This window comes from Zootoca vivipara, chromosome Z1 (genome assembly GCF_965207765.1).
Source record: "Zootoca vivipara chromosome Z1, rZooViv2.hap1.1, whole genome shotgun sequence".
Classification (NCBI taxonomy): domain Eukaryota; kingdom Metazoa; phylum Chordata; class Lepidosauria; order Squamata; family Lacertidae; genus Zootoca; species Zootoca vivipara.
Window position 1 is genome coordinate 34,379,474 of NC_142583.1, and position 144,179 is coordinate 34,523,652.

Below are 144,179 nucleotides of genomic sequence, written 5' to 3' on the forward strand. Positions count from 1 at the left end.
GATTTTACCTTTGCCGCTCCTGTTACAAATGAGCAAATGTCCTCTCCAACTCACAAAGAATCAATCAGGTTCTCTCCAAATGTCACTTGAATTATCATTTGGGGACATGGACATGGGAATCTGACAGCAGGTTCACATAAATCATAGATCCTTTGATTGTTTATGCCGCAGATCTCTGAAAACAGACCCACCTTTTCCAACCTCAGATCTAGAAACTATTCTAGCCCTATGTGCTGAATTTCCACAAACATCCAGTGTTGGCAGGGCTCCTTTAACCCAGCAGAAAATTATTTGGATCTTGAAGATGTCAGTTCTACTTCTACTGACAGAATGGAAGATATTGACAGGCAAATATGGTATTCAAGCAAGCAGTTCTTGGCAATTGAAAATATCAGATATTGTCTTATTGTGCTTTTATAAATTCCTTTTCCATAAAGCTTCCAAATGACTGGATGGAAAAAAACAACAACCCACTTTTGTTAATAGCATGGGAAAGAAGTCTTGAAATATCAAAGCTGCTAGTGAAACAATATATATTTTCCAGATATACTGCATCAAATGAGACAGGATAACTACAAAACCCAGGACATATATGTGGGGCACCTCTGGGGTATATATGGAAAAATGCTGCTCCATTCTGTCATTAAAACTGAAGAATTATAGTTATTGCTGATATTAAAAAGAAAGCTCTAGCAGTTCCAGTGGCTACAGAAGTCCCACCCAGGTTTCTGCAGAAAGTTAGAAATATTTTACTACAAATATTTTATAGTTCATGCCTGGATGGGTCTCCTCATTCCTTTTTCAAACCAATTGGGGAAAACGAGGAGGAGGAAGAAATAGATAGCACAGTGTGTTACTGGATATTGTGACAGCCGGCAAAACAAGAGTTGGTACATGAAGCAAGGGAAGGGAGGTGGTTTGGGCAGCCAAAGATATGTTAGACAGAGTTAAATGTCCTGGTTCTGAATACATCTCAGCCAAACTGGAGGTGGTGATGTGAATATCGTTACGCAGTTTTACTTTTTACTCAACTATTTTTTATTTACGTTATTAATGATTCAACTAATTTGTCGTAAGTTTTTTTATTCAGCTCGTGTACACCAGAGAGCAGTGTAATATGTTGGTGAGCTACAAATTAGGAAGCCCTGGTTCAAATGGGGCCTTTGCCATTTGCTTATTAATAATACTGCAATCCCATGCATGCCTTCTCAAACAGAAATAAGTCCAACTGACTTCAATGCTACTTACTATAAGTAAATGTGTATAGTGGATTGCAGTCTAAGGTACATATACTAACAAAGCAATCCTAAGGATAGAAAGCTGGCAGAACTTGCACTGGCCGAAGTTAAGCTGACATGTTACCTCTATTCTAAACTCTGTTCTGGAGCACTCTAAAAGGTGCTGCTCCAACACTATGTAGGGGGGAAATGACATTTCAGTTCCACAGCTGACCATGATGACATATTTTCAGTCTTAAACTTCATTTCCCTCATTTGTAATTGGGGACCCTCTAAGCTTACCAAGGAATGTGGGCACCCATGTATATGGAATTACCGTAACTCTTTTCTTATACGGTGCTACCTTTTGCAAATGTAACAAATCTTGGCCAGTCTTAAGAGTCGAGGCTGCTTGAAACATTACTCATTTGACCCATGTAAAGGCACCATAAATAATTTCTTTGATGGAAAAAAAAGTCTATTTGCAAGTCAGACATTCTTTCTGGCTTGTTGATATTCCAAGTCTGACTGGCAAATAGACATGGATATAAATCCTGCCAGCATTTTGTTTATACCACTCCACACCGGCAGCATTCTTTTGCATAAAGGTAACAGAATAGCTAACAGGAAGAACTGGAAAATTTTAAAAGGTGGCACAACTATGGTACCCCAGCCTTTGGTCTGAAGGCTCATCACAATGTAAGCTTCCTGAAGCTAAGCAGGTCTGCACCTGATTGGGATATTGCCTGAGGAAACCTATGCAGGTGTGTTTGAGTCCCATGGGAGAAATGTGGGATAACAGTCACAACTGCAACCATTAGGAATGGGCAAGCAGTCTGTAACTTTCCCTCCCCTCCAAAATCAATGGGGCCCTTTGAACGTTCAAGCTCTCAGCTGCATACTACCTTTTGCACCTCTCTCTCTCTCTCTCTCTCTCTCTCTCTCTCTCTCTCTCTCTCTCTCTCTCTGTGTGTGTGTGTGTGTGTGTGTGTTCCTGTGGTTAGAGCAAATTTGGTAGCAGCTAATTGAAATTTGTATTTTAAAAAAGGATGAGAGAGCCCTTCACTGTTTAGATAACTAATATTGCTAGTCTTATTTATACCCAAGAATCATGGGGCTGAACTAAAAACTCAGCAATTTCCAGCAGCAGTGGTGGATCTTGGGGTCTCAAATTTCAGCAGTGTCCTGTGCAACACCAAAATTTGGCTCCCCCTCTGCCTCTTGTGCTCCATTGTAACTCATTGTTGTGGCATCCTCAAGGGTCCGCACCCAGTGCAACTAAACCAGTCATGCTCCCCTAAACCCACCTCTGCCAGCAGGAGAGCAAGTGGTCATGGAGATCAATTCAGCATCTCTCGTCTTCTTTGTAGCCTCATGCCAACTGGTGCCACTGTTACCTTTGCTAAGGAAAGTTATTCCTCTTGGAGAGGGGAAAGCAGCTAGCAGAGGGCTTGGAGATGGGAGTCAAATTGAGGTAGGGGTAACAGACCTAATGAAGCCATATGGGTTGCATAGGTACAGGTTTTGCTTCAGAAAGGATAGCAAATCCTAAATCACAGAGTCTAGCATGAAGCAATGAAAATTGGTTCAAGCAAAATTAAAAGGGTATAAGGGTATGACTGTAAGTTCACTAGGAGGGAAGAATTCATGAGAAGTTGAGGAGAATCTCTCGCATCCTTTGCATGTTAAAAAAAATGTCCTGAAAGGGGCCACTTCATGGAATCCAACTTCTCCTGGCCCCAAACCCAATTCCAAACCTTTAACAATTAATCTGGTGCAATCTTTATAAGAAGATTGGGCTATTAACAGGCTCAGGGAACTACATGATCCTTCCCTGATAGATTAATAGACCAGGCAAGTTCAGACTTGTCCTAGTAGTAATACACATTCACTGAATGGAGTTGCCAATAAACATCTGGAGGCACTGATACTGTCTGGGGTTATGAGAAACATAAGCCAGAAATAAGCAGTAGTTAGTCACATACATCTTGACCTATCAGAAACCGAAGCAACTTTGGCCACTGAAAGGCACAAATTTATAGAGGATTTTATGTAACTCTGACAACTGAATATATTCCTAACCTATTAGAAACAGCCTCTCTTGATGCAAAATTGTAGAAGAAAGAGTTAAAGCTAAGTTAGTTTCTTTAATCTGCAGGACATGACTACATAAGGATTTAATGTGAAGTACATACCGGTATTAAATAAACAACCTTAGGTAATACAGCTTAATTTTAGAACTTCCCTCCGTGCTAAAGATGATGTTAGGACATTGCTTCTTCTCCAGAAGTCTCTTACAGTTTCTTTGTGGCTTGTTACTTTCATAGCAGAGTGACTTTACCTTCCAGCACCACAAGCTGAAACTGATCGTATTTAAAACTTTGTATATTAAGAATGGAAAAAGCAGACAAAAGCAGCAGGCTTTCAAATCTACACATACTTTATAGAAGCTAATCCAGATGGTTCAAATTATCAAATGATGTAAATTGGTATAATCCTTAGTGGGATTGTTCTACTGAAAATGCACATTCTAACATAGAACGAGCTTTCTATTGTAGGATTATTATTATTATTATTAAAAATGAAGATAAACTTATTGAAACCATACTGTCCTAAAATAGTCTGGCAGCTTACATTTACTAATAATTTATGATCATATACATTTTTTACTTAGGAACAGTGCATTCCTTTTTTATTTCTGACTCTGGGAGTGACAGCTAGTATCCTATATAATACCTAGGACCTGGGCTCGTCTACTATATAAATTATACACTAGTATTAGACTGAAACGAATTGCTGTTGGAACATACTTGGCAGGAATGTATAATTAAATTTTATTGCCTTTGCTAAAAAGCATCTATACCTGATTTACAAACTCTTTAGATCACAGTTAAGGTTGGTTAATTTATTATAGGTTGCATATTTAAACTCCGTGTAGGATATATTCCTAATGGTCCACATGTATGAACATACTGTTGTTTTCATTAGCCTTTAACTGTGATTATTTCACAACTGTATATCAAAAAATAAAACTGTAATAATACATTAATGCAATGCACATTGGTGTAACAGAAGCGGAGAGGGTGGCTATTGGATTGCAAGTATCAAAATGTTGCCATTTTGGTTTTAACTTATTTTGCTCTGCCAGCACACAGCAGTTGCCTCTACTCCTACCCAATGTGGGACCTTGTTAACTTCACAGGCTGAAGGTGTTTCTTTTTGTAACTGGGATCCCCAGGCTCCAGACCTGTTTGGTACAGCTGCTCTGCTGCTCCCAATAATTTCCTTGCATTTGAGACAATGAAAATATGTCATTCATTGCAATATTGTATTTATTTTGATGGTTCTGGAGTACTGTTTGCATGTACTGTACAATAGCAGGTATATTGTGATGAACATATTTGTTGCACTCTGCTTGCCATATATTGTGTTTTTGTATGCTGGCTTGAACCCCTCCCCCCCCCATTTGTGTATGTTCCCATACAGTGGGTTCCTTATTTTTGTGCTTCAAGATTTTGTTTAAAGCAGACCTCACCAACCTGGTGTCATCTAGATGATTTGGAATAACAACTCTCATCAGCTTGCGATGATAGTTCCAGTCCAAAACATCTGGAGGTCACCAGGTTGGTAGAGGCTGGTTTAGAGAGTAATTAGTAGGACTGGGCTCATACCAGTGGAGCTTCAGACACTTGATTCAGAGGGAACTCAAATGTACCTGCCCGGCACTCAATCCTTTACTTCTCCTTTCTCACCCAAAGTTACCTGGTGGCAGGTAGGGGGCTCCATTAGACCCTGGAACAGAAATGGGCAAAGCATAGCAGGCCCCTGGAAGTTTTCTATCAGGCCTTGGAGAAGCTTCTTCCTCTTCCTCTAACTAGCCTTACTAGTCTACAATTTTTCACTGGTCTTGCTGAGTAATCCAATCCAAGAACTGCACTTGCCAGTGTCCCTGAAAAGAGCAACTCCACCATCTGTGGCTTCTATTGTCACCTCAGCAAATGTGGTATGGCAATCCTAAGGGGCAGTGATGTAGTGGGGTAAGATTTCATACAAAGGGCCAAGCTGCACAGTACTAGATAGTCTAAGATTTGATCTTGGCTTAAATCAGGGCTTCCCCAGGGAGAACTCACAGGAACTCAGTTCCGGCTCTCAAGTGGGTTATGGGACGTCTTAGGTGAGCACCATTGAATGAGGGAGGTGTTCATGGTGAGTTCCGGCATCTCTTTTTCTAGAAAAATAACACTGGCTTAAATACTTTTTAGCAAATCCATAGCAAACCCAGAGTTTCTCACTTCAGACATTAACAGGGAACTCTGGATTGAGCAAACCAGGACTAGAATTGCCAAAGCTTAATTATTTGTTTTACATCCTACCTTTTCACCAAGGAGGTTAAGGTGGTTTACCTGGTTTCCCCCTTCCCCACTTTAACCTCACAACAACCCTGTGAGGTAGATTAGTCTGACAGATAGTCTGACAGATAGTAACTGGCCCAAGGTCACCCAGGGAACTTCAGGGCCCAAAGGAGAGCAGGGTTCACATCCACCCACCAATCCTAGTATGTGAAAAGAGCTGGGGAGGAGCAGAGAGGGGTGAGGACAGTGTGTGTTGGTGAGAAGCTCACACCAAACCATAGTTTACCAAGTCACCTTTGTTAAGTGCACGACAGCCCACTGATCTGAACTTGGCGTAGGGAGTGGGTTTCTACCATGCCCCCCTCCTTTTTTCTTTGCTTCTAAACACCCCCCCTGTTTGGATAAGGAAGATAAACCGAGTGGCCATTCTAATAGTTGATTTCTAAAAAGGGTGGGATCGCGGCGGGAGAAAATGCACTCTGCGTACGCACAGAGACACAGCGCTCCTGTGCAGCTTCAGAAACCGCAGAAGCAGCAGTCAGCGGCGGAACCCTCGGCCCAACAACGCGCTGGCAATAGCCTTATCATCCGTTGCTCTTTCCTCTTTTACAGCACCTGTTCTTACGCGGCCAGTTGGCAGCCGTCGAGAAAGAGGGAGCGCGCACGGGAGTCCAGTAGCTCGCTTGAACTTTGCACGACTTTTCGGTTGCTGGTGCCGCCGCCGCCTGAACAAGAGCGAACGTCACCCTGCGCCGCAGCCGGGCACGCCTGACTGACTGGCCGCTCCTGCCTGGGCTTCCTGCGCGCTCCTCCTCCTGCTGCTGTTGCGGCGGCAGCCCTTCCTGCAGTGGCGGCGGGAGCTGGAGAGGGGGGAGGATTCCTTCTTACCACAACCACCTTTTCCCGCCAGACCTGGAAAAGGAGGAGGAGGCGGAGGCGACAGCGGGGCAGGTTGGGGCCGCCGACTCCGAGTGGAGGGGAGGAAAGGAGGATCTTTGGGTAGTTCGAAGGAGACTCCAGAACTGGCCTGTGATAAGACCATAGAAGGCTCTGTGAGGAGGAGAGTTGGCGCGAGAAGGGAGGGCGCGCAAGAATTCGGGGTGGAGCAGACCAAGACGCCGCGCGCGCGTTCGTGTGTGTGTGCGCGCGTGTGTGACAGAAAGTAGCTCTGAGGTTAAAAGAAAGAAAGAAGGAGAAAAGGGTTGCTTTTCAGGGGACTCTCGCGTTACGTTGGGTTTTTTCAACTCCTTCCAAGCAAAACTTCTGGGGCGCAAAACTGAAACCAGGTGCTGCTCCTTGGGAAAGGCGAGCGGGAGCCTGGAGTGAGTTTGCTCGCCCGCTTCCTTGCTTATCCTCCTCCTCTCCTCCCTCCCTCCCCCCCTTCCCAGCCTGCCTGGGTCGTGGCTTGCTGCTGCTCACTTTTATTTTCCTTTCCCACCCATTCCGAGCCTCCGCCCCCTCCCTCCTTCTCCTCAGGAGCGATGAGGGGGAATGGCAGAAACACGTGAAGGCGAGGAGAGAAACAAACCCGGGACTCCCAGCCAGGGGGTGAAAGAAGCTGGCTCGCCTGGCAGCGTCGTGGCTGCTTAGTCGTAGGGAGAGAGCAAGAGAAGCCGAGAAGGTGGTGTGTGTGTGTGTGGTGTCCCCCTCCCCGCTTCCTTTCCTCCCAAAGGGAGCTCTTTTTCCCCACCCCTTTCCCTCGGTTTGTTGGGTAGTTTCTTGTTCCTGAAGCTGACAGGTGCTCCTCCGATCCAGCAGTGCATTCTGGCGCCCCCTTTTCTTCTTCTTCTTCTTCCCCCAGCAACTCTTTTCCAGGATTGTTGCGTCCTCCTTGGGAAGCTGATTTGTGAATCTTAGAAGAAGAAAAAGAAGAAGAAGAAGAAGGGTGGGGGTTGAACCCTGGAGACGCTGGGGGGGAAAGGCTGCCGAGGGAGAGAAAAGTTTTGGATGGGATTATGTGGAAACTACCCCGCTCTTCTCGGCTGCTCGAGCAGGCTCAGTGCTGCTGCTGCTGCTGCTGCTGCTCCTTTCTCGCCAACGCTGCAGGCTTCGCGGGCTGGTGGAGGTGGTGAAAAGGACGCCTCGGGGAGGACTTGATCTCTCGGCAAGTGCCTGGCTTGCGTTGTGTGCCTGCGAAGAGCTTCAACCCCCCCAGCCTGCCAAATGCTCCTCTTCGGGTTCTTCTTGCTGACATCTGCCCTGGTCAGCCCAAGACAGGGAGCCCAAGGCGAGTCCAACCTCAGCAGCAAGTTCCAGTTCTCCAGCGCCAAGGAGCAAAACGGTAAGGCGACCCCCACATCACCCGAGATATCTCTCTTCTCTCTCTCTCTCGTGCGTGTTTTTGTTGTGTCTAGAAAGAAGGCATAATAAAAGTGTTTGTAGTTGCAGTGAGCAACACACGCTGGGGGAGAAGGAGGAGTCGCCGGGACAGGGAGGTTTTTGGGGTGTTTTTTTTGTTTGCATTCCCTTCTTCTTGCTGCTTCTGGGGGGGGGGGGAAGCCTCAGGGGCTGGGCTGTCGTGGAGCGGCTGGGTGACAACTTTTTAAAGGGCGCCTGTGTTTTCACGCTGGAAACAAGAAGCCCTCCCTACTGTTTCCAGCGAGGCTGTAAAGATCTCCTTTGAAACTCGCACACTGGGAGGGAAAACATCGCCCTATGCCAGAGTGAGCCTGGAAAGACTGAAGCCAAAATGAATGAGACTTGGCAGGTCTGACTTCACGGCGTGTTTGTCACTCCAGGAAACTTGTCAACCTCATTAACTAGAGCAGGATAGGTAAAAAGGGCACCAATTAAGCGCTCTAGAAGATAGGGAACTTATTAACTCTTTCTCCGTCCCCCCCCTTCCCTCCCTCTTTGAAAGTGCTCTCTGTGAATTGGTTGGGGTGCCTGTTCTAATTACCTTTTTTGCACACACCCACCCAATATGCCTCTGTACAGTGTGGGCTCCTGGAGAACGACCTCTTACTTTGCACGTGCTGGAAACGAGCTAATCTGCTGTATAGGAAATGAGAGTAACTTTTTAAAGCTTTCAAGTGTACCTGAAATGTTTAGAAAACTCTCAAATGCAAGTTCCTTTGGGCTGCGGTTTAGCAGACCTGTAGAAAGGCTCCTTTCATAGAGGGCAGCTTCAGTGTGTGTAATTTGCTTAGCCTCCAAACTCCATATGATTTACATTATTCAGATTTCTGAAGGCCTTTCCCCCTTGATCTTCTATTACAAAGCCATTTAAAGGAATACTCTGCAAACAGAAATGTTATATGCCATATGAAACCACACCACAAATGTAGGCTGCCTAAATTTAGGCTATTAAACACCCTGTTTTCCAGTGGTGTGTGCTAATGTAAGGGGAAAATGTTTTAGTAGTTTCCTTGCTAGCTAGAAAGATGTGATTTCATCAGGATGCAAAGTAGCCAAACAGACATCAGTAAGAAGCCGGGGGGGGGGGGAATCTTAGACTTGCAGTACGGTAGGAAAAAAGTGAATGTAGTATTGAATGACATATCAGCCTTGAAGATGTCAGTGCAGACCAGTGAAAATCCCTTGTGTTGGCCTTCCTCCATATATACTGTGTGAGGGATTTTTTGTTACAGTTAACAGAGAACCAAATAGCCTCCCCCCCTGTTATATGAATTTGTAGAATGTGCCTTGTGCTATTAAATTCAGCAAGAGGGAATCTTATTGCTGTTGGTTTCTAATGTGATGACATCTGGCACCTGCATAGGGCTAGAGCTACTGATCAAAGTGCAGCCCAGGGATCAGAGTGACTGCAGAGGGCCATGGGAATATGATCAAAAGAGTCAGAAGCCTAACTCTACATCCACAGGAAACTGATCACGCCAACCTTTGTATTTGAAGCTAAGGAAAGCATCTACCTTTCATGACAGTAGAGATTTCTTCACCTTCATTGCCCTCCAGTTCCTCTGTGTGATGGAGGTTTCAGGGTTTCACAGGATTCTGTGATAACCAATGAACAGAAAACCTATATTATACTGTGGTTCTTCTAACCATCCCAGTGGGAACATTTCCTCATGAACAGGTTTAGTTTTGTGGGAAAATGAACATGGTGGCTGATGTTGCTTGTGAATTGCACTGCCTCTGTAATCACATGGGATGTGGGTTGAAGAGATTAAAATTACGCTTTCATCCTTAGTTAAGACAAAACAAGGCCCCCTATTTACTGGTTAGATATGTGAACTGTATTTCCCCTAGGACAGGGGTGGCCAACTCCCAAGAGACTGCGACCCACTCACAGTTAAAAACTGGCAGTGTTCTACCCCCTTTTGGGGGGGTTCAGCAAAGTTGTTGAACTTTTTCTATGAAGGAAGGCCCTGTTTTCTGGGGGGTTCAGGTCAAAGTTGTTGACTTTTTGGGGAGGAGGAAAGCCACATTTTTGGGGGGTGCAGGGCAAAAATGTTGAGTTTTTTTTTAGGGGAGCTAAAGTTGTTGAGCTGCTTTGGGGGGAGCCAGTGATCTACCAGTGATCTATCACAAACGTCCAGTGATCTACCGGTAGATCACGATCTACCTGTTGGACGTGCCTGCCCTAGGAGTTTGGTGATGAATACCTCCACATCTTGTCTTTTCTGCTGAAGGAGGCAATTTCAATAAGGTCCCTTAAAGATATATTTGTATGATCATATGCTTGAGTTTAACAACAACAACAACAACAACAACAACAACAACAACAACACTTTTATAATTTATACCCCACCCGTCTGGGCTTCTTACAGCACATATAAAAACATAGTAAAATGTCAGACATTAAAAACTTCCCATTCCAGGGCTGTCTTCAGATGTCTTCCAAAAGTTGTGTAGTTCTTTATCACCTTGACATCTGATGGGAGGCTGTTCCACAGGGAGGGTGCCACTACCGAGAAAATCCGCTGCCTGTGACTAAACTGCCAGAAGACCCTCAGAGCAGGACCTCAGAGTCTGGGCTGAGTGATGGGTGTGGAAATGCTCATGGGCGTACCCAGGATCAAAACTAGGGGGGGCAAGGGGAGGGGCCAAGGCACGGAAGGGGAGGGGCCACAAAGTGGGCGGGAACAGCGAACTCGCGCTCCGCCGGGCTGTGCCCCTCCCTAGCAGCAGGGCTGGTGGGCGGAGGCGGAGCCCAGCCCAGCGGAGCGCGAGTTCAGCGTTCCTGCCCGCCGCGCCGCGCTCTCTGGTTCCCCGCCGCGCCTGGCCTTGCCAGAGGGCGCGACGGGGAGCTGGAGGGAGGGCGCAGCGCGGCGGGCGGGAACGGTGAACTCGCGCTCCGCCGGGCTGTGCCCCTCCCTAGCAGCAGGGCTGGTGGGCGGAGGCGGAGCCCAGCCCAGCAGAGCGCGAGTTCAGCGTTCCTGCCCGCCGCGCCGCGCTCTCTGGTTCCCCGCCGCGCTTGGCCTTGCCTGAGGGCGCGCCGGGGAGCTGGAGGGAGGGTGCGGCGCGGTGCGGCGGGAATGGCGAACTCGCGCTCCGCCGGGCTGTGCTCCGCCTCTGCCCACCAGCCCTGCTTCTAGAGTAGGGCAGCTGCCCTAACTTGCCGCATGGTGGGTACGCCCTTGGAAATGCTCCTTCAAGTATACTGGGTCAAGGCCGTTTAGTGCTTTAAAGGTCAGCACCAACACTTTGAATTGTGCTCAGAAACGTACTGGGAGCCAATGTAGGTCTTTCAGGACTGGTGTTATATGGTCTCAGCATTTGCTGTCTCAAGAGTCCCCCCAGCCCAACTAGCCAAAACTTTGAATTGTGCTCAGTAACATACCAGGAGCCAGTGAAGATCCTTTAGGACCAGTGTTATATGATCCCAGTGGCTGCTCCCAGTCACCAGTCTAGTTGCCACATTCTGATTAGTTGTAGTTTCCAAATCAACCTCAAAGGTAGCCCCATGTAGAGTAGAGTGCATTGCAGGAGTCTAAGCAGGAGATAACCAGAGCATTCACCACTCTGTGAGACAGTCTGCAGGCAGGTAGGGTCTCAGCCAGCATATCAGTTTGAGCTGGTAGACAGCTGCCCTGGACACAGAATTGACCTGTGCCTCTATGGACAGCTGTGAGTACAAAATGACTCCCAGGCTGCACACCTGGTCCTTCAAGAGCACAGTTTCTCCATTCAGGACCAGGGAGTACCCACCCCACCTGCCCCCACCCCCCCAAAAAGAAATAGTATTTCTGTCTTGTCAGGATTCAACCTCAATCCATTAGCCACCATCCATCCTCCAACTGCCTCCAGAAACTCACACAGGACATTTATCTGAGGATTACAGGGTGCTTTACAATATTAAAACACAAAAATGCATAACATAGTAACAAACAAAAGCAATACCCCCCTTTAAAAGAGGGGTATTGTTTAATTAACCAAAGGCCTAGAGCAGGCACCCCCAAACTCCGGCCCTCCAGATGTTTTGGACTACAATTCCCATCATCCCTGACCACTGGTCCTGTTAGCTAGGGATCATGGGAGTTGTATGCCAAAACATCTGGAGGGCCGCAGTTTGGGGATGCCTGGCCTAGAAGAAGAGGGCAGTTTTTGCCTGGCACCTACATAAAGATATGTAACAAAGGTGCCAGGCGAACCTCTCTGGGGAGAGCATTCCACAAGCATGGAGCCACCACAGAAAAGGCCCAATCTCATGTTGCTGCTCTCGTGGACGCGGCACACGAAGAAAGGCCTCAGATGACGAGTCTGGGTTGGTTCATATGTAAACGTGTAAGCATAATAATAGAGTTGAGAAATTACTAGAACAGTAGCACTTTCTGTAGTACACTTCATAGAGTTTTGATAGTTGTATTTCTATTTTTTTTTACTTCAGTACTCAAGTTCCACTTGGCATGGAATGAGGTATACTAGTGGCATCACTGGGTCTTAAGTGAACCTTAAGTAAATAAATGAACCACAAAAAACACCCCTTTTTGTAATTATACTGTCTTAAGTCTGTTTATATATCTGAACTGCAGGCTACTTTGATTTATAGTCTCTACTTTGGTAGTGCAGCTTGGATTCTAATGTAAATTTTTTCCTAAACCTCCACTTAACGTTCTTATCACATTATTTATTAGGGGACCCCATTAATTCTGGTTGGACTATTTTAACTTCCCATAATTAGAGTGGTTTTTGCGCTCTCCTGTGGCTTAAAACGCTTTGTGCCTGTTAGATTAAGATACCTGAAGCAAGTAAAACTACTTGAAGTTGCCATTGTAATGTAGCGATTCTCGTGGCATTATTACATATACCGTCATAATAAACAGTACTATCAACGGGGTGGTTTTTTTTGGGGGGGGGTGTCTGCTAGCTTGATAGCATGTTTTACTTCAAAGTATGTTCTACTGAATTCAATGGGATTCATTTCCAAGGAAGTGCACATAGGATTGCAGTGTCACAGTCTGATCCTAATTCTATACATTTGTTCTCTAAGGAACAGCGGGAGGTGGTGGAGTGCCTGGCGTGCTCTGGTTCATGGGGTCACGAAGAGTCGGACACGACTAAATGACTGAACAACAACAACAAAGGGAACATAGGATGTTGCATTGTATCTAGTCAGATATTTGCCTGTCCAGCCTAGTATGTGGACTGGCATTAAATCTTTATGGTTTATGGTTTTAAGTCTTTCACATCACCTGCTATCAGATTCTTGTAACTGGAGATGCCAGAAATTGACCTTGGGGGCTTCTGAATGCAATGCATATGCTCTACCACTGAGCTGTGGTCCTGCCTCCTAAATGGTGGCCACTGTCTATTACATAGCAATATTTTATATGGTTCTTTAGACTAGCCATTACATCATGTCAACTGCTACAAGTCCTTCTGACTTTTAACCAGTGAAATGGCAGCAGTAAGTTTTGCTCCAGATTTGCAAATTGTTTCCCCCCCCCAAACTTTCTACCTGTAGAAGGCACTTGAGTACCTTTGAGGAATAAGGTCCTTGCTTCAAGTATCTAAATCATTACTGTAATATTACTTTTAAAGCCCTGCATTACACATAAAGAAAAATATTTTTCATAGCAACTTCCAAGTCTGGTGTTCTCCCCCTTCTCCCTCCATATAATTAGCTGTGTTATGAGAAGCATGCATTTTCCATTGCCTCCCAGGAATTCAAACTGATAGGTGTTTTGAGGTCAGTAAAGCTGGGTTTCCTTATAAAAGAAATACAGTATAGCTTTATTGTGGTAACTTTATCTTTTGCAACAAATGATGCACTAATTGGGAGCCACAAACAAGAAGAAAATGTTTATGTGAAATTTTACACATCAGAACTTTTATTGCTTTCAGCTCAAACATTTTGATCATTCAGTTTCTGCTTAAAATATCAGAATATTGATAGGGGACTTCATAATTTTGAAATACAAATTTAAAATATCTGAAGTAATTTATTCCATAAATATCTTAAAAGAGTAGTCTGCCTGAGCAGGTCATTGTGGTGTTTCTGCTGCTACTGTTTAAATCATATCCATCATGAGAGATTCAAGTGGAAGGCTATAATTCAAACTAAATTGAGCAATTGTAAGTTCCATTGATTCCAATAGAAGATCACTAAACAGAATATTAACACTTCCAACTATTTTCCATAGAAACCAATATGGCTTACAAGTGGCTACCTTGGAATGGAACATGTCCTTGGTCACTAAGGGACTCTCTCTAGGTTAGAATGAATGAACGGATAAATGTGTTAAGAAGACAGACTGAATTAAAACAGTTTATTTATTTGATATTTTCACTGTTTGAACGTAGCCATTTTCTTTTCACTGCATTATGAAAAAAATACCTAACAATTTCTGCCCAGTAGGAAAGTACACAGGTATTTTGTATCATCCAGTCAAGCTTTTATGCATTCCTTTTTTTCTAGAAGAAATTTAAAACTAAATTAACAATTGTTAATAACCCTTACATGGAAAGTGTTTGGTGGAACACTTTGTTTCCTAGAACTGAACCAAAAGTTCTTGGGCACAAGTTTTTCTTTTTCTTGAAAATGCTCATTGCTCACATTTTCACTGCCTTTTGTTGCCTGTTTGTGATCCTGGCATGATTCTAACATTGTGTGCTATGCTGTTTTTTTCTGCTTTTTCTCTCTCAAATGCCAGCGAAAGCAGGAAACATTGTTGCAACACTGATAATGACTGCAAACACCACCATTTGTAGCCCAAAGTCGTTACTTTGTTCTGTTGCATCAAGAGAAAATGGTGTCAACCAGCAGCAGGGATAACTATTGGCACGAGAACAAGGTCACACAACATACATTTATAGCACTTGGAAAGCATTTATAGCACTTGAGAAGCCAAGTTACAGGGAACCAGGCAGAGGGCCTTCTCGGTAGTGGCACCTGCCCTGTGGAACTCCCTCTTACCAGATGTCAAAGAAAAAAACAACTACCAGACTTTTAGAAAACATCTGAAGGCAGCCCTGTTTAGGGAAGCTTGTAATGTTTAATAAATTATTGTATTTTAATATCCTTCTGGAAGCCGCTGGGAAACCCATCCAAATTGGGGGAGGGTATAAATAATAAATTATCATTATCATTATTCCCCACCCCTAAAGCTCCTGAAATTGTATTTTACCTCTATGAGAACTACAGTTTCCAGCACCTTTAAGCTACAGTTCCCCAGATTCTTGGGTAGTGGGGGTAGGGAAACATGCTTTCAATGTGTTTTTAATGTATGGTGCATACACAGCCCAAAGTGTAGCAAACACTTTAGCCCTGTTTTCAGTGCTTTCTCCTTACCCAAAAAAATAAATTCAAAAAGTGTATTACTTTTTTTGTAACTCACAAGTTGGTTGATAAAATTGAGAGTGGATGCCATTTCAGCTGATCCCTAATAAATACATTAAAGTACGTATATCAGCAATGACTAGCTAGCTGTTCCTTCTGGATAGAGTAGAAATGTTGTTTAAAAGAGCGAGCGAACTTGGAGAGTAAGAATGAAAGTGTATCTCTCTGTTTAATGATAACTTTTATACCTACATCGAGGTTAGTTGGTGAATGGTGACTGACTCTAGTATATCATCAAAAACTTCAAAGCAGGGAAAGAGCAATGCATTCTTTGTTTATCATATCCATTCAAAGAAACGTAATGGAATAAAAATGTAAGGAATGTAGTTGTTGAAAGTTGAATGCTAACTAAGAGCACTATAAGCACTGTAAATCCACATCTTGCCAACAACGTCAGTGATTCATAGTGGGTGGCATGCTCTTCATTCTATGTTCATAAAGAGATTGGAATATGTCATGTCAAAAGAAGAATAAATAGTAGAAAACTTAGGCTTCATACACACCACACTTTTAGAGCGCAACCCCTAACAAACCACAGTGCTCAGGAAGGGAAATCTGCCTTGAATGTGCTTCAAAGGTACAGTTTGTATGCAGCCCTATAGTTCTCTCCATTCTTGCTTTTCTGATCAGCTCAACACATTTTGTTGCACCATCTATAAAATATTTTACAGGAGGGCATGTTTTTACTTGGCTAAATCTATAGAAAATGCTTAGCAATGCAGTTTATTGTTATATAAGGCAAATGTTAAATTCTTTATTAATTTGGAAGTCCGGTCAGTATTATTACTATAGTGAGTCACTGGTCTTGCAAGAAAAGGGGCAGGGAGCCTCTAGGCCCAGTAACTAGTGTGGCACTCTCCAGATGTTGTTGGACTACAGTTCATATCCCTGACATATTTCTGGTGGTGGTGGAAGTTGTAATTCTACAGTTACTGAAGGGTATGATATTACAGTGGTACCTCTGGTTAAGAACTTAATTCGTTCTGGAGGTCCGCTCTTAACCTGAAAATGTTCTTAACCTGAGACACCACTTTAGCTAATGGGGCCTCCTGCTGCTGCTGTGCCACCGCAGCACAATTTCTGTTCTCATCCTGAAGCAAAGTTCTTAACCCGAGGTACTATTTCTGGGTTAGCAGAGTCTGTAACCTGAAGCGTTTGTAACCCGAGGTACCACTGTATTCAGGAATAACCTGCCTTTGTGGCCACACCACAAAATACATTTCTCACAAGGAGGAAGTAAATTGATACCTTGGGGTTGTTATTACTCAATTTTCCAGAGAGGAATAGGATGGCATTTTTAGAGTGGAGAAATAGAGAGAGGAACTCTGGGAAAGGGTAGAGTGAATCCTAGTCTTATAATCTGATTATATCATAATGGTTGCAAAGCATCTTGCTCCATCTTTCATTCCCCCAGCTTTGCTTTTAATTTGGATTATTTGCTTGCTCCAGATATTAAGTGTAGATATTATTATTATTTATTGAATTTAAATATCACCCTATACCTGGAGGTATAGATCCTGACAAAGCATTTACCAGCAAAGTAACCAGCTCTGCTTCATCTGTCTCCACACCTTTGGAATTAGTGTTGACATTTCACAAGCAAAAATAAACCTTCATTTTCCATTGTGTTTACTTCCCAGAACAGGTAAAACCATTATTCTAGGAGGATTATTCTAGGGGGATTATTCTAGGGGAAGTTTTTGTTGCAGACTGATCATAATCACCACATTGAGACACCATTAATAAACAAGGGCAATAAAAATGCTAATCTTTCATCATTGCAAATGCTTTCAATATCATCATTTGTGGACAATGAAGCGCCAGACTATATGTTGCACTACAGCCATAATTAACATTAGCCCAATAATCCCTCTTACTGCAAAGCACATTCATGAGTGTGCAATGTGTAGTCTCTGGATATATTTGTACAACACTTCCCCAAATGATCCTTTGTGGTTAAATCTCTTTGGCAGCTCTGTTTATGGACAGAGGGCATGGAGGACCACATAGTTTCTTGGGATTAAAGTGTGGCAAATGCAAGAAGGGATGGTGCTGCCACATTTGAAATGCATCCTTTGTTTCTTGGTCATCAATAGTTTTAAGTGTGTACTTTGGTTAGATACAATTATTCAGACGTACTAAAAGGGTTTTGCTACAGTCATATTCAGTAAGATCATGTTTAGAATCAAGTCATTCATAGAAATTGCTTTTCTTAATTCTCTCTTAAGAAACAATGCATTCTACCAGTTTCTTGGCACACCTAAGGAAACAGCTCTTGGGTGATCTGATACACTGATGTAATTTCATTGAAGTCAAAAGAGAGATGTTTATAATGTGAGTGTATTGTTTCCTAAATTAGTATGGATTGCATTCTCAATGGCTTCAATCCAGTGAAGTCTGGGATATGAGCCGGGAAGGAGTGTACTGATTTTCCCTTCCTGGCAGCCTAACAAGTCTAATGAAATGCTGCTCTGGAGGGTTCTCTGACCTTTGGGTGGCTTTAACGGAGACTGCCATTAAATGGAGAGCTGAATCCCCCTTCCCACCTAACATGGGCATTTGAATTCCAGACATAGGATTTCAGCAGAAAGTAGCCCTCAGTAGATATGACGGGTTCTCTGAATGACAAAGCACAGGAAAATGTTTTTTGTGTGTTTCTATATGGCGTTTTCATCTACAAAATACCAAAAACCATGTGCAAGCATTGTTCCAAACATTTCACCAGTGGTGGTGAATTTATATGAGGCCACTTCCATCAGAAAGGAGCTTGTTCAACTTGCTTGTGGTTATGGACCTCATTCAAACACTCTAAAACAAAATAAAAGGAATGGATGCAATAACTTCTTTATGGAAAAACTATAAAAAGTTGCAGGGTTGTGTAAACAAATTGGGTCATTTACTAGACATTTAAGTGATGGATTTGAAATCCAAACTCAAGAGTCTGGGTTATTTTACAGCCATCTTGATTATATTTCACCTGTAAAATGAGGCATGAAATAATTTTCTTTTAGTCATTTTATTTAGATGAAGAGTGACAAACTGCATTATTATGAAATTGTGGTAATATTTCATTTCCCATTGTGCTAAAACTTAACTATTGTGGCAAACATATTAGTCATTTTCTTGAGGTTTTCTTTAACAGCTCTAAAGAGATAAGTTATGGAAGGATTATGAATTCCAGGAAGAAAGGGGAGGGGGAAACTAAACTGAAGCCTTGGTTTTGAGATGTTGATTATGATTCAGTAGACAGTAGCCATTCAGTTCATGGGATTCTATTTGGAATGAGAATCACCTTTGATTAGAAGACATTTCTTAGAATTGGAAGACCAAATATAGTACATCCACAGTCATGTTCTAGAAGTCTGTTCAACTTTTCCAGTGAGCGGCATTGCAGCCGGGCCCCTGGGCCCCTGCAGTGATGGGGTGAGAGAGATTGATGCCCCCCTCGTGCCATCCTGGCTGCGTCATCAGCGCTGGGCAGGACCATGACTAATCAGTGACAGTAGGGGCCTGGCCATGGGGAATTTAAACCATGGCATGGGTGGGGCCCCCTCCTCTCTTGCCCTTCACTGTATCCCCTGAACGCACTCACCCTCTTTTGTACGTTTTGCTATGACACGACTTTGCTATGTACAAATGTCAGCTGCCACATTGTTGGGGCCAGGTAGGAATTAATTCCACTTGGCAAATTGGCACCAGCCATTTGGTTTTCACTTACCTTGTAACATTCGTCACACAATTTTGTGAGGTTAGGCATTGGGTAAGTATTTGTTTGAATGGAGGGGAGGTTGTAGCCTCCACCTGCCCTTCCTCATAAAGGGTATCCTGTTAAAGGGATCCGGGGGTGTGGATTCTGTCTGATGCCCAAACATGGGCTAGGGCCATGCCACAACCTCAATGGGGACCCCTCACAGTGCCCCTATTTGATGTAAGTCATAGGGCTACTCCTTATTGGTGGTTTGCCCTTAGATGGACTCCCTGCAGACAGACGAGAGTCGAGATATAGCCTGGCTTCACCCAATGCCTAAACCAAACCACTCAGATCTGAAACCAATAAATTTATGTCCTATTTGAACCCATAAACCTAATACTCATGTCCGTGTGTTTATTATCCACTAGGGGACTGTGGGTCACAGGGCACTCAAGCACTCAGACTTGCAGTGGTTAGTAGAAAAATTGTGTCAATAAGCTATTGAATATTTGATAATAGCAGTCGATTGACCTAGAGTTAAATGCTTTCTCTCAGTGTTCTTCCCTTGTTTTACTTTAATGCTGTTGCCATTTGTGAACAGTCTTCTTTTAATACTATGGCAATTTGGCTGCACTGCTATCTATTCATGTGCCAGATTATAAAGCAGGGAAGGTACACCTGGAGCCCTCCAGATGTTCTGGGCTCCAGTTCCAGCTGCAGTTTTCCACAGGTTTGCCATCACTGTCAGGAAGACTATTTTAATACCCTTCCTTGACTTTGTACCAGAATGATTCTCCTTCTGTGGGAACTTTATTCTCCTGAAATTATTGACCCGAAAAAAGTAGGATGCATAAGTATCTGCTAAACTGGTGAACTAGTTAAACTGAAGCAATTTGTTTGCTTAATGAACGCTAACTCAAAGAGTCATTAAAAGTGTCTGAAAACATATCCCCTTGACATCATCAGGGGTAAATAAGGATGTTAGTTGATGGAAAAGTAAACTGAAAATAGAGTAAAGGCTTTCCTGTGAAGCTTAAAGAGCAAGTTTGGTGGGGAGTGGAGAGTTCTGTAAAGTTAAGCAGAATTGTGTCTGAAAATGAACATTGTCATTTGTAGCATCCTAAGTCTCCTACTTTATCTGGCCACAACATGCATTAAAAGTATTCAAGGATAAACAGAGTATAATGAGAAATGTATTTGAATTCAGTGTTTAGTTTCTAGGTTGGTATGTTGTAACAGTATCAGTCAAGAGGGGAAAACAAGGCCTTGACAACAAGCGAAGTGAGGAATTTATTGTGCCTGCACTAAGTAGGAAAATAAGCCATTTATGACTGATGGCTTAGTAATATCAGAAAGCTGACATACAGAGTTACACTTTCTGAGAAAGCGAAGCAAAATCTCAAATGCTCGGAAATAATGTTATGCAATATGGTTTTGTGGGGTTTTTTTTGGTTTAATTTTTTTTGTCTTGTAACACCCAACCACATCTAGAGAGTAATTATCAGGAAGCAGGGGAAGGAGGAACCAAACATTTAGTCTCTAGGACAGTAGTAACCAACAATTAAATGAGAAATCTCATTTCTGGTACATTGACTTTTTATCATGTCCTTTTGGCCCATGCTCAGGTATGCTCAGGCCATCTGGTTCCAGGATGCAGTGAATTGGGCTATTTGCAAATGGTGTGGTAGGATGGATTTAAAAAACAACACATTAGCTTTATTGGTGGAATGTGATTTTTAGTATGCTTTTTATTAGTTTTCTTACTTAACAAACACACACACAAAATTAACAAAAATAATAAAGTGATAGCATAAAGAAAAATATACATAATTCCATAAGTTCCATAATTCCAGAAGTTCTTACAAGAAAACTTACACCACCATATTCTTAATTCCCATTTACTTATCTTTCTCAATAGACTTCCGTCTTCCTCAAAGTGGGTCTATCTTATGTTTTTGTTATATTGCTTCTTTGACCATTTCCCCATTTCTTTTATTTTTTGAATGCTATACTTATAATCTCTCTTGTAATTTGTGAAAACTTAATTGAAACATGTCCAGGTTTGGGCTGTCTCCTAATTGTCTCTGTCATTTTGCCAGTTCAAGATATTCAAATAATGTATCCCGCCATTCCTCTTTTGTTGGTACTAATTCTCCTTTCCATTTTCATTTGGGATATCTGAGTCTAAGATGCCCAAGAGGAAGGCTTCTGGTTTCTTTATGAAGGTTTGCTTGAACATTTTTTTCAGTTTCTCATAAACAATATCCCAGAAACTTTTAAATTTTTGTAGCCTCACCACATACAAAACAGTGTCCCTTCTGCCTGTTTACACCTCCAGCAAATGTTAGATTTCGTTTTATACATATTGGCCAGTTTGCTGGGAGTTATATACCACCTATAGAACTATTTTCACTAAATTTTCCTTTAATGTATAACAGGCCGTAAATTTCCATTCTTTATTCCATAATCTTTCTCATGCCGATAATTGGATATTTTTACCAAATCTTTCGCCCACTTAATCATTACTTTTTTCACCTCTTTATCTTTCACATCCCACTCTAAAAGAAGCCTGTACATTATGGATATTACTCTTTTCTTATTTTGTATTAATTCTTTGTCTATTTTTGATTCTTCTGTTGCAAAACCCTTTTTCCTGTCTATCTTATAAACTTCATTTAATTGATGATATCATAGCCAGCCCATTAGGAGATGGAATGTGATTTTTAGTCCTGCTATGTCCTCAATAGGAATAGGCAATTTTGTTGATTCTGGTTTGCCATGAAAGAAGTTGGCTTCAATGTTTTTTGATATGTTTTCAAGGGTTCAGAGGAATCAAGACAGGATGCTAATGGGGCAGATTTATGTTTCTTAGGAGGCATTATCAACAGACAAGGGGGAGCTGCCTTATGACCTTGATACAGTTCCCCTTCTTACCTCAAGATAAGCAGAGGAATGGCAGCTTCTATTCAACTTTCATAAGCCTTGTGTTCAACTTTTGCCTTCCTAATGACCTGGGTCCTACCTCTTCAGGGCTTGAGAGCCCACTGACTCCTTCACAGACTTGCAGTAGTAAAAAAAGGGAGAAGCTAATGCAGTTCTAGGTTGCATCAACAATAGTGTCCAAATAAAGAGAAGTCATACCGTAGTATCACTCTATTCTGCCTTGATCAGTCCCACAGTGTTCAGTTCAAGGAACCACAATTTAAAGAATGATATTGACAAGCTGGAGCATGTGCAAAGGAGATTATGAACAGTCTGGAAACAAAACCTTATGAGGAATTGTTGAAGGAGTTTGGTAGTTTTCTCTGAGCATTTCTGGAAAATGCTTTAGGAAAATGTGCTGGCTTTAATGAACACATTCGAAACTTGAATTTAGCCTAGGTAGCTCCTCTTCCATTGCTCACCTTCTTGTCTGCCATTTTCCTTCCTTCTTTTCCCTCCCTCCCTTTACTTTCCCATACTTTTCAAGCTCGCAACTGGAGAAGGAGTAGCAAGGGGAACTGCAGAAGCCAAGGGCTGTGTCTTAAAGTTTACAGTGAGGACTTTTTTCTTAGCGTGCTTTAATGTCAACAGGAATTCTAGAAATTATAGTTTTTATTAGTAAATGAGTCATGAAGAATAGAAACTGCATTTCCCAGAGTTTGCAATGCAGGCTTTGAGCATGCTCAAAAAACTTAATTGCGGAGTGAGAAACTGCTTAGAAAACAGTGCTCTGCTTAACTGTGGCACACGCTGATGTCTCCTAGTCACTGAGTCAGGAGGGAAAAAACCCGACATTTACCAGAGGTTGGGGTTATTTTTTTGGTCTTTCAACATTTACCAGAGTTGATGTCATCCCCCGGATTTAGCCTAAGCTGATGTTTTCTCTCTCCCTGCTCACCCCCACTCCAACTTGGTACGTGTCTGAAAGTGGGAAAGATGGTAGCAGCAGGGCAGGGCAACTGGTATATGAGAAGTTTGATACTGAGCCATTCTAAACGGTGGCAAAATATTTTATTGGTCTTGACTTGGCTCCTAATAATTCGAGGAATACCAAACCAGAATAGATCATTTCCATTCCTCCATTTCCATTCTTTGTTCCTAGTAATTGTGGGGATGTAATATCTTTGTATCAGTTTCACTTTTCCTTTTTAAAAGCTCTCACACAAATTTCTTAAATTGCTTTCTGAATGCACAAGACTTTAACAAACAAATTTGGTTCTATGGAAACATCAGGAATTCATTACGAAAATAGATCTGCACACCTCTTTCTAGATTATGGCTTGTATCATTCTCTTGTAACGTACAGTGGTTTACTTAGCACATCCATGCTAAACCATTGTTTAGCGCTATGGGCATAAACAGGATAGAGCCACTCTGAGTCACATGCTTCTCCCTTCGTCTGTTTAGACCATGAAGCTGGCTTGTTTAACCATTCAGAGTTTATTTCAAATCATGGCCTCTGGATTGTGCATAATAACAAGCCGATTTTTATAGAAAGTGAAACTAAACTCCACTGAAGTTGTATTGCGTATGTGGGAGGAGAAGACCATGGTAGAGAGCAAAGAAGAGTGAGGCTCGTAGAGGTTTCTTCCTGCTGATGCATGTAGCATTAAACCATGGTTTATCATTGCATACAAACATGGCCAGTGAAGGTCAGATATATCTCTTGTGGGCAAAGCTGTACTCCCACATAATAATTTACTGCAACTCAAGTATTAGAATTTCTGATCAACATGTTTTAAACAGTATGCTTAGATTTTGTTAGAATTAAAGTGGCATGATATGAAAACACAAGTTGATAAAATACTAATCTGTGTGGATACATTATAAATTTATTGTTTTTGACCTTGTCTGCTTTCCCTTGCTTTTTCTGGCTCATTTTCAAGAGGGCATATGAGCACAAAAGAATGGCATGTATTTATACATTTGCACATTTTCCCTTTCTCTCCACTTGTGAAACATGCACACTGACCTTTTATGGCCAGTATTGGAGTGTTCCCCTCTATATTTGTGGTGGTTACTAATGAAACCAGATCAAGTATGCTGTTTAATTTAATTGGTATTTTTTCATGAATGTCACATAAAATGTAAAAAAGACTAGCAGTACAGTATTAAAATTTCTCCTGTTATCTTTCTTCCTGTTTGAATAGACTTTGCTCTAACAACCACCGTATTCTAAAAATAAGGCTCTGGTTCTTTGTTGCTGCTTATTTGAGTTGAATCATTGTTTCTATTTCTAAAAATAGGATCTAGACAGAACTTGACTATATTTCTTCTCCTTTACAAATTGCATGGGTACTTTTTCACATGTATAACTTTTGGTTTATTATGTTGTGTGTATCTGTAAAGCAATATTTTAAAAATAGCTGTATTAGGAGCATTACTAACTTATGATAAAGATAAGAATTAGGTCTGATTAGTGGTTTTAGGGCTAATTTGCACACAAATGCCTACATATGAAGGCTGCTGAAAACAGTCTTCTGTGCTGACCTCTATATATGGCTATGTAAGAACTGCCAGCCTGGTGGTGAAATGGGAAGCTGGCAATATTTCAAACAGTATGCCAAGACAGTAAGTTCAAGAACCCAGTTTGTCTCCCACCCTACCCCAGAATAAGAACCCGAGGCACTTAAGTTGAGTGAAGAGCTTAAAGCTTTAATAACACCATAACTGCAATTCATGCATAAAAACGTGGGCTGCTAGGTCTGGAGGCTGATAACTGGCCTCTTACTTCAGCCATCAACATTTCTGAAGAAGCCTACCTGGCTCAGCCAGCCAAATTGGGAACTGCCTCTTCACAAGTGTGAACTGGGGAGGCACTGCTGGCCCATCCTGCTTGTGCTGCCTGGTGTTTAATGAAGGGGATTAGGTGGTTCCTAAGGGTTAGTGCCCTCCTACTTTCCTCAAGCTTGCTAGCAGTGGTACAGGTTGGTGACAGTCCTTCGCCAACTACCTATTTCTTGGGTGCCTGTCATGGCATTACAATCAACCTTTTACCACCTAACTGCATGTCCTGCTACCTAAGATCCAAAAGACCAGATTAACAAATGTCATCATATAATGCAGGAGGCAGAAAAATAGGACCCCCCAGTAGCTAATCAGGAGCTTGACAGTTCCTTTGTTGCCTTCCCAAGGAACAACAAAGCTGAAGCCCATACTGTCTGCAGCCCACAATTGATGAGGGAGAGGCAGCAACACACCCAGCCATCACCTCCCTGACTGACAGACTGACACCATAATCTCCCCTCAGCATGGTCTCTGTTCTGAGCTCAGGGGGTGGCTAATATGTTCTTATATGCAGGGACTGACATTTTGCCATAGTATTGAATTGCTCATGCTAAGCTACCAGTACATAAAGTTTCGGATTTAACAAACCACAATGGAATCCTTTTGGCATCTTGTGTCAGCTGACTCTAAGTGAGCTGGTAGCTGCAGTACCATTATCCTAAAATCTGCAGTACTGCTGCTGAAGTGCAGCAGAGAACACGGATGAAATCTCGGCTCAAATCAAGATATACTACGTCTGCAGCAGTCCCCTGCTCTACCCAGCTACTAACTTTAAAAATAAGAAGATAAGGTTGGTCTGGCATGACATGTTCTTGAGAAACCCATGCTGGTACTTGGTAATTTCAGCATTGTTTTCTGATTGCTGCACAACATCTTCCCTATGGAAAATTCTCTTTCCATTATGCTGCTTGTGTTTTAATGAGTGACAACAATGTAGTGTTTCAAGAAAGGTGTTTTCTTTTATCATTGCTGTTTTACTGATTTGTTTAGCTGTCTAGTTTTGATCTTCTGTTGGTTGTATTATTATTATTTTGAATAGTTTAATTAGAATTGGTTTATCGGCAGATGGTTTTAGCTTCCTTGAGAATCATTCATTGGGAAGATGGAATATACAGGCAACTGTCAGCTTAGGCTGGAGATACATTCCAGGGGTAGCTCTTAAAGCAAAAATCCTGTATAGTCAAAACACTTTGTTTCCAAGGGTGGGTGGGATTGCCAAAGTCGTGCCCCCCCCCCAAGATGCCTGCTCCCTTTTTATTTATTTATGTTTTTGCCAAGTGCATAAAGCTGAATGTGGATGAGTTGCAAATAACCTGTAGATAATGTAATGACTCAATGAATCCATTTATATCTATTTTCTTCTTGTATTGGCCTTTATTTTGTACAAAGTTATTTTAAAAGGTAGACTGTATGTCATTAATTGAAATGGTTAAATACGTACCGGTATATGTATTAGGCTAGCAGGAATGTTTCGGGAAAACCTTAATTCTCCTTAATTGTAGAAGAGGAAGAGGAAGGCATGCCAACACATTTGTTCTACAGCTTTAGGCAGTTCTCAAAAGTAGAGCCTGTCATGCATTTAGATCAGCCTCTTTGCATTTGTGAATAGATAAAAAATAAAATAACACAGCATATATTTCAAAGAATATAATTTTGTGGGTTTGGGTCAAGAAGTGAGGTAGCAGGCAACATGAAGCAGGCAACGTGACCAGGGCTAATTGCAAGCCAAGCCAACTAAACACGTGTTTGGCTGAATCTTACATTTCTAGCAGGATTCTTAAGTTGCTGTTGTAGCAGGAATAAGTTCAGTTGCTTTTATATCAAAGGATGTAAAACAAATGTCCCCCCCCATTTGTTTACATAGATTTGACAGTCTAGCAGTATTTTTGCAGTAGCTAGGAGTAATAGTATTATAAAGAGAGCACTTGGTTAAAGTTGTGAAATACCTGTTTCCAGGGCATATAGCTAGGGATAAACTGATATTTCCCAATCCATTCAATTAGTGCTTTGCTCCATCCAGAATTCTGCTCTTGTCTGTCCTCCAATTTTTTAAAAAATAATAATTCTAAAATTAATTTTGTAGTTGGTGGATGCACAGTTTGCTCTTAGGTGAAGACTTTTCTTTTTTCTGTTAGATTATCCATGGAAATGATATGATACCAAAATAAAATTTTCTTGAAGCATTTTAATATATGTGTGCTTTGGCAACCTATATGGAAGGGGAAATGGGTGAAGTAAAAATATAGCATATTGTGTACGTGCCAATTGCAAAACTAGCTAATTATATAACTAATCCTGCCGAGAAAATGCATTTGTATGTCTGTTAATAAATCAGTCACAGAGCCTGCTTGAAAAGGCAGCTAGCTAGGTGAGAAGACAGCAGGGATCTTAAAGGCTTCAAAAAGATAAAGGATTAGTGGGTGGCTAGCTACAATTGGTATAAAATGAAAGACTTCACAGATATGCAGCATTAGAGAGAACATATGATAATCCTTTAATTTACTAATGGCTGCTTTTCCTCTGCAACAGTAATAAAACAATGTGGGATATTAAAATAGGATATAAAACAGACAGCCATGCTTAGTTTATACAAGTTCAAAGAAGTGACTCTGGGTATTTTCTGTGGTTCAGTTGTATTCACAAAATATGGCAATAGAGAGACAAATGCAGCATTAGCTGGAGGAAACATGATGTATCCTGTCACTGCTTTATCATGGTACTTTGCCAGCATTCTCCCTGTAAAGGTAAAGGGACCCCTGACCATTAGGTCCAGTCACGGATGTCTCTGGGCTTGCGGCGCTCATCTCGCTTTACTGGCCGAGGGAGCCGGCGTACAGCTTCCGGGTCATGTGGCCAGAATGACTAAGCCGCTTCTGGTGAACCAGAGCAGCGCACGGAAACGCTGTTTACCTTCCCACCGGAGCAGTACCTCTTTATCTACTTGCACTTTTTTTGGGGGGGGGATGCTTTTGAACTGCTAGGTTGGCAGGAGCAGGGACTGAGCAATGGGAGCTCACGCTGTCACGGGGATTCGAACCGCCGACCTTCTCCCTGTAACAATCTCTAAAACTGGCCTGATGGTCATGGTGTGTGCATGTACATACAATGGAAGGTAACTTGAGCATAAGTTCCAAAGGCCCTGGAGGGGTGGAATTTGGAATGTTTTAAATATATACATAGTTTGAATATTTGAAGCTTTAAAAAATGCTTTGCTGTGTGAAGGACTGATTGATTGAGGTACCAGACACTTATTGATGGGAAATACCTTAGTAATTTGGTAATACCTCTACTTCTCTTAGAGCAAGATTCTTTATGAAACATATTGGATTGAAGCCAATGTTGCATAAGCTTTCTGATTTCTCAATGGGACTTCCTCTTCATCTCCTCCCATCTGCACCCCCTGTACTTTGCTTGGAAGAAAGAAGCTCAAATCTGTTCCCAAATGTTGGGGGCACACAGGTGGCTACATGGGGGAGGAAGAGGAAGGTCCTACTGTGTCAGCGAAGCTGCTCCACATAAACATGGACTAAACATGGACACCAAAGGTTTTTCCAGGGAAGAGGTAAGGGAGAAGTGAGTACAAAGCTCAGAGTTCATTCACCAAATGCCAAAATGTGACAGAGAATATGCTTCAAGCCATAAAAATAACTTCTAATTAGACGGTGGCAAGTGCTATTGGGACTGTGTTCATGCTGATGATGTTCCTGCCTGCCATTAAGGTTTCAGACACTGCAAATCCTTTGGGCAGATGGGCAGGTCACGTTACCGGTAGGTAGGAAATGACGATCATATGCATTTGGGCAGCAATAACAAGAAATGCACATGTGAAGTCCTTAAAGAAACATTGAGTTGCTGGATGTCAAAATCTAAGATACATAAGCATTCTCAGCAGCATGAGCTTTTTCCATGTACAGGATCAGCAAGGCAGGTGGTGAGACTTCTGTCAGGGAGAATAGTTTTAGATTTTTTGGGTAAAATGGAATATTTTGGCATAAGCTGAGCCTATATAAAAGGGGTAGGCTCAACATTAACTGAAATGGAATTAGACCGTTGATGCCTTAATGTTAGCAAGACTTGTAGAGCAGCGTGACCTTTGAAGAAAAGGAGCTGGGAACCATCCAGTTTGGTATGAATCATCCCTAAGGATGAAGATTTATAACATTTATATGTATGTCAGAGAAACTGATAAATTGGCTGTTAAAGGAACAGCACGGAACTCTTTCGTCATTTGTAAGAAAACATTATTTTAGGGTGGCAGCCCCTACACTTTCAAAAATTTGTGCCAGTTTATATCAGTCAGATACCTTTGCTATATTCTTTTTGGCACCTGCCTAAAACATTTTTGTTTAGACAAGCCTATCCACACTCAAAGTCATCGACCTGCTCTAATTCCTTTTTAATTTACTGCTATTTTTAATGACATTTTAGGTAAAGGTAAAGGGACACCTGACCATTAGGTCCAGTCCTGACCGACTCTGGGGTTGCGGCGCTCATCTTGCATTATTGGCCGAGGGAGCCGGTGTACAGCTTCCAGGTCATGTGGCCAGCATGACAAAGCTGCTTCTGACAAACCAGAGCAGCACACGGAAACGCCGTTTACCTTCCTGCTTTATCTATTTATCCTATTTATCTACTTGCACTTGACATGCTTTCGAACTGCTAGGTTGGCAGGAGCTGGGACCGAGCAATGGGAGCTCACCCCATCATGGGGATTCGAACCGCCGACCTTCTGATTGGCAAGCCCTAGGCTCTGTGGTTTAACCCACAGCGCCACCTGCATCCCATTTTAGATGCTTGCAATTGTTTTAACTGTTTTTATTGATAATTCTAATATTTATTTTAAAACGCTTAGATGTTTTCTTAACATTAAGTTCTACTTAACTTTTGTTAAAGAAAATGAATATACAGTCCTTCATCAAAAGACCACACGGCTGTTTACAACACAGAACATACTAAACAATAGATGTCCATTCAAAACATAGCATCCATATGGTACAAACAAAACAATTATATAAATACAATTCATAATAATAAATAATATGTAGTAATAAATAATACGCAATACATAATGAACATAATGAATGCATATGACACAGCAATAGCAACATTGTACACAATGTCATCCCAGTAATAAATGCCACAATGCTTGTAAAATACAAAGTCTCATAATTTATTACCTACTTTTCTTGGGTGCAAGTTTAAAACATAATGCATATTTAACTACAGCAACATCCTGAAAAATAAGGGAGGGAAAAATCAGCAAGAGGATATATAAAATACAGAAACGGTGTACTTTATACAGTAGTATACAAAGCCAGCTATTAACACCTGTCACTCTGGAAATGACAGACCCTCCCATCTCTCACTTGGGAGGGTTCCTTTACTCTCCCAGTCACACCCAGAAAGATGTCCCCTTTCCCACCTCACAATGTCTTTCTACCATCTATCTGTCACTTTCTTATAGTCCCCCTAATGGCATCCCAGAAGGAGAGAGACTGAAGTAGCAATTCCCTGTGATGACTCCCCCTCAAGGTGACCCACTCCCTGGCATTGGCCCATCACTTGACATCTCACTGCCTGCAGCTTCCCCAGCTTCTCCCTCTCCATCCTGAAACACCCTCAGTGTGGGTAAAGACCAGTTTGCTTGCCTCTATGTATAAGAGCAACTATTTAATACTGCCCCATGCACCAGATTACGGGCATGAATTAGAATAGAAAGTTAAGCAGTCATAGAAAATAGTTTCAGTTACAAAGGACAGGGAGTAAGGTGTCTGGTGTTTGTTTTGCTTGATAACCCAGCTAACCCAGTGTTTCTCAACCTCTGTTCCGCGGCACACTAGTGTGCCGCGAGACGCTGGCTGGTGTGCTGCGACGTGCGGTGACAAGAAGGGCGATTTGCATTGTCACGTGCCTGGCGGCCGCCAATAAACAGCACTGACCCGCCGGAAAGGAAGCCGGCCGGGTCACGGTGCGGGGCGAGCGCAGCTCTCAACAGCCACCACCACGGGAGGGTGGTTTTAGACAAACTTAAAGAAGCTGGCTGGATGAGCTCAACCTGAAACTTGCTGAGCAAAGGATTGTGCTGGCAGAGAAATCAGCGGCTTGTGAAGCCTTATTACAGGAGATTGCAACCAACACAGCAATTGGCAAGTGTTTCTTACAGTCATAATTATATAGTCAATATAGGGCGGCACAGAGTTAATTTTTTTAACTTTTTTAATGGTGGTGTGCCTCGTGATTTTTTTCATGGAACAAGTGTGCCTTGGCCCAAAAAAGGTTGAGAAACACTGAGCTAACCCACCTTTCCTCTCGCTCCCAAGATTGTTCATTGTCTACTTGGCTTTATCTCTCCCCATTCTGAAGCACACCAGGTAGGGTCAAGCTGGTCTACCTCTGTGCAGCAGCAGCTAATTAACACTTAGTGAACCAAGTTGCTGGTACATTTGTGCAAAGAAAAAAAATCTTGCACCGTGGATGTAAAATACTTTACTTCATTCAAATGGAACTGTGGTGAAACTTGTCAACATTATAGGGCATGATACTGAGTCAAAGGACCCAAAGAGCTATAGCCAGAAAATACATGTGACAAAGATATTTGGAGAGAGAGAGCAATTAATAGTTCAAATGATAATGCTTTAAATCTTTTGTGCTAAGATGGGAGATCTGGATATTCTGGATGCAGTCCCTAAAGATAGGACAGAGAGCTACATGTTGAGAGTAGCTTTGGTTGTCAAAGAAGTAATAGAATTAAATAAACTAGAAATTTTAAGATGACTCCTTTGCTGAATTTTGGGTGGTAGGTAATGCCAAGCCCAGAAAGTAAATAAGTGCTAAAAGAGTCTGCAAGTCTGTTGTGCAAATGGAACTCTAGCATTGAATGCACACGGTGTGCACCTGTAATTCAAGTACGGTATAAAACCTACATTGGCAATATTGGTTTTACAAATGATTCATTCTCTTTCTGTGTTTTATTAATGTTCATAGATGCACACAAATAGCTTACAAGAGGCTCAAAGACTATTAGTGTCATGGTTGAAAACACGATACAATCGAACACCAATTGCAAGAACAGCAGCTATGTTTGTGTCTAACAATTGCCAGTAGGTTTTAAAAATTATTTTAGCACTACCTTAAAACTTGTGATACATAAATTCTGATTTTTTTTTGTTTATAGTTGGCATGTGTGGTATATCTTTGTATGTTAAATGTTACACAAAAACAAATATGAAGCTGATTTTTTAAATAAATAAATAAAACTTATATCAACCCCGGGAGGAACTGAGTTCTCAGTTTGCAGATAATGTATGTAACTTTTAAAATCAAAATAATTGCTCTGATAGTAATGAAACAATAGGAATTGACAGTGGTAATTCTTCATTAATAATAGGTATATAGTTTTGCTTTTGAATAATGTATCTTGTTTAACAGAGGTGTGATTATAGTGTATTTAAGATAATAGTGATTATGTTTTCATTTCTCAATTGACTTCAGTTCTCCCTATTTATTGCTCAGATTCATTATCTGTCTTTTCAATGGTCCTAACAGTGTTGTTGCTTGGATGAGAATACACCAGTGAAATGCTGTAAAGTACATAATCTTTACAGCATAAATTACAATATGAAGTTATCTGTAGCTATTTTATTTCAGAGCATTCGCTAGTTCAGTTTTCTCTAACTATTTCTTCTGAGTATTTCACAAAATGAGTAAAAGAAGCCACCCACATTTTTCAGATAAGGCTGCAAAATACATACATGCTTGTTGGGGAGAGAAAGAGAGAGAAAAATCAGTTTTTGGCCTTGAAACTATTGTAGTTTCCCCCCCCCCCTGGAGCTGGAAATAGGAAAGGCCTCTGAAAACTGAATGTTTTTGTCTTAAGAATGGAATTTAAAACAAATGAAGAGCTTACCCTTTCAACTACTAACTTATTTTGATCACTTTGGTGTACTTAGGGAGCTGGAGAAATGGCTCTTTTCAGACATGAAACTCCCAAAGTCTCTGAGGTTGTCAAGAAGACTATGAGTCGTCAATTTTTGGAGGTGACATTGGTGGAGTATAATAGCCTTGGTAGCATGGTATGGTTATTTAGATCTCTCTGCACAGGGAAATTTTCTTTCCAACAATTATTGTACTCTATTGTGTAATGAAGAGCCTTGAAAGGTGTTTTTTTGTATTACTGCTGTGGCTAGGTCACATTCCTACATTAGGAATGTTAGATTGTTTAGTGTTTTGGTTGCTCAGGGCTTTGCACTTGAAATAAAAAAGCATTTTTGTACATTTTAATGCTGAGTAATATTTTGATGATCTGCATCTTCAGCTTATATACTTCAGAGTCTGAGACTTTTCAGAACCATTTATGATATGTTAATATGTTGTAGCTGATATATAAACTTGAAAAAGCTGGAATTTCTGCAAGAAACATGGACAGTTACTCCACCCCTGAAACGAAGACTGAGAACAGGGTACTTTGTCATAGATGCAGTCCTACTGCAGTACATTTCCATCATCTCTACCATATTGATTGCATAAGCATTGAGCCAATTGGGCCATACACCATAAATTGTTCTTGCCCTTTCTCCTTTGCCTTCACCTTAGATTCACAAAATAACAAGGGGAATAAATCTATGAATTCTTTGCTCCATGTCTTACCTTAGTCACTGGGAGCAGATTGTCTCCAAGTGGTCAGTGGGATGGGCAGCTCTTGAACTATCTTTACACTACCTCCAGGCTGCTTCTACCAAGCTGGAGATATTTGGCAAGTCACTGGTGCTACGAAGGCTGCAGCTGCAGGAATGCTGCACTGGAGGGGCAAAAGCAACCAAGGTTGAGGTGGCAGATGGGCAAATGATGCTGGCTGGGGAGTGGCAGACACTTGAAACATGAATCTGTGTATAAATAATGCATCATTTATTTATTTTTCCAATATACCCATTGATCAATCCAATTAATTAATTCAAAAGATATTAAATAGAAATTTATTCATTTATAAATATGCATTGATTGATTTATACATATAAATTCATTTATTTCCCCAGCATACCCACTGATCAACTCAAGCAATCAAGTCAAAAATGAATGAAATGTGAATTTCCCCCCCTTATAAATTCATACTCTTGAGTGCAATCTAGTGACTAGGGGAAGAAAGGAAGGGAAGCATGGAAGATGCAGCCCCATGCAGCTCCAACTATGCTCCTGCACTTTCCAACATTTGCACCAAGGTCCACAGTGCAGAGCCCACTAAGGGCCTCCAAATGGCCACACTATGTATCCTACCTCCCCAATGAGCTTGATGTGAAGAAGAACATAAAACAAGAAGATTCCAGGCTCAACATACCTCTGCAGACCTGCAGCTACATGGGGAAGGCAAAAGCCAAACCACTGGTTCACAAAAGAAGGATCTCAAGAACACTGTGCTGTGTACGAATCAGCAATGCAGGGAGGACAAAAGCCAGAAACCAGTGTGTTGCCACACTTTAATGCTGGGCTTCTCTAAATACACAAAGCATCAGTGAAGGAAAGTGAGGAAGCACAGGCCAAAGCCACTGAAATGTGATGCCATGCTTTCCAATGGTTGCACTCAGCAATAGCACAGCATTCCTAGAGATGTTGCTGCGAATCAGGAGGAAAACTCAGGAGGGGCAAGCGTCCTCCAAGCCCATTAGCCAAAACCTACCATGTGGTCAGGAACCAAATGCCCCCTCCCCTCAGATGAAAACTGCACAGGACTTTCTTTTTCTTTGGGGTAGAACAGCCCCACCTCAAGCTAATGGTTTGGAACAAGGGTCCAGGAACATAAACTGTCTCATATAATATAGTTCGTGCCATTTAAATAATCAGTGCATTAGTTACACATTAAGAAACTTATGCAGTTGCTCATTCCCTTTAAACTGCTTGCTATCCATTTTAAAATGTGATAAGCAAATTCCTGGTTTTCCAAAATTCTCACTTTTTTAAATCCTTCCCCACAACCCCACTCCCAGAAACACCCACCCACCCTATATTGCTTTTTGTTTTGTTTTTTTAAAAAACATTTTCTTTGTTTATGTAAACTTTAGAGTCTGGTGTCTGTTAAATAATTCTAGAATCCCCTTTTTAATGGGTGTGACTGAGGTTCGCCAGGAAGTGATTAGGATCACCAATGTTTGTGCTCAATGTGATGGTAGGCTTGCCTAGATCAAATTGCAAAGGATCAAACTTAGCCGTTGAAGTGCTTTTGCTTTGATTCAGACAGATTAGGTCTTGTTTAGGAAATATCTGTGAAAATGAAACTGGCCACAGTGACAAAGGAAAAGTTAGAAGATTGGATTTCAAAGTTAAAGGGTTTGCATTATCATCGGGTGTCTCCTCCCATTTAAGTGAAAGCATTGGCAGCAGCATGAAACATAAGTTCTCTCAATTTTTTGGAATGATTTAGGTAATCTGCTGGTGTTGGTGTATTTCTGTTCGTGTAATATTAGATTGTATTGATTGATTGTGGCAGGAGGTTGTATGACCCGTTTCTCACCAAGAAACTGGGCTATGGACTTTTAATGCCTTACATTTTTAAGATTCTATGAAACAAAGCAGTTTAATTGCATAAGACAGCTGTTATATATTTTGAAGATAATGTTTTTGAACATTGCTTAACTCTGTCTGATCAGTCATGAAAAGCTTGGCCTTTGGTGTGAAGTGGTAGAAAACTCCTTGTTGAATAAGGATGGTGTGTTTCACAATAGATTTTCTAACACCTGCATGGCCTTTTGAAATGGATAATATGATCAAAGCTATCTAATCAAGGTTGAATGTGAAAGCAAACATTTGCCGGTTGTAATTCACCCCATTGGTTATTGCAACACCGCTTCTTCTTAACTTGGGTTTTCTCTTTTGGAAATTTTCTTACATTGCATTATGCCAAAGATGGCCCTAAGGAACATCAAAATACCTAACGTCTGAAAACAAAATTGTAACAAAACATATCCATAAACTCAAATATGGATATGTTTGCACCAGGCGTCCTATTGGTAAGAAGGAGTTTTCTGAGTGTATGTTCTGGAAGTTGGGCAATAGGGGCAGTACAGGATTCCTTTTGGTGTACCGACCTCCCCGCTGCACCAAGGATTCCCTGCCCGAGCTGCTTCAGGTCGTGTTGGATGTGCTCCTGGAGACACCTAGCTTGGTTGTCTTAGGGGATTTTAACATCCATGCTGACACGACCTTACAAGGAGCCGCTCGGGACTTCGTGGAAAGCATGGCCACCATGGGGCTGTCCCTGAATAAGTCTGGCCCAACTCATAGCCGCGGACATGCCTTGGACTTGGTGTTTACCTCTATGGATGTTGGTGATCTGACATTAAGTAAAAGTGAAACAAAAGAAGTGCCATGGTCAGATCACTTTCTGGTGCAACTGGACTTCTCCGCAACCCTTCCCCTCTGCAGGGAGGTGGGACCAATTCGGATGGTCCGCCCCCGCTACTTAATGGATCCAATTGGCTTCCAGAGAGTGGTAGGGGATGTTCTATCCCATGTCGATGGCCTTTCAGCTGATTCCCTGGTGGCCCGCTGGAATGCGGAGTTAACCAGCGCTATTGACTGTCTGGCTCCGAAGCGCCCTCTCAGATTGCATGGAGCCCGGACAGCCCCGTGGTTTTCCCCGGCGCTGAGGGTGATGAAACAGTCATTGAGACGGCTAGAGCGCCGGTGGCGGAAAACTCATTTTGAATCAGACCGGACACGGGCTAGAGCTCAACTTCGAGCCTACCAAGTGGCAATGGCGACGGCGAAGAGGACCTTCTTCACCGTCTCCATCGCATCTGCAGAAAACAGCAGCAGGAGACTCTTCCAGGTGGTTCGCAATTTAGCGGAACCACCTGCTCCATCCGGGCCCAGTATGGGCCACATGATCTCCTGCAATGATTTTGCAAAATTTTTTGCAGATAAAGTCGCTCAGATTCGGGAAGAGGTAGACTCCACCGTGGGAGCAGGGCCGGGGCGGGGGAGTGCTAGAGTCCTGTCTAGTCAAGCTTTGTGGGATCAATTTCAATCTGTTACCTCCGAGGATGTGGACAGGCTGCTTGGACGAGTGAAACCAACCACCTGTCTCCTTGATCCTTGCCCATCCTGGCTTATAAAAGCTAGCCGGGAAGGGCTGGGCGATGGGCTTCGCGGGTTGATAAATGCTTCTCTCCATGAGGGAGCCTTCCCAGACCCGCTGAAAGAGGCGGTTATTAAACCGCTTCTTAAAAAACCATCTTTAGATCCGGCCAATATGGCCAACTATCGCCCAGTCTCAAATCTTCCATTCTTGGGCAAGGTGATTGAGCGAGTGGTTGCTGAACAACTCCAGGCACGCCTGGAAGAAGCGGACCATTTGGATCCCTTCCAGTCAGGATTCAGGCCTCATCATGGGACTGAAACTGCCTTGGTCGCACTGGTCGATGATCTCCGGCGGGCTAGGGACAAAGGTAAGAGCTGTTTCCTTGTTCTGCTGGATCTCTCAGCGGCTTTTGACACCATCGACCATAACATCCTTCTGGACCGTCTAGAGGGCTTGGGAGCTGGGGGCACTGTTATGCAGTGGTTCCGCTCCTTCCTCCTGGGCCGTGTTCAGAAAGTGGTGGTGGGGGATGAGTGTTCAGACCCCTGGGCTCTCACTTGTGGGGTGCCTCAGGGTTCTGTCCTCTCCCCCATGCTTTTTAACATCTATATGCAGCCGCTGGGAGAGATCATCAGGGGGTTTGGGCTGGGTGTCCATCAGTATGCTGATGATACCCAGCTCTACCTCTCTTTTAAATCAGAACCAGTGAAGGCAGTGAAGGTCCTGTGTGAGTGCTTGGAGGCGGTTGGAGGATGGATGGCGGCTAACAGATTGAGATTGAATCCTGACAAGACAGAAGTACTGTTTGTGGGGGACAGGAGGCGGGCGGGTGTGGAGGACTCCCTGGTCCTGAATGGGGTAACTGTGCCCCTGAAAGACCAGGTGCGCAGCCTGGGAGTCATTTTAGACTCACAGCTGTCCATGGAGGCACAGGTCAACTCTGTGTCCAAGGCAGCTGTTTATCAGCTCCACCTGGTACGCAGACTGAGTCCCTACCTGCCCACTGACTGTCTCTCCAGAGTGGTGCATGCTCTAGTTATCTCCCGCTTGGACTACTGCAATGCGCTCTACGTGGGGCTACCTTTGAAGGTGACCCGGAAACTACAACTAATCCAGAATGCGGCAGCTAGACTGGTGACTGGGAGCGGCCGCCGAGACCACATAACACCAGTCCTGAAAGACCTACATTGGCTCCCAGTACGTTTCCGAGCACAATTCAAAGTGTTGGTGTTGACCTTTAAAGCCCTAAACGGCCTCGGTCCGGTATACCTGAAGGAGCGTCTCCACCCCCATCGTTCTGCCCGGACACTGAGGTCCAGCTCCGAGGGCCTTCTGGCGGTTCCCTCACTACGAGAAGCCAAGTTACAGGGAACCAGGCAGAGGGCCTTTTCGGTAGTGGCTCCCACCCTGTGGAATGCCCTCCCACTAGAGGTCAAAGAGAACAACAATTACCAGACCTTTAGAAGGCATCTCAAGGCAGCCCTGTTTAGGGAAGCTTTTAATGTTTGATGGATCTCTGTATTTTAATGTTTGATGGATTTCTGTATTTTAGAATTTCTGTTTTGTTGGAAGCCGCCCAGAGTGGCTAGGGGAACCCGGCCAGATGGGCGGGGTATAAATAATAAATTATTATTATTTATTATTATAAATAAGACAAAATCAGCAATTCAATAAACATAGGACAAGTTCAGTATTACAATGACACACACACATGTGCATACCCACATATATGTATATACAGTGGTACCTCGATTTACGAACGACTCGACAACTGAATTTTTCGACTCACGAATGGGGGTAATGGCCGCGCGCTTACGAATGTCTCGACATCCGAAAGGAAACCGCGGTGGTTTTAGATTTTCAACTTACGAATTTTTAGATAGGGTTGCTTCTACTTACAAATTTTTCCATTTCCAATGCATTCCTATGGGAAATTGCGTTTCCAATGGCGTTTTTCGACTTACGAATTTTTCGACCTACGGAGGTGCCTTCGGAACAGATTAAATTCATAAGTCGTGGCACCACTGTACACAAATACCAGAGCTAAATTTGGTCAATAATTAAATCAAACAAATATATACTCCAAATTCTTAGTCTTGCTGCACTCCAAGGTGCTATAAATACAATTCAAGAATTTTATTGCCGTTTTAGATGGTTCACAACTGACTCCTTCATCTCACCTCCAATGCATGATGAACAGAGACAAAAAAAAGTGCTGGGGGGGGGAATAATATGGTAAGTCCTCTTTCCCGGCCTCCTAGATATTCCAACTGCTGGTATTGGACTTACTGTTCATTCTTAATTCATTCTTATTATAGAACAAGGCAGCCCTGAAGACTGAAACAAAGCTACTCTCTTTTATAGCCTGAACATGTCAAGGCCTGGGTAACTACCCAAACTTCTTATAAAGCTACAATGATACAATATAAATATTGTATTTTGGTACTCTGTGTACTATAACTTAGTGAGTTCTTTGTGAAACTCAAAAGTTCTCATTCATAATATCCCTTGCACATTGTTTTGTGTGACTTTTGCTGGCTTATTTCTGTGAAACCTACTCTTATTCCCTTTTATTTTCAAGTTAATTTGAACTGATGAAAACCTATATACAGTACATTGAATTAAATTCTTCTGGAACAGAGCTGAGTCTCCTATCACAGGCACACTTGTCTGACCCTAAGCCTCATTGAACCTCATGCACAGTGAGACTCGCTTGAGTAAACATGCATAAGAATTGCACAGCTCATCTTGGTTTAAAGCCTTGCTCAATTTTTGTTAGCTTTTAAAAGAAGAATAGAGTAGTGAAGAATAGCAGGGTATTCTGGTTGCTCCCTGACTAATCTGCACTGACCGCAACATATCAACTATATTTTTTGTCCTCCCCCACATCCCCCACCACCAGAGACCCACCACATTCTGTTCAGTTTCTGATCTCCCCCGAAGTAAGTGACTAAAAGTTCCTTAAGTGACTTATTTAATCTCAGCAATAAATCAGAAATTCTCCGGATAAACATTACTGCTGAACACAGTTGGTGTTCTAAATCTTAAACTAGATTATATTCTCATCTAACTGTCCACTCTCTCCACCAATTCAAATAGTTGGCTCTTGTATTATGACCTCCTTCTGTAGTTCTTTTTTAGCTAGTGGTGTTCCTTTATCACATAAAATGAATAAATTTGTGTATCCATGCTGGGGGCTACCTGGCTGATTCTGAAACTTCTTTTAAACAAAGGAAACTCAGCCAAATAACTACCAGCATGCTAATAATAATTAATTTGCTGTGTTTCAGTGAGTACTCGATTAGTGAAAAATACTCAGTCAACATTTTTGTAATGGAAAAAAGCCACTACGGTATTCTTTTAGACCTCTTCCGCATTTTTTTGAGAGTGCTATCACTGTTTCCACAATGTGTTGCCCAAGGAAACTGGCTAAGTCTGCCTAATGACAGGACTGGCCCCAGGGGCGGAGGAAGGGGTGTGTGGTGGGTGCGAGCACCCCGGGTGTCACCACTGAGGGGGGTGATAAAAAGGCGGGCAGCACTCACTGTGGGGCCTGCAGCATGCCCGAGCCACACATCTCTCCTGGGAGTAATGCAGTGGCTTCGCCGCCCGCAGGCTCCCCACTGCCCCAAATGGTCTGCCTGCTGCCTCCCCTTCAGCTGTAGGGCAGCTGGGTGGGAGGAGGTAAGCAGACTCCTCAGAGGCCCTGTGGAACATCCTGCTCTGGCTCGCCCCACCCCCGCCCCAGGCGCCCGATCGTCTTGCTCCACCACTGACTGACCCTATCCTTGTTCCCTGATTCAGGCACTTTAGTGAAGCATCTTTCTGTAGCAAAGAAGCACCTAAACTGCTACTGGTGATGCAGTTTCAAGAACCAGTGTTGTATAGTGGTTTGAATGTCAGACTAGGACTGGGGATACCTTAGTTTAAATTCCTCTTCAACCACTGAGTTTACTGGGTGATGGTAGTAATAAAGGCAGGGCAATATGGCTGTTAGGATGTTATGACAGACTGAGGCTGGTGCGATCTGGGGTCAGGGGGCTCCCTGGATGACCTTGGGCCACCCACTCTCTCAGCCTAACCTGCCTCATCATATTTTTGTGATGATAAAAATATGATAGTTGTGAGAATCATGTACTTGACCTCTTTGCTGGAAATGGAATTAGTAATATGCACTGCATTTTTATTGTTATTTTGCTGTTTGCTCTGCTTGTGTTTGTGTTCACACAGCAAGATGTGTGAGAGTGTGAGATGCAGTTGCATAATAACTTGTCTATAAGCATTAATTACTTCAACATAAGCTCTGCTGGTCTTATAAAGGGTTACTGAAATGTTAGGCTTCTTTTCCCATCCAAACAGGCCAGTCGTGTTATAGCTGTACCCAATAAAATGCGCTAGAGGGAAATGAAAAGATTCCACTTGATGTGTTTGACTTGATGAGAAGGATAAGCTGCACCAGGCAAAGCTGATGGCATGGTTCACAAAATGGCATATAAATGTGGTATCTAATTAGAAAGTGATGGTTTTCCTCTCCTTTTTGTGGTCTAGGGAATATGTTAATGAATAGTATGCTTATATAAATGTGTCCTGCAGTTGAAATCACTGAGCAAAATCTCTTTCTAAAAATGTAGTTTCAGGTTATAGAGAGAACTGGAAAATGTGCAGGTCAAGAGCTGCCGGACTTGGGTATAAATCATATTGGCCGAAACTGAAATTACAGCCTAGTTTAGAGTAGAATGTATTGAATAGTAATACTGGTACGTTCAACTAAATGCTGAGTAATTGTGCATGTTAGTATTCATAGATCCAATTATTTCTTTCTTCACCCTACAGTAATTTTTTGTTCCCGTATTCAACAAATGTATCACTTTAGTTTGCCTAAATGCTGTTCTGTAAATGTTGAGTATCAAGGGCAAAATGCAGAATGTAGGTGCAGAATGTTTATGAAAAGTATACCAAACATAGCTTGTTTCCTCTGTAGTGTAACACATATTCCAAATTATTCTCTTCCAACGTGGGCTTGTAGTTACACTTTCATGTGCTAATATGACTGATGGCTGGTTTGAATTTAGATTGCATTTTGAAGTTATTTTCTTTATGCTTGAAGACATTTTTGTGATTCTAAAAATGTTGTTTTAATTATGCCAGAGACATAGTTGAGTGAGGTAAGTGTTAAATCGCACGTACCTCTGGAGACACCCACTTCCTGTTTTATGAATTGGCTGTGCTCATCCATATTCATAGAAACTTTGTCATATGTCTTGTTGGACTGATATAATTGGACATGTTTTTTCAAGTACCAGGGCTACTTGGTGGTTGTCAGCTCTTGACCAATTTCGCATATTTTTGGACTGATCATTTTAACATACAGGAAAAGAGTAAAGTAGCACACCGTGATGACCCGGGACTATTCCAGATTACTTGCTCTCTGACTCCTTTCCATGTTCTTCCTAAAGTATGTTTCCTATGATTGAGGATTATGCTTAAAATGGATTATTTGGGGGTTGATCCACATGTTGGAGACATTTTAAGCTTGACACCATACTGTTGAAGCTAGCTGTCTATACCAGCATCCCCTCAAACAATATGAATTTGCTTCAAGCTTGGGAACAGATGACTGTTGTATACGAAAGGAAGCTGGCCGACTATGAATGCTAGGTCAGGGCAGCCCACCAGCCACAATCTTTTCCCTCCCAGTGACATACTGGCCTCTGCTCTTGAGAAGTGTCTATTTTCCTGTACGTTGTAGCACTGCAGCCTAGCACTGTGAAGGGGATGAATGTAGTGTTCTTGTATGTGTATAGAATGTGTGTGGACTGCAGCCCTTGGGATGCTAGCCAGCCTTGAATATAGAATTTAACCTGAAAAGGTTGCCCACCCTTGTTATAAACAATTCGCACCACTTGGAAATTGTGGTTCACTTTTAGAGCCACAGTATGTTTCCTCAACACTGCTATAAACAAGATAAGCTCTCATGATATGAGCTTGCTAAACCTGCTTTCCATAGCAGATGCTGGTTTTTAAGAACTATTTTGGTTTATTTCATTTTCCAGGCAGTCTCTTGCCCCATACCAAGAAAGAAGAATTGAGGCAGGGATACATATAAATGATACATATATTAAAACATAACAAGGAAGACTTGAACCAAACCAAATGGAAATGTGGGCAGACGTAACCTTGTGCTAGCAGGCAGAAAATCATCTTCCTGCTTCTAGGCTTCCCCAGCTAATTCCCTCACCCAAGTGGTTGGGGAAAGAGGCAAAACCATCTTCCCATGAAGAGAAGCTGTAGCATCTACCATCACTGCTCAGCGTTTAGCAGGTCCTGCCAGGCCCTGGAAGCGCCATACTAAGCACCTTCATAAGCTGGTCATTAATACTAATATGGTTGGAACATTTTCCAAGAAATGCCAAAAGCATAAGTCTTGTACAACACCTAAAAAGAAGTGATCTGGCTTGTGGCCTATGTGGAAAAGTATACCCAATAACTTAGTGAAAGAGACAGGGATTAATTCAGATGTAATTGACAAAAGGATTGGCCCACAAGGGATGTTCAGATATATATTTAAGTATTTTATCTCCAAACACAAGAATCAAAATGTATAATTTCAAACACATAAAGTTTTCAAAATGGATATCAATATGTCAAAACTAACATCTTTGTTTGCATGTAGTTTTGTTATATTGGCATTGTAGCCATATGGAAACATTTTCTACCTGAGTTGCTCATTTTGGGGTTGCTCCATAGTGTATGGAGGGAGAAGAGAGAAAGAACATTGAATTATCAGGACTAAGCTCTATGGAAAGATTCATCAGATTAATGCATGCTTATTATGACCTTGTAGTAATCAGAGCTGCATGATGAGTATCTCTTAGATTTGTTGGGAAAGTACTAAGAATGGCAAAATATTAAGAAACAGTCAGACATACTGTACAAAGAACGAAGCGCATCTATGAGAAAAATATGTTTTCATTTACAGATCAAATACATAATTAGTTTAATGTAGGAAAAGGTCCCATTCCAGCAACTGTCATGTAATTAATCTTCTGAAAGTGTGAAATGACATGCTACATAATCTAAACTGACACTGGAAAATGAGAGGCTATATTCACACACTGAAACTTTGGAAAAGTAGTATGGTAGCAAAGCTGTGCTGACGATTTTTTAAATCTCCAAATATTGTGGTTTACAAATATTTGTTGCTAGGCACATTAAGCAGTTTATGTATATTGATCAGTGTTAAATTATGTACATGATTCTCTAGAAATTTTTATATGTGCTGTCGTCAACATCATCATTTAAGTAGAAGACGAATCTATTTAAATATATTACTCTTCTTTCATGTTCATTTCAGCTAAATATATTGCTTTCAGAGTGAGAGAAGTGTGAAGAGTTGTGTAAGGGTATATTCTGCCAATGCTCAGTCTATGCTAGTCTTCCTGTGCATCTCAATAGGAAGAGTTATAAACAGGGACATAGGAGAAATCTGTTTAGTCCACATTTTAAAATCAACTGACCTTATAGGCCAGTCTTAAATTTATGTTCAGAATGCAGCTATCAATGGGGTGACACACTTCTTTGAATTTTGCTATTTTATTTATTTAATTATGTAATTTGCATTCCACTTTATATTTCTGGCAACCTTCAAAGTAGTTTACAAATATCATAGAACATTACAAATAGAAAAACAAAAGACAATTTTAATAAAATGATACAAATTGAGCAGCATAACACAATTCCTAACACAAAGTAGAACTGTAGTTCACACCCATAGCTGTTATGCATACATTCTGACACACTGGCCTTCAAAATGTGTGTGTATTTAACCACTAATTGGATTTCAGGGAAATAAAATCTAAGTGAAGCTGATTGAAGAACATTTCTGTTCTCCCATGTTTAATGGGGCATGGTTACAGCGACTACAGGTCTAAGAAGTTTTGTTTTGTCTACTTTGCAGAGTGGTCAGTGCTTCATTATAAAGTAACCTCAGACTTTGTAATTTCCTGTTGTTCGTTTTGTTTAGCTTTGTAGCAGCAAATTTACGTTTGGCTCCATTACAAAGTATTAGCATATGAATTTGAGCAGGATAAGAGATAGGATAAATTGTGTGCTTTTTAATATTCAACAACTTTGTTGTAGGATTGTCAAGCATAGTGTGACAAAAGATGTGACAAAAGGGTCAGCACTGTTTTATTTTATTTTTAATGTACTTGAGAATGTTCAGAATGACATGCAGATTCTAACACATTCTGCTTACCTGTTCATCCATACAGCCAGGGTAATTATGGATGCTTATTAGTGGAGTGTTTGACTATAATCCACATCAGTGATTGTGACACTGAAACCAATGGTGGTAGCTAACCTAACAAAGAGTGTCTTGCCAGCTTTCACTATAAAAACTTGCTCTAAATGTGCAGTTAAAAGTTTATGTAAATAAATTGTGTCCTCCCTCAAAGAGGGCACGTGTTGCGGTGAGACCTGGCAACCAAACCCTTGTGTTGTGGGAGGGTACAATTGGATAGCCACAACACCCGATTGGTAGGTCCCTTGATGCTGGGTTTAATCTGACCAATGGGGACGCTAGCCAAAATGGATCAAGGGATTTATATATGCCAATGCACGTGACCCTGAGCTTTCTCTCTTGGTCAGTGTTTCGGAATACCCGTCCACCTCTCCCTATATTTAGGGCTTGCATGCTTGACCTTGCTATACCGTCGTGTGTCGTCTGTCGTTGGGACAGGGGCACAGCAGGAATTTTCTCCACTTGTCTGATGCCATTTGGGATTTGCCTGCCGTGTAGCAAATCATCACAACTTGTAAGGTTGTGGATAGGCTCTGGTTCAGGTGATAGGGATGGGGGAACGCTCCCACCATCTCTATGTGAAGGGGTATTCCATTAAAAGAATCCAGGGACTCAATGGTTTGGTCAACCCTGTGAGGGGTTGTTCCCGTGCCTGAGTCCAGGGGGACATCTGGGTGGTGGACAGCATGTCCCCAGCTTTCTGCCATTCCAGATGTTCACCCTAGGAGCCTATGTAACCACTCACTTGCTGTAATCAATAAAGTTGTGGTCTAAATTCTGCCAAAACCCAAACCAAAATTTGAGTCTTGTGTGAATTTATTTAAGGGGGAGGTTTAAAGGTCTAAACACACAAATGCACTTAGTTTCATTACTGGATCATTTTGCCAAATTGAAGTAGTAGCAAGACAGTGGTGGGAATAATAGAATCCAGAATTGTAGAGTTGGAAGGTACCCTAAGGGTCATCTAGTTCAACTTCCTGCAATGTAGGGGGAATCTCAACACACGGTTCCCCATTCAATTTCAAGCCATTTCAGACCCTGCATAGCTTTGCAAATATGCTGGCAGTTTTTTTTTTTAATAAAAAAAAATACCACGCCAGTTGATATAATAATGTTGTCTTGAATAGGAGCTTGGACATTCGCACGTAGAAGGGTGATTTGACTCTCCAACATAAATGTTGCACTTATGGTAACTTGGTCTTATAATGAAATATTTGCACAGCCTTTGCAGTGAATGGAACATTTTAACATGGAACTCATCTTCCAGCTGTCAGCATCTGATGAATGTGTTTACAGTAGTTTCAGTGACTATGGCTTTTTGATCACAACAGCTGCAAACTACCCTTTCTTACCAGAAACCAACAATATGCAACACGTCTATCATTTTCTCAGACGGTACAATTCTGTCATCAAAATATGTTTTCCCCATTTCTGAGTCAGTGTATATTTAATATGATGGATGGTGGCAGAAGTGTGTTTTGGTTATATTTTGGGGGTGGGAATCGGATGGTGTAGGAAATGGAAAGAAGAAGGTGGGACTCCCAAGTGTTAAAGTTATAGTCTGCCATTCAGGAGCAAATTGCCTTGGGTGACTTATTACATCATAGCACTGAACAAGAAGTAACACAACACAGAGTCCTCTGGCACCTTAAAAACACCTTTTAAGGCATGCCACAAGATGCTGTGATTTTGCAGCAAAAAACTAACACAGCTCCTTTTTTTTTCTATGACAGAGAGGAAAGCAGTTATTAGCACAGCATTAGTTATATGCCTTTGTGATTCTCTTAACTGCCCTATGGTGCTAGACCTTAAGCTCATTATTTGGTTGTATATTTGGAGAAGAGGACAGATTAAGAACTTGAACATTTTAAACTCTTGAGGGGTGTGTCTGAGAGAGAAATAAACAGATATTTAAGCAACTTTTTATTTGAGAATTTTTCTTCTGTTCCTCATATAAAGCTCCATTTGATGAATTGCATTGTTTATGTCAATATAATTTAAAGGTCTGTTGATGAGCAAGTTGGTTCATGTGTTTTGTTTCACTGTACAATTTTGCTTCGGAGAACAAAGCCTTTTATTACCACCCCCATTTCATCAGCACAGTTAGGTGCATTTTTCTGCTGCTTATTTGGGTCTCTCTTCAAAGTAATTGCTTGTTCTGTGAACTACATTATACAGGGGAAAAGTCAAACCGAGTTTAAGCTCCCAAAATGGATATCAAAATGTCTGCACTCTGGCAGTTGTAGGCTACAGGCCAGTATGCGGACCTTATATTGCAGCTAACAGCTTCCCAATGATATAAATATTGAGTGTTAGAAAATAGCAACAGGTTTTCTTTTCAGCTTTCACTTTTACCTTATTTAAAGGTGTCCGTAAACTCAGCATAGAATAGTGGAGCTAGTAGAAAGTGTTGCTTTGCTTTTAAGTTTAAAGATAAAGTTCACCCCCCCCCAATAAGACAAATAGACTAAAAAACTGCAACCTGCCACTTTTTAAAGATTTCAGTCATTTATGTACTTAGATGGGAGTCCCTTATTGAACTCAATGGGACTTCCTTCTAGTTAGATATGCATGGTGTTAGGCTCTAAAAAGGCATAGGTGAACGGGGCCATTAATTATATATAATTACAGATAGTGCTCAGAGTAGGTTGGTGTCAGTTCAAATTAGGCAAGTCTTGATTAGATACATAGGAAAAAAGTGACATACTGTTCTACATCCGCTTAAAATTACTGATCTCAGAAATATGTAACGGCATGAAACATCATTTTCACCGGTATGGATATAAAGGTATCTGATAAATAAAAAGCATTTTAGGAACTGAGAAGAAATTTGAAATGATTATTAATCAACTAGTAAAATGATGCTATCAGAACTATATCAATCTATGTCAAAAAATAGTTAATTGCATACATTGGTCAAGACCAGGCATCCCCAAACTTCGGCCCTCCAGATGTTTTGGACTACAATTCCCATCTTCCCCGACCACTGGTCCTGTTAGCTAGGGATCATGGGAGTTGTAGGCCAAAACATCTGGAGGGCCGCAGTTTGGGGGATGCCTGGTCAAGACCCATACCCAGCTTTTCCTCCAAGGAGCCTCCTCATTTGATCCTCACAACAACCCTGTGAGGTAGGTTAGGCTGAGCGGTAGTGACTGGCTCAAAGTCAGCCAGCGAGCTTTCTGGCAGAGTGAGGATTTGAACCCTGGTCTCCCAGATCGTAGTCTGCATCAGAATTTATACTTAACTCTGAAAATGTGGGTAATTTGGATGGAGGTGTAATTCAGAGCATGGCAAACCATGGCATTTTAGCAGAGGACTGTTAGCTTTTAGAGAAGAAGATTATTCTGTCAAACCTGGCAATTGCCTGCTTTGGGAATACAGATCTGTCTGGTTTGTAAGTCTGCATGTATAATTAATAACATATAATTGCCCTTAGTTCCTCTACAGCTTGGAATGAAAAATGAGATCCTGCACATGTGCAGAATGTGTTTTTAGTTTAATACTGTTTTTGTTTAATCCTTGGGCAAAGCTCAGAGGGAGCTAGTAAATGACCCCAAAGAAGTATTTTTCAAGGTCTAGACAATACAATTTCATTTAATGCAGAGCGTCATAAAAAGTTAAAAAAACCTCAAGGATAGGGAGAGAGATAACAGAGACATGAAAACCATTTTCAGAAGCTGTAAGGAGTTTGGATAATGACATTGATTTACCTGTATGAATATTCACCAATTACTGGAATTCCAGAACCCAACCTGTACAAAAAAGCAAGACCAAAGCATATCCTTATAACATGTGCAGAGCCCAATTCAACCTTGAATGGGAGACTCCTATAGAGTTCTGAGCTGTGCCATGCAAGGTTTCTGGAGATAAATATTGAACTTATCAAGAATGATCAACCTAGCCACCCTGTACCACAACATCCACATTTATCTCTGCCAGCTCAAACAGGAAATCAGTTGGAAGATATCACACCTGCAGGATCTCTTGTCTATTCTCTGGATTTGAATACAAATTACACACAATCAAAGCCAGACATTGTGCATGCTCAATATCTGCTGTGGATGGGGGGGGGGGGAGAATCATGGTAAGTAAGACAGAAAGAAATGGGAGTGCCTGATCACCTCATCTGTCTCCTGAGAAATCTCTATGTGGGACAAGAAGCTACAGTTAGAACTGGATATGGAACAACTGATTGGTTCAAAATTGGGAAAGGAGTACGACAAGGTTGTATATTGTCTCCCTGCTTATTTAACTTATATGCAGAATTCATCATGCGAAAGGCTGGACTAGATGAATCCCAAGCCGGAATTAAGATTGCCGGAAGAAATATCAACAACCTCAGATATGCAGATGACACAACCTTGATGGCAGAAAGCGAGGAGGAATTAAAGAACCTTTTAATGAGGGTGAAAGAGGAGAGCGCAAAATATGGTCTGAAGCTCAACATCAAAAAAACCAAGATCATGGCCACTGGTCCCATCACCTCCTGGCAAATAGAAGGGGAAGAAATGGAGGCAGTGAGAGATTTTACCTTCTTGGGCTCCTTGATCACTGCAGATGGTGACAGTAGTCACGAAATTAAAAGACGCCTGCTTCTTGGGAGAAAAGCAATGACAAACCTAGACAGCATCTTAAAAAGCAGAGACATCACCTTGCCGACAAAGGTCCGTATAGTTAAAGCTATGGTTTTCCCAGTAGTGATGTATGGAAGTGAGAGCTGGACCATAAAGAAGGCTGATCGCCGAAGAATTGATGCTTTTGAATTATGGTGCTGGAGGAGACTCTTGAGAGTCCCATGGACTGCAAGAAGATCAAACCTATCCATTCTGAAGGAAATCAGCCCTGAGTGCTCCCTGGAAGGACAGATCGTGAAGCTGAGGCTCCAATACTTTGGCCACCTCATGAGAAGAGAAGAATCCTTGGAAAAGACCCTGATGTTGGGAAAGATTGAGGGCACTAGGAGAAGGGGACGTCAGAGGACAAGGTGGTTGGACAGTGTTCTCGAAGCTACGAACATGAGTTTGACCAAACTGCGGGAGGCAGTGCAAGACAGGAGTGCCTGGCGTGCTATGGTCCATGGGGTCACGAAGAGTCGGACACGACTAAACGACTAAACAACAACAAGACAGAATAAGTAATTCTGTTGATATTTACCAACAGAATGGTTGAGTCAGAGGTATGAGGGGAAATTGCCCCTCTTTTTCCCCAACAGGGTGAAAGATGAAATATTTAAAATAGATTAATTGTGCCTGTTGTTCATTCAGCATTTAAATTCGTTCAGGAATTTAAAGTCTTATTTTATCCTTATACATTATTGGTCACTGTCGGAGTCGGCAGGGGGTATACAAGGAGGAAACCCATTTGTCCAACTGTGTTGGCACACAGACATGATGCAGAACCTCAGAAACTTGTGATATTTTCAGATGCAACAACTTCTCTGTACAGAATGTGAAAAAGTGTAGACCTTTTCTGTACAGCACTTATAAAAACATTGAATACAGAAAAATAATTCAGGGTTTACACATCTGTTCTTTCGTTTTCTATTCTCTTTTATCTCTTTCAAGATTAAAAAAAATATTTTGTTGAGAAGCAGGAATTAATGTACAAGCATACCCACATAGTTAAAATAGTTCTGCATTTTGGAACCAAGATACAGTCCCAAGAGTGTTCCATGTATGATTGTTTCTAAGGAATGTCAGAGTACTGATGTTTCTGTCTTGACAGGATTCACTTCAGCTTATTGTCTCTCATCTAGTAAATTGCCAGATTTAAGCATTAGCCTAGCTTAGGCGTCGGCAACATTTTCTGCCCGTGGGCCAGAAAATCATCCGTGGGCCGGAAAATCATCAGTGGGCCGGACATGGGCCGCACAGGTGCAGAAGCGATTTCCGGTGCCGTGCTGCCCATGTCCGGAACACCAGAAATGGCTTGCTTCTGCGCATGTCCGTGGCTGCGCAGAAGCGATTTCTGACACTGCAGACATTTTGGAAATGGGCAGCGCAGCACCAGAAATTGCTTCTGCGCATGTCCGTGGCTGCGCAGAAGCGGTTTCCAGTGCTGGCTGTCCATTTCCAAAATGTCTGCAGCACCAGAAATCGCTTCTGCGGCTGCGTAGACACGATTTCCGGCACCGCTTGGCGAGTCCCTGCGCCGCATTGTGCCGGTTTACCGCAGCGCGCAGGGGTCTTGCCGAGTGGGTGGCTCAGTTCACGGGCAGCCTGTGGGCCAGATAAATAGCTGCCCTTTGGGCCGTATCCAGCCCATGGGCTAGAGGTTGCCGATGCCTGGCCTAGCTCCTGAGCAGCCTGATTCACATAGCAAAGAGAAACAGAGTTGCACGACATCAGCATATTGATGGTATCTTACTCCAAGCCTCCCGATAGCCTTGCATAATGACTTCATAAAGATGTTAAAGAACTTGGAAGACACAAGAATTTGCTGATGAGGCTCACATACACCCCTGAGGAGCCCACCACCATTACAAACCCGTCAAGAGCCAGATGGGAGGGAAAAGGTAATGTCAGAGGCAGTCTTGAATCCATACACCTCAAAATGGCTTCTAACCACACCAGTCCTGGGACTAGTTCCAAAATATGGAGAAGGGAGAGAAGAAGCAGTCACACATTCAGCTGCAAAGAACTAGCAAGTTGTAGTATCTCCACTATGGTTTTGCTCCCACCCTTATCATAGGATTGTTCTGCCATTAATACTACTAATAACTTATTTGCATCTCTATAGCAGTGTTTCCCAACCTTGTGCCTCCAGATGTTTTGGGACTACAACTCCCATCATCCCTAGCTAGCAAGACCAGTGGTCAGGAATGATGGGAATTGTAGTCCGAAAACAGCTGGAGGCACAAGGTTGGGAAACACTGCTCTATAGGATGATCAGAATGTTATGCTAGGGTGCTTATACTTATCTGGGAGTAGGTTCCATTAAATCAGACATGTATTGAATTACACTATCAACTTTTTGCTGACTGCTGGGATTGTAGCAGCTAGAATTTTGTAAAATACTGCAAGGAGGCGTGAGTGCCTGGAGGCAGTTGGCGGATGGATGGTGGCTAATGGATTGAGGTTGAATCCTGACAAGACAGAAGTACTGTTCATGGGGGACAGGGGGCGGGCTGGTGTGGAGGACTTCCTGGTCCTGAATGGGGTAACTGTGCCCCTGAAGGACCAGGTGTGCAGCCTGGGAGTCATTTTGGACTCACAGCTGTCCATGGAGGCACAGGTCAACTCTGTATCCAGGGCAGCTGTCTACCAGCTCTATCTGGTACGCAGGCTGAGACCCTACCTGCCTGCAGACTGTCTCTCCAGAGTGGTGCATGCTCTAGTTATCTCCCGCTTGGACTACTGCAATGCGCTCTACGTGGGGCTACCTTTGAAGGTGACTCGGAAACTACAACTAATCCAGAATGCAGCAGCTAGACTGGTGACTGGGAGCGGCTGCCAAGACAATATAACACCGGTCCTGAAAGACCTACATTGGCTCCCAGTACGTTTCCGAGCACAATTCAAAGTGTTGGTGCTGACCTTTAAAGCCCTAAATGGCCTTGGCGCAGTATACCTGAAGGAGTGTCTCCATCACCATCTTTCTGCTCGGACACTGAGGTCCAGTGCCAAGGGCCTTCTAGCGGCTCCCTCACTGCAAGAAGCAAAGCTACAGGGAACCAGGCAGAGGGCCTTCTCGGTAATGGAGCCTGCCCTGTGGAATGCCCTCCCATCAGAGGTCAAAGAGATAAACAAGTATCTGACATTTAGAAAACATCTGAAGGCAGCCCTGTTTAGGGAAGTTTTTAATCTGTGACATTGTATTGTATTTTAATTTTTGCTGGAAGCCACTCAAGAGTGGCTAGGGAGACCCAGCTGGTTGGGCGGGGTACAAATAAATAATAATTATTAATTATTATTATTGGTATGGACAGCTATGGGATTATGCAGATGAATGGTGGATGTTGAGCAGATGTCTTCATTTTTCCTAGCCTAAAGTTGGATGCGTGTAACAAGCATTTATTTCATATGATGTAAGAATGTATTGCTGTTTGGTCTCTTTCCGCAATACAAAAAAGATAGGTCTATGCTTTTCTGTGTTGTGCACTATGTAGACTTTGTTCATAGGCATCCCTGATGCTGGTAACTGTGCAACTCTCATGCAAACTTTTAAGGTCATCCAAGTGTCTTGGCATTGCTTTGGCCCAAGATAATACTGAGGGTCTTATCACCAATTTGGGTCATCTAGATTTATATTTGGGTGGGAAAATCTCACCTACTCTTTGTAGGATTCCCTTTCTTTTCACTGAATCCACCTGAGCTCCTTAACTGTCAGCATCCTTACAGACTACTTTATCCTCTCCATAAAATTTGAACACTTGGCTTTAATTCAGCTGGGTTTACTAACTGGAGCCAGAGCTATAGCGGTAATTAGCTATTAAAGGGTATTTCTCAGCATTTTGCAAACTCTGGACACAAGTTTGGATCCTGTGTTTACTTTTCTCCTTGCATGCAATGTACGCAATTGAAATTAAATCTTGAGTTAGGTTACTGCCTTAATATCACATTACATACAACCTGTGTGTCCTTTTAAAATTGACCTTTGTTATCAGTTTTCTTTTAATTTACCATATATAGAATTAATACACTCCTTTGCTGAGGAGTATGCTTTGAGACTTTGAACAGACACAGGGCAGTTTTTGCAGCTGTGTTTTATGTGACATCTGGAATGCATCCACAGTACCAGCTGTAGTGTAAATGAAATAAAAGAAAACAATGGCAGATGAGAGGGATTCCAGTAAGTTGTGTCATCAAACTTATGAGGCTAGCCTAAACATTCAGGTATTGATAGGGAAATAGCTCTGTAGGCTGGAACTATTATTTTGCTAATTATTTATTGTTTTAATAAATATCTGCAAGCCTAGGCAGATTGTGAACTCATGGGCAGTGTACATAGGAATTTCAGAAGAGTGGGTGATAGTTTGAATCTTCAATTAATTTTCCAAGCTTTCCTTTGTTCAGAGGTAAATAACCATTAAACTCACAGAGTTGAAAGGAATCTCTGTGGACACTTGGTTTATCTGTGACTACAACAGTTTACCTGACACTATTTTTGAGATGCTTTCTTGCCAAAGGTTCCCATAGCAGCCCACAGCACAATTTCAAAGCCAACTAAACTACAACAAAATAAATACATAGTGTTATGAAGGCTACAGTGGTGTTTTCCTCTTGTTGTGATGGGAGTTTCTGGTGGGAAAATGCCAGTCTAAATAGTTCAGATTTGCATCTGCTCCACCGTTAATTGGTAATGTTTTAACTGCACAATGGTTATCTTGGAGTTTTATAATTCCCTCTCTATCTAGACCTCTTGTACAAAATGTGGATGATAATAATAAGCAGTTAGTGAGTAATGTGTTTCAGAGACTTCAGCCAGCACTCTCTAATAAAATCTTGTTCATGCTTTTCCCCTTCATTTCCCCCCTTTTCAATTATGTGTTATTTAAAACATAGTAATGGCCTGCCCACCTAGCAGTTCGAAAGCACATCAAAGTGCAAGTAGATAAATAGGGACCACTCCAGCGGGAAGGTTAACGGCATTTCCGTGCGCTGCTCTGGTTCGCCAGAAGTGGCTTTGTCATGCTGGCCACATGACCTGGAAGCTGTCTGCGGACAAATGCCGGCTCCCTCGGCCTATAGAGCGAGATAAGCGCTGCAACCCCAGAGTCGGACACAACTGGACCTGATGGTCAGGGGCCCCTTTACCTTTAATGGCATCATACACAATCAACAAAAGTGTTGTGACGTGGGGTTTGTGATTTCAGCTCTCTTGACAAAACATGCTGGAGACAGTTCTCTAGTAACAGCTCTTTATTAAAGTGAACAAGACTGACTCTGAGGGCAGGAAGGCTACATTTATAGGGACAGGGAACTAGCTAGAAAGGGATACATTTTGGAGGGAACAATATCAGGCAATCACAGTGCTGCCTTTTGGAGGGAACCAATAAGACAGAGGATCCAAATACAGCAGCTTAAATGAACCAATAGTAGCTGTACCCTCTGGAACCAAAAGGCAGTTACTTTATCCTAATGCAAATACAGACAATAATAATACAGAGATAAAATCCTTTGACTCAATACACAACACCCCTCCCCCCCTAGTGAGCACAGCAGACGTAATCCCTCAGGTACTGTGGGGTCCTACAACTTCTACTTGATCTCCTGACAACAGGTGTTGCAGGTTCTGGATTGGGTGTTACCTGTGGTGGAGGGGCTGCTATAGGGGTTTCGTCAGGAACAGATGGAGTCCCAGACATCTCAGGGTCCCCTACCTGTACCTCGTCATCCTGAGGACTAGCAGACCCTGGTTCATTTGCTGAAGCCCCTGGTGACTGCACCTCTGGGCCATCTTCACTCTGGTCTCGCAGCTGTGCGTCATTAGCCAGGGATGAATTATCTGACTCCTCCCTGCTGAGCGCCCGGCGCCTCAGCTGATCTATATGTCTCCTCCAAACTTGCCCATTTTCCAAGGTCACATAATAGGACACAGGTCCACTAGCCCGGGTGATCACACCGGCCACCCACCGCGGACCTCGTGAATAGTTCCTCACCCAGACCAGATCTTCAGGGGCGAGATACCTTGTTGTGTCAGTCTCAGCCTGGGGGGTTGCTCTTGAATTACGGTTTGGCATTTTATCTGGGTGGACATAATCCAGCACCGTTACCAGTCTTCTACCTAAGAGCAGCTCAGCTGGCGATTTGCCCGTCGCAGTACACGGCGTCGCATGCTGCAAAAATAACATTCGTGCAATGCGAGCCGACCAGTTACCCTCCATTAAGCGCGCAATGGATTCTTTGGCTGTTCTTACCATGCGCTCAGCCTGCCCATTGGAGGATGGGTGAAAGGGCGCGGATGTGACCCCTCTTATGAAGTTATCAGCCAAGAATGCCCTGAATTCTTGGGATACAAAAGCTGCCCCATTATCTGATACAATGGTCTCAGGTAACCCGTGGGTTGCAAACAGCTGCCTCAACACCTTGATTACGGCAGCTGATGCCATGCTAGGGACCATCGCCACTTCTAACCATTTGGAATATGCATCAACGATAACCAAAAAGACCTTCCCTTGGAATGGCCCAGCAAAATCTATGTGCAGCCGGCTCCAGGGAGTCCTGGACTGCTCCCACCAGTGGACTGGTGCTCTGGCCACTTCTGGCCGCACCTCTTGGCATGCCTTGCATGTTCGTACCCATTGTTCTATGTTCTGGTCCATTCCAGGCCACCACACATAACATCGGGCTAGCGACTTCATCCTGACCATTCCCGGGTGTCCCATGTGAAGCGTCTCAAGAACCCTGTTTCTCAGTGGTGCTGGGATGATCACCCTATCTCCCCATAGGAGACAACCCTTATGCATGGACAATTCGTGCTGCCTTGTCGCATAAGGCCTGAATTTTTCTTCATGCGGACCACCTGGCCACCCCCTCCCCACCCAAGTGAGCACACGGGAGAGAACAGCATCTTTCCTCGTTATCTCAGCTATATCAGTAGCTGTTACAGGAGCCCCCGGAAGTGTTTCTAGCATCATAATGTGCTCCGCCGGAGCAGGATCCTCATTGCTCCCGCCAGGAAGGGGCAATCGACTCAGCGCATCAGCGTGGCACAACTGTTTCCCCGGCACATGGGTCAAGGTGTACTGGAACCCATTCAGGAATATTGACCAACGCAACATTCTGGGGGAGAGAATTTGTGGCGTTTGTTTGTTTGGGTTGAACAACCCTAACAGTGGTTTGTGGTCCGTTTCAATGGAGAAATGGCGACCGTACAAATAATCATAGAACCTTTTGATTCCTGACACAATTGCTAGTGCCTCTTTATCAATTTGAGCATAGTTGCGCTCCGTGGGTGACAACGTACGGGAATAGAAAGAGATGGGCTTTTCCGACCCATCCGGTTCCCTATGACTCAGCACAGCCCCCAGGCCGTATTGAGAGGCATCACATGCCAGGACCAGCGGCTTCGACTCATCATAATGAGCAAGGACGCTCCTGCTACTCAGCATTTCTCGCAAGGAGTCAAAAGCCTTCTGCTGCTCCCGCCCCCATCGCCACACATTCTTTTTCTGCAAAAGTCTATGTAATGGTTCAGCTACCGAAGCTTTCTGGGGTAAGAATGAATGATAAAAGTTAATAAGTCCCAGGAATGACTGCAACTCCGTCTTGTTCTGTGGTCGTGGTGCCTCGATGATGGCCTTAATCTTAGCATCTGTGGGGTGGATGCCTGATGCATCAATTTTAAACCCCAAGAAATCCACAGTTGGCACCCCAAAACTGCATTTTTCTTTTTTCAGTTGCAACCCCACCTCCTTGAACTTCAGCAACACTGCACGGACACGCGCAACCAGTTCCTGTGGGTCTTTTCCAGCAATCAAAACGTCATCAAAAAATGGCAAGACCCCCGGCAGACCCCTTAACAGGCGTTCCATGAGCCCTTGAAAAATCCCTGGGGCCACACAAACTCCGAACTGTAATCTGTTAACTCTGAATGCCCCTTTATGTGTGACAATAGTCTGTGCTTCCGCTGATTGTGGGGTTACTGGCAGCTGTTGGTAAGCTTGTGCCAGGTCAATTTTGGCGAACACCTTGCCCCCAGCCAGTTTAGCCAACAGATGTGATACGACTGGAATGGGGTATGAGTTTCCCCTGAGTGCCTTATTGATAGTACATTTGTAATCTGCACATATCCTGACTTCCCCATTTGCTTTAAGGGGCGTGACGATTGGAGTCTCCCACTTAGCAGAGTCCACGGGTGAGAGAACTCCCTGCTTGACCAATTTATCCAGCTCTGCCTCAATCTTGGGTTGCAGTGCAAATGGCACTCGCCTTGGTTTGAGTCGGATTGGGGCCACCCCGGGGTCCAACTCGAAGTCAACTGGGGGCCCTTTATAACAACCCAGTTTTCCATTAAAGAGACTAGCAAATTCCTTGCATAATGCCTCGCTCATCTCAGGGCAGGTTTGGATTGAATTAAGCCCTGAGATACTCAGTCCCAGGGCGGGGAACCAGTCAGTGCCCAGGAGACTGGGGCGACTGCCCTTCGCAATCACCAGTTTGAGTACAGCCTGTTTGTCCCGGAACTGTACTCTCACGGCACACATTCCCATAACATGGATGCGGCCTGCTGAGTACGACTGCAAGGTTGCCGGGAAGGGCTCCAGAGGGGGCAACTTACCCCTGGGGAAGAATGTCTTCGCGGTCTGGTCCGACACAATGGTGAATGCAGATCCAGAGTCCACCTCCATGTCGCACTGCTGACCCTCAATCTTCACCTTGACGTGTGCCTTGCCTTGCGCTGGAAACTGCACGGCCCTCCCGTTGATCTCCGTTATGTAGTGGCAGTCCTTTTGAAAATGAGTTGCTGTGGGCGGTCTGCGATGCTCCAGTCTAGGTGCTCCTGTTGCTCCTGACGCCGCCGATCTACAGACCCTGGCGATGTGACCTGTCTTCCCGCACATCCGGCACATAGCATCCCTGAAACGACAACTCTTCCGCCCATGGTTTCCGCCACAACCTGGGCAACTGCCTCGGTGATCTTTGTGCACTGTGCATGCCTGACGCACCAACTCGACCCCACGGACTGGGCTCTGGCTCGGAGTAGCCTCTAGCTTGTCCATGGCATGCGCAACTTCTATCTGTGGCTTAGTGGCCTTGCGACTGGCATCAAGCTCCTCTCTTTCATAATTCTCCGTGGCGGTGGCCTCCTTCAAGGCTGAAGCAAGGGTAACCTCTTCTTTAGCCACGATGCGTCTTCTGGCTTTCTTGCTGCTCAGACCACCAATAAACCGATCCAGGAGAGTCTCTTCCAGATTTTGGAAGCCGCAGTGCTGAGCGAGCTTCCGGAGTTCAGCCAGAAATGCGGATACAGACTCCCCAGCATGCTGCTGCCTCTTATGGAACTCCATCCGCCGGGCCATCTTGGTCTCAGTAGGCGCCAAGTGGCTTGTTAGGCAGGCAAGAATATCTTGGAGAGATGTCTCACTCAGCTTCGCTGGAGCAAGTAATGCCTTGGCTAGCTTGAAGGTCTCGGGCCCACAGTAGCTCAGGAATGTGGCCCTTCTTTTGCTGGCATCGGTGATCCCTTGAGCCACTGCGAAGAACTCGAAGCGTTCGACGTAGTCTTCCCAGGTGTGGGGCTCTGATGGCTGGAAGGGCTCCAATACCCTTGGACTCTCCATTGTCCTAGCGGGCAGGGTCGTCTTCTCAGCTGGCCAGTGAGTCTTGTTCTCAGCTGCAATCCGGACTCTGAGGCAGGGTTGTGTTTAACCGCTCCTCAGCATTCCGGATCCCACCTTCGTCACCAGTTGTTGTGACGTGGGGTTTGTGATTTCAGCTCTCTTGACAAAACATGCTGGAGACAGTTCTCTAGTAACAGCTCTTTATTAAAGTGAACAAGACTGACTCTGAGGGCAGGAAGGCTACATTTATAGGGACAGGGAACTAGCTAGAAAGGGATACATTTTGGAGGGAACAATATCAGGCAATCACAGTGCTGCCTTTTGGAGGGAACCAATAAGACAGAGGATCCAAATACAGCAGCTTAAATGAACCAATAGTAGCTGTACCCTCTGGAACCAAAAGGCAGTTACTTTATCCTAATGCAAATACAGACAATAATAATACAGAGATAAAATCCTTTGACTCAATACACAACAAAAAGGATGTGGTGCATGTTTTCTTGTGTCCAGAAAAGCCGAGGGCAGGCAGGAGCAGCTGACACATTTGTTCACAATCTTGTTCCTTTCTCCCAGATCCTATTAGACATACTTCATTTCTGCATACATACACACTTCTACCCGCTGTAACCATCATTCTCAGATGTACAAATTATATAGTAGTTCCCTGCTTAGCAAAAGTCTTCTGTACTAAAAATGGGAAACATGATTTGGGGCCGGTCATGGAGCGATCACTGTGTACTCAAGTTTGGGTTATAAATGGTCTCTCCTCTTTGTAGGAATGAAAGACCAATTTTATGCTTTGTCATTAAGAGTTTTTGGGCAGGAAGAGGCATACCCCAAAAGACCTGCTCTGTCAAATTTGTATTGTGTTTTGTAATTGTTCATATCTGCTCTTACTTGGAAAATAGAGCTAGAGATGAATGTAGCCATGACACCTTCTGGTCTTGTTGTTCTAGATCAGGCTTCCTCAACCTCGGCCCTTTAGATGTTTTGAGGCTACAATTCCCATCATCCCTGACCATTGGTCCTGCTAGCTAAGGATCATGGGAGTTGTAGGCCAAAAACATCTGGAGGGCCGAGGATGAGGAAGCCTGTGATACTTTGTCAGCCTCCTCAGGTTGCACAAAATGAAATGCTTCCTGGAGGACTTAGGCATAGCTGCCAAGTTTTCCCTTTTCTCGCGAGGAAGCCTATTCAGCATAAGGGAAAATCCCTTAAAATAAGGGATAACTTGGCAGCTATGGACTTAGGTCTACCATCTTCTCCCTTAGATGCTTCTCTCTCCTGGCTACTGAAATCAGTCAGGGCTGGATTTGTAGTATGAATATTGGCAGTGGTCGATGCATCATTAGATTTCTTTCTTTCTTTCTTTCTTTCTTTCTTTCTTTCTTTCTTTCTTTCTTTCTTTCTTTCTTTCTTTCTTTCTTTCTTCTTGCATCTACTGCTTTTTGTTTGTGATGACACCAAACTGGTTTCCATGCAAAGGTGGGGTACTTAAAGAAAGAGGGGAGGTGTGTGCTTATGTGAAAGGGGTGGGAAAGAGATGCACTTGGGCAGGGGGGGGGAGAGGTCTCTGTGTGTGGTCTGTGCATGAAAAAGGTACGGTATGCGTGTCAGTCTGTGAAAATGAATGGCTGGGAGGGTAGATGTTCTAAAGAGGGAGGGAAGGGTGTTTGGTCTGTGAGAGAGACGGTGAAATGTAGTAATGTATGGTCTGATCACTATGCAGGTGGCATTTTAGATACCAATTTTCTAGATAGTAGAAAAGGTAGGTAGAGCTAAGCTGCTGAAACCCTGAACAGATGTTTAGAAGGAGATAGAATAGAGTATAACATTTCCTATGCTGTGTTTGGCGATGCCTTTGAAGCAGTGTTGTGTGCATGTTGGGAAGAACCAACAGTGTGGGCTAGGAAATTTGTTTTTAATGTTTTTGTGTGATCCTCAACTGTGCCATGCAGTTACTCCAAGTTAGGAATAGAGCTAGGCAATGGAATTCTTTACCTTGGCACTTCCTGGTCCCGTCTCCTTGCAAGGAAGGTGGCCTGTAGTGCTTATGAAAAGTCCAGTGGAGAAGAAGTGTGTTTTGCCAAAGTCCCTGTATGGTGCAGTAGGACGAGGATTTCTCCAATCATCTAGAAGGCAGACTGGGGTTTACTCCATACTAGTGAGTTTCCTATTAGGAACTGGGTGGTTTCCTCAGTTAAGATTTCCTTTCAGGATTTGGGGTGGAGATTAATCCATGCCTCAGGAAGGGTGTTAGTTTGCCGGTTCCTGGTTTCCTAATATGCATTGCTTAACTTGCCTAGGTGCAAATATAGGTGGATTATCTGTCTTTGCCAAGAAGAAATACCACTTTGGAAGGGGCAATTTTTGATTAAATTATCAATGCCTTATTATAGCCACCCAAGAGTCAGACAGAGAAGAGAGCAAGGCAGCCTGCTGCTACGACTTATTTTAATACTTAAGCCTACAAACCTACGAGCCTGTCTGAGCATTAATATATGCGTCAGGAAGCCATAAGAGCTGTTGGCCTGGTGGGTACTAGGGATAAGGGTTGGGTTTGCTTATTTAAAAAAAACACTTCGAAGTTACACACACACACACAAACACCCCTCAAAAAACCCAAAACCAAATCTGATTGGGGAAACTTATTTTTTTTAAAGCTGCTTTTGGGTAGTGGTAATATTTAAATTGAAGAGCATTTTATTCATCTGCCTGTTGTACTGTTCCCTTCTCAGAGACATAGATACTCTAAACAGATCTTAAATTGACAACCAGGGAACACAACAGCAAGTCATGCAGCACGCTTTCATTTCAGATCAGGGGTTGGCTGTATGAAACAAACAGTTTGAAATTGTTTGGAGAAAAAAATAAAACTATATTTCAATAAAAACGGAAGGGTGAACTGTCTGAATAAGCAGTGGTGTTGATGCAATAAATAAATAAATAAATAAGCCATAGTTTTTGTAGGAAAAGATTAATAATTATTAATAGCCACATGTTTATCCCTTCAACTGTAGCAAGGAAATCAAATCAGACAGGGCTCAGAATACCATCTCCATATCTTGGCAGATGGCTATAAAATATGGATTTATGTATATAAATGTCTAATATGCAATCTTTCTAACTCTCATGTAAGTGAAACAAAGTAACACTTTATCAAAAAGAATGGGGACAACCGAAAGTATCACCAAGAACAGAAGAGCTAGGCAATATGTGGGATTTGACTCTCATGGCTAAATTGGCAAGTACAAAAAATATGGGTACTGATTTGAAAGTTTACAATTGATTGTTGTGGGGGGAAAACATTGCTTCAATAAAATGTCATTTTTCAAATATCCTAGGATACTCATAAATATACAGTGTACTTATTTGTTTACAAAAGTATCTGTTAGAAATGATTTATATTTTTTGTTTTCTATTTTACAAAAGAAATGGAATAAACAGCAACAATAAAAACCTTTCTCTGAAATGATTGTGAGAGTAAAAGCAAATGGGGCAAAAATAGACTTTATAACAATGTTCACTAGAGCTTTCCCCTTATATTAGAGCCCAGGAGGTTATGTGTATTTTCATTTGGTTTTACAGTAATGCAAATACATTGTTTTATTATAGTTTTTAAAAAACTGCCATTAACAAACCTTTTGCTTGGGCAGCCTAGTTCCTACCCCCCCCCCAAATTTATGATTCAGACAGAGTAGATTTGGCATCCAACACTTCATATTTCTTTCTTGACAGCAATGCTTTGATGTATAGATAACACCTTGCTTTAATGTGGCATATTACAACCCCTTCTTGAAGCCTCCTACTTTAAACAGCTGTTACAGCTTTTTGCTCTCTGATTTTCATTTTATTTTTTAAAATAAAACTGACTTTGTGGTATTCTGGAAATAAAATGTTTGGTTCAGTTATGTATGCAACCTAATAATTGTTTCAGATCTGCTCTTAAATGTTTTGAAATGCTCGGGATTCTTTCATGCAGTGCCATGGTGGATTGTGTAAACAAAAGGAAGGTATAAAAGTTTATTAGATGCTTGTGTTCCAGGGGTGATTCAATCCCTCCTTCCTCATCCACATCCTCTCCCATAATGATAAAAGGGTTGCATTCTGCTGCAGAATGTTGGTAATCAAATACAAGAATGATGTGCATCTACCTTGCTTGCTCTCTTTCTATAAATGCTACTTGTTACGGGTGCCACAAGCCAAGTATTTAGGAGTATTCTTTAACTTCTCTTCATCTTAATGTTCCAGAGTGGATTACAACTATTAAAACTCTTACGTTGAAAACAGTGTCAAACAACTTACACTCACAGGAATAAGGTGAATCCTAAAGATATGTATCTCATCTGTCAAAAGCTAGGATAAAGAGGGAGTGTGTGTTTCATTTTGTGATCTTGGGTGCAAACATCATTTTAAGCTATCCACTTTCTGGCTTGTTTAGCAATTCATGCAAAAGGAGGAACAATGGGATTTCATGCACTGGCAAAGTTTATTGCACAATTTAATATGCCAGTAAAGGTAAAGGGACCCCTGACCATTAGGTCCAGTCGTGACTGACTCTGGGGTTGCGCGCTCATCTCACATTATTGGCCGAGGGAGCTGGCTTATAGCTTCCAGGTCATGTGGCCAGCATGACAAAGCCGCTTCTGGCAAACCAGAGCAGGGAACATGGAAACACCGTTTACCTTCCCGCTATAGCGGTTCCTATTTATCTACTTGCATTTTGATGTGCTTTCGAACTGCTAGGTTGGCAGGAGCTGGGACCAAGCAACGGGAGCTCACCCCGTCACAGGGATTCGAACCGCCGACCTTCTGATCAGCAAGCCCTAGGCTCAGTGGTTTAGCCCACAGCGCCACCTGGGTCCCTTTAATATGCCAGTGCTCTTAACTTATTGACATTGACAATATGCCAGTGCTCTTAACTTCTTGTTATGTCAACACAGCCAGTACACATGAGAGAGGTGACCAAAACAATCCACTTCTGGTTGAATGTAGAGCTAAACTGTGTTCAGTTCATTATATTCTAGGTAAGCTTCTAAACAGTCACATCTCTGGTCACTGACAGTAATAGCAAGTTGCTTCCAGAAAACAAGTTAAACTTTCCAAAAGTAGCAGCAGCAGCAGTTGTTACATGAGGACTATAAATGACCTAACACTTCTATATAATGTACCAGCAGGCTAGGGAAAACTGTGGGCTAGTATTGTCTGAGGACTTATTTGCAGCTCTAGTCTAGAATATGTCAGCATCAACTAATTGGTGACCAATCAGTGTCTGGAATTGGCAGAAGCAGCTTGTGAAGCTTGCAATGTTGCTGTATATATGTAGATGGCCACTTTTAATATGGACAAATGAGGCCTTTCCAGCTTTTCCATATTCATATTTAAAGTGACAACCCATAGCTGATTTGGAACACACATTGTTGAAATTTCAGGCAATTGTTTTATATTTATACAGCTCTCTAGAGAGAAACAATGAAGCAGTCATTGATTTCGAAATTTGTGTGTTCTGTTAGCGTAATCCCGTTTGACAGATCTGTCATTAAAAACTAATTGAGATTAAGGCAGCTGGCATAAAGAGATGTCAGCTGTAATGCAGTAAAGATGGTAGATTCCCCCCTTCCATTGATACAATAAAATGAATTACTAGTCAGTTAAACAACATTGCTATAACTTATATACTAATAATGTTCTTCTTGCAGAAAATGCATTACAGTTGTTAAATAATAAGCAACATTAATAAACAGCTGTTGCATTGAGAACTAAGTACACTAAAATGATGCCAGTCATATGCAAGCCTATCTAGAATTATTGTATGGATTGTTTTGTTTCTATGGCATGCTTCTTGCAGCACTAACTCTAACACTGCAAATGAAAATTAAGAGAGTCTGCCCTGTTTGTGAGCAATTTGTCTTGGCAAACAGTAATGAAGTCAACAAGCAGAAAGTGACTGATAAAAGTGGTGCATATAAAATGTCTGTCTGTCTGTATACAACGCTCAGGATATTTTGCAGTAGGTCAAAAACAAGAAAAACATTAAAAACAAAATGTAATAAATTGAAGATGAAGAGGGACACAGCAGATAAAGCCAGTGTGTATTCTGTTCACTTACTAAAATACAAGCAGAACATGCATGGAGTATATTGCATTTGTATAATCTGGAGGACATTGGTCCCATTATACGGATGTGGGTAAGTGATTAACCTAAAATCAGTCTGAGAAATTGCTCCCCCTCCCAGAGGGGCGGGGTTGCAGGCTGGCCACGTGTACTCCCCATGTACAGCCAGGGGGGGAGAGATGCTGCCCGCATCACTGGGAGTTCCAGCTGCATCACGCCCCACGGCTGACCAATCCGGTTGGCCCGGGGACCTTGATTTACCTAATTTAAACCGCCGCATGACTGGGGGGCTCTTTCTCCTTATTTCCTCCTGCGTTGGATCTCCCACCCTATTTTCATGTGTTCACCATCTTGCCCTTGCTATGGACTATGATTGGTCACCTGTTGAGGGGCCATGCCACGATCCCATCCAGAACCCTGGGGGAGCCACAACTTTACTTTATTTGATTCCTGCCCGTCACACAGGGAGTCCAGTAAGAGTCAACCACCAGTAGGGGATGCAAACCAACTCGAGTTGATGCAAACCAACTCGAACTCCCCCAGGGTTCCTGATGGGGTCGTGGCATGGCCCTAGCCCAGCCCCGGACTTCGGACAAGATCCACACCCCTGGATTCCTTTAACGGAATACCCTTAAGCTTGGAGGGGCAGGTGATGGCCACACCTCCCCTCCCCCATCATAAGATCAACCAATGCCTAACCGCCAAACCTTAGAAAGTTGTGACAATTGCTACGAGGCAGGTGAAAACCACATGGTTGGGGCCAATTTGCCAAGTGGGAAAATTCCTACCAGGCCCCTCAACGGCGACCAACCGAGGTCCATAGCAAGGCCAAAATCGAAACCTGATTATTGAGAGGGAGGGAGGGTGGGAGATCAAGGAAGCGAGCCAAGAGGAAGCTCTCCGGCTTGCACCTCAGTTTAAATGGGGCCTGGCCACGCCCCCCAACTAGAAGGTTGGCTGGCAGGTAAATGACATGGCCGGGAATCTCCAGGAGATGCAGGACTTAGTACGCCGCCCCCGGAGAGGAGGCGGTGGCCACGTGGTCCACTGCAACTGCTCCCCACTGGGAAGTGGAGCAGATTTACATTTTCAAAACCCACCTGTGTTGAATATATATATCCTCACACATTGACAGAATTCACACATAACACTAAGCCATACCATAGAATGAACCTTATTTACAGCTCATGGTTTGTCTTGAGAAAGTTAAATTGCAAGTTTAAATTTGGATGACATGTTAAACTAAAGCATGACATAACAGTGGAGGAGCAAAGTGGCTGTGTTTTCCTCTGATAGCTTTCATTGTTTGCTTTTTTATTGCTAAGCCATGGTTGCTCTAGTTGTGTATAATGTGCCACATCAGACATACACAAAACACCTAAAATTATTATCTAAGGGGAAAGGATGTTGAGGAGCTGTGGACTGAGATAGTTTTTCAAAAGAATTTGGTTTGGAATCACCTTGGGCTGTTACTTTATTGGAGGACTGTTATGAAACCCTGTTTTGATTGCCCTCCTTTTCTTTGAGGGAAAGCCAGAAAATAAGGTGAAAGTTGGCGACACATTTAAAAGTAACACATTTTAAGCTCATTTTGGTTAATTTTACTACCTGGAATCAAAAGGCAAGTTGTTTGTTTTTCTAGTACAGTGGAACCTCAGTTTATGAACACCTCGATTTACGAATTTTCGGTTTACGAACGCCGCAGACCCACCTGGAGCGGATTAATTCACTTTCCATTACTTTCAATGGGAAAGTTCACTTCAGTTTATGAACGCTTCAGTTTATGAACAGACTTCCGGAACCAATTACACCCATGCTTCGGGTTAAGTACGCTTCAGGTTGAGTACTCCACAGACCCGTCTGGAACGGATTAATCCACTTTCCATTACGTTCAATGGGAAAGTTTGTTTCAGTTTATGAACGCTTCAGTTAAGTACTCTGCGGACCGTCTGGAACAGATTAATCCACTTTCCATTACTTTCAATGGGAAAGTTCGCTTCAGTTTATGAACAGACTTCTGGAACCAATTGTGTTCATAAACCGAGGTACCACTGTAATAAGCATGATCTAAATCAAGGGGTTGTCAAAGGTGAGCCTCTGTAGCATGTGAAAACACACTTTTTAGTTAAGGATATTTTAAAAAAAGTATTTCCCTTCCATGTATTGTCCAGAGTTTGCTTCAGATTTGGAATAGGAAATGGAGACAAACTTATCATTGGCTTAGGAAGTCACACATTTGAGAAAGGGAAGTCACAGCAGAAGATCTGTCCACACAGGGGGCAACCAGGATTGTCTTTCCACTATTTCATTAAAAGTGGATGGATTGACAGGAAATGTGTCTCAGCCAATGTGTGCATGCGTATCTACTTAGAATGAAACAAGACAACACCTCCTCTGTTATGTGCATAGGTTTTCTCTTCCTGGAGGCATTGTTTGGACCAGAGGTTGACAAACTAAGGGCCGCGGGCTGGATCAGGCCCAAATGCCCTCTGGATCCGGCCCGCGGACAGTTCTGGAGTCGCCGCTTGGATCGGCACAATCACCATTTCCCCCCTCTTTTTGGCACCATTTTTTCCGTGGTTTTTTCTCCTGACACACACACACACACACACACACACACACACCATGGTGGTGTCTCCTCCCTCCCTTTTCCTGGCTTCTCCCTGCCCTGGGACCTTCTGCATGTAAAGCAGATTCTCTACCCCTAAATTCTGGCCCATCCCCTTTCTAGTCTAATAAACATTGACTAATCAGGCCAGAAAGCAGCTGTTTCCTGTTTCCTCTTTTCCATGCATGCCCCTCTTAAGTGAAGATAGGTATCTATGGCACCATTTGCGCTATACTTTTAAAGCACCTTCAAACTTTGCCGTTCTCACCATTACATTATTCTTTGAAATCTGATTCTGGTCTTCCATATTACTTTTTCGAATTAATTTGGTGCATTGAGGAAAACATTTATAGCTCTGAGATTTGAAATTATGCCCACATCATATTTGGATAGGGTGTTTGGCATAACATGTTGGTATCCGTGGCTAGGGTGATGTTAAAATTCTTGTTCATTATGGACTGCATTGTTCCATATAGAATTCTTCTAGGGATAGATTTCTCAACAAATTATACAAACAGTTTCCACTTTGGAAATAAGGGAGAAAATATGTTGTTTGCTGGTGGATGGGGGATAAACACTCTACATATGGTGTATCTATGTTTGCCTTGGCACCCCAACACATCAGATAAAGTTTCATTGTATAGCATTGCACACTGATTTTAATGTGTGAAGATCTCTCATGTGGTCATTGAATCTTTAACTGTGCCACAGTTTATCAACGCACACACAGAGCGGTGCAGTGTGGTGGTAAAATTGCAGGTCATGACACAGAAATGGTTTGCTACATCCACATGAACTGTTTCTTAGGAACAGTACACAAATACTTTTCTTTGAATTAAGATAAGATAAGGAACATTCTTGTGATTCCTAGCCATGCCTTGTAGAAGTTATTGTACTGTGTAAAAATCCAAATCGTCACTTTTATACCACAAAACATAAATATTAGCCTGTGTTTTGCCATGTTGTTGTTTTTTAATTCCAGTTCAGAAATGCTCTAAAATACTTTAAAATGCATATTCATTAATATATCCACTTTCATACTTTGAAGTATCTTTTCCATCTTTTATTCTCACAAATTCAACCTTAGCTTCATACCAAGGTTGATAAACTTTCAGGAGTTGTCACCATAATCCTCATAGAATTATAATGAGGATTATAATGATTATATAGGATGACAATGACTGTTTGTCTTTCCAAATATGAGGCCTGTTCTTTCTGAAATAAATGGTGCCTAAGGGGGAAGAGATCTACTTTGAGATCGGCATGACTATACTTGCCCAGTTAAGGTTTTCAGCTTTTGTTTACGATAGCAAGGCTTATCTAATTCTGTTACCTGACATGAATTCAGTTTTCTTTGCTTGGTTATGGAGCCAATGCGTAATAGTGCTTTAAAGAAATTCCAAAGTGTTTTCAATGATATATGCTGTACCTACAAAAGTTCCCTTGTCACTTCTTTCTGAAAAGAAAAGCTGCTATTTGAATGGAAAGTTGGTTTTCTTTTAATGTAGTACCCAGTAGAAAGGGCACCACTGCATTTCCCCCCTCCTTCTCAGGATTTATATTGGCATAATATATCTGCCATTCAGTTTGCAAATATTTCATTCCTTTCTTGCCAGTGTAATTTTATGCATGCTCGTTTAAAGTAAGGCCGCAGTTTGGGGATACCTGCTCTAGGGATTCAGACGTAGGGTGTTTCCCTACCTGGAGCTGCTGGTGATTGGATTTGTGACATTCTGCATGCAGATCAGATGTGCCACCACCGCTCTAAGGCCCTTCCCCAAGTATATTTGGTGCTCACAGGTGTGTTGTGTTTGTGTGCTTGTCTACCAGTATATACACATACAGGACAGTTGTTGAAATGCCAAAACCAGATACCTTAATTATGTTAAAATGGGTCACTAAGATTTCTGCTGGAACTCTTAAGATCATTTTTACAGGGGTGCCATATTTTGAAGAGCAAAAAAGAGGACACATTTGCCATTCTACTTTTAGCATTGGATCACCATGATGACACTCATTTTACATACCCCTGAAAAAGAGGACGTGTCCTGGAAAAAGAGGATATATGGCAACCCTGATTTTTTGTGCTGTTTTTCAGGTTGAGAAATGTTTTCTACCCAAAGAATCAGTTTTCTCAGTATGCACACAGATGGCCTTAAGCTAAACAACTAAAATAATATAGCCTATGAAGCAAAAACAGAGTACAAGGAGGAGATTCTTAATTTAGGTACCTCATTTGCTTTGTACCTGTCAAATTTGTCAAACATTTCTTCAGAAGATATTTAAGCTAATATTTCCACACTAAATACTGGCTCCAATTGCAATAGAATAACAGATTATATGAGCATTCTGGAAAACTCTTGATGGATTTGTGTTTACCTGTGTCTCAGACTTGTTCCTAATGGAATTGATGATGACATGCTGAACAACACACTTAATACCAGCCTTGCGCTACAATCCTGAAGTAATTTATTTCCACAGGGGCCTTAGTGGTTTATTTTCTTTTTCATATATCCACACTACTTCAGTGAAATTGAGGTTGGATCACACACGCAAATATGATCTGTTATTTATTTATTTATTTATTTTCTATTTATTTAATAAGAACTTATATGCCCCCTTCACCAAAAGACCACAAAGTTGGATTACAACATAATAAACAGCAAAGGGCAGAACACAAGAACTTAAAAAACAAAAACATTTCAGTACAACTCATAATAAAAGCAGCAGCATCAAACTATCCATAAATTACCCAGTTACAGTTTCCTTCTTCCAGCAGCCTGCTGAAAGACATGAATCTTCACCTGTTTCCTAACAAAAAAACAATGATGTGGCTAGGTACACCACAGTAGGGAGAACATTACATAGAACTAGAACCACCAATAAAGAGGGCACCTATACTTTTCATCGTACTCAAGGACCCTTAGTTGGGCTTCTCCAAAGACCTTAAGGCATGGGGGCAGGTTGGTAAAGGCAAAGTGGCCCATGACCATCAGGTCCAGTCGTGTCCGACTCTGTGGTTGCGCGCTCATCTCGCTCTATAGGCCGAGGGAGCTGGCGTTTGTCCGCAGACAGCTTCTGGGTCATGTGGCCAGTATGACAAAGCTGCTTCTGGTGAACCAGAGCAGCGCACGGAAACACCGTTTACCTTCCTGCCAGAGCGGTCCCTATTTATCTACTTGCACTTTGATGTGCTTTCGAACTGCTAGGTTGGCAGGAGCTGGGATCAAGCAAAGGGAGCTCACCCCGTTGCAGGGATTCGAACCGCCGACCTTCTGATCAGCAAGCCCTAGACTCTGTGGTTTAACCCACAGCGCACAGGATCAGTTGAGATTGACATGAGTAATTACAACTAAAAGCAGAGAATGCTTAGGAAGAAGTTCTCATTTTCATTGAGACTTGTAAATTGGTTTTATAGTTGATGAGCTCCTATATTATATTTAACTGGTGATGGTTGTTCATACAGGAGGGGGTGTTCATGTGTGTATGTCTCCCTCTTCCCTTCTTCCTGGCACCTAGAATCCTGTAAGAAAACATTCCTGGCACCAGAAGGTCTAGGAAATGTAGCTTTTCCAGGGTACTTGACGTACACAGAGGAGTCTTTCCTTGCACACATTATCACAGGAGTTGCTGCAAAGCAGCTACAGGGTGGGGAAAATAATTCTTGTATTGGATTAATATTTGAGTCAGAGAACCACTTGGAGGCTTAATACTCATCCTTTCATTGCATTAGTTACCAAGTTTGTATTCTGAGCCAAGGAACTACAAAACTCAGCAACATTCTTAATCAGACAATTTTCATGTGATGTGTTCCAAGAAATATTGCAGGTAGTTTGTGCAGGAGTCAACAAGTCCTATATGCCTTCTCTCAATTAATGTTTCTTTTCTGGAAAATTTAATACTAAATTAGTACTTAATACAGAAACAAATTTAGCTTCATTAGTTTTCCTGATTTTCACTTTTAGGTTTTAATGTAGCATTACTAATATATTTAAGTTGCATATAGGTAAAGGGACCCCTGACCATTAGGTCCAGTCGTGACCGACTCTGGGGTTGCGTGCTCATCTCGCATTATTGGCCGAGGGAGCCGGCGTATAGCTTCCAGGTCATGTGGCCAGCATGACAAAGCCACTTCTGGCAAACCAGAGCAGCACATGGAAACGCCGTTTACCTTCCCGCTGTAGCGGTTCCTATTTATCTACTTGCATTTTGACGTGCTTTCGAACTGCTAGGTTGGCAGAAGCTGGGACCAAGCAACGGGAGCTCACCCCGTCACAGGGATTCGAACCGCCGACCTTCTGATCAGCAAGCCCTAGGCTCAGTGGTTTAACCACAGCGCCACCATATAATCCTCTGTAAATCTGTTCCTATGCCATATAAGTTCTAATGGTCAGGCTACACTCCTCACAATTATTTCTGATAACCCCAGATGGTTTCAAAACACCCAGATGTGCATTACCTGTGATGACAAGCCTGACCTATTATTCTATCATCCTGGATCAAGTTGTGGCCTGGGGCTAATTCACAGCCATAAGTATGCCATCAAAGCTATTGTAAGACTGTTCAATCACTGAGCTGGCAAAAGATGAATTTGATGCTGCATTTTTCTGACCAAGAGGTAAAGTAGCTCCTTGGATTTCTGACCTAGGAATGACTGCCTTTTTGTTATAGATTATCTGTAATCAAGTAACATAAATATGCTGACATGTTATGTCAGCTGAGGCCGATATATGAAGCAGTAGAGATGCTGCTTTTTATTTCTCTCATTGTAATTTTATGCTTCATGTTAACTAAAATAATAATGATGAAAGGTAAGTAAAACTGTGCATTCTGATATTGTCAAGTGAGAGTACAATAACCCTTTTTGAGAGAGTGCTGTGGTTAGAGATTGGAGGTTGACAACGTTAAAACTTCCAGTAGCACCTTAGAGACCAACTAAGTTTGTCATTGGTATGAGCTTTTGTGTGCATGCACACTTCTTCAGATACACTGAAACAGAAGTCACCAGACCCTTATATATAGTGAGAGGGTGGGGAGGGGTATTACTCAGAAGGATGGTGGGAATGGGTGATTGGCTGATAGGTGAGGTAAACCTTTTGACGACTGTTAACTACTGCAATTGGTCTTACAGGAAAAATTACAGAATTTTTAAAATTTTGTTTCAACTATGTCAGACCAACACAGCTACCTACCTGTAATGAATGTTATAACTAAATGCCAGAGTTAAGAATTCTTAAAATGACTATTCCTGATACCAATAATCACTGAAACAAATAATTACTGTTCCTGACACCAAGTATAACTGAATCATCTCAGATGTAACAATCCCATTCTGATATATCTTGTTGGCCAGGAAGAAGCTATGTAATCTGATCCTGATTTCATATCCTAAGGAACCCTAACATTACTGTGTCTTGCTGTGTAGGTCATACGTAGGAAATTAAAATAGCTACAGTATCATGGCCACAGACCAGGAATCCTCAGGTGCAAAGTCAGATGGCTCCATTCCCTAATCTGTCCCATGTGGAGCTGTGATAAGAAAGGATATCACTGAGACACCACTGAGACAACTTGCATGTTCTATCTCAGCTGCAAGATCACTAACCGTGGTCCTGAAACCCTCACCTTGGTCTCTCTCCAAAGTGCTGATCCTGCTTTGCCTCACCACCCTGACTGCCTGGATCCTTGGGACTGTTGACCTCCTTGCTGCTTTGGACATCACCCATCTGTAGTGGTGGGCATCTCCATGGAGCAGAACAGCAGGTTGACATAGAAACAAATGTTCTCTCAAATAACCCAAATAACCTAAATTGCTTAGCATTTCTTTGTACTACTAAATTATCTGACTAGAGACAGAAAACATAATTTATTTGAGGATCAGCACTGTTATCTGAATATTATAGTTTCTTTACCATGTAACTATTAGTATTTGCATTTATGCTTTCGGTAATATATCCCCATCTTTTAAGAAACTACCGGAGAAGTTTTCTATTTCTCTCTATTTTATACCAGTGGTAATGCCACCTTTTATTCTAAAAACAGTGGGACTTGTTCTGAACATCCAGGAGAAATTTGGACTTAATTCTCAAGCAGCATCTTAAACCTATTTTGAAAGTGGAAAATTGATATGGTTTGGTGTCTACAAGTGAAAAGAAAAATTCAAAATCCCATTAAGTGCATCTAAAGTAGTTTTCTGGATCATCTTGTTCAGTGTATTCTTGATTGTACGAATCATTGATGGTTCTATTTTTTGTGTATTTCTTTTTGTTATAGGGGTACAAGAACCACAACATGAGAAGATTATTACAGTATCTGATAATGGAAGTATTCACAGCCCAAAGTTCCCATATACTTATCCCCGTAACACAGTACTGGTGTGGCGATTAGTAGCAGTTGAGGAGAATGTGTTGATACAGCTCACTTTTGATGAAAGGTTTGGGCTTGAGGACCCAGAAGATGACATATGCAAGTAAGTTACTATTGCTGAGTTCATATAAGCCTATTAGAAGTGGTGATGGATGGCGTACTACAAACTTTGCCCTCAACAATGTTCTGTCATTTCAGATTTTTAATTAGACCTCTGCACCCTGCATAGCGTCTATAAACCTTTATGTATATAAACCCAGTGCCATATTTTTTTAAAAAACAACAACAACAACAACAACACAATAATATCTATTGGTATTTGTGGGTAACTTTCGATTCCACAAAGCATTGATATAACCTTCACAATGGAGTTAAAATTGCTTGTGTATACAATAATCATTTCTTTACATCCCTTGCAGAATGTGTGAAGTCAAAGAGTTAAATATGTTGTTAAGTACTTTGGGGCATAACCTGATTATTCAGCAGGCCTACTGGTTTAATGAGATTACTCATCAGTGCTATTTCAGATGGCTGTGTACCATTAAAATTAAATTATTGCTGAGAAAATGATTAACACCTTTGAAAAAGTTCTGTAGTGCATCACATTACACAGTATGTACATAAAATCTCTGAATAGTTAAAAATTTAGATAACTGGAAGAGTGACAAATATATGATTTGAATGACTGTATGGTATAGACACAATGAATTCACACCATCCATATTTTCAGATTATCCCTGATGCGAGAAAATGGGTTCTCCTGTATTGTTTACACACCTGATTAAAATTAAATCTATAAATTGCTAAATGCCCTTTGATGACATATCCACAGCTTATATATGAAAGAGACTTACAACTGGGTGCAATTCAAAAAGAATTATATGCATATCAATTCCATTTATATCAAGGATACTAAATCATGCACCACCTTTAATGGATTTGTGCATATTGTACCTGAATCATTTAAATAGAAAAGGATGCAAATAAATATGGGTTAATGTTTTCTTTCTTTCACACACACTGTCTTAGGTTTGAATTAGTAAACCACTGGTTAGGACTGAAATATGCTGTACAAATGCACTGCAATCTAAGACTCTGCATGCCCTAATGTAACGGGGGGAAAGCTTAAAAATAATAATCTGATTACACCTTTAATTCTCCACCCCAAAAGTAAGTCACTGCTCATATTTACAATGCGCATGAGTATAAAAACAGAGGGTACTGAGGCCCCTTGTGAGATAAGGCATCTGTTTCATAGGTTAAGCACCTTATGAATAATTTGACAGTTTGCAGCTGGAGTTATGGGCTGCACTTATATAGATCTGGCATAAGTCAAAATCCATTTAACATGGGACATTGGTAGTACATATCATGAATTCATCTCAAAGAACAGCTGTGCACAAAATCTCCACCCTAATACTACACAGAAAAATTGGGATGACCATTTCACTTAATTTTTGAGGAGGTAGTATAATTCAACAGTTTCTTGTGGATGGGGCTCACCAGTAGCACTGTTTTTCTTTCTTTTTTCATTAGAAGTGTCCTTTCTTTTTTCTTTAAGTGTCTTCTTTTTCTGTTGTGCTTCTGCTGCAAGTGACAGTAATAGCAACTGGGTTGGCAGTCTAGCTGCCATTTTGCATTCACTGCTATGCTGCAGACCTAGATTTTGTTCTGGGGGCATTGCTTGTGAGTTGATGGGGCATGGTGTGGTGGCCACACATACACAGATGGTGCAGAATATCAAGTGAAAATTCTGCAAAATGGTCTTCTTGCTCCACTTCATTTCTGCATCATTAGTTAGCTAGGGTGGGAAAAAGTGTTCATTAAATGCTTCCTTTCCCAATCAAATTGCAAAAAGTGTCTTCTCATGATAGGGTAGGCCAGAAAAGGAATGGAAAAACTGAAAAAGGGACAAATATAAATGCCCTTGATAGATCAGAAGTGGTTTATTTATTTTATTTACATTTATAGTCCACATTTACTCTAATGAGTTCAAAGTGGCTTACGTAGCTCTTTATCTTCACAACAATCCTAATTAGACTCTGAGCTGTTGATGAGCCCAAGATCACAAAGTGAGTCTCATTCCCATATGCTTCTTGAAATTTAGTGAAAATATATTCCTATCAACTGTGAGTGAAAGTTCCTGGATAATGTAAAAATTATATAGATTCTTGGTCACTTGTCACCATGAGTCAATATGGGCTTGAAGCAGGTGCACAGCACTTCTTTCTTCCCACTGAGCCAGATTCAGTAAGACACAGAGCACATGAGAGTTAAGGAAATTATTTCAGACTTTGAGTCTAGGAAAATTCCCCTCTTTGATGCTACTTCAAAGGGTGTTTTGTGGTCCTTAGCCAATTTTTGTAAAGACATGTAATAAAACCAGAGTTGGAAGCTTGGTCCAGTGAATGACATCAATATCCACAATAATATCTTTGATGTCTGTGCAGTATGGAAGATTCCATTTTATTTATTATTATTTTTTTTCTTTTTAAAATTTAAAATGCTGATAAACCTCTCCCCTAGATTATGTTGGTCACTTTCTAGAAGCACACTATAAAATCAGCCATATTGTAGTCATTGGAATCATCACATTCTTTTTGTAGGCTTGAATTTTTTCCCTTCTAGTAAACTTTCTGTTCCAAGAGCATGCCTGAAACTCATTCATTTCAATATTCACTGTCTTCGGTTTTCTTTTTCCATAACTCTCCATGTGAGGAAAATGAGACTGAATGCAATTAAAAGTACAAGATGTTTGGATAATTGACTAAGAGAAACATTTTGGAATATTTTGGAATTGATTATTGATTTGTGTATTCAACTGAAAACAAGTGATACCTGGAAAAGATAACCTCAGTGAAAGAAATAGGTTAGAATCATTGGGTAACTGAATCAATATATAGGAGAAGATGGCTGGTAGAAAATTATGATGCAGGTGGACTAGCTTTAAAAGGTTTTTCTACCAGTTAAAAAGAGAGAGAGAGAGTTTAGCCTGTTTGTAGATCACTGCATTTAATAATAGTACAAGCAGTGCTTTCCCCCCCCCCAAAAAAATAGGTGCCTGTCCTCACCATGAAGTTGTTACAGTAAGTGCCACACTTTTTAACAACAAAAAAGGAGGTGCCAGTACGGAATACCCTTGAGTACCCGCTGAAAAAAAAAGCACTGAGTACAAGGAATAAGTTCAATGGCAGGAGGTCAAGTGAATGGCTAGCAGCTAAGAGTACTATTGGAGTAGACCAGTGTTTCAAATGCTCTGCCTTATGCTTATTTTGCTGGTGCAATGTTGCCTTCAGCACTACTGCACTGGCCATTGCAGTAACAGTGCATGTTGTCTGATGGTTTTGCCTGTTTGCCCAGCAGAGGATGCCATTGCAGCTACCATAGCTATATAGTAATGGGGTCTAAGATGTGTAGAAAGTCTTGACTTAAAAAAGAAGAAGAGAAATTTCAGCATAAAGGAAATTAGAAAGCACTAATGTAGAAAATTCAGATGATGCAAAAGAGCTGCAGGAAAAATATTTGTATTGAGCTTGCTGAATAACCTGTCGTTGGGAAAGAGAGAGCCATTTATTCCTGTTTCTGGCAGTCATGAAATGGTCATTTTAGAAATTACGTCACCTTATTACCAATTCATTTTAATAATTGGTTTATAAAATGATCAAGAGTGCTTCTGGAGCTGCTTCTCATCCTTGAATAGTGATACAAATATTTCAGACAGAAACAATAGCAACTACGTTGCTTTCCTTTGAAGTATGTACTTACACAGTGGAAAGTTATTTGCCTAGCTACGAAGTTCATTGAATGAGTACTATGGAGTTGTGAGTTATGATAAACATAATAAATAGACTAAACATTGGGATATCTGAGGGCTCACTGTAGCAAAGGATTATAAAAAACATATGAGCTAAGCCTTTCATGCTGAATACATCAGTGTATATCTGAGAATCTTAACAAGGTCTTAAATGGGAAAGCCAGAGTTCTCTCTTCTTATTGATTGAGCAAAGTTATTAACCCCTATCTATTTCCCACCTATTTTTCCAAGGTGTGGCATCTTTTACGTGCATGTGAGACACAGCTTTCTGGAGTCCCTCCTAAGTTATCTCTGTTGTGGTTGCACCACAAGCAGAAATATGGAAGGAAGAGGTAGCTGGAGTCTACTTGGTATATGCCATCCCAAACTGAGCAGTGTGGTTCCAGGCGCTTACCCAGGGCATGTATTTCATTTGGAGTCAGATGCAGTGGAGACTGTGGTATCTTTATGATATATAGTTTATTTACACATATTTATAACCTGGGCCTATAATGGAGGGATTCACAGCATTAACATCCCAAGGGGGTCTTGCTTCTCTCATAGCTGTAGCCTTGGATTCAAACAGGAATCAGGTATGGTTCTGTCTCCCAGCTGTACAGCCTGCTGCCTGCCAGCTTCTACCTTCTAGCTCACATAAGCCAACTCTCAACTCTGGCTTGGCTATCAAAGCACCAGACAGTGGTGGGAGATGGGCCCACCCATGTGTCCTGTGGCACAGACCCACTTAACAACCCATACTTAGGCCATTACCTTAGTCGGAAGCTAGTCTGGCTATTTCAGGAATCAAATCTGTGCTGAATCCAGGAATTAGAAGGGGCCAAGGCTACCCCCCAAAAAAAACCCCTCTTAACAATATGTTCAGAGGCATTCATTGTTGCTGAACAATGAAGTCACATTTGCCCCTCCTCTCTGTTACTTAAAAGAAGAAAAATGGCTGTAAAGGAAAAGCCTTTGGTGAGCTACGTCATCAGGCTTTTAGAAAGTCTTAAGTATGCAATATCAGCTGGATAACCTCTCTCTATATGCTTGTTTTTACTCTAAAATAATTTTAATAGGTTAGTAAGATAGGACACAGGTGGCGCTGTGGGTTGAACCACAGAGCCTGGGGCTTGCCGATCAGAAGGTCAGCGGTTCGAATCCCTGTGATAGGGTGAGCTCCCGTTGCTTGGTCCCAGCTCCTGCCAACCTAGCAGTTCGAAAACACATCAAAGTGCAAGTAGATAAATAGGTACCATTCTGGAGGGAAGGTAAACGGCATCTCCGTGCACTGCTCTGGCTCATTAGAAAGTGGCTTAGTCATGCTGGCCACATGACTGTATGCCAGCTCCCTCGGCCAGTAAAGCGAGATGAGCGCTGCAACCCCAGAGTCCTCCGTGACTGGACCTAACGGTCAGGGGTCCCTTTACCTTTAAGTTAGGACTTACCCTTTCAGGAGGCATCCTAACTGTGCTGCAGCAAGACCAGTTATTTTACGTGCTTGGGAATTCTATTATTTTCCCTGAACAGATTTTAAGCCAACCAACTTGTAATTTCCTGGGTCACCCTTAGATCAGTTTAAAAAAAAGATGTTGCATTAGCTACTTTCCAGTCCTGAGATATGGAGACTGATTTTAGGGACAATTTTTTTTGGGGGGGGGTATCTCCAGACTGTCAATATTCATGCACATTGGAAAACTTTAGGTTTAAACAATTAAAGTGGATACAAGCACAACAAATCCATTAAAAAAGAAGAAGAAAATTTTGGGCAGTTTAGAAAATGAAAGTCAAATGTATTGAATCAGACGAATAACCAGAAAACATGTAAATGCACCACAAGCAAATCAGCATGGATTCTCATTGTCATACTACTTCCATGTAAAATAATAATAATCAGGAAAAATGTTCAGTAAAAACCATAGTTAGTTGAACCCCCATGTTTACTTTCTGCAAGAAAATCAGGTTGAACCCAGAATAAACAGTTCATGTGGAGCAGCCCTTAGAAGTACAGAAAGTTCACATTTGACAACTATCTGTAAGAACTCTCGGGTGCTATCTGGACCCAGTGACTTGTTATTTTTTTTGTAATTTGTCTCTCGTCATCATTATTTGCATCATTATTTGCCTCAAATCCCTTCTTGAGAAAGTTAAGTTAGGCTTCTGCAATCTCCGATTTCTCCCGTAACACGCCTTTTGGTTTCCTGTTTCCTGTATTTTGAAGGAGTAGATCCATGATTAGCTTTTCTAGGGAGGAATATTCAGCACAACACTGTTATAATCATTCCATCAGTGCAAGCACTAGGGCTGGGTGATATATCGATACATCATCCAAAACTGGTTTGAAGTCCATATCGTAATATTGCTTTCATCATTTTTGACCTGGCAATATATTGCATATCATAATGTGTGTGTGTGTGTGTGCATGTGTGTGTTATGCAAAAATCATGATGCAGGAAAAAACCTGAAGCCAACCAGTGCCTTTCCATGTTTCCATCCTTATTTCAGACATCATGATATATTGGTATATCACAAAATTTAGCTTATGATATATCACAATGTTAAAAACCAGATATCACTCAGCCCTAGCAAGCATTTCTATTTGCAAAGCAGAACAGTTTCCCCTTTCCTCTCATGTTCCTATCAAGGTTCTCTAGACTCTACGCCAGAACTAATTTTGTGGGGCATAGGGAAGGAGGAGAAGGGAAAGCCCAGTTATGCTAGCAGGACTTCTTGTGCTGGCTCCTGCTAGTGCAACTGTTTAGTTGAATACCAAATGCTTCTATTTTTCTAAAGCCAATCCTCTGGATTGGGAAAGTCAGGTTTCTTGATCAAAATTGTACATCCCTACCAGACAAACAACTCTCCATTGCTGTGAATAAATAATCAAACCCATATGCTGTGGTAGCCTTTTCAGCTATCGGCTCCGTTGTCTACATATCATCTGTGGCAATTGCTGTATGTCCCAGGTGTGTAGGTGAAGAGCTAATTACACATCTGATAAAATGTATAAAAGTCATAATAGGAGATGCTCATAGCCAAGAGTGATGAAAGTGAATATTCTTTGCCTGAAGAAAAGATTAAGTGTTAACATGCTGCCAGCTTTCAGTAACTGAAAAGGATTCCAGAGAGTGAGTGCCTTTATCCATGGATAAAAGAAAATAAAGCAATGATATTTAGAGTGCAGGATGTAGACATATATTAAGGATTAAAGAATGTGTCCTGATTACAATAGTAGTTTAGTAATAGAATAAGATGCTCAAGGAGATTATGGAATTCACTTTTTTGAAGATTCCCAAAAAGATAGGAAGGTTTTTTCTCAATGTATCCTGTCATAGGTCTCTGTTTGATTGTCTCCCAGACCCATCCAGCTCTAATTCTTTAATTTTGATTTTTATCTGGATTTCTAAGATGGAAAAAGGGCTGTTTCGTGTATTATATTCTCCATATGACGTCTGCCAAAAACTGCTTTCATGTGGCAGTGCTCCATGTAGGGTCATAATATTTATTAGCCTCTTATAGCATATGCTGTCTTGATTGATGTTTTATACCAGCAGCTACCAAGACATTTTATTAGATTTAGGGACCAACTATCCTGGGATTTGGAGAATACAATGTGTCTGCTTCAAAGTGGTGGTCCTCCCCCGCCCCCTTGTATGATTCTCCTAGTCATATGCAGATAAAAGTAAGAGTAGATTTGTATAGTATCTGCAGCAAAGAGCTAGTTTGAAAGCATGACCTAGGAATCAAAGGACATTTTTTTTTGGTAGCTTCATATGTATAATACCTGATTAGAATGGATTATGTGAGTGCCAGTCCAATATTTAGATTGAGTTAATTCATCTAATATTTTGTTATGTTTAATGAACACTTCATAGAATGTCTACTTTAATGTGGGGGAATATTTAAACAATAAACTACTGCTTGATTGTAATGAAGCCTCAAAGTGTAGCAAGAGTATTACGTATGCCTTTGAGGTTACTACAGAAATGATTTTCAGAGGATCTCATGTTGGGATTGTCATGAATGAAGTGGCCCTACAATGCCTAGGAAAAGATGTATACTTCCATATACTGCTTTTTTCTTTAGTTTTTTTTAAAAAAGATATAGTTTCAGACAGCCTCCGTCCATTTTGTTAGTGTTTAATCGCTCTATTCTGCTAACCTAACAGTTCGAAAGCATACCAGTGCAAACACATAAATAGGTACCACTGTGGCGGGAAGGTAAACAGCGTTTCTATGTGTTCTGGCTTCCGTTAACGGTGTTCCATTGTGCCAGAAGTGGTTTAGTCATGCTGGCCACATGACCCAGAAAGTTGTCTGTGGGCAAAGGCTGGCTCCCTCAGCCTGGTTTGACATGAACGTCGCACCCGATAGTCACCTTTGACTGGACTTAACCGTCCAGGGGTTCTTTATCTTTTACCTTTACCTAATCACTGTTCGAATGTCAAAAGAGTCCCTTTGATGTTTTTAGAATCTTCTGGATGAAGATGTTTAGTTTGGGGGTTAGATTTATTTGGTAGGTCCTATGAATCAAGTTGTACACAGAGGTTTCATACTTTGCAAGCTGTGTACCAGGTTTGAAGTGGTAACATATATCTAAAAAGTGGAAGATCATGCAGGGTTTCCCAAACTTGGATCTCCAGCTGCTTCCCCATCATCCCTGACCATTGGTTCTGCTAGCTAGGGAAGATGGGAGTTGTAGTCCAAAAACAGTTGGAGACCCAAGTTTGGAAACCCTGAGCATGGCTTTTTTTCATCCGGATCTCACTGGAACTCAGTTCCAGCACCTCTCAGGTGGGCTTGAGTTCGGCACTACCTGATAGATTGGAGATTTGGATTCTTGGGATTCTTGAAGGTGAGCCCTAATGGGGTTCTGGGGAGGAGACAGAAAATATTCCCTAAGTATCCGCCCCTACCTTTGTCATTAGTTAATTTTTAGCCCAGTCAATTTTGTGCTGATTTGTAATGCAGTCCTTCATAAGGTAATCAACTTTCCAATCCATAAACAAACAAGCAAAATTAAAAAAAGTCTATAAACAGAATTGAAACTTAAAGAAAACATCACTTACATTTTCAGAAAGGTTAATTTTAGAGAAACATTTTAGTGACCCATTTACGTCACTGTCAGTATTTAAAAGGTTGCTGCTCACAGCTGTGCCTTATTTATTTGAACAACTGTTCTCACAGCCAATGTAAGGTTAGCATCTAGGTCAGCATGGGTTATACTATGATAGGCTGCAGTTCTGTACTTATTTACCTGAGAACAATTCCCTCTGAACTTAGTAGGGTTTCCCCTACTTAATTCTTATTTTAAAAAAAATGTATCCTGCTCTTCACCATGTAGGTTTGGAAGCAGTGTACTTCTGAGTAGACATGAATAGGATTGTACTGTTGGTGTTTTATTTCTTTTATAGTATCTGCAGATCTGGTTTGGATAATGTTTTATATTTCTTAAAACACATCACTCGGGTGTTCTCTGTTGAACAGCCCATTCAAATGAAGTAAACTAGTTTTCATTATCAAAATATTTTGCTAAATGAACCTAATCCAAACTGTATTGCTTCTAAAATTGTTCCATGATACTTTTGCTGACTTTGTTTTTAATAGGGTTATTTTCCCTTTGAAATAACTGGTGCACTCTCAGATCTTGTTTCTGTCAAGAGGATTCTGGGGAAAATTAATGTTGATAGAGCATTTTCCATCTTGGTTACTAAAAGTAGCATGAGTGCAGCAAAGGGACAAAAACCCACACTCTATTCTGGAGTGTGTATTTTAATTGTACAGTGCAAACCAGAACACTTAGGGCTGTAACCAAGAATTCAGATACTTCTGCGTGAATTCATAAATGGTGAAGGCAAGAGTTAAAAGCAATCAGTTTCATAGAAAGAGCCATAATAAAAGCACACTATGTATGGGCTCTAAACACAATTTATGCACATATTGGGCACTATATTTTCATTATAGTATAAATGTTCTACCAATAGCAGATTTACCTCTAGAAGTAGAAGCAAGTTTATTCTGCTGTTTAATTAGCATAAACTGCGGGCACTTAGTCCTAGAGAGAGTTGTTTCCTCTTCCATTCCTAGGTTCCCCGCTTACGTTTCATTTCTTACAAACACTTCTCTCTCTCTTTTCCAATATTCAGCACTACTTATCAAATAACACAGCATCCAGTTGCATAGAACTATCATTGCTGTCTTCTTAATATAGTGACTATACTGGGGCAGGACTAAAATAATTTAGATGCTAGCAATGATGATCTTTCATAATGAAACATGGAGATATCCTTAACTAAAAATCAATATGGAGTTGTTTGCTTTTCAGGGTCCCTGTTTTCACTGGAAATTTCCCCCATATGAATGTCTTTTAAAGGTTTATTTAATATGTGTCTGCGTGGCACAACGCCAGGAACTAGTTTAGTCATAGAAAAAGTTCCAGTCTGGAATGTTAAATTTTGCACCAAATATTACAATATATTCAACATCAGATTTCAATAACAGCCTTTTCCCCAACCTGGTGCTTTCTGGGTGTTTGGGGCCCAACTCCCATCAGCCCCAAGTAGCATGGCCAACAAAACATTTGAAAGGCATGAGATTGAAGAAGACTGGGCACAATTCTCACTTTGGACATGAGAGTTCTTGGCCTCTGTCAGAAAGATGATGGATTTGACTGTTAGTGTGATTCAGCAGAGCCCTTTTATGCTCTTAACCCCCATTGCACGATGAATTAAATATTGATTTAATATATGGAATGTTTAGGCCAGCTTATTTTGTGGTCATTTTTGGTACTTGTGGGTGCAAGAGTACACCATAGGGAGCTAAGAAGATACAGTGGCACATTAGATTTCTGTGTTTTTTCCCCTCTTAAACTCAGGTTAAGTAATCTAAGAAAATAACAGTAGCTAGATTTATGTGATTTTAAAATATTTTTTAAGGCTGCTATGCTACACCATGCCATGGGGACAGAATATTGTGTAAATAGAAAATCTGTTCAATATGGAGTAAGGGTTTGGTGCTGTTGAACCATTTTATTTTATTTCACAGAGGAATCGGTATGAATTTATGTACATAATAAAATAATATTTAGAATGTCTAAACTCAAAACATGTCCTTCAGGTTTTCTCAGCATCTGTAAAAGCAAGATGTTGGTGGTGGTGGTTGGATGTTGGTGTTTATGTACTTGGTGCTTTGCTAGGTACATGTTTCTTTACATGGTGCAATGTTATTGGTCCAAGGGGAATACAGTCTAAAAGCATATACATACAAGGAAACTACAGTACTGTAAACAGAAGAAAAATACGTGATTTTTTAAACTGACTTTGGCTTAGTTACAACAGAGTTGGGTATATGTGGTTGTTCAAAAGACTTTCTGGGATTGAGGGATTTGAAGGAAGTAAGATTTGTGGTTTCTGGGTGGCAGTTCCTTTCCATTAAAGACAGCCATAGAGAGGCAGGATACCTTTAGATGGCTGCTCCTTGAATGGGCGTCTGGGCAGTTTTGGAGCTGATGAGGGCAAAGAAGCTGAAATTTAATCCAGATGAGAGACAGAAGTGTTGTACACTAGCAACCCAGAATAAGGGTGACATTATTGCCCCAAGCTTTCTTGGATAGTGCCTTTTTGCCTTTGGTGAAATAGGGTGAAGGAATTTCTCATTTGGAGCCGATTCCATCCTCACTATCTGGTATTGTATTTATGAATATCCCTCAACTTTAAATAGGTGGGGATGGAGAAACCATGGCCCTCCATAGGTTGTTGGACTGCTGCTCTCATAATTCCTAACCAGGCAGTGTTGACTGAGATGACGGGAGTTTGAATCCTGGAGGGCCACAGGTTCCCTACCCCTCTCCTTTGTATAAATCAGGGGTCAGCAAACCTTTTCAGCAGGGGGCTGGTCCACTGCCCCTCATACCTTGTGGGGTGCTGGACTATATTTTTTTTGGGGGGGGGGTGATGCAAGAGCACCACGAGCCCCGGTGGCTGCTTACCTGTGTTTTATGAGCAGCAGGGGGTGGTGGCGGCAGGGTGATGAGCGGAGTGTGAAAGGGCTCCTGAGAGGGGCTGCTTAAAATGGCAACCGCTCGAGCGCTGCTGCTGCTGCTGCTGACACCAACAAAGCCCAGCCCGCTTCCTCCTCTAGGCAGGGCAGGGAGAAGCCAGGAGGAGTGAGGGAGGAGGCGCTGCTGCTGCTGTGTGATGGAGAGGGAAGGAGAAGGAATGAATGTGCGCGCTGGTGATCCATGCGGTGATTCCCGGACTGTCTGCTTGCTGGATCCAAAAGGTAAATGGGTCTTATCCAGCCCGCGGGCCTTAGTTTGCCGACCCATGGTATCCACTAATCTATGTTTGTTCATTTTACTTAATCCTGATCCTCTCAAGCATTTCTATTCAGTTTCCCACTTTAATTCCTTGGTTGTCTCTCTCATGGCTTGTTAAGACTTAATCTTCCTTTTAATGCAGTAATGCAGGACATAACTAAAAGATTCCCAAACCCTAAATCACATTTACCTTATACCTGCCTACTTCCCTGTTCCTGTTTATTGCAGTGCACTTTGGTTGCTGGGTCTGCCAAGGATGCTCATCCAAAAGGAATTATTTGCCTCAGGTGACTAACTGGAAGGCTGCTTTAATACAGGGGAAAAATATTATGATGGTGTCATTGGTATTGAGGGAAATTCTCTACTTGGCAACTAGACAGAAATAACAAATAATACACTAACAGTGCATGGATTTATTATTTATTTTAAAAGCTGAAATGTCACACTATTGCTTAAGGCTACAATTTTAAGTATATTTACTGGGAAGTAAATTGCTTTGAAATCAGTAGGACTTAATTCTGAGAAAACATGTGGATACAGAGGAGAGGGGGAGTGAAATAATTTAACAGTTGTTGGACCGTGTAAGAGTCACTAGTAAGTTAGTAGATTGAAATGGTGCAAACCAAGCTCTTTTAATATGAATAGAGAATGCACTGAAACATTTCAATTTGAGGTGACAAAATGAAGTGGAATTTTGAGTTCATATTTGGTGTTACATAATGTATTTACATACTTATGATTGGTTGATAATGAATCACATTCTGAAGGGCAGATTATTTGCATGAATGACTAACATAATAGTTTCTGCTGAATTAGTTTGGGTTTCTTTTTAATTTCATTTATACAAAGACAGAGGAAACAAATTATGTGAACTGAGTAAATTAGATATTAAGGCAAATTACCCAGACTTGAACTATGTGAAAGTGAATTTAATTAAGGTAAATTTTATTAGTATGAATCTGATATGAAGTCCTCAGAGATTGTAGATAATGAAGCAGGGTATTTTAAAAAGATCTGAATATTTGATTTTTAATAGTAAATTGAGATATCTTACCTTTAAAACATCACTGGTGTATAGTAGAGTCAGGAAGCCAACTAACTGCCATAATTGATGTCACTAGCAAGAAGACCCACCTGACATGTGTCATCTAATTTAATAGTGGGGAACCTGTGGCACTCCAGATATGGTTGAACTCAACTCCCATCAACTAGCTTAGTCAAGGATGATGGGCTTGTTGTTAAACTTGTTCCTCACTAACCACAAGTTGTAGCTAATGTTTTGTGCTTGGTTACGGCTTATGGTTAAGGAAGAGAGCGCTTAACTGCAATCCTGGATCAAACAATGTGCTAAGCTAAACCTTGGTTTAGTGGCTGCATAGCACTGAACTAAAAGTACTGGGCAGGAACAAAGCAACTGTAGTACCTTCTCTGCATCCTTTTGACAACTATTGTAGCCAAGCTGGTGCCAGAGGTATTGCTCTGCTTTGGACCACATCGGCGAAGCCTTGTCATCTGGGCAGCCTAGGACCTCCATACACTCTTCCCCATCTTGCCTTTTGTGCAAAGGTTACTTTGGTGCTGCTAATGCAGCAGTTTGATTTCACCCCCAGAGGTGCACTCCATTATCTCTTGATACAGAGAGATGCCAACAAGAACTGCTAAATGATTGGCTCTGTATTTCATTTCATTTCACTTTTAATTCGTATGCTGCCTTTCTATATTACTATATACAAGGCAGTTCTGATGGTACAGTCCTACACAAAGTATAGGTTGGACCATATAGTCTTTTTAGCTACACCTGCTAAATATAAAACCTTCCAGTAGCACCTTAGAGACCAACTAAGTTTGTCATTGGTATGAGCTTCCGTGTTGTACATGCACACTTCTTCAGATACCCTGAAACAGAAGTCACCAGACCCTTATGAGAGGGTGGGGAGGGGTATTCCTCAGAAGGGTGGTGGAAATGGGTGAATGGCTGATAGGTGTGGTGAACCTGTTGACGACTGTTAACTACAGGAAAAAGCAAGGGGTGAGATGGCTAGAAATAGCTTTATCATGTATAATGAGATAAGAATACAAGTTATCTATTCAGACTACTACTAAGCAGTAAATCCCACTAGTGAAGTGTGCTAGGAACAGCAACCTAGATGAAGTAGTTATATGGCCTTTTATTACACCAAAGTACTTTGAGGCAGAGTTTTCAGATAATTAAACTGGGATGAACCTAAATATAGTTTCTGTTCTATCTGAGCATAGCTTTGGATGTAAACAATTCTATTATATGTGAGTTCCTGTGTTTTATATCCATTAGCTTCTTTTTAAGTTCATAGAAGGTTAATGTTACACAATGAGTATTGAACTGCAAGCCAAGGTAAGCAGTCTGTCCCAACAGATTTAACAAATGAAAACCATGTTTTTAAAAATGAAATAAATAAAATTCAAGTTTGGAGGAAAGTTTATATCATAGGAAAATACTTTAATGCTTCATCATTTGATTTATCTTTAAAGAGACAGAGGAAGGGTCTTGAGAGACATTTTTTATAATTTCCATGCTATGGAGAAATAGTTTCTTCTCAGGTGATCAGCCAAGCAAACCTATTCCTCAGCAGCAGCAACAAATACAATATAAGAAGCTCTCCTTGTATTGCCTCCCTTGACAGAAGGGGAAAGAAAGTGGTTAACTTGAAATTATTCTATAGCATATTAACAACCTCATACCTAGCATTGTTTGGGAATTCTAAAAAACCAAAAAAAATAGTGTAGTTTTGAAAGGTTCAGTCCACCATCTCGATTCAAAATGGTATCAAATTAAATCCAAACATAGACAAAACCTGCTCTTTGAACTCTGGAAAATTCATTCAAAATTCGGCTACAATGTATTGTGTCTAAATGCATAGTGAATGTACAAAGAAACAACTTTCCAAAATATGTACTAGACAATAACGTATGTTGATTGATGCACTCAACCCTGCATTCACTATACATTTTCATTATATAAAATGAGCTAAAGAATTTGCCACTTACTGCTCATTGACAAGTCTCTGTCTCTTGATTACTGTATATATTTTTGGGGTATGTCTGTTGTTCGGACCAGTCATATCTAGCTTCCATGCTGGGCTTTAACCAGCATCACAGGGTTGCTGTAAACACCTGAGCACCTTTGCAATTTCACCTGCTTCATTATCTTTCACAGCAGCTTAGATTTCAGTCAGCATGTGCAGTACAAGGAGAGTTCTGGTGGACATCTGATTCAGTTGGCAGGCTGTCAAAATACATTTAGTGAATGGGCAAAGTGCCGCTTTGTACTGTAAATGCATTTTCTTGTGAAATAGACAGTTCATGTCTTACATCATATCATTCAGTGTGTGAAGCACACTAACCACATCGAGTGGCAAAAATATTGAAAACCTTACTGTGAGATTTTTGCCCTTCAGTTGTTACTAAGGAAATACATATGGACCAGAGTTTTAGTAAGGTTGTGCAATGTGGGTTTTCTAGGAATTATTCCTTGTCTGCTCCGCCAGTTGAGTCTTGAGGACCAATCAGGCTTGAATAGGTGGAGCTGATGGAAGGGTGTGATGGATACTTGTAGTATCCCAATATTCGGAGGTGCCAGCTACCACAGGTAAAAGTTTTTTTCTTTTATTTTCATTCTCACTGTTAGTTACAGAGAGCATAACAGTCACTTTAGTTTATGTGCCATAGAGTTTAAAAAAGAAAAAAAAAATCAGCTGCATGGTTTGGTCACCTGTAGGAGTGAGTTAGAGACCTGATTTGGTTTGCATTTAAATACAAATCTACCCGATTCACACTTTCCAAAACAATGAGAATGAAACACAGCCATTCTTCAAACTTTGCACTTCTCCGAATTTTGCAGTGCAGTTCTCCTGCCAAGTAATGTGTACTAGAATATTAGGGTAAAGTATGCATTAAAGTGCATATAATTGGCAAAAATAGCATGCACTTATTAGAAAACAGTTGCATTTAAAATATCAAAATGGTAAATTAGGGGGGAAATGCACTAAAATACTGAAGAGCTTTCATGAGGACTATATATATACAAACTCATGATGAAATATTGAGAACTGAACTTAAGTTTGGGAAAATGAGAAACTGAAGGAACCCAACATTTACGAATTTGCCAGGCCATTAAAAACACGATCCCGCCCCCTGCAAAATTCTGCAATTCATGGTAGTGTACCCCCAAGATGAAAAACTGCCAAGAGATCAAAAGCAGCCACTTAGCATGCTTTTGTTTCATTGTTCTTAATTGATGGACACTCCGGGAGGCACTTTTGACAGGGTAGACCCAATATCTTTTTTAGAGCTTTATTGAGGCAAAACCAGAAGCATAAATGTGCTTAATAACAAAATACACTGTGTTTATATTTTTTTAAAAAACAGACTTGTTTGTAAAATATGAAAGAAAAATAAATCCATTATAAGTTCCCAAGAATAAGTCTGAGAAGTAGTCATTATAAGCCACTTAGTTATACATATACTGTATCATGTTGCTGTGAGAAACTCACATTTGATTAGCCAATAAAGCAGGTTTAGTAAATCCTTTAAATGCTGATTTGGACTGTGCAATACAATACCAGTGGGTATATTACAGGGATTACAAAGTCTCTGAAATGATCACCTGGGGACATGTGGGGTTCTCTTGTCAGTGATAGTTCATTTCACTTCGTGTGTCAGGTGTTCTGTCATATCACTTTTCCATTTCCCTGGACTTTTATTGATTCAATGTGTGTTTGATCTCTACATGCTGCTTTGAAAAGCAGATTTGCAATGAGTAAAGAACAATAATTTACATAGACAATCAAAAACTATTTTTGCCAGTAGTGTTGTAAGTTAGCCAAAGACTAGCTCATGAGCCAGTTTTGCACATTTACAGTTCTCAGCTTTCATTTTGCTTGACAATATACTTTGCTGTCTTTTCTTATTTGAGTTATTCATGTTTTATGTCCTATAATCTGTTGAAATTAATAGTGTTAATAGAGGCACATTTGTCAGGCATAACATTAATCTATATTTACAATACTTTAGTTAATCACTATTTTCAAATCAATACATTCATTTTCTTGCAATTTTCAAAAGAAAACTTTTGCTGGACATCTCTAATCTTTGAATAAATATTATATTAACTTGCTAGGATTCAGAGTTCTCCTTTGTTCACATAAAGGGTAGGGGTGATTTCCACTAGCTATACCCTGTCTTCATAGCTAAAATGATTCCCAAGGACCTTCCAATATTCAGGAGTAGTTTTTTGGCGTATGTAGGAGGCACAAAGGTAGAGTATGAATGTGAACCCTATTCCATTTGTGGAATAAAAGTGAGGACCAAAGCTACTGTGTGTCCTATGTATATAGGGAACAAAGGTGTGTTTGCAAGTCATTGTACCCCGCTTTCTGTAGCCCTCAGAACTACCACTATTTTGAAAACACTGGTGTCATTTATTAAATCCAAAATTATACTTTTTTAAAAAAAATGGAGTTAAAAATATGTACGAAATACTTCTTCTTCCTAGAACTCTGGGAAGCAGCTCTTGTGCCTTCTCCACATTGCATCCTTTGCAAAATGCAAAGGGTGAGAAGGGCAGGGTGAAATTGCAGGGTGTGAGGAACAACTGATAATTGCTTATTGCTATTGCTCTTCATTCCACGTTAATTGCAATGGAACTAGGAACACTGGAAACTGCTTTATACCAAGTCAGACTGTAGTCAACTACTCTAATTCAGGTGGAGGTATTCCCAGTCCCACTACCTGAGATCCTTTTCCAGGTGAAGTTGTGTAAATTGAGCCTAGGACTTTGAGTATGCAAAGCATCTACTCGGCCATCCTCACATACTGTGGCAGAATTCCTTTGACTTATCTAATATTATTCCCAGCCCCATCCAAGTGGACAGGAGAACTGTTCTGCAAGTCTTTCCCCTCTCTTTGGAAGAGAGAAAACACAAAAATTGAATCCTCAGTTTATTTGCATTTTATTTATTCAGAGTTGTTTAAAAACAAAATCAAAGCTTTCCTTGCTAAGTTTTTTAAAATAACTCAAGGCAGTTTACAGAATACAAATATTAAAACAACCAAGAACAAATCAATTAAAAGTATATAAGCTACAATCAGCAGGGGAAAAGATAAACTACAAACATAAGCGGAAAAAAGCAAGAATGAATAACAGGGTAAATATCCAAATGCTAGCCATAACAAAAACAAGGCTAAACTAACAAGAAAGAAGCAAATTCAGTTTAACAGAGTCATCCAAAAGTGTCAGCATTTCATCTGGTACTAAAATTGTGTAGTAGTTGAGCACAAATCCTATGGACAGCATTGCTCATCTGGAGGAGGCACCTGTAGCAAGATTTCTAGTGTTGAAAGCAGGGCATCAGGTGACACAATGAGGTGTCCCAAGTCATCTAAGGCCTTTTAATGGAACCCTGAAACAAACAGGTAGCTAATGTAGAACAAAAAAAAAACCATTGGGCTGATGTGCTCTAACCCAACCAAGCAGCTCTAGCCAACAACCTGGCAGCAGAAATGTGTACAAGTTCCACGTTTATGGACACTTTTCAGTGGTGGACCCCACAGTAGCTAGGACCCCACAGTAATAAAGCATGGAGATGATTAAAGCCTGTATGACTCTGGTGAGATAAGATCCAACTTTCCCAGGAAAAGGGAGTAGTCTGTTTTATTGTTAGCTTATGTATTTCTTCTTATGTGATTCTGTTGTCTAAAGATTCTATAGAAAGTAAATCCACCGAGTGAACAATGTCTATTTTTTCATTGTAGATATGACTTTGTAGAAGTTGAAGAGCCCAGCGATGGCGCTATTTTAGGACGGTGGTGTGGCTCCACTACCGTTCCAGGAAAACAGATTTCCAAAGGAAACCAGATCAGAATACGATTCGTTTCTGATGAATATTTTCCTTCTGAACCTGGATTCTGTATCCATTATACTCTCCTCGTACCAGTAAGTATTTTCCCCCTCTTGTATTCCTAGCTCTTAGGCTTCCAAGATGTAATGATAAAGAAAAATAATAATAAGTGTAACAATACAACGTTGCTGTATAACGTTTCTTGTAATCCGCTTAGAAGTGCTTCCGCCTCAGGAATGGGGCAGAAGCTGAAGTAACTTTACAAGGAGGGACTTGAATGGGGGGGGGGAGAGAGAGACAGCATTTGAGAACTGCTGTATAGATAAAATTGTTAAGGGCAGAGCAATCAAAAATGGCAGGAGGAGGGAAAACAAATTGCAGGAAAACTACCTTTTCCTATCTCCTGCTGGACTCATGTTGGCAGAGCGGAAGATTAGGTTGTGTGTGTGTGTGTGTGTGTGTGTGTGTGTGTGTGTGTGTGTGTGATGCTCTGCATTCTAAGTGTTTGTTTGTTTGTTTTTTGAGAGCCAGCTTCACTGAAAGGGTATAAACTACATTAGCTCCAGGCTGGCATACTATGCTCCTCATTCCAGGCAGAGCTATGAATCTTTCTCTAGGCATGGTTCTGGAATGCACCCTCTTTGTCGTCTCCACCCTGTCCAAAGTCAGGCCTCCAATAGTGGAGGGGAACTGGAGGTAGACCTTTCTATAGCTTCACAGAGCAGGCATCTTACACTGGATCTCTGTTTCAAAGGGCAGACCTCTCTCTCTCTCTTTGAGAGGAGGTTCTGATGGATCCTATGGTCTCTGGGATATGCACCCCACACAGGAACCACGGAATTGTGATTAAAGAGAGCTGAAGTGTGTTTGAAACATTTTTTTTTTCATTTTCAACTTTTACAAACATTTTAGACAAAAAGAACAAAATCATTTCAAATTTAATTTTGACTTTCCTCCGTTTATTTATTTCACATCTTTTTATTAGTGCATATCCAATTCAAATATATTTATAAATTTTCCTTTATCCTCCCCTTTAATTATTCTTTACTGCATGTGTTTATATCAACCCTGCTAATGTTTTAATTTGTTTACAATATGCCCTTAAATAATCAATAAACTTTCCCCATTCGATTTTTAAAAGTCTCTCTTTTTGATTTCTTAATCTTCCGGTGAGTTTTGCAATTTCTGAATATTCCATTAATTTTAGTTGCCAATCTTCCTTAGTCGGAACTGTTTCTTCCTTCCATCTTTGGGCATAAATCATTCCAGCAGCTGTGGTAGCATATATAAACAATTTTTTTTCTTCTGTTCAGTAGGTACATTCCCACCCATTATACCTGAAAGAAAAGTTTCTGATTTTCTCACAAAATGAATCTTCAACATTTTTTTCAACTCATTATAAAGTGTTTGAAACATATTTTGTGAAAAGATAGAATAGATTGAGAGAAAATAGACTAAAGACAAACTAAGAAAAATGAAATTGAGCAGTGTGCATTTTTTATTTGTTATTGGAGACCACACACAGTGAAAAGAACATCTTCTACCACTTTCAGAACTGGAATGTGGTTTTTTTTTTAAAAAAAGAAAAGTGTCTGCTATAATATTTTTCATTTTAGTAAACTGTTCTTGAAGAACAACTTCTAAGTCCATTAAGCAACTGAAGGATAATTGGTAAATCAGCTAACTTAGTGCAGACAAAAGGAAAATGAGCAGAGCAGAGGTCACTAAATTTTGGTCATTATTTTGCAACAATATTTCGTTGCTTTCTCCTCTAAGCATTTACACTTATATGGAAACCCACCTAATCTAATAACATCGGCATTATTAATAATATTGTGAATAAATGAGAAATAGAAACATTTTATTTTCTACCCCAAGCTCATCCTAGCATTTCATTGGTTATGCATTCCGGAAAACATCACTTCAAATATAAAGGTCTTGGGAAACAGTATTTTATATATTGACAAAAAATATAGTGACATATCACCCGTCTTTGGATCCACGCAATCATTTTAAGTCTTGGGGTACATAATAGCATTAGTGTACTTAAGTTCCCTTGGTATGCAAGAAAGGAAGTGACTTGCCAAAAAATTATGTTAAGAAAGTCTAGCCCAAGTCTCTTCGATACTGATATGATTTACATAGCAACAGTATGCTATGTAAACAAACGTGATAAAAAATTCCAATTTGGGTCTGGGTAATATTCCTTCTAGCGACTTGTTTAGTTTAAATTATGTCAGTTACAAGCTTGGCATAGAACACCCAGTGTAGTAAAGTCTATTGTTACTTGGGTGGGGGGAAGCGGGTGAATGGGACACTTGATGCCTGAGGAGCCATTAAGGAATGCATGACTGATTGCCAAAGGAGTTATTAATTATTCGGGGCACTGAGAACAAAGCAGCTCCAGTTGAAGCTCAAGTTGGGGGTGGCTAGGACCCCCCCCCCCCGTCTATCTTGGCACCTGGTAGTATGTCATTTGTCATTCAAGATCATGCCAAATTTTCTTTACAAGAAACTCACTTTACCCCTCTTGCATGGAAGCTGAGATGGAAGATGGAAATCCAAGAAGCTTCTGAATGACCACCCTAGTTTGAAATGTATTTTCTGAAATGTTTTGAGCTTTGTATACGTACCAGACATTCACTTAGAAAGATAGCAATTTGCGCTGGGTTGTTATTATTGGCTTAAGGAACATTTCTCAGCCTGAGGAAACTGGAGCTGTAGTTTAATGCAGATATTCGGTATAAAACTAATTAGTCACTCCTTACTACTAGAACTTAAGGCAGTGGAACTGTCTTCTTTTTAAAAAGAAAACATTTGCCTTAAAGATACACACTTCTTCATTAAACAACATTTATTTGCATTTTTATCAGTTTTGGGATTTATCCACATCATCCATTATATGCCATATGCCATAGTGAATTCATTGTGAATTCATGTGATTTGCCAAGTCCAATAAACACAGAAATGGTATATGCATTTTCTCATGTTTTTAAAAAACTTGATTAGATGTATCAGTCTGATAATATATAATATTTCTAGTCCAATTCACACACACACGGCTATTACCCAAGGGCAAAAGCTCTAATTAGTACCAAAGGGAGCATCCCTTTCCATGACTAATAATAAACAAGGAAGGAATAAATTTGTTGGGATTACGGTTCACAAGCAAAGCGTTAAACCATCCCTCACTACTGTAATCCCAATGAAAATTGGGGTATGGGCTACTAGAATTTTAAATAGCATCCCTGATGTATGTGTTCAGTCCTCTGAGAGGAGGGATATAAGCATAATAGAACATGTTAAATATTTCTTAAAATGGCTCTGAACACAGGTATTTTTTACGCAGCTCTAGCAGACATGTCTATAAAAATAGATTAATATTTCATAACATGTTTTTATAACACATTATAGAGTTTTCTTCTTATGGAATACCAGGGTGTTTTGAAAAAGCAAAGAAGAAAAAAAGTGTTTAAACTCCAAGGAGATATCTCAGCCAAGATCTGTTTGGTTCAGTAGTTCCCTGATTATTCTCCATGAAATATGAAGCAGTAGAAATTATTTTAATTGCTTAATTTACACAATTCATTTTTGAAATGTAGTACTTTGTTGGCATGAAAATCTGTCATTGTTTTTTTTAGGAAGAAAACAATTGTGTTACTACAATATATTGAGAGGTGTTTGTAAAGGTTGTAGTAACAAAATTGTTTTCTTCCTAGAAAAAAGGTGGTGGCTAACCTGTGCCCCCACCAACTGTTCCTGGGTTACATCTGCCATAATGCTATACCATTGGCCATGGTAGCTGGGGCTGATGGAATCTGGAGCCCAACAATACCTGGAAGGCCACAGGTTAGTAACTACTTCTGTAGATAATATTAAATCTACTGAGCTTTTGTGCTACCTGCTGTGATCAACAGGATCAAAATTAGTCAGTCTTAGCCTCCCTCATAGCAATTCTCACATCTTTGGTAGGTGGGGAGGAATAAGGCATTGAGTTGCATCCTTAGCCTGTTGGGTACCCTGCTAAAGGGGTCCAGAAAGGGGTGCCTCTTTCTAGAAAATGCATGAGGACTGATAGACACTGATGGGATCCCCCCAATTTGATGTATGTCATAGAGCAAGTGTCGGTCCAGGGTTGACCCAGCCTTTTTTTTTTAAATCAACCAACCAGATACATTGATGCCACATACATTCCTAGTGCCTTTGCCAAAGCCTACTTAAATCTGTAATCAATAATAGTTGTAACCTATTTCATCCAATACTGATGTCCTGTCTCTTATTTCTTCCCTTGGCCTGGGTTTGCAAGGTAAACTGTATTGTTGTATCTTTAGTGTTACAAGTAAAGGTGCGTAGTTCCTCGGTGTATTTTGTGTGAGTTTTATAATTTTATTGCTTTAAGATGTACATGTACTTTTTATACTTCTTGTCCTTGATCAAGTTTATGATTAATTTAATTATACACTTATTTTTTAAAGTCTTTAACACTTCTGAAGTTGAAATACTTTTTTTTATTTAAAATACTTTTATAAGCCCCTTTAATAAAAAAAATTCAGTAGGTGGTTTGCATAAAATTAAAAGAAAAAATACCTTAAAGAAATAAATGGGTTCAGCTAACACAACAAGACCAGATATTGGGACTGATGAGGGAAGGCGTATGCCTTGAGGTATTCAGTGAAGGAGAAATTTTTACTAGGCAACTCATTGCTTTATAAAATTTTACACATTACAGAACATGTTATGACCTGAATGGGGGGAAATGGCACTCGCATTAAAGTCTGCAACTCTCCTTAAAGGTCATTAGGAATAAGTCTGTGGGTACACTGAATGTATAAATATTTTTGTGGTTTTAAAAAAAAGGTTTTAACTTGAAAGTCAAGACAGAAGGATAACAAGAAGTAGATCAGTTAATTCTGTACAGCATTTGCCATTTGTTCTTTGAGGGGTTTTTTTTAGCCCTCTCCCAGGTTATTTGTTTCTCATTTTGGTCATAATAATGCGAAGTTTGTTCAGAAAAGTTTCTATTCCAGGCCAATCACTGTTCAACTTTATTGGCAAAAATAAGAACCAACAGGGATAGTTCATTAAAACCTCAGAGCACTATATAGTAAATAGCCAATAAAACCAACTCACTTGTTGGTTTAGGGGTCATGAGAACTTTGACTCAAATTTCATGTAAGGGCTATCCCAATAGTGGTTAGATACAGATGCTATCGAAAATCCAAAGCTCCTACTGCCTTCCTTTGCCCCAAGAAGAAGTAATTTCTGTTGGGACAATGCAGGGGTATGTGGTGGGAGGAACTCTCTAGGCCTTGATGAAATATCTGTTTCCTGCCAGGGGTAGCAGTACAGCTACCAGTCTGAGAATATGTAGGGCGAAACAAACATTTGAGCTTCTCAGAACCTCAAAGGACAACAGTGAGAACAGAAGCCTAGGGAGCAAACGTGACGGTGTGCAATGGAGAGTGATTCAGCAGAGAAGGGAGTAGGTAAAAGTATTACTGTGTTGGCCAATTGTGGTATGTGAAAGATGTGTGAGTACTGCATATCCATAATTATAGTGTATGCATAAGCAGGGATGTGTGAGACAGTGAAGGGCCAATGGACAATCACACCAAAATGTGAATTAATACATCTAGCCTACTGAGAATCCAAAACTGTTTTAAACTATCTTAAAAATACTTCTGTTTCAGTGTATCTGAAGAAGTGTGCATGCACACGAAAGCTCATACCTATGACAAACTTGGTTGGTCTCTAAGGTGCTACTGGAAGGATTTTTTATTTTTATTTTAAAAATACATGTATGTTTTTAGAAGCAGTGTTTTAACCAGCCTCAGTATAGGAGAGAGACACATACTGGGTTGCATGGAAATAGGCCATAGGAAGCCATATAGTAAATCCCTAGGGGTGTACTACTATACTTAGAATTAAGTGCCAAACCACTAGAAACATTTGGCTTTTACAGCCAAACAGAGAGAAAAAACCAAACAGAAAAAGTCTTCTATGAACGATGCTCAATAATAGTTTCTCAATGAAAATATGTCATGACCCAGACCCTTATTGCTCAAGACTTCATAAATCGTTTTTCTTTTCCCGCCTAGGAAGGCAAACACAATGACATTCAAATTAATCTTTTAAACAAAGTCCTTCATGTGTCTCCTTTCAATTTTTTTCAGTAGTCTCCAGATCCTTTTAAACTTCTTGTCCTTTCATGTAAAGATAGCTGGAGAAGGGGAGGAGACTTGGACTTTCTCTTCTTTCTCCCCCCCCCGCCCCTCTTTGCACCTTCTCTCCTGCTTTTACAGTGGCTTATCTGAAGTCCCTTATCCTCGCCTAAGAGTTCCTGAATATAACTGTTAATCCACTTTGTTACATCATCCAGAACATTAATTCTGAGCTGATTTTTTTTATTGTGCTGCAGTTAGTTTTTCAATTGTGTTAGTATAAGATTTGCTAGTTTAAATTAGCAAAAAGGAAGAAATGGCCAATTTTAAAAATTTGTGAATAAAAGCTTTAATATTTATTGCTGCTATATAAAGGATCTTTACAGAAGAAAAGATAACTCAGGACTGTAAAATTCTAATAGACTTTGTTGAGCTCCAAAAGGATATGGTCAACAAAAAAGCACCTAAAATTCAAAATAAGTATGAAATGAAGCAAGTTATAGCTAAAGGTTTTGATTACATATGATTTACATACCATATGCTTTTCTGATACTAGAAATCCAGGTTATACATGTAATGTATTGGTACGGTAGTAGGTTCAAGGTTCAAAAGTGTGATTTCAAGAATTTCAGTAGTTCTAGAAAGTGCATCAAAGATTACATATAGTTCATAAACTGTTTGTCGCCTGCTCCCTGATACAGTTATGTGAATTGGATTTCACAAATTGATTTACTGTTAGAGCTGATTAATGCCTAACTCAACATATAGTGGCTCTCGTAGAAGGATGCGCCAAGTGCAATTAATTTTCAATTTTATGTTGAGATGAGTGTTCAGAGATGACTGCATCCTTCCTGTGGTATATGATACATTGATCACTCTCTCCCAGTGGTACAGCAAAGAAATCAGTTCACAAGCAGGCTGCTATGTGAAATCTGAGAAAGACAAACACGTTCTCAGACTCCAAGCACATTGCAGCTAGCCACTTACTTTTGGTTTAGCTTTGATAAAGTTTCCCATATTTTGATTTATATGAGTAGTTGTTTTTTAAAGATCTTGAAAGGAAAGCATCCTTTAATTGTGGCTGACCACATCCCCATCATATAAGTACGCAAAGACTTTCTTACTACTGGGTACAGTTCATTTATAACCTTCTAGGATAATAAAGTGGTATCTTGGATTGTTTGTTCTGGTAAGTTTTTAAATGTTCTCTGTGAAATAGAGATAACGATTTATCTTTATAAACTTTTCTGCCTCAACTGGCAGAATTGGCTAATTTTCTTTTTAAAAAAGGGACCCAGGTGGCGCTGTGGTTAAACCACTGAGCCTAGGGCTTGCTGATCAGAAGGTCGGCGGTTCGAATCCCTGTGACGGGGTGAGCTCCCGTTGCTCGGTCCCAGCAGCTCCTGCCAACCTAGCAGTTCGAAAGCACGTCAAAATGCAAGTAGATAAATAGGAACCGCTACAGCGGGAAGGTAAACGGTGTTTCTGGTTTGCCAGAAGCGGCTTTGTCATGCTGGCCACATGACCTGGAAGCTATACGCCAGCTCCCTCGGCCAATAATGCGAGATGAGCGCGCAACCCCAGAGTCGGTCACGACTGGACCTAATGGTCAGGGGTCCCTTTACCTTTACCTTTTTAAAAAAGGACCCAAGGAAGAGGCAGGTGATAGAGATAACTGATTTGTTACTTGGTTAAAGGAAGGAAGTTGCAGCAGAAACTCTTAGGGCTGGTACATAGAAGGAAGAGGAGTCTAGAAAAGGGAAGTCCTTGCTTGACCTCTCTTAATTTACTAGTCGATGAACATTTTAAAATGGAAAAAGTTATTCCTTCCACTGTGTTAATAAAATATGTTTAAAAAGAGAGAAAAATGCATCTGTATTTTATGAATTGGGATGTTGAAGTGTGTGAAACATTATTGTAGAGGCTAGTGGCGTGGAGAACCACGGCGCCGGGCACTGGAGGGTGCTGGAAGGGCGCCAAGTGAGCGCAGGGTTCCGGTGATCTGGCCAGGACTGCGCTCCTTCTCCGAGGACTCCGCGCTGTGCCTCCTTCTCGTTTCCCCAGCGCTGGGTTCCGCTCAGTCAAGCTTCACCACCAGCGCGCGCACAGCGCCCAAGCAGCTCTTGCTGGTCCCGCGGTGCACGCGCTGGTGGCGAAGCTTGACTGAGCGGAACCCAGCGCTGGGGAACTGAGAAGGAGGCACAGCGTGGAGTCCTTGGAGGTGGCCTCCCGCTGCTGCCACGGTCCGCTTGGCACACCCGGGCCTTTGGAGAGGCTCTGGAGGGGGGCGCTGGAGGGACCTAGCGCCAGGGCGCTGGATGGGCTTAAGACGGCCCTGCTTGTATGCATAAATATATAATGATTTCTAAGGGAAAAGAGGGTATCTGGCTTGGTTTAAGATATGAGATCACAAATTACTGGAACCACTTTAGAAGTTTGAGTGATCTGTACTTGACAATGCCAAGGCTTGTTAGGATACATTTTATAAGCATAGAATTCCTGCAGTTTCAATCTTGTCACAAATTTTACTTCTCGGTTATCCTTTCACTTTGTGAAGGTCCTCCATATTCCATTATAAAAGCAGAACATCTATCCAGTCCTCCCTTCTCCCATCACTCTTACTTAAAAGGAATAGCATAAAGTAGCTCTTTATTGTAAGCTTTTCAAAATGAAATGTTTTAGTGAGTTGTGAGTATTCTGGGCTGCATCAATAGGAGTATAGCATCTAGATCATGGGAAGTAATAGTACCACTGTATTCTGCTCTGGTCAGACCTCACCTGGAGTACTGTGTCCAGTTCTGGGCACCACAGTTCAAGAAGGATACTGGCAAGCTGGAACGTGTCCAGAAGAGGGCAACCAAAATGGTCAAAGGCCTGGAAACGATGCCTTATGAGGAACGGCTTAGGGAGCTGGGTATGTTTAGCGTGGAGAAGAGAAGGTTAAGGGGTGATATGATAGCCATGTTCAAATATATAAAAGGATGACATATAGAGGAGGGAGAAAGGTTGTTTTCTGCTGCTCCAGAGAAGCGGACATGAAGCAATGGATTCAAACTACAGTACAAGAAAGAAGATTCCACCTAAATATTAGGAAGAACTTCCTGACAGTAAGAGCTGTTCGACAGTGGAATTTGCTGCCAAGGAATGTGGTGGAGTCTCCTCCTTTGGAGGTCTTTAAGCAGAGGCTTGACAGCCATCTGTCAGGAATGCTTTGATGGTGTTTCCTGCTTGGCAGGGGGTTGGACTGGGTGGCCCTTGTGGTTTCTTCCAACTCTATGATTCTATGAGTATTAAAAACCATGTTAAATAAATTATTCTAGGGCATTAGTGTACCAGCAATGTTGTTCCTGCCAGGCATGTCAATTTTCCATCTTCTTAAATTATTTAACCTACAGATTAATGCATAAAGCTTTGGCATAGCTAAATAAGGATATATATTTTTTCATTAAGATGAACTTGGAAGACACTCCCCATCTGCCATGCTGCATTAATATTTCTTACTGTATAAAAGTACAATAAGCACAATAAACATTCCTAACTAACCATGCTGGAGTTATGTGCTGGGTGAAAAGGGATCTTATCAGTTTTTAACTTGCTGGGGCTTGGGTTTTTTTTTTTTTTTGGTGAAGTTCAGAGACTAAAATATTTTGCCTGTGTTGCTAGGACACTCAAAGGTAAACTTACATTCTCTGAGAAGAGTATGTGTACATCTGGAGTGGGAAAGAACGACTCATTGTAAATGAGAAATATTTGAATTTATATTGGCAAGAAAATAACTAATATATGGCCTTGTACTTGCCAGAAGATAAGCAAAACTGTTTTGAAAGCAGCAATAATTCAGATATTATTAGCTGCAAATAGAAAATTGGGCTCTTTCATTAAAGAATCAAGGTATATTTATTAAGTAATTAATTTTTGCAATATACTGTTGAAGAACTTCTTGGTGATAAAAAGCTTAAATGAAAAATGGCAGAAAGCATCTTTGTTAATTCAGTCCTACAACACTGACATATTTCTTCAAGTCTATTTTTGGCCATGATCCCATCGATCTGTTTTCAATGAAGCCACTGAAATTTGACCTTAGGCAGCACTGCTTCCTATTTTTATCTTTTTTTTTACACAAGTTTGTGTGTCAGTTTCAGAACTGCATATTACCACCTTACAGAGAAATTAAATACATATCTATTGAGAAGTGAGCTTCATTGAATTTAATGGGACTTGCTTCCAGGTGAGGATAAGCAGCCGTGATCACATAGATCAAATTCTCAGCTTGCAGGATTATAGGCTGAGAAACTCCTTTCATACACACTTTATTAAATACTTAACATCCTGGAGAATGTTACATTTGCCAACATCTAGGTATGCTACTGAGTGGTTCTTTCCAGATTGAAAAGCCAGTTTTTAACATTATAAATATAAATATATTGGCATGATTTCACAATAAAAATATCAACCATAAAACCTTTTCAAAAATCATATGTAAAAATAAATGAAATGAAATCCAGTACAGATACAGGCCGAGATAAAGATCTCCATTTAAGACTTGTTGAACGGTGTGTGTGTGTGTGTGTCTTCATTAGGCACCACAAAGCAATAGAGACACCTCTTGTTTGATATATAACAAGAAGGAGTTCCAAAGAGCAGGTGCCGCCACAATAAAGGCTCAGTTCATATATCATAAGGAGCTGGCCTACTGTTGAGATGGCCTTTGTAGAAGGCTGACTCCTGCAGAGTGTAGTGATCATTTGGGTGTATATGGGGCGAGACCATCTTTAAGCTATCCTAGTCCCAAGATTTGTAAGGCTTTGTGCACCTACACCTTGAACTTAACTCAGCAGCTAGTTGGCAGCCAATGCACTTCTTTCAGCAGCGGCATAACATAGGGGCAATAGTCTGTCCCAGTGAGCAATTGTGTCCCTGTATTTTGCACTAGCTGCAGCTTCTAGGCCAACCTTGAGGGCAGCCCCACAATGGACTACATTGATCTACTCCAATGTGATGCTGTGCTAAGTCCTCACTGGAGACTGCAGTGAATGTAAATATGGCATCAAGATTGTTAGCTAGGCAAGCAACTTTACCCTCAAAGTGCCTTGTAAGTGAGTCGCAGGGAGATCTAAACCTCCATTTTCTGGACTAGATGTTAAAACCTGAGCAATACAAAAAGTTTAGCTAGACATCTACTTGAGTATGCAGAGACGTGGGTCGTAGAAATGTTACAAAACTAGTCATTGAATCCTAGAATTGTAGAGTTTGGTGGGACTAAGAGGGTCATTGAATCCAGGTTCCTGCAATACAAGGATATTATTGCCCAACGTGGGGCTCATCCTTGCATCTCTCTGGAAAAAAAAACACCTAAGTTTCCAAGGTACTGTACATAGTTGCCTTCTCCTAATAATGTCTTCTAGCATAGTGGTGGTGTCTTCAGTATGACTTGCAGAATTAGTGGAGTAATGAATTATGTCCTTGTCCTTTGACTGTTTCATTAAAAGCAGCTAATGGCAGAATCTTTATTTGCTCTGAAGGGTTTTCCTGTACAAATAATCAAGACAATCTTTATTTTAATATTTTTTGCTCCGTTTAGGTTTTCAGAGCATAGTTTTTATTGCCCTCAATGAAAGCACAAAGGTCTTGCAGGAAAAGGTTTTCTCTGCATTGAAGCCAACTATATTTTGATAGCTTCAAATGTGTGCAGGAAAATGCCGTATAAATAGCAGAACAGGAAATTCCACTTGATCCAATACTAATTGTCATTTTTGGCTCCACTATAAGGCAGCGGCAGACCTAAAGTATTTATACATGAGTTATACCGGTAGTTTGCTCTCCTATTCCCATACAGTACTATGACAGAGATAAAATATTTGGAATTATCTAGTATTTAAAGATGTTTTAAATGACTGTAAATGGCATTCTGGGTATATATTTTTATTGCATCCTGCCCTAACTGGCAAAATCAGGATGCCCTGTTGACTGCTGTTTTGTTTTCAGTTGCTCTCCTGTAGCCTCTCCTATTTGCCTCTTTTGCCCCAACATACTGAGTTAACTCATCCAGTGAGCTTCTTCTCACCATGACCTCCACTATCTCTCTTCTCAGTGATGACAATAACTGAGAATTGTGATCAGATATTTCCCAAACAGTAAAGTGAAACTTAAGGAAAGAAATCGGTCTCCTTCCTGGGCAAGGCTGGATAATTGAAATTTAGGGGTGCCCACATAAGGCATGCATGTTTGTGTGTAAACAAATATTCAACATCTTCATAGAGTTATGTGAAAATCCTTACAAAGCAATATTCTATATTTAAGAATCCTGAAAGCAGAAACATTGGATTTTTCCCAAGGCTCAGTGTAGATGAATCCTACCAGAATTCAGACATGGCATGTGATTTCTTCAACCTGGAGCTAGGGACTGAGAATTGTCCTTTAGTTGGGCTTCAGTTGGAGATGGAAGTACAGAAATCAAGCTGCCATTGACCAGGCAAAAATGGATGTCAGGCTCTAATGGTAGAAGTAGCAGTTCTTGTGATCCAGAACCATGCCTGTACCGATGGTTACTTTAGCTGGCAGTAAGAGATTTTGAACAGCCCCTTTGAAACAGGAATGGGGAAGCTTGAATGCATATAATTCAGAACTGTAGGAGCCATGAGCCATGTTTGCTTTCACTTGTTCCTGACCAGCACTTCACCCAGCAACAGCAGTAGCAGCGGGTCAGGCAGGGGGGAATGGGGAATGGAGCGGAATGGAGAGAGGGCTCAGTGAGGCATCCGAGCCCTTGCACCGCCCCAGCTATCTAGTGGAGGAAGGAGGGCTCAGCGATGTATCAGAGCCACTGCACTGCCCTAGCCAACAGGTGGAAGAGGGAGCGTAGCCGCTTCCGGTGCCGGAATTGATGCGTGCGCCCAAATGCAGGTTGGGGGCGCGCGTTTCGGGGTCCCCAAGCTATTATGCCTGCCCCGAAGCAGAAGGGTGCCATTGCCGGATTCTGCGAGTGACTAGGAGGTCATGTTTTCTGCTATCTCTGCACTGTAAATAGTATGCACAATAAAACCTTAAAGGACAGATTGGACTGGAGCGTCTTTACTCGAGAGTAGCCGCAACAATCCCATGACGGTTGGCATATTACAATCTAGGTTTCTATTATTGAGAATATTGTCTCTTTTACTGCTGGTATTTTCATATTATTGCTCAACAACATATATATACCCAATTCTGCTCACTCATCAAAACAGCTTTTACTAATACTAAATACAAAGCACAAAGGTCTTGCAGGAAAAGGTTTTCTCTGCATTGAAGCCAACTATATTTTGATAGCTTCAAATGTGTGCAGGAAAATGCCGTATAAATAGCAGAACAGGAAATTCCACTTGATCCAATACTAATTGTCATTTTTGGCTCCACTATAAGGCAGCGGCAGACCTAAAGTATTTATACATGAGTTATACCGGTAGTTTGCTCTCCTATTCCCATACAGTACTATGACAGAGATAAAATATTTGGAATTATCTAGTATTTAAAGATGTTTTAAATGACTGTAAATGGCATTCTGGGTATATATTTTTATTGCATCCTGCCCTAACTGGCAAAATCAGGATGCCCTGTTGACTGCTGTTTTGTTTTCAGTTGCTCTCCTGTAGCCTCTCCTATTTGCCTCTTTTGCCCCAACATACTGAGTTAACTCATCCAGTGAGCTTCTTCTCACCATGACCTCCACTATCTCTCTTCTCAGTGATGACAATAACTGAGAATTGTGATCAGATATTTCCCAAACAGTAAAGTGAAACTTAAGGAAAGAAATCGGTCTCCTTCCTGGGCAAGGCTGGATAATTGAAATTTAGGGGTGCCCACATAAGGCATGCATGTTTGTGTGTAAACAAATATTCAACATCTTCATAGAGTTATGTGAAAATCCTTACAAAGCAATATTCTATATTTAAGAATCCTGAAAGCAGAAACATTGGATTTTTCCCAAGGCTCAGTGTAGATGAATCCTACCAGAATTCAGACATGGCATGTGATTTCTTCAACCTGGAGCTAGGGACTGAGAATTGTCCTTTAGTTGGGCTTCAGTTGGAGATGGAAGTACAGAAATCAAGCTGCCATTGACCAGGCAAAAATGGATGTCAGGCTCTAATGGTAGAAGTAGCAGTTCTTGTGATCCAGAACCATGCCTGTACCGATGGTTACTTTAGCTGGCAGTAAGAGATTTTGAACAGCCCCTTTGAAACAGGAATGGGGAAGCTTGAATGCATATAATTCAGAACTGTAGGAGCCATGAGCCATGTTTGCTTTCACTTGTTCCTGACCAGCACTTCACCCAGCAACAGCAGTAGCAGCGGGTCAGGCAGGGGGGAATGGGGAATGGAGCGGAATGGAGAGAGGGCTCAGTGAGGCATCCGAGCCCTTGCACCGCCCCAGCTATCTAGTGGAGGAAGGAGGGCTCAGCGATGTATCAGAGCCACTGCACTGCCCTAGCCAACAGGTGGAAGAGGGAGCGTAGCCGCTTCCGGTGCCGGAATTGATGCGTGCGCCCAAATGCAGGTTGGGGGCGCGCGTTTCGGGGTCCCCAAGCTATTATGCCTGCCCCGAAGCAGAAGGGTGCCATTGCCGGATTCTGCGAGTGACTAGGAGGTCATGTTTTCTGCTATCTCTGCACTGTAAATAGTATGCACAATAAAACCTTAAAGGACAGATTGGACTGGAGCGTCTTTACTCGAGAGTAGCCGCAACAATCCCATGACGGTTGGCATATTACAATCTAGGTTTCTATTATTGAGAATATTGTCTCTTTTACTGCTGGTATTTTCATATTATTGCTCAACAACATATATATACCCAATTCTGCTCACTCATCAAAACAGCTTTTACTAATACTAAATACATGAGAAATGTATGTGTTGGCATTTTTGCAGGGATTAATTGCATGTAATGGAATTATGTTTTTCCTTCAAAGCCTCAGAGCGCCATTAACTCTAATTGTTTACTGACATACCATTTATCATTTTGTGTCAGTCTATTGAGTATATTTGCCAAAGTTGTACAATGGTTTGTTTTATGACCCAGCTTTGGTAAGAGTGAACTGTGTGATGAAACTAAGAGGAAACTGTATGCAATAAGCAAAATAAATATGTTGCAGTCTTATGCACAGTAGATAAATAGGTACCGCTATAGCAGGAAGGTAAACGGCATTTCTGTGTGCTGCTCTGGTGCACCAGAAGCGGCTTTGTCATGCTGGCCACATGACCTGGAAGCTGTACGCTGGCTCCTTCGGCCAATAACGCGAGATGAGCGCCGCAACCCCAGAGTCGGTCACGACTAGACCTAATGGTCAGGGGTCCCTTTACCCTTCTTTTTAAGCCCTATTGAGAACAGTAAAACGCCTGCGAAAACATGGATATTATCAGACTAGTCCTAGATTATCACTACAGTATTTTTCACTTGACTTTGCATTTAATTTATTGACAGTTACAGGTAGGTAGCCGTGTTGGTCTGAGTCGAAGCAAAACAAAAAAATTCCTTCAGTAGCACCTTAAAGACCAACTAAGTTTATATTTTGGTATGAGCTTTCGTGTGCATGCACACTTCTTCAGATACACTAGAAACTTTTCTAGTGTATCTGAAGAAGTGTGCATGCACACGAAAGCTCATACCAAAATATAAACTTAGTTGGTCTTTAAGGTGCTACTGAAGGAATTTTTTTAATTTATTGACAGTGTTTGTATGGGAAAAAAACCCCAAAGATGTGTTGTCTGATTGCCTTGTAGAAATTTAAAGACCAAAATACACTATAGAACAATAAAAAAAGCATAACAAATGTTACTTCTGGCAGATATATAACAAAACACAAGCCATATAATGTAAAACCCAGGAGTTTTTAAGGTGCTGGTGAATTATAAGGCTTCACCTGGGGGCAAAAAAGTTCATAAATATGGTTTTAGGCAAACTTCTCTAGGAAGGCTTTCCCAGAGATTAAAGGTGTTTTGGTCTCAATAGATAACATGGTGTGTGTGTGTGTGTGTGTGTGTGTGTGTGTGAGAGAGAGAGAGAGAGAGAGAGAGAGAGAGAGAGAGAGAGAGAGAGAGAGAGTTTAACTACTATCATTATATCCACCTAAGATGCTTGTTTTTCTCCTTACAACATCAGACAGAATCTGACAGCCCAACAATATTGCCACCTTCAGCTTTGCCATTAGAGTTGCTAAACAACGCTGTTGCTGGATTTAGTACTGTGGAGGAACTTATCAAGTACCTTGAACCAGACAGATGGCAATTGGATTTGGAAGACCTGTACAGACCAACCTGGCAGATCCTTGGAAAAGCGTACATTCATGGAAGAAAATCTAGAGGTAACCAGCTTAGTATTATTTATTCGTATTGATTACAGTTACACAGTCCTTACCCAGCAGCTGATAAAAGTACTTAATTGCATGCAAGTATTAAATTACTTTGTGGACTTTCTGGAACTACCGGTACATTTCTTCTTATTTTACTCTTTTAGCTGAGTATTCTTGATTCACCAACATTTTACTAGAGTGGAGGTTAAACAAACCAGCTCAATGTGATTGGGAAATTGGGCTATCCCCTTATCAAATATCAGTGGACGAGCTAAAATACGTTTTGTATAGGCACAACAGAGGCTAGTTGTGATCATCATTCATAGCTTCTAGTGTGATTGCTGTAGCAAGTAGAAAATAAGATTAAAAAGTGAGCGTTTTGGAAAACGAAAGGAGTGGTCCTTTAATGAACAATAGTTCTGGCTCATTCAGAATGTCAGTGAATGTATTTACATTCTCGCCCTTTCCTATGTAATCTGTAATAGATGATGGTCACTGCTTTGCATGGCTTTTTGAAAACCATTTTGTAGATGAGATCTAGTAGACTTGAATCCTGTACCCACATTGTGACATAAGCTTCATTGAATTCAGTGGCACTTACTTCCACATATACTGTGATTGTGCTGTGAATGGACTAAATCTCCCGTACTGTGATCCAACTAAGCAACTCTTATGCTCCTAAATGCCAATTAAAGCTCTGTTGACTAGTGAAGCAATTAACATTTCTGGGGGTAGAAAGGGAGAAAGGTAAAATAACAGCTGCATTAAACCTCAAGGGCAGATTTATTCAGTGTTGCTCTTCTATCTTATCCAAAACAATAGTGGGCAATTAACTTTAAGCAGAGGCTTGACAGCCATCTGTCAGGAATGCTTTGATGGTGTTTCCTGGTTGGACTGGATGGCCCTTGTGGTCTCTTCCAACTCTATGATTCTATGATTCTAACTTGTTTAACCAGTAGAGTTGAATTTTTGTGTTAGAACCTGTTTTCTTACATGATTGCAGTACTGAAAAAGAGTTTCCTTTCACTTCCCTTTGAATTTAGTTTCAGACTAAATCTGATGTAACTAACTACTAACTATCTGAAGAAGTGTGCATGCACACGAAAGCTCATACCAAAATAAAAACTTAGTTGGTCTTTAAGGTGCTTCTGAAGGAATTTTTTTATTTTGCTTCAACTCAGACCAACACGGCTACCTACCTGTAACTATAACTACTATACAGTATACATAGCTGCCAAGTTCTCCCTTTTTTTAAGGGAAATTCCCTTATGCTGAATAGGCTTCCTCGTGAGAAAAGGGAAAACTTGGCAGCTATGACAGTATATTTAAATGCATTTTATATTTAATGATAGGGAATAGACAGTATTCCTGCCCTTCTCATGCATGATCATGGAGGATATTCAAGCACAACTATGACTCCTTGAATAGAGTTAAATATAGGGTTTTGATAATTGCAAGGATATGCTAAGACTGGATTTAGACAGAATCTTTCAAGAACCTATTTCATTTGTTTGATCTGATCCCTAGAACACAGCATAGATGTCTGCCTCTGTCCTTTTTTGCTCACGGCATGTAAAATGTAACTACAGTATCCTATGTGTGGACATTTGATAGGATTTATTAAGATTAGAATATTCATTTTCATCTATCTAGTTTTCCCCCATATATATATTTTAAAACCTTAGATAAATCAAAATCCCATCATTGGATGACATCTACACAAAACCAAGTCCAGGAAGACTGTGAACACCCCGCCCCAACCCAACCCAAAAAAGAAAACACCATCAGAATAAAACTTTTTAAAGAGTTTTAATTGGACACTAAATTGGAATTGCTGTTATAAACACATCTTGAGTATAGTCATATCCATCTTAAAAGGACCACCCTCAGATTGTATTACGAGAGTATGTAATGCAACAGCCTAAGGCAGAAAATGTGTCCCATTGAGATGACATGGTATTTGCTGTTGACATCCATAACTGTTGCAGAAATGCAGTGTTTTATTTTTAATGCCATGTGATGCCTTTTTGAAAAATCTCACTAAATGGGAAAATGTTGATTATTTAGTAGAAAATACAACTTCAGCTTTAAACATTATTGTTTGATAGTACAGTGGAACCTTGGTTTACGAACGCAATCCATTCCACGGAGGCATTCGTAAACGGAGGCATTCGCTCCCTGAAGGCACGCTTTTGCGCATGCGCGAAGTGCCGATAGAGCACTTATGCGCACGCACGCGCTGCACAGATCGCTTCTGCGCATGCGCGAGCTGTGCAGAAGCGATCTGGGCATCCGACGCCACGGAACCCAGATGTAAACACTTCCGGGTCCGCGGCGTTCGTAAACAGAGGCGTTCATATACAGAGGTAGGTGTAAACCGAGGTTCCACTGTATATAATTTTATAGTAACTATTGTTGGCAGGGTGGGACGCAGGTGGCACTGAGCCTCTTGGGCTTGCCGATCAGAAGGTCGGTGGTTCGAATCCCTGTGATTGGATGAGCTCCCGTTGCTCGGTCCCAGCTCCTGCCAACCTAGCAGTTTGAAAGCACGCCAAAAAAAATGCAAGTAGATAAATAGGCACCGCTACAGCGGGAAGGTAAACGCTGTTTCCATGCGCTGCTCTAGTTTCGGTGTTTTGTTGCACCAGAAGCAGTTTAGCCATGCTGGCCAGATGACCCGGAAAAACTGTCTGCGGACAAATGCCGGCTCCCTTGGCCTGTAAAGCGAGTTGAGCGCCACAACCTCAGAGTCGTCTGTGACTGGACTTAACTGTCAGAGGTCCTTTACCTTTACCTTTTATTGTTGACAGCAGTGAAAAGAAACCTGGATAAATTATACTGGGTGTGTGCACCTATTTTTGTTGCAAATGCTAGAGATTTTGATGGTTGCTATTATCCAAGCAATGGATTACATTATGATGCTTCTGGCAGAAACCATAACAAGTTCAGCTCTATACAGCATTGTGTTTCCCTAGTTATATAAATTCACACAAATACTAATATCAAAATACCTTAATTCTAGCCTTAATAGAAAACCCCTTTCTCTTTCAGTTTGAATGAAATTAGGATAGGGACAGGAGGGATGGTTTTCTTTTAGATATTGCATGCTTTGTCTAATACAAAAGTCAGCAATACTCCATTGAACTTATAAGATAGATGCCCATGGATTCAGATTCTGACATCCTTTAAATCCTATCAAGGTAGAACATCCTGTGCCCAGCCACAGATCAGGTGTTACCTCTTAATATCTGGAAGAATGCTATGGTCAAGCTGCACTAGAGCACAATCCAGAATGCCTGCTTTTGGAAGCCTCCTCCAATTGCCCCAGAAGGGCCTGCAACTATTGCTCCTCCACTGCCAATGTTCCAACAGCATAGGGGGCAAAAAGAAGGTGTTCCAAGTGGGGATCTTTAAAAAAACATTAAGGGAAATGAGGCAAAGGAACAACTGCTTCCTTCTCTTCCCCATCTTCTGCCCTGGTAGCAGAAGCCTGACAGGGTTTTGGATTTGGTGGTTCCTGTCCCTTGAATTATTTCTCCCACTCTATAGTTTTTCTGCCCAGTGAGAATATCACCCCTTGGGTATATTTCATGGTAAGACTAACATATTCTTAAGAAGTCATCATGATGCATACATTTTTGTTTTTTCTGTTTCTATTATTCTGGGAGCTGTGGAGCTCTTAAAGATCTATGAGTTTTAGAAGTAGATTAGTAACTTGTTTTTCATTTCACTACCATGTTTAATGAGGGAGGCAGTCCTTGACCCATTAGTCAAGGAGGTAGTTTTCTGCCTTGGAATGAAAGCAAAATCCTGTAAAGGCAAATTCCCAGGCTTCATTGGAAAATAACTGGATAATCAGAAAGTTCTAATGCAAACAAACATGCAACTGTTTCCTTCCCACACTTGTAATGAAATACAATATGCAGTAGGCTAGAATGCCATCATATAGAAGCTCTCTTGTGGATACCAACTGTTAGTTACAATTAACTTCTAATCCCCCCCCCCCATTTTAAGGGCATTTAGGGGGGGAAAACCACCTTATTGCAAATCTTACTAGTTTATTCTTACTAAAGCTTTTTCTGTGTGCCAAAGCTTTTATGTATTCCACTTGCAGAAATTTGTTTTTAGTAATTAGCGTTAGTGACAAACATTTTTATTTGAAGCCACCCAGTCTAAGCATTTCCCTGTTTGGGTTGGCTTTGTTTTTCAGGTAATAGCTCTGATTCATGAAGTTACTTTGCCATTGCAAACAACCCTGTGTTCTTTCTGAGGTTTTTCTGAAACGTTCTTTTGACTACTGTGTCAAAGTTGATGAATGAATGGAAGCCAAGTTCAAAGGGTGTTTAAATTTCCACATTATAATAGGTTTTGTAGCTCAGTTCACTTAGTAGATCCATATAACCTTTTCTTTTGGTTAAGTAAACATTGTAAAGGAATACACACACACACTTTTTCAACTAGCCTTATGCCCTACCATGTGTTAAAGCACAGTTTGAGCAAGACAGATATGGGAAAGGAAATAGGGATGCAGAATTTTTTTTCACTTCAAAGACTTGATTATACAATCATAATGTGAAACTGCTGGTAATCTATTCATGTAAAGTGTAGTATCATAGTAATGTGCATATTGTATTATAATAACGTGCTTTGACAAGGTGATGACATCTTGTTTTCCAAATACAAATAGTATAATGCAGAGTCTGTATATTGGTTTAAACTCTGTTAAGGTTATTACAATTTGGATAAAATGCATAGCCCTACTTAGTTTAACATTCAGAATATGACTAGCAATCAAAGTCATGCTGAATAATTAGAGTCAGGCAGACAACTCTCAGCTAGATTAAAACTGCAAAGTGGAAGGAAAGGAGACCTTTTTCTGCCTCCCCACTTCCACCTACTCTCTGAAGACTGGAGAAAAGACCCTCTTAAGAATATTAGGGGGGTGGGCAGGAGAAAGACTAGACCATGGGGGAAATGAACATAATATTTTAGCTGCAGTTCATTCATTTTCAATTTTGTATTCTTATTATAAAAACACACACATGCCTAGGCATTCTGTTGTTGTGCCCATAAACTAGGTTGAAGGTGCCATTTAGCTCCTAGCTTTTGTATCTCAGTTTCTAACACTGGCTTCAAAGCTGCATGATTCAAGTAAAATCTTGAAACACTCAAAGAGAGTGTCTAATCATTTTTAAATGGAAGGAAAGTTGTTTCCTAATTCTAAAAGTTGCAGTTGGCCCTTAGTAAGTTGGGGGTTTCCATTCATGCCAATCAAAGGCTTAACTACTCATCCTTCAGGCAGGTGAACATATACTCAATGCTGACCATGGGCATTGTGACTTTATAGACCAGGATTATAGCTTAACTGAGAAAAACATTTGTGTTACCATAATTTAAACTTTATAAACTCTGCAATGGCAATCCAGTAGTCCAGTAACTCAATATAAGGTTTGGCGGCACTGAGGACAGGTTGTTGTCTCCTAAAAACAGTTTCATGCTTTTCACTTGCAGCAGGTATTTTTATGTTGGAACTTGATGAATAAGTGACAAAAATGTTTGCCTTTTTAAATGCTTCAGTTGTAGACCTGAATCTTCTGAAGGAGGAGGTACGAATGTACAGCTGTACTCCACGCAACTTCTCAGTGTCACTACGGGAAGAGCTGAAGCGAACAGACACCATCTTTTGGCCACTTTGTCTGCTGGTTAAACGTTGCGGTGGAAACTGTGGCTGCTGTCAGCATGCTTGCAGTGAGTGCCAGTGTGTGCCTACCAAGGTTACTAAAAAATACCATGAGGTATAGTGTTATTTCTTATTTTAAAGTGTTTAAAACTTCACACACACACACACATTCTAACAGAATACTTTTATTAGGACAAATGTTTACATTGCAGCACCTGAGATTTCAAGCCACAAACTCCTCTTCTTCAGAGAGGAAAGACCTCTCAAGACAGCTGTGGTATTAAGCCAGTGTCACCTCCATTTTTTCATGACCTTTAGGCAAGATATTGTCAACATGTACCCTTCTACTTTAGTGAGCTTTCGTACTTCTCATCTCATTTGATGCTGTTTGCTTACTAGGGAGATAGCCAGAAAGTAAGTGGTGGTGACAACTGTTGCTGTTGTCACCGCTCATTTGCATATTCTTTCTAGGTGTGCAGAGGGTGGATGTGTAAACATGTGGCAACAGCAAACAGCAGCAGTGGTAACACCTAACACCTCCTGCTGGGCCTTGGGCCTTGGTGGATGTCCAAGTCATGGTTGCATCATGCTTAACGTCAGGTTAAGCTTAAGCTTGTAGGTTGTTTCCATATTAAGATGGCATTCAGGAGACCCGTTTCTGTGAACAAGAGACATTCTCACCTTTAGGAGCATCCTGTGTAACACCCATAGGTGTTACACCATGTAACAGTTACTGCATGAGTTTGTCTGTTATGCACTGATAGCTTCCAGTTTACCAATAAGGAATAGATTCTATCTAACAATGAAGGAACTTCATGATTTTTTAAAAGATTATATTGAACCCTCTCTTTGCAGGTCCTGCAGCTGAAGCCCAGAAGCGGCGTAAAAGGATTGCATAAATCTTTGACGGATGTACCTTTGGACCATCATGAGGAGTGTGACTGTGTATGTAAAGGGAATACAGAAGGATAAAAGGAACTTGGTGTGCTTTTTTACAGCACGTTCACTCAGTGGCTGATTCTCTTCTGGGGCTTGTGCATTAATCTCCTTCTGTAATCTCAGCTGTCTGCTTTGAGAATCTTCAGTGTTCAGGACTGACAGTTCTGGGGGAGAAAAGGAAAGAAGAAATCAAACTGAGATGTATGCAATGTAACAGCAGTTACTTGAAGGCCCACTACTAAGGATGAACAGAAGGCTTCAATGAGGGATTTCTCTCCCACCCCAATTCTATACCTATGTCTATAGCTATATTTATATCTATATAGAGATATAGATATATAGATATAATATCATCTCTCTTACTCATATTGAATTTAAAACGTTCAAGTTTTAGAAGTATAGGAAAAGACAGTGCTTAGGCAAGGCCTGGACTCTCCTGGTGGTCTTGCTTCTGCAAGTCTCTTACTTCTGGCTTACAGTTCAGAACATCTGGAATCTCTCTTAACTCGGCTCAGCAACTCCTGTACATTTCAAATCAAAGTGTTAATTGTCCTGCAGACTGTCTTACTCTGAGTTAAACTCAATTTTTCACTGATGCAAGTCAAAATGACTGGACACATTCTCTTGGTTTCTTCCAGTAAAGTGTCTGTTGTTTAGAAAACCTGAATGGTCAGTATATGTGAGAAAAGAGGAAAGGGTCAGAAACCAAGAAGTGCCTTTATCCTTCTCACTATGACCTGCAAGTATTGCGTTTGTTTATATTTTTTATTGTGTACATTTTTATACTCTTTTTGACAGCATAACTCTTTGCTTTTCTAATCTTGTTGAATATATCTATTTTTGCCAAAGGTATTTAATATTCTTTTTATATTATTATTGCAGCCTAGATAAACTGCGTTTTCATTTTGTAAGACTTTGGAATCAGAGTTATAGAAAGGAGGAAGGAAGATAGAATTCTGTTTCTGCAAAGCAAGGAGCTAAAAGGTGCATTTGCACGTAAAAAGATAAACAAAACAGGTTAGTCTGAATTTACAGGTGTGTGTATGTGTGTGTGTGTCACTAGCTCCATGATGATGGGATAAAAAGAGTAAATATAATAGCTGTTAAAACTCTCTTCATCATAACCTAGTGCCTCAATCCAAATAAGGAGGTATGTGCACAGAAACAAGGTTGCACATACATACATACATACATACATATCACATTTTGCATCAGGGACAAGTGGCATAATTCTGATAAGCATCATAAGGCAGATGTTCCCTGTCCATACGGGATTATTTTCAATGTATTGGATATTTGTGTGCATTTGAATGCACATTCCCAACCACATTCTGATGCAATAATTTATGCATAAATATCTTTTTTACATGTCCTAGTGATGGATCACGATGTAGGTTTCTTCAAAATAGTCATAAATCCAAAACTGAGAGGCCCTAAACAGATATATTCAGTGATGTCCAGTTCAATAGGACTTCACTTACTTCTTAGTAAACACTTCACTGTTAAATTAGAAGGTGAAAGATCTCGACAAGAGCACCACCACTGCTGATATTTCAGTGTGTTCTTGCATCCATAATAAAATGGGGTCATGAACAAGTCGCACATATTTATTGCTGCAGGTGTAAGGGTTTTTTTTAATGTTATGAATGCCAGTTATTTCCTTGTAAAGGGCAGTGGGCTTCCAATATCTTAATGATGTAAAGTACAGTTTTGATAAAATGTGGTTTTGCTGATGTACAGTCTTTATGTAAACCAGCACATTTATCCCATCCCAACTAGGAAAAAGCAGTAAAATATTTTGCTTGTAAAATGCTTTAATACTGTCCAGTGTTACGTTCTGTGTTTCTGTTTATTGTTTTATGTATTTAATGATTCTACAAAGTAATGGTGCTCATTGGGAGACAGAAGAAATACTTCCCATATCCCTATATGGCATTTAATATTAAGTAAAATATTCCAATTATCTAACAGTCCAATCTTCTGAACTTCTGTATGTTTGTTAAAGAATAAAAATGGATATCAGAGTAACATTGTAGGAACAGAACAGCATTGTATGGTTCTCATGGAATTGTCACCTAATACAGGGGCAGCCCTGGTGTGCTACCTTCCATCTTTCTGATCATTGGCCACACTAGCAGAGTCTGATGGGAATTGTAGTCCAACAACATATGGAGGGCATCACATTGGCTAATGCTGAGCTAATAAATGGGTATCAGATTAGCATTACAAAATTAAGACACAGCATGGTTCTCCTAGAATCTTCATAATTGCACAAACATTTGCTTTTCTTCCATGTGCTAGGTGAGCCTTCAGCTTTAAAAAAACGTTTTTTCCCCCAAAGTTGTTTGAATGCAAAGGAGTTTATGCAATAAATTCCACCAATTCCTTGCACGTATACTGTACAAAGTACTCATTTAGATATTTACCAATGGTACAAATTCCTTAATGGAAACATACACAAGGTTGTTGTTGTTACTGCTGCTTTTAGAGTTTATTGTTGCATCTTAATTTTACCCTCGGTGAAATTATAACTTTTCCAGAAGACAAAACATCAAGTAGAAATCTTTAGTATTTTACAGTTCCAGGCCCTTAAATGTTTGACTTTTTAGGGTGCATACAAAACTACCCCCCCCATCAGTCTCCATGTAGGATATTGTTGTATAATGAGTTCTACTTTCCTGCTTACCTTTTTGCAGCGGCGGAGCTTCATGCTCTTCCACCAGGGACGGAGAGTAGGCGCGCTGCCCCCAGCGGCGGGGTGCGTGTTCTGGGGGCGGGGCGTGCTGTGCGCAGGTGCGGGGAGCATGTTTGGGAGCGGGGCGGGCAACCACGATGGCGCCCCTGGGATCGCATCACCCGGGGCGCCCCGCCTCCACTGTCCCTATCTTCCTACGCCCCTGCCTTTTTGCTGGTGACAAAAAAATCTGGCTTGGGAACATGCATGGACTTTGCCCCTTTGCTCCATGGGCTTCAGCTTAAAAAAAAAGTTTCCCCCAAAGTTGATGGAATAGAAGGGTGTTCATGCAGTAAATTTTACCCATTCCTTATACCTATACGAAGCACTCACCCACACTCCTGGCTTGTTACCCCCAGAAAGTTGCTCATATTGAAATGCAGCCCAAGGAGTGAAAAGAGTTCCTGCGTTCAGATGCTAACTGTGTGGAGTGCAGGTTATTTGGTCCTTGTGGTAATCACAAATCTAGTCTTCCTCTCCGAGTGATGTTTTGCATTAGAATTATCTAGAATCTGGTACTCATTCTTTTCTTGATATGTTCTGCAGACCTCAGTATTTTCACTCTTTTTCATTCTGTACTGTACTCATTATTTTAGGAGGATTGAACATTTGTCCAAAAAAAGGATGAATGCAGATCAACAGTGGGCTCTTGGTTCAACATACTTATATCTCCATGCAGCTATAAGGTGTCTTTGTCAAAATGTAGAATTCACCCAAATCAGAAATCTGGAGCACATGTTAGTAATGCCAGTGGAGTTTGGAGAGTTATTTTTTATTTTATTTTTTAAAAAGAAAGATGCGGTCCAGATGCTGTTCCCATTAATGATGTGTTGTTTAGGATTGACAAGTTGTGCTTTCATTGTTCCAGTGGCCTGCGATGAATTGATTGATAATTTAAATCATCCCGGTGTCAATATTCAAGTAATATATATGATTTAGCTTTAAAATATCATGGGAAACTATTCCCATTTATTTTCCAGAATTGATGAGTAACAATCCAGCTGATATGGAGAAATATGATACTGAAATGCTTTGAAATGTGTAGGAGATTTTTGTTGCTCTTTTTTTCTGCACCAAGATGAATGCATAGCCATCACAGTGGGCTTTCAGCACTCCTATCTTCACAACCTATGCCAATTATCAAAATATGATTGTGCAAACCATCATAGACAGATTATATGAACGCACAATTACAGGACAATCAATTGCATGTTTACATGAAAGCAAGTACCAATATGTTCAGGAAGATTTACTGCTTTCATTCCCAAAACATTAAGCTACAGTGATATTTATATTGATGATTACTTGGTTAAAATCCTGAGCACATGTTTACCTAAGGGTAAATTCCATGTAATTTAATGAGTCTTACTTCCAAGTAGACTTATATAGGATTCAATTGTTAGAGAACTTAAATTCACACCTTGCTTAAAGGCATTGAAATGAAGGGAGCAGTTTAGTTTTACTGACTTCACTGGAGCTAGACTTGTACCCGTTTGTTTCGAATATATATTTTAAAAAGTGAATGACAGTTAAGTATTAAAGATTCTTTTTAAAATGATGTTTAGGTATCCAACACTGCTAAGAAGTGATGCATGCAAATGTACCAATTCTACTGCCTGCAATCCAGTGAAACATCTCTGCAGCAGCATCACAATTTCATGTTTGGTAATTAACAATTTATTCAAGCACCCTATCTATTTAGTAAAGTTGATAGACTTCTTTGGGAATGACATTGTGAAGTGTGGAGTTCTAAAATGAGATTATTTCTTCTAAAAATGCTACTTTGTGATCTCCGAGATAGCGTAGAAGGCACTTAATATACCCTTTTAATGGATTAAACATTTTTCCCTGGAAAACATCTACATTTTCAGCTTATCTTTGAGGTCTCATCTCTTATTGTCCTTGTACTTCTGCCCTCCCTTTCCTTCCATAATCATGAAGGCCACAGCATACAGCTTTTCCCATGGTTTGAGAAACCTACAAAAATGAGAGAGAAACCATTATTCTTGCACTGTATCTGCTGTTTATGACAGGCAGTAAAACTTAACTGTATCAAACTGTATCAAAATATTAAAGCAGTCCAGTAATTAAATACTGCTTATTCCACTTTTTAAGGAAGCAGATTTCAAAAACTTGCCAATTATTTATTCAGGATCAAATATCAGCATGCGTGTTAAATATGGTACAATGTAAAGCAGCATATCCTGAACCCCTGGCCTACCTGGCAGGAAGTCAATATGTCAAGTCCAAAGTCCAAGTCTGGGGGTCAAACCACACAAGCAAAGTCCAGAGGTCAGGAAACACAGTCCAGGGTCAATCAAAGTAGCAAAGTCTGAAGTTCAGCAGACTAAATACAGACCAGAGCCAATCCTTTAGAGGTCCAGGAGCATCCAAGCCAAGGTCCATTAACATGGGCAGTTGAACAGACACAGCACCTCTGCTTTGCTTCCCTTTTGTACTTTGCATTGGAGATTCCAGCACCTGGGCTTGATGAGACATGTGACCCTCACCTGTTCCAAGCCTACTCCAGCTGAGGAATCACACCTCTCTTCCTAGAGCTAGTGAGGTCCACCTGGCCAGCTAGAGTGCTGGGCTGTGGACCTTTGCCTACCTCAGCCTCCTGGAGTGTCACTCTCACTGCTCCCTACACCACAGAGCCCGCCATGGCGACAGGGGTGCCACTGGTTCTGCTGATGGGTCTTGCTTCTCTGGCTGCTGTGCACTGACTTCGATCCGCTCGCCAACATCCATCACCCAGTGAGTACTTCCTTCACCAGCCCCTGCTTGCTCTGGTGTTTCCCAGGCCTAGCTACACCTCTTGCCGGGAACCTCTTCCTCCTCCCTGTTGTGCTGCCAATTCATGCCACAGCATATTTAGCATCATAGTACTTAGCTTTATTTGAAATATTTTTTTGGGGGGGGGGAGGGCGGATTGCTGAAATGTAAAAAAACGATCTACATTAGCAATACATAAGCTTAACAACCAGTCAGAATTGCAAGAGAAAGCTCTTATAACAGTTATCAGGTAAGAACACCTTTTTGAATTGGTCAACAATGTTGCAAATAATCTGCACACTCTTGAATACTATTTACTTGCAAAAAATGAATTTGCAGCTTTATGCCATGAAATAAATAAACTTTAGAGGGGTTATGAATTTGTACTGGAAATTCTTTCTTCTTCTTCTTCTTCTTCTTCTTCTTCTTCTTCTTCTTCTTCTTCTTCTTCTTCTTCTTCTTCTTCTTCTTCTTCTTCTTCTTCTTCTTTTAAAGGGGGGCACACAGAATTTGAGTATTCAGTTACCTGGTAATGTTTGTGATCTGATAGCTGCTGAAGGGTTTTTCTTCAGTTTCGCTTGCAATATCCTTCTGTTGTGTGTATCTGCTTTGTTAATCATTACTGTAGAGTTAAAACTTAAAGATAAGAATGTGAGATTATACAGGGCGGCCACATGATAGTAAAAGACCTGTGCCTAGAAAAATAATCCTTTGTGAAATCACACCTTTATTTTTCAACCTGGCTCAGGTTTCTAGAAGGAAAGATAGTATTTGAACTGTTGCCAATGACTTCCATGCAATTCTGCCCCAAAATGGAAAATAAGAACACAGAAAACAAAGAAAATATAGGGTGCAATTCAAAACAGTGTTAATCAATTGGATTTTTATCATTTACTTCAAAGGGTAAGGATTGCACACTTAGTCTTTTGGTTTTCATCCAGAAGTCAGGAGTTGGAACTTATGATGGTTTGGGAAATGCTAACCAGTTAGCTGAATTTTCATAATTATCAACATACGTACTCACAGAAATGATTATTGGAAGAATGATTTGATGTACAGTAGGATAGTCCAGTTTGTCATGAGCATAATTTATGGTCCATGAAGATCAATGACACAATCCCATTGATTTAATGTACCTTGAGTGCGTCATAAAAACAGTACTTATCAATAATGTATGTTTTATTCATTTATTTCATGAAATACACTGCTAGATTGTAAAAAGCCTCAAGTGTTTTACAAAACGATAAAGCAATCAAATAAGAAATATTAACAACAATGAGATTTTGAAAAAGTTAAAATAACAATAGACTAATTTTTTTAAACACCACCATCATTATCATCATCATTATTGAATTTATATACCACCCTAGACCCGGAAGTCTCAGGGTGGTTCACAGAAAAGATCAACATAAAAACCACAATATATATAACCAAAATAAAAACAACCACCCAATGACATCTGGGTAGGTATGTCTAAACACCTGCATTGCAAAGAGTGCAGCAAAGGTGTCTGTATAATTTCAATACTTGGGGAGTTCCAAACTGAAGGTGCTGCCATGCTAGAAGATTGAGTTCTTACAAATGCAGAACTGGTATTTTGTGGCACCTGTATGCACTTTGCCAATCAAAGCAGTCAAGTGGGCATATATGTGGGCAATCTCGTAGGTAAACGGGCCTCGTTCTTAAGGGCTTTATTTACTAATAGTAATGCCTTAACTTGGCATGGTAGAAGATCAGCAGCCAGTGCATATCTCTTGAGCACGGACCTCAATCCTCTCAACAATCATCCTGCAGCCTTCAGTACTAACTGCAGCTTCCAGATCAAATTCAAGGGAAGCCCCACATAGAGCACATTGCACTAATCCAGTCTTGAGGAAACCATTGCATGAACTACTGCGGCCAAGCTTTCCTGGTTCAGTAATTGCCATACCTGTCAAACCAATTGCTGTTGGTCAAAAGCACGTCTAGCCACTGAGGTTATCTAAGGCTCCAGTGTCACAGCTGGATACAGAAACACCAGCACACTGCAAACCTTGTCCCTTAGGGGGAGTGCAGCCCCATTCAGGGTAGGCAGTTGACCAATTTCTTAGACAGGAGAATTACTCACCCACAGTGTCACTGTCTTTCCAGGATTCAAGCTCAGCTTGTTTTTCCTCATCCATCTCACCGCTGCATCCAAGCTATGGCCCAGGGACTGCACAGCCTCTTCTGATTCATAAGTTATGGAGAAATAGAACTGAGTGTCATCAGAATCCTGATGGCAGTTTGCCTACAAACTCTTAATGACTGCTCCCAGTGGCTTCATGTAGATATTAATCAGCACTGGAGATAAGATAGCGTATGAGTTTTTTGGGCCAATGGATATCGGTTTTGTAACAGAACTTAACTGAAGCCTACATGGATTAGCTTGGGCTGCCTGACTTTTGGAGTGATGTAAAAGTTCACGTCAAGGGTCCAGTCCCCAAGCGCCCATGATAAACTAGGCCAGAGTTGTGTGGAATAAAAAGCCGTTCTGTTTTCCTAATATTACAACTGTTGACATTGTAATAGAATTAGGGAGCATTTTCTTTTTAACCTAAAATGAGCATGCCAAGCGTTCTGGTTGAATATTATTTGTCTACATTCATATTTTACAGTATGTTAGAATTCTTGAGTTTCGGGTCCTACAGGTTTTCTTCTTCTCCAAGCCTGGACTTAGGCTTGCAAAGTCATGCTTGTAGTTTATGGTGTATCTGTACATGGAACTAAGTCTCTGATCTATAATGATCACAGTCTGCAATTGTTGCTCTGTATGTAATTGTTGGCAGGAGCTGGGAACAAGAAATGGGAACTCAACCCATCGTGGGGATTCAAATCCTCTACCTTCCGATCGGCAAGCCCTAGGCTTAGTGGTTTAGACCACAGCGCCACACCTCAAGGTGCAAGTAGATAAATAGGTACCGCTCCGGCAGAAAGGTAAACAGTGTTTCCGTGAGCTGCTCTGGCTTCACCAGAAGCGGCCTAGTCATGCTGGCCACATGACCCAGAAAAACTTTCTGAGGACAAGCGTTGGCTCCCTTGGCCAGTAAAGCGAGATGAGCACTGCAACGCCAGAGTCGTTCGCGACTGGACTTAACTGTTAGGGGTCCTTTACGTGTTTATGTAATTGTAGCTACTGCTGTATGGGCGTTTTGTAAACTTGCAATATGAAACACTTAATTGAACTGTTCTTATCAATTTAATATTTGGTGCATTTTCTACTTAGAAAGCCACTTATTAAATTGATTCTTTCAACATTAAGGGAACCCAGGAGCTCATTTCAGCCACCCCTTCATCACATATGGCTACCTTACTCAGGGAATTAGAGAGACAAAAACAGAGTCGGAAAGAGAAAACCAAACTGCAGATACTACTACTCCTAAAGAAAAGAGGGGGGGGGATGATTCTTCAAGGGAATATGCTGATAGATTGGCTTAGTTGTTTGTGATAGTAACACAGGGACCTGTACAGGGAATGCTGTACATCACTGGACCCTTATACCATAAAATGCTTTCCTAAGTAGAGGCTTTGGGGAGGCTACGAGGCTGTACATTCCCTTAACACCTTAACTGAAACATAATAAAAAATAAAAATAACGGAGACAGAAAGGAGGTATGGAAAACCAGGGGAAGAGAAGGCTGGAAGGGCAGAAGAGTGGACTAGGATTAACACAAACCAGGCTAGAAAAGATCCCATGAAGACTAAGGTGTTATTTGCATCATGTAGGGGAGGAATTTACCTTGGAGGGAAAGAAGGAGACTGAAACACCAGGCTTGGGTATACTGTTAGGATGAAAGTTGATCACTACAGGTGATGAGTGCAAAGTGTGCAAAAAGGGTTCGATGGGCAACTTTCAGCTGTCAGGACAGGAAATCTGTGGCACTCTAGATGTTGTCAACTCCCACCAGCCCCAGGCTGCATGGCTAATGATTGGGGATGATGGGAGTTCATCAACATCTGCAGGGCCGCCACCATTTGCCTTCCTGCCGCCACTGCACTCTTAGTGCCTGAAGCAATTTCAGTTCCATTGCCTGCAGAGAGACTAAATAGTCTCGTCAGGTTCATCACCTGCAAATGTGGTGATGAGTTTGAGAAAGCTGTAGAGCAGGCATGTCAAACCTGCAGCCCTCCAGATGTTTTGGACTGCAATTCCCATCTTCCCCAACCACTGGTCCTGCTAGCTAGGGATCATGGGAGTTGTAGGCCAAAACATCTGGAGGACCGCAGGTTTGACATGCCTGCTGTAGAGTGTGCTGTATTATTAGGTACAATAATGTGCACACTTTACAAGAATATTGGAAAAACAAGGATGCTGCAAGATAACAGCTGTAAACTTCAAGGTAGTCCCATTAAATTAAGCCAGAGTACATGGCTATATCTAACATATAACATGAACTAATGAAATATTTTGTTACAAACACTAGGAGTAACATGGTTGTCTCAAAAATATTTCCAAGCCTGTAGTCTCAGCTAAGAGCCCATTAATTTGGGACTTGCTCAGAGTTGTTGCCCTGAAACCATTTACTCTGGGTTAATTTAATGGGGCTACCTTGGGTAAATGGTTTGAAGATTACAGCTGTTACCTTGATTCTTAATTGGCAGTAAATCCCATTTGTTTCCATGGAATTGACTTTTAAGTACGTGTGCTTAAGATCACAGTCAAAGAAAGTCATTCTGTCTTTCAATGTATTATATCTTGTGGTGATTATTAGTGAAGAATGAACAATGAAAACCACCTGTAATCTAATTGCTATAAATAATATAGTTCTTACAACACCTGGTCGCTTTTTTTGGCCTAGAAAGTAAAGATTACCAAAGCAAATCCATAAATCCAACAAGCATTAACTCAAGGTTTGGGCATGGCTTTGATCTGGCAAACCCCACCTATGCTGCTTCTCTTTATAACAAAATATATATTGTGAAAAGTAGAATAGCTTGTAAAACAAAAGGGAGGGGGAGAAATTACTGTAAAGCCATGATGGATGGTCAACAACTGTGGCCAGCCATCTCTACTAATGTGTTTGGTCCTCATTCCATTCCAATAGCATTACATGCTTCAGAACAAAAGTTCTGAAAGGCTGATGCATGTTAAAATATACACTAAATATATTTGGACTTGTTTAAAAATGCACTTATCCCTAGCAGTGTTACCTGTGTTAAGTTATGTAAGCAGAGGGAGAGCATGTTTGCATTTCTCACCCATTTTTACAGTACAGCCGTACTTTGGAAGTCAAATGGAATTCATCCCGGCTTCTGATTGGCTACAGGAAGCTCCTGCAGCCAATCAGAAGCTGCAGCAGCCCCGTCGGACATTTGGCTTCCAAAAATAGTTCGCAAACCAGAACAGTCACTTCCAGGTTTGGGAGGCAAAACGTTCGAGAACTAAGCTGTTTGAAAACCAAGGTATGACTGTACTTGCATCTGCTTCTTCATGTGGATATGGCATATGTTGTTGTTGTTGTTAACTTTGCTGTCTGGTCTTTGACTGAAATAAATATTGATTGATGATTGATTGATTGCATGTTAAAATGCTGTCCTTATTTACCTGGTCAGATCTCATCTGGAATATTCCCCCCAGTTCTGAACAAACTGTAGCATGGGCAGAGGATAGTGTCAGCAATGATGAGGGGTCTGCTAGCCAGGTCATAGGAGGAAATGTTGAAGGAGTTTTGCGCGGATCTTCTTGAGCAAAATATTCGCCACCTTAAATTAATTAAAATAGCCATATTTAAACACTATATGTAATGCAAGGGATTAGATATAGGATTAGGTTTACTTCATGTAGTTCCAGAGAATAAGACCTAAACCACATGGGTTCAAATTATGAGGTGGTTTCCACAAAGCCAGGGGTCCCCAAACTAAGGCCTGGGGGCCGGATGCGGCCCAAACGCCTTCTAAATCCGGCCCACGGACTCTCCAGGAATCAGCATGTTATAGCGCCCCATTTATAGAATGTGTCCTTTTATTTAAAATGCACCTCTGGGTTATTTGTGGGGCCTTCCTGGTGTTTTTACATGAGTAGAATGTGTCATTTTATTTAAAATGCATCTCTGGGTTATTTGTGGGGCATAGGAATTTGTTCATTTCCCCCCCCCCCAAAAAAAATATAGTTCAGCCTCCCACAAGGTCTGAGGGACAGTGGACCGGCCCCCTGTGAAAAAGTTTGCTGACTCCTGCACTAAGCCTTAGGGAGAACATCCTAATAGTATGAGCTATTCAACTTTGGAACAAGAGGTGGCAAATTCACTTTCATTGCAGGTTTTTAGAAAAAGGCTGGATGGCTGCTTGTTGGTGATATAGTAGCAGTCAGTTTTTTTGGAAATAGGACTAGATGGTCTTTGAGCGCCCTTCCATCTCTGATTATGACTGTATTTCTAAAGCAAAACCAATCCATTAGGAATTCTCCATGGTTCAAATTTTCATTCCAGGATTGGGCAATTACCTTGAGAAAATGGCAAAAAAGCAGCAGTTTTTGATATGATTGTAAAGGTAAAGGTAAGGGGACCCCTGACCATTAGGTCCAGTCATGACCAACTCTGGAGTTACGACGCTCATCTCGCTTTATTGGCCAAGGGAGCCGGCGTACAGCTTCCAGGTCAAGTGGCCAGCATGACTAAACCACTTCTGGCAAACCAGAGCAGCACACGGAAACGCCGTTTACCTTCCCGCCAGAGTGGTACATATTTATCTACTTGCACTTTGACGTGCTTTCGAACTGCTCGGTTGGCAGGAGCAGGGACCAAACAACGGCTTGTTGTGGGGATTTGAACTGCCAACCTTCTGATTGGCAAGCCCTAGGCTCTGTGGTTTAGACCACAGCACCACCCGCGTCCCTCTAATATAAAAGTACAATATTAAAATCAGTTCTGTTTTTCAGTTGACCGTCTGTATGCTAGGGTTCTTGGAGGGACAATATAATGTTTTGAAGGCAGTTCTCATAAAAAGTGATAGTAAGCTCATCTCCGCAAAAGTTTACTTCTCCCTTTGAATTTTACACATCAATTATAAATCAACAGCTACTTCCACTTGAAAGTTGCTCCTGGGCAAGATTTAAGTATTTTTTTTTTAAAAAAAATGGAATGATTGGAATGTCTTCCCTGCTTTTAACTAAAGCTAAATTACAGGCAACAAAGCTAGCTTATTGAAATGGCATTCTCGGGTGGATTTTTTTTGTAATAAATTCAATCGACATTGACCCAGGAAGATCACAAAGATCTTCAACTAATGATGTAAGGTCTTGTGGAAGCTGGGGGAGGTGGGAATACAATGTAGTTGTGAGTGGAATCTATGCTGTATAAATTAATTAAAGGGAAATATCATGCAAGCCTAAAGTTCTGGGCTACAACTCCTAAAGGAAGGATGCCTTTCATAAGGTAAGTTACTAAAAACCATAAATAAGGATTCTATGAATTGTGGAATTTATTCCCATGCAATGTAATGATAGTCACCATATTAGATAACTTTAAAAGCAGATTAGGCTAATTCATGGAGGATAAGGCTATCAGTAGCCACTAGCTATGAAGGCTATGTTCTCCCTCTACTTTCAGAGACAATATGACTCTGAATACCAGTTGCTACGAAACCCAGATATGGTGAGTGCTGTTGCGCTCAAATACAGCTTGCCTGCTTCCCATAGGCATCTAGTTGGTTTGATTTACAATGTCCCTTGCATAGCCACTACTGGTCTACTTGTCATCACTGGGCTGCTATTTTATTCATATACAGTAACTGTAAAACAAAATGTGAAACACAAATGAGTTATTAAATATAACCATAAAATAATTAGACAGCTTTCAGCTGCAGCAAAGCGCGTTATCTTAATAAAAGATAACGAGGGTTGCGGAAGGGCTGGGGAGAAATCCCTGAGGTTTAGAGTGGGGGCTGGGCTGAGACCGAGCTGAGTGATAGGGGGCGTGGAGAAAAAGCATGCAGCAGTTGATTGGCAGGTGGGCCCCTACATATACTTGGCGTCTTTCGGTTTTGACTCACTCTTGCAAGTGTTTGACTCTCCCTCCAACCCACCGCATTTTCTCCTGCAGGTTTAGCCTGACATTGCTTTGCCTTTCATGGGGTCGCCTGTTGAAGGGGCCCAGTAGGAATTTTGCCATTTGGCTGATTGGCTGTTGCCACTTGGTTTTTGCCTACTGCTTAGCAAATTGTCACAACTTGTTAGGTTGGCGGTTAGGCTTTTGGTTAATGAATTTGGTTGGAGGAGGGGTATTGCATCCAGATGCCTACCCCCCTTCTTAATATTGCTCCACATAGAAGTATTCCATTAAAGGAATCCTGGGGCTCTGGTTCTAGTCCTTACATCCCCACCATAGGCGGGGCTGGGGGGCCATTACAGAGCACGAGCATGGGGTGTTTACTTGACTTCCCTATATGCTTAGGGAAGCCGGAGCTGGTCTTGTCCCAAGTGGACAGATGGAGATGGTCCTGTCCAAAGCGGGACAGATGGAGATGGTCCTGTCCCAACAAGGGGACAGATGGTTTAACCAAAAGCCTAAGCCAACACTCAAAAATAATGTATTTAAATAAAGTTGTGGCCAAATTAATGCCTAAAACCCAAACCTAAAATAATGTAGGTGTTGTGAGTTATTTAGGGGGGATTTCTATCAGCCTCGTCAAACAAGTGAAATTCCTATTTACTCTACTTTAACATAAGGATTTATTTGTTTTGGCTTATCAAATGTTTTGTGTGTGTGTGTCTGAGAATTGTGAAAAATGCACATATTAAATGCTTTTTGTTGTATATTTGTATCTCAAGTTTCCTCCCAGGAACCCAAGCTGTGCACATAGTCTTCCCCTTCTCTCTGTTATCTTCACAACAACCCTGTTAAAGTAGGCTAGGCCAAGAGTTTGCATTTCAGACATCAACGTTGTGAAGCTGCACATACTTAAGAGGGGGTCTTTGGGTTTTTTGCTTGTGGTTTATCACAGTTGACAAACCTTTTGTTTGGTTTTGATATATTGTAAATATATTGAAATGCTGTAAATATATTGAAATGCCGCAATTAAAACAGGGAGGCTGCTTTTCTGTTTTTCTTTGCATTATCTCTGATTGACATTATATAAGAGCATAAGGTGAGTCCTGCTGAATCAGGCCCATGGCCCATCTATTTCAGGATCATCTTCTCAATGTGGCCAGTTAGATGCCCACCAGCAGGACATGATGGCAACAGTACTTTCCCCTCCTACTGTTTCCAACTAGTGTTCTGAAGCATCTGCCTCCGAACTTGGAGGCAGAGCATAGCCATTATGGTTAGTAGCCATTGATAGCCTTATACTGCATGAATTTGTTTAAACCTCTTTTAAAGCCATCCAAGTTGGTGGCCATGGCTTTAATGATAATTTTACTATTTATACCCCACTCATCTTAGCGGGTTGCCCCAGCCACCCAACATATCTAAAACATAATAAATCATTAAACATTTTTTAAAAAACAAACAAACACAAGTTTCCCTATACAAGATTGCCTTCAAACAGCTCGGGGCTCAGATAACTCCATACCATCCAACATTTCGCCAATAAAAATAGGGACATCCTAAGGAAAAGTGGGACATTCTGGGATCAAATCAGAAACTGGGGTGGCTTCTCTAAATCAGGGACTTCCCCGCAAAATTGGGACACTTGGGGGGGGGGGTTGAGCTCAGTGCTGTGTACATTTTTCTTCCTGTGAGGTAGGTTTGGCTGGGTCAGTAGAGTTGTGAGTGGCTGTGCTTGTATGTTGTGTCTTTAGGGGGCCTAATCTACCTACACTGTAGTGGGTTGGGATATCCCTAGGAACAAGGAATGAGCAGAACAGGAAATTTACTCATCCCTGCCAAACAAATCAATGACCAATAACGCAATCTCACGAGAAACATGTTGGAAGTGTAGCACCCTACCATATTTTATGATAGATAAAATCCTGATGGAAACAGGGAGAGGTGGGGCAATAAGAAATATGGCAATGCTGACTGTAGGTAATATTCAAGTAGGCAATGTCAAGATTATAAGGGGCGCGGAAGGCGATTGATACAGGACATGTCACTGAAAACAGCAAACCTGATGTCAAACTTCTACAGTAGTTGCATAATTACAATGATATCCAGGGTTCTCGTGAATAGTTTATGGCTGTGGGCCAGTTCTTATATTATCTCAATGGCACAAGAGCATCTTTTCTACAGAATTCATTTATTTTTAACTACCTTTATATAGCAGCCCCAAAACTAGAATTCACTGGTACCTCCCAAAACCAAACGTGCATTAAATTTACAGAATAAAACAATTAAAAATTGCAACAATTTAATTAAAATGTGATGCTCAATTAAAATACAGCTTTAAAATTTAAATTTAAAGCTGGGACACCTAGTTTTCCACATTGGTAATGGATGAAACCTGAGAACATATGGAAGGAATAAGTGAGAGGAATAAGTGCTGACCTGGGTCTTAGAAATGAAATACTAGGTTCATCTCCAGTTTTATAAGAACTGTTTTTTCTTTGAGTTTGGTGATCAATTAAGCATGTGCATGACTCTCACAAATAGGCGTTCAGGGGTTAAAACAGGGTAGTAATGCAAATTTTGTTTAGCCTGTATTTATTTCAGATTTGAAAGAAGGAAAAAGAGAGGTTCTTAGATGAAAGCATCAGTAAGAACTGAAGGGGCATGTTTCAGATGAAGGCAGATTTCATCTCAGAAATGCACTCTTTGTTGCTTAGCCAAAGATGGCAGAAGCACTTTGTAAACAAACAGTTTTATATCAAAGGAGCCATGCCATATAATATGCCCATGTAGAACAAAAAGCTATAACTAGAAAGCTGATAATAAATGGGTGCCTGAAATTTGCTGGGTTTTTTTTTAAAAAATGCAAAGTCTAGACTTCAAAACTATGCATGTATTCATTCAGGCAGGTTATTAGAGGCCACAATGCCTCAGAAGTTGGCAGTTGCTCACAAACTATTCTAAAAATATCACTGTCGTCAAACTTTCTTTTCTTTTGACTATGCATCTACTGAAGCAATACAGGCCCTTATAATAATTAACACACCATTGTTGTACATCATTCAAACCCAAACTATTTTCTGTTGCTAACAAAAGAGAACAGTATTGCTTTTTCTTCCTTTATTGTGTTGCTGTGCTAGAGTTGCTTCTAACATGACCATTTCCTACATCATGTTTCAAGCAACTAACTGGCAGCTAAGGTCTGCTGGTTATGATACTATTTTCTGAACAGACGGAGAAGTGTGTTTAAGGCAGTGTGTGACGTGATTAATTCTATTGTGAAATGCAAGCTTTTTTAAGTATGAAAGGTAATTAATCTCTTTCTATGACATGGTTAATATGCAATTGAGTAACATGCATGTTACTGCTGGTCCCTTCCAACTCTACAATTCCATTATTCTTAAAGTGGTCTAAGTGCTTCAAATGTGACCTCTATCCTACCTTCTATTTATAATATGTTGATAGTACTCCTGAAGGGTTTTCCTCCCCTGAAATGGATCAGGCGTGGAATAAATCTTATTTCTAGTACCTGGAGTTTTTTCCCCACACACACCCTCCAAGAAACGTAAAGTCTTGCAAAGTGGCAGTAAGGACAAAGTTCTGAAGATCTGGACTCATTTTAATATCATGTAATTGATTTTTACTTGGTTATATTAACCATAGAGATCTGTAATAGAGACCCCTCTCCATGTGATCAGCAAACAAGTAAAAGCCGTGAGGGAGAAGCAAATTGGCACCTGAAAGTTATGTCCACCTACATCGATTTTTACACCACCTGTGTCACCAGTTTGCACAGACAACTTGGGTGTGAAATGGTCCCCGTTAGTATATATGGTTCATGTACACAATTGGAACCAGAGTCCTGGTGGCATGGCAAAACCCTGCATAAAGCAGTTGTATGTTTGCAGGATCCCTTTTACAATAAATAAAGAATGGGTGACATAAATGTGGGGTGTGAAACACAGAGCAGTCAAGTACAACATCCCTAGAGTGGACATAAAAAGGGGATGTCTGGACCAGCCAGTCGGAACTTCCTGTTTCCTCCTAGGCTGGGACAGACTTCCCCTACATGTGACCAGAGGTGGGCGAGGCCTCACCTGTGCAGGTAACAAAAGCATAGGACTGGCCACCATCTCTCTCTCTCTGTGACTACATTCACAGAAGAAGCAACATCTGCTTGGCCTAAGATGCTCTCTTGGCTTCCAGCCAAGAGAGGACAAAGGGACTATCTCTATGGGATAGAATCCAGGTATATTACTTTTTTAATTTAAGTCTGCCTTCTGGGATCCATCTGTGAACAGAATGAGTGAGTGAGTAAACTCTTTTTATACTTTTATAAAAAGTATAACAACTGTGTTGTGTTATTTCTTTTATGAGGGACTAAAGATAAATATATGAGGGACAATAAAGATATCTTATCTTATCTTATCTTATCTAAAGGGGAAATTACCAGGTAACTTACTTTAGAGGCTTTGGCGAGCCTGAGCAAATGCATTTGCTGTGCAAGTTTTAAAAGGGGAATGTTACTCTGCTAAATTGTAGAACTTGTTAACACAAGTTGGAAAGGATATAATCAAACAATATGTCCTCTCCTGCATCCCTGAACATTCCCACAATAACCAGTGGGCATATCAGCAAGGGGGGAAGGGAGGGACCCATGGCCAGCCCACATGATCCCACCTTCCTTCAGGTTTACTGAATGGGCAGGAAGGTCTCACAGGAATCCTCCAAACAACCTACTTGAAGCAGGCTCTCATAGTCAAGGATCCTAATTGGCCCCCAAAAGAGGTCAGCCTAAAGCAATACCCTTTTCGTGCTCACATAACAGGGACCCCAGCAGGCCAGCACAAACATTGCAACATAGTGACTGAATTTTCAATATGGGACCACTTGCTGATGGGTGCTATGAGAATGGAAATCCAGACTGGAGGAAGGCATGTAGGTAGTAATGATCCAATATGGCGCTGATTCAGTATGATGAGGAAGGGCTATTAAGAATGAAATAGCCAATTCAGAACCATGTAGCATTTTTCATTCTGGTTTCTTGTATACAAGTATGCCCAAAGTGTCCTGGACAGAAGGGATAAGACTAGGTAAGCCTCGCGCAGAACACTGACTGGTCTTAAAACTTTAGTCCACAGGTTGCTTCCAGAGAAGCTGAAGATTAAAAGCTGTGAATTCTCAGTTGACCAAGACAAGGATCAAAATGTCAAAACCTATAGGAAGATAATGATTTATTGCCTGGGTTTAGTTCCCTAGCTCTAAAAAAAAGATCCAGGAGGGCTTTCTCTGCTTTGCAGCACCATTGGTGGAAAAGAAAGAAAAAACCTTAAAACCATCCATTTACTAGATTATCTTCAAACTTCAGAAACTTGAAAGCAAGCTGTATGGGAAATGCAGTTCAGCCTTCTGACTTCAGCCTGCAAAATAGATGGGAAATTCAATACCTCAATAGTATTAACTGTTGTATTTACAGCTGCTGCTGCTGCTGCTGCTGCCCACATGAAGAAATCTTTCCCAAGGGCAGAGATCAAAGGTACTGCCACAATGTGACATGGTACTGGACTACACTATAACAATTTTACAGATTGTTCTGAATCGGGGTGGGGGATGCATGACATAAACTGCAGGTGTTCCTAAGCAAGGGCCGCAAGATCAAACCATTTAAGAAATGCTGGGTTATATTTCAAATTAGCCACTTCACATATGCAGCAGTTTCATTTTGCACCTTCTGTGTACTACAAGTAAATGGATATTTAGAATCCACACTTTTACAGGGATGTAACCGCCCCCACAGAGGGCTTTCATATAAAATGAATGTTTTTAGTGTTTGATGGCAGAGATATCAAATGCTTTATGCAGCCAATTAAAATTAGACATCATTTGTAATTTGCTTCTCTCTCCGCCCGCCTGCCCCCCCTCTCCTTCTTTTTGAAGCGGTTCCAAGTTGTCTTCCACTTGAAGGTTTTAAATTCTCCAAGCTTTAAAACAAAAAAGAGTATTAGCTATGAGATCTTTAAGAACAGATTTGGTTGATGCAGATTAGAACAATTCTGCTGGCGCCAGTGAAGGATTGCTGATTAATGCACCATCCATTGTACTATGAAATTGCAATTAACCTTGAGCTAAGCATTTGTGGGTATGTTGGTGGAATAGTGCAGGTCCTTTCCACACAATATTTGATTGCAGTTAATACATGTGTGAATTATACACAGTCTTCAAGTCTTCCTTTAGGCTTGCACTTTTGATTTGCAAAAGGGATGGATGGAAACTGGTGGAAACTGGTGACTGGTATCCAACAAGCCATGCTTAATTGTAAGAGCATGATCTACATGTATTATCACTAGTGTGTTATAGTCATTAGTGTTCCCAAGTCTTCAGAACACTGCACATGCATTATCTAGCTGCAATCCTTAAAACAACTCTGTAAGGTAACTCAGTTGTGATGATGGTGGGGACAGAGACCAAAACTGAAAGAGAGTAGCCTGATGAAAGCCATTTGGTGAGTTGAAATCTGAACTGGGATTGATGCCTCTGCAAAAATATTTGTTACACGGAGGCATCAATCCTTTGCAGTGGCGGCTGATAGACCTAGTGGGGTGGCCTATGGCCAAGGGGTCAAGTGAGTGTGAGTTGCACTTCCAGTCTGCCCCAATTGACTTGATTAGATGAAAACACATCCTTTTATTGTTCCTATTCCCACCTAAAGCTCAGGTGGCTCTGTGGCAAATTCAGAATCTCATGACATTTCAGGCAGTTTAAGCCTGAAGCTTTCTTGTTGGGTTCTTCTCTCTGACTTCCTTGGGTGGGTGGTAAGGATGTTGACATGGGGACATTCAGGGCTTTTTTCAGCTGGAACTCACTGGAACTCAGTTCTGGCACCTCAGGTGAGTACAATTGCCATTGAAAGAAAACAAAGAAGATATTTGTGTTGAGTTCCGGCATCCCTTTTTCTAGAAAAATAGCTCTGAGGAGATTAGATACTTTCCCAAACACACACCTTCACAGTATGCTTGTGAATATTGTTTGGTATATCCTTGCACAGACATGGCACAACATGTATTGGTATTTTTTTATTATTGTTGTTTTAAAAATGTGTTTAATGAGGAGTACCTCTGTGGAATTATGTGCCAGGCATGAGCGATGCCTCTGTGAGAATTATTCCTCAATGGAAGTTAAATGGGGAATATCCAACTCTCAGAATCACTTGAGGAGCTAAAATTTGAAATCGATTCTAGTCTCGTCCCATTAGTTACCATGGGGTTAAAAGCTGTGCCACACAACTGAGATGAGAGCCAGGCACCACTCTGAATGATAAATGTTTGGAATTCCTTGACTGCTTAAATGCATGCAATGAGTCCAACCAAAATAAATGGCCATTCAAGAGAAAGGCATGACTACAGCAAACCAGAAACCAAGGCATAGAGTTAAAATATTTTTCATCTCCATTTGAGAAATGTCAAATGCTAATGCCCTAGGACGGCACTGAATTTGTTAACTTTAAAGATTCAAAATTACGTAAATGAGCCCAAGTTCCATAGAGGGAACAGGGTACAGGGAATGTGCAATTCTAGAATGAATGAAAGCTGTTGGTGGTTTTGTGCAGAATGGGAAGAAGAGCAGGTTCCCTCTCATCCTCTTCCCCAAACCTTCCCAAGCAGCTGGAACTAAGAGAATCTGGTAGATGGAGGGAGAAACAGTTGGTAGCAACAGTTTCCGCTGAGTGAAGAGCTTCTGGTTATCAGGAGCTCATGGAAGATGTTCTAACCAGGATCCAATTAAAGCAATGGCTGTGGTCAGGTATTTGGGCAATGAAACAAACATAAACTCCACCTCCAACATGCCCATGTACACTGGCTACTTAGATCATACAATAAAAGAATTGGAAGGGATCCTGAGGGTCATCTAGTCCAACCCCCTGCAATGCAGGAATCCTGCCCACATAATAGCTGCCAAGTTATCCCTTTTTTAAAGGGATTTTCCCTTATGCTGAATAGGCTTCCTCACGAGAAAAGGGAAAACTTGGCAGCTATGGCCCACATTCATCCCTGGGTGGGCTCGAACTACCAACATCCAGATGGACTTGCCCATTGTGACACCTGAGGAAGGTGATTGTCTTCGTAAGTGCATTCAACTGAATGTCTCCCCACCCATGCTCACTCAAACATACTTAAAACTACCTTCAGACTTTTGTGCTAATTGCACAAACATCCCAATAGCGGCTGGTGCACTCAGGGATGTTGGGGGGGGGGGAAACATGTGTGTGCACCCCCACCCCATCCTTCCTGTGCAGGTTCAAGGATATACCTGAAGATAGGAAATGTCTCAGGGGCATGCAGGGCACGGGGAGAAATTCAATAAAGTTACATTTAATGAAGAAGTTACCGAATCTGCACTTTCTAAAACAATATGAGGATCAAAACAAAACTATTCTTCAAAATCCACACTTCCCCAAATTTGGAAATGCAATTCTTCAGCCAAGCAATGTGTACAAAAATGCATATACTAGGGTAAAGTGTGCGTATGAAAGCATACAGTAGTGAAAAAGCATACAAAAATGCATTCTGTTAAGTGAAATTGCTTGGCAAAAATATGTCTGTTAGGAAAATGTGTATAAAATGCATATATTAGAAGAGATTTATGCTAGAATGCTGATGAATTTTCATGAGGAAATTCCCCTCCCACCCCCCAAAAGGTCACAAACTAGATATGTAGAGAACCAAATTTACGACTGGAAAAATCAGAAACTGAGAGAAACCAGTATGGACGTCTTTGTCAACCCCTACCCATTTGTTTCTCTTTGAGATATCCAACCAGGTAGGAAGATGTTGTGTGAGATGATTCCCAGGGCTAAAATTGGTCCACCTGACCTTCTGGCACCACAGCTGCTATTCCAGGCCCTGAAAGCTTCTCCCCTAGTATCCATGTGCTGAATTGAGAATGTCCATAGAGGGCCACAGCTTGCATTCAGCTTCACATGCTCACAACCAGGCTTCCTGTAGCCAAGCAAGCACCTGTGCGAGTTCAAATGAATGCTTGTAGACACCCCCTTCAGATGGCCACTATCCATGCATGGACATTGGGTGTGGGCCCAGAGAGGCAAAAAAGGTGTGGGGCCAGAACTGGGAGTTGTGACCTCACTTTGCCTGTTTGTTATTAGTCCTATGTGTGGATGAGAATTTTCTGAATAGGGTTTATAGCACCTCAAAATGCATAGCACAGATTGGTTTAAGCAAACTCACGTCTAAGTCTTTTAGCACCTGGATGGGTTACACAACAGGTCATTTTGCTTAAACAAATGGATTTTGATACAGCTTATAAAAATGGTGCTTGAAAGTCATGCGGTATGATTTTACAACCGTTGGCCGTTGCTGCTGCTTTGGTAAAAGCCATCCCTTTCACTCCTTTCATTCTGGCGCTCCTTACTCTATAGCCAAAGTGTCTGTCCTTCTGGGATTGCTGTTGAAGCAATTGTATTCAAACCCATGAGAAAATTCTCTGCTGCCCTCTTTAGAAAAACGAGCCAGGACGTGGCTCTGTCTGGTCAATTCCCTTTTGGGACCAGGAACAGTTGTTGCAGGTGGTGTCCCCTTTCATCTGTGCAACCCATACTTTAGAAGCCTAGATAAAGATTTTGGCTTTATGCATCTCTCATCTGTAAGCGTAAAAATTGCACTTGTATGCCTTACCAGCCACACCCCTAAAAGACTCCTGAGGTTTGGGTTTCTGCTGTGTACATCATTCACCATGCAGCTGTTGGGCCATTTCCTTTGAAAACCACACATAAATGTTTAGCAGCTTTGAGGCCTACTTAAAATGTCTTGCTGCAGCCCTGATGAGTCAAAACAGTGGCTAGTCTTTTCGAGTCCTAAGTAACTGGAAATATAGACTATGCCTTTGCCTCAGATATCAAGACACAGCAGAGCAGAGAGAGCCAAAAAAAGAAACAGGCAAACACCGTAATCCTCACATGGAAGAGAGAGAGAACTATATATATGCCATTTCTGCATTGCTATAAGAAGAATAAAACAGTGGTAATAGACTGCCTCTAACGTCCCTGGGCCTATTTGTGAATTCACAGCAGCTTTTGAGGTTAAAAATGACTCATGCAGATATGGAAGTAGAGTAACAGAGAAGTCTGACTTGTATAGGTGAAAGTTGAAAAATGCTGGCTGCCTTCTCTTGATCCTCCCAGTGCTGTAAAACCACATCCTCAAGCATATTTCCATATATTACATTTGGAAGCCCCTGCATCCTGCATCCAAGACTGCAGGCTTGGTGTCCCTGCTCTTACAGTGCTGGTTGCCTTTAAGGTGGCAGAAAGAAGCAAGAACTTGGACCAGTCCCTTACATTGCCTTCAGGACTAACAGGTAATCAGCTCATACTAGGGTGGAGAACCTTTTGCAGCCTGAACCCCATTCCCTTCTAGGCAGCCACTTCCTAATGGCAGGCAAGGCCAGAGGCTAAAGTGAGCGCACCAATGAATGCAAATGTTACCTTTGCATAGTAGGCTAGTGTGTATAAACACATTGGAGGAGCAAGAGGCACCATCAAAGCTCAAGGACACATTCCAGCCAGGCAAAAATATCCAGTGTTCAAAGCAGGGCTTGAGAGGCATTTGGCTTGGGGATACAGCTAGAAAGTTCTGTGTCTGGAACTGAGATTCCTCACCTGTGACTAAGACCACCATTTTTCCTGTACACATTATTCACTTAACTTGGTTTTGAACTTGTGAACATTGTTTGTTATATACGCCCCTGTTCACATGGTTAAAATATTTTGTGTTGACTAGTGAATTGGATTGAGCATGGCACAATGTTTGGCAGCAACCTTGGGAGTGGGTGTTTGAGAAGACTGTATGGTGTCTTTGCACAATCCAAAGCACAGTGGCCTAACACTTCCCAGGCGCCATTGAAACCAGGGAGATTTAGGCAGCAGTCCTAGACCTGCTTTCCTGGGGATAAGGCCCACTGAATTCAATCCAGCATACTTCTGATGCACTGTTCAACTCTTGCCATTGAAGGACAGTTTCCTTCTTCATTTTCTTGAGCAGCTCTTCTTCATTTCCTTCAGGCTTGTGCTGGAGAAATTTGTAGCCTGTGCTCACTGTTCCCTTTGGGGTTGCATAAAATATGCCCCTGAAAGTTGTGCCTTTCCCTTTGAAGGAGTATTCCTGAGCCCCTAAGCCCGCAAACCATGAGATAATGCAACATCACAAAATCTGAGTCTTCCATGGTTTCACAAAGCTGTGATAAATGAATATTCCTTGTTGCTAATTGGGGTGAAACAATATAGTATGCAAAACCTGATCAACCAATTTGAGGCTTGTAAAGGTAAAGGGACCCCTGACCATTAGGTCCAGTCGTGACCGACTCTAGGGTTGTGGCGCTCATCTCGTGTTATTGGCTGAGGGAACCGGCGTACAGCTTCTGGGTCATGTGGCCAGCATGACAAAGCCGCTTTTGGCAAACCAGAGCAGCACACGGAGACGCCATTTACCTTCCCGCCGGAGCGGTACCTATTTATCTACTTGTACTTTGACATGCTTTCGAACTGCTAGGTTGGCAGGAGCTGGGACCGAGCAACGGGAGCTCACCCCATCGCGGGGATTTGAACCGCCGACCTTCTGATCGGCAAGCCCTAGGCTCAGTGGTTTAACCCACAGCGCCACCCACCTCCCATAGCGCCACCCACCTCCCATATTTGTCTATCTAATATATACAGAATAGATCATATAGATCATATACAGTTTTGCTTCCCACTTTTACAAAAGGCAGCCCAAAAAACTGACTGGAAATATATTTTATGCTGGTATTTCGTTTTCTGTCAAATTCTTTCCAGCTAATAAATGAAATGAAAAATCATTTGGCTTTCTTTCATAGGAAAATCTGGAGACCATAGAAAGTGATATGGTGGAGGTAAGCAGCAATGGAAAACTGTTTTTGTGAGGGGTGTAGCAATTTGAAACACCTTGCAGTTTTCCTGCTACTAAGCTACACATAATATTAGACTGAATTTCTATCGGGTCTCACCAGGTGTTTGTTTCTGGGAAAGGACCAATAACAGGCAGCTGGAGACCACAACACAGCTGTCTGTCTGCAGTTTCTTATAGTTCTTTCTTTTCTTGCTTTCAAATATTCACACCCTGTTGTATTTTTCCTTTGGCTGCAGTCCCACAAACAAAATAATGTCAGCAGATTTTAATGGGGTTCCCTGGAGTTGTATGCTGCTACCTACATAGATAAAAATGGTCAATGCACAGCATTATTTTCCCTTCCGTATTCTAGCAGAGGTGCCAGCCTTTCACTGTAGGGATAATAGTTCTCCTGGGGAATCCATTGTGCTCTCCAAACAAGCAATCAATGAAGGATGCTGCAAAGAGTTCAGACAATATGCTTTGCTCTCACTAGCCATAGTGGTGAAGGTTCCAAGCACTCAGTTTGCAAAAGAAAGAAAGAATTAGATGTAAAACTTATGGGGGGGGTTTAATAGATAATTTTCAATTTCTTCCATATTAAGTCACTCATTGCCTATACTGCCATTCCCACATTAAAAATATATATATATTTATTGAGGGTATTAATTTAAAAACAAATGGAAAGTTGAACTACATGAGTTCAATTCTACCATGGTACAAGACTAAAGCCATGAGTAAAAGTATGAATAAGGGGGGAGCTTGCCTTTTCTCATAGCTATGGATTTCAGCAGCCAACATATAGGAGACACCATTTCATTTTCTCAGAATGCCCAAGATGCCCAACATTCTGGAATGTTAAAAAAAAATGTTCCAAAAAAAGCTGTGGATGAAAAAATCAACCATGTATTATCATTAGGTCTGAAAAGGACATATTTTGGTTAGTCTAAACCAGGGGTTCCCAACAAAATTTTCTCGAGGACCCCTGATCGAGCTGCTATTGTGACAAGGACCCCCATTAATTCCTAATCCTAAAATTAAAAAGTGAGAGCCAAGTTAAGAGTCTATTTATATTTTATATTTATACGTTTTTTACAGTTCTTCCTCTTCATCTGTAGGCCTTTGTCGTTTGAACGAACCACTTTTTAACCAACGGTCCATTTTTAACTACGTGAACTGTAGCTTCCGCGAAAAACAACGCTTTGTTTACATACACTACTGTTTTGCAAAGAGGCAGCGCGCGCCAGGGAGGAGGGAGGGGAATGGAGAAGACAGGGTACCTGCGCAGTAGCGCACAAATGAAGCCGACACACGCAAAGCATCTTGGGAAGGTGAGCGTTAGTAGAATTCACGCGCTGCCTCTTTGCAAAACAGTAGTGTTTGTAAAGCGCCACCTAATGGCATACAGCAGAACTACTGCCTCTATCTAATTCTAGTTTTGCGCTAGACTCTGCTCATACAGGAAGTGGCCAAAACAAAAAATCTGTTATCATACGAAATATATTTAAATTCTAATAGCATCTTGCGGACCCCTCTGGCATAGCTCGCGGACCCCTGGGGGTCCCCGGACCACCTGTTGGGAACCACTGGTCTAAACTATGGTTTATGATCCTAGCTTGTCAATAACCCATAGTTTACCACTTCAGTAAAGTTAAAGGGACCCCTGACCATTAAGTCCAGTTGTGACCGACTCTGGGGTTGCGGTGCTCATCTCGTGTTATTGGCCGAGGGAGCCAGCGTACAGCTTCCAGGTCATGTGGCCAGCATGACAAAACGGCTTCTGGCGAACCAGAGCAGCACACGGAAATGATTTAGCTTCCTGCTTGGAGCGGTACCTATTTATCTACTTGCACTTTGATGTGCTTTCGAACTGCTAGGTTGGCAGGAGCTGGGACCGAGCAACGGGAGCTCACCCCGTCACAGGGATTCGAACTGCCGACCTTCTGATCAGCAAGCCCTAGGCTCTGTGGTTTAACCTCCTATGCACAAAACATTACAGCATCGCTGGTGTTAAAACATGCTGCCAGGATCCTCCTTGTGGCCACACCGTAGGATGAATGGTGAAGAGAGTATACAAACCCAATGCTCAGGTTCATGTAAATGATAGCACAGCATGGCACCTGAGTTTATTCACCAGGTGGCTAGGTTCTAAAGAGCTATTTAAGATTTGCATGCCCTCTGGGATTTTTGACTATGAACTGCAGGTGTCCT

The 144,179-nt window shown here is 41.2% G+C and overlaps 1 protein-coding gene across 2 annotated transcripts; it reads left to right on the plus strand.

Annotated features, from left to right (window-relative positions):
* Positions 1–6,390: 6,390 nt before the first annotated feature.
* Positions 6,391–118,585, plus strand: PDGFC (platelet derived growth factor C). Of its 2 annotated transcripts, XM_088661087.1 has the most exons (7): positions 6,391–6,520; positions 7,371–7,850; positions 74,364–74,559; positions 93,352–93,532; positions 109,733–109,934; positions 115,500–115,717; positions 116,458–118,585. In XM_088661087.1, exons 2-7 carry the CDS (start codon positions 7,733–7,735, stop codon positions 116,572–116,574), a joined length of 1,032 nt encoding a protein of 343 aa, XP_088517213.1. In that variant the 5' UTR covers positions 6,391–6,520; positions 7,371–7,732; the 3' UTR covers positions 116,575–118,585. The 2 variants fall into 2 exon arrangements, with proteins under 2 accessions (XP_088517213.1, XP_034967477.1); XM_035111586.3 differs by lacking the exon at positions 6,391–6,520 and having other exon boundaries at positions 6,584–7,850.
* The last annotated feature ends 25,594 nt before the right edge of the window (positions 118,586–144,179 follow it).

Excerpts from the sequence above, each read along its gene's own strand:
- PDGFC (XM_088661087.1), top strand. The coding sequence starts at position 7,733 with ATGCTCCTCTTCGGGTTCTTCTTGCTGACATCTGCCCTGGTCAGCCCA. Across the intron at positions 74,560-93,351 it reads CCAGAAGATGACATATGCAA|ATATGACTTTGTAGAAGTTG; the intron begins GTAAGTTACTAT and ends TTTTCATTGTAG. Across the intron at positions 115,718-116,457 it reads TTACTAAAAAATACCATGAG|GTCCTGCAGCTGAAGCCCAG; the intron begins GTATAGTGTTAT and ends CTCTCTTTGCAG.